The following is a 144,179-nucleotide window of genomic DNA, read 5'->3' as shown; positions in this document are numbered from 1 at the left end:
TCCTGACAGAAAAAGCCAAAAGGACAATTACCAAGCAGAGAAAAACAATCACTGTCAGGCAAGTACAATTAGTATTAATAACATATGGGCTTTCTACCTGTAACAATGGAGCTGCCATTATACATAATGTTCTCTGCCTATCTTGGCAGAGAGAAGCAAGGAGGGAATGGGACACTGTGATCTGGTGAATAAGAGAAAAAACCCTGGGCAATCATGGCTGGCTCACAACATTAAAACCTTTTATAGATTTCTCCATGCTGCCATTTTCTGATGAGAGGGACATTTTCAATGGGTTGTGATTGCTACTGTCAGAAGATCATGGCTCGCTGGTAGATGGAGGGTTTGAGAGCCACTGCTGATGGAAAGGAACAGAGAAAAACTCCATTTTGATCGTCATCGCATTTCTACTTTATATTCATTGTGTCTCTTTCAGCCTGAGTCTCTTGCGTTCTTCCTCTCTGTGTGTGACTGTATGGAATAATAGAGCTGAGGCGTTTAAACCTGTTAACACTCAAAGTGTGGGTCAAAACAACAAATTGTTCTGCAAAAGTGACATTAGAATGACGATTTGCTGAATATATCAGATGTTTATTCTTTTTCACTGGTTGTGAATGGGAATCAAATAAGGAAATTAGTTCTTTATACAACACATTTAATTCTAATGTCAATGATTATTTGACTGTTTTTGAATGAATAATATCATTTTCAGTGGTTTCATTGTAACAACTTAAATGAGTAATTGCTCAAAATTGATCCAAAACTTAAAAATCAAGGATACAGTCAAGTTATTTATTTAAAATAAAACCTCCTGATGAAAACAGGCACAGTATATCTAAGACTAGATGTGCACCAGGAAAAAAAAAAACATTTATCCTTACAGAAGAAAGATATGAAAAATTCAAAAAGTTTTTTTTTTTTTATTTTATTTTTTGCCTCACGCTGAAGTGCCATCTTGAAATTTGTCAAATTTTTGACTGTTCAATAAATCCTTGCGCCTTTGTGTATCTGCCTTGTGACTCTATGGTATAAAAGTTACATATACTGATCAAAAATATACTGCTCAAAAAAATAAAGGGAACATTTCACTTTAATTTTGTGTGTGGCTCCAAATCCAGGCCTCCATTGGTTAATAAATTTGATTTCCATTGATGATTTTTGTGTGATTTTGTTGTCAGCACATTCAACTTTGTACAGAACAAAGTATTCAATGAGAATATTTCATTCATTCAGATCTAGGATGTGTTATTTGAGTGCTCCCTTTATTTTTTTGAGTAGTGTATAAATCCCCTATGTCAAATTGTTACCATGTGGAGTTAACGACTGTAAATGAGCATTTGCTGACATTTTATTGTACGAAAGTAATATTTCTATTGATTTTTGAATCAGTTTTAATCCAACTTGCTGTCAATGAGCATTACTCAGTGAGTTGTTTTTTGTTGTTTTTTATTTTGTTTTTACTCAGTGCATGGGTGGGACATGTCCAGTGGGTGATCAGACAAAATGATCAACTGGACAATCGTTGGACTGGGGACAATAAAAGGCCATCGGAAAATGTCAAATTTTGTCACAAGTCATAATGCCTCAGATGTCGCAAGTTATGAGGGAGCGTCCCATTGGCATGTTGGATGCAGGGATGTCCACCAGAACAGTAACTGCACAGCTCAATGTCCATTACTGGACCAAAGCCCGTTTAAGAGTTTGTTTCCAACAGACTGGCACTACTATAAATCGACCTCATCCTCGCCGGCCACGTGTGACCACTCCAGCACAAAACTGCCACATCCGCTTCGTCCATCTGTGGGATCGGCCATGAGACTGCTGGTCTGCACAACAGACGCAACACGCCTACGAGAAGCCAACTTGGTCAAAATCAAATTCCTCAACTTGATCATGTTCAAAGGACTGTCAATCCACTACAAATGGCCATACCATGATGTTATCACTGCCGATACGAAGATCAGTAATTACTGAAAATATACTTTGAGTTTCTCTATATATTGTGTAACTCAAATATTCATAAAACTCTTATTTTTGACATGGGGCGTTTATATTTTTGCTCAGTGTGAATAAAGAACTTGAGCATATCCCAGCATTAAACAGGCAGCAATCCCGAGGCACACCCAATGGTCATCACCAGCCCCATCCTATTACCAAAAGCAACTCTGCACTCACACTTGATTTAGAGTTTACAATCAAGCTGCCTTCAAACTGTGAGATTACTGAATGAAACTACAACGTAACCCACCTAAGTGTAGCCTCCAAACAGAAAATCCAAACCCAATTAGCTACATGATCTCGGGATCATTTTGTAGAAGAACTCAGTTTAGCACTTTACATTACCATAATGATTTTCAGTCTGAAAGTTTACCTTAAGAAATAATTCCTTCCAGAAACAACTAGAAAAGGATCATTGGGCTATGTTGTTTCCTGTTAGTGCTCCATTTTCTCCTCAACGTGACCGCTTCCATGATACAAACATCCACAGAAAGGCTCCCTACTCTGTAATTTCTTCATGTCTGCCGATTTTGATACAGTGGATATACTTCAAGCATTAATGCCACCTCACAATCCTCTTTGCACACAAAAAAGCACATCTTTGTATTGTTCTGTAACGCTGCCTAGGTTGCTCAGGTCAGAGGGTCATGTCGTCCATGTCCAAACTGAGACTGTTTAGATCATTTGTGAAGCAGAACAATGTTCATTTGATTAGTGCTATGTTAACCCATATTTGACAGAAAAAAAGACAATGTGTAACCCATTGTGATGTATATACTGCCAATAATATTGGCAACATATGTGTGTACTGTATATGTATACATGTATGTATATATTGGCAATATTATTTTTGCACACTCTACTGGCTCTTGCATTCCTACAAAGATGAAGACATTTAGCAGACTGCCACTTTAACATGAATTTAGTTTATGACCAAGACATAAATTGGCGAATGTTAGTATGGTTAACCTTGTCCTGAAATTCTCTGACTGCCACTTATAAGCCTTCTGACATTCCCTGTTTATACTCAGTTTGTGAGATCAAAGTTCCTTTTTCAACTCCATTCAGCATCTGCTGTCAAACAGTCAGCTGCTCCTACAGCTCCGACACCACACTTGAAGCAAGAACAAGACTTTTATCTTTTATCCTGTCGCCATCTATTATTGGAATAGAGAGAAATTGCTCTATCTTCTTCAAGTGGTTGTAGTTTGCTATCTGCTTATTAACACTTTTCTATTACTGCAGACAATAGATAAATCTTTATTAACTTTGATGTAGATTTGATGGGAGAAAAAAGCTCCTGACTGCAGAGTTCTCCAGTCCAGAGAAAAAGCAGAATATTTAATAGGGGTTTGTTTTTAATCAAATGCATGTCAGATTTAATTTAAAGAAAACATGTCTGGTTTGGGAAAAAAAATAAAAATAAATAAATAAAGAAGTCTCGATGGATTTTGTTGTTTATAATTTATAGATAAAAACATAATTACACGAAATCCAAATTTTGCAGACTGGTATGTTTTTTATGTACAGTATGTTGTGGATATTTCTATTCAAAGATTTATAATTTTGATAACTAGAATCATCTCTCCACTTTATGTGCATGTGGAAAAAACCTGAAAAAACAATGTAGGCTTAGTGAGAACAGTTACACACAAGGCTACCACCTGCTACATCTAATTGTTAGCAATTTCTTAACAATAATTAGAAGCAGATATTTCCAATCCCGTTTTTACAAAAAACTAATGTGAAAAATGTCTAAGTTGTAGGTCAAGTAAGAGAACAAAAAAAAATTACTCATGCATTCACTGTTGTAAAAATGAAAGCTTGTTCCTGTTTTATTGACCCTTTCCAACTAAGTCACTTTATCATTCGAGGCGCCATGACGGACATCGGAAGTGAGGGACAGAGCACTATTTTTTATTTTTTTATTTTTTATTTTTGACAGTTTCTTTACGGGCTCTATTTGTTCGAGTCAAGCTGTGAACGTAACACGCCTGGTTGGGCCTTAAAAACGTACAAAAGACGAGATGCTAACCGGTTTTTTTCGTACATAGGCTTACATGATGGTGTGGTATTGTTTCCATTGTTACTAATGGTTAGATGTGTATATTCTCCATCTTGTCATATCTTTCTAATAATACTTATTAAGTATATGGACGTTAGCCTTCTTACCTTGTAAAAAAAGTGTCTGTTGCTAATCCGCGATTACACCGAGGGCTGTCAGTCATGATTGACGGATTCTATCCATGCTGCTGTATCTTTCCTCATTAAAAGTTATACGATAAAATGACAAGTTTGGTTTGCATCCTTGTCTGTTTGTGCAGCCGACCGCGCAGCATCATATGACCATTTTTAATGCGAAATCAACTTAATTAAGGCAATATTAGGCTACCACTGTGCATTTTTTGGCAGGCTTTACGGGAGCATAAGTTGTTTTCAAGTCACTCTGTCATGGCGGAGTAGGCGGGGTTTCGAAGAGAGTGACGTCACGTGCAAAGGTTCAATATGAAATGTGGAGCAAGAGTCAATGTGAAAAATGTATTTATTTAAAAAGCCTTCAACAAAGATTATGAAGAAAGGCTTTTAAGTTGCTATATTTAAATTTTTAATGATATTGTTTTTGATCCAGGGAGTGAGTAATTAAAAACACCTGTCCAACTATCTGACTCAAACATTATGTACATGCTCGGGAATGAATCCCACTGTGAAAATACCTGAATTACTAGCTTGTTTGAAAGTTCTGTTGAATAACATTTCCAGACAGTGTTTACTATTTGTGAAAAAAATGCATATGTGCACTCATTTCCTTAAAGGAACTAATGAGAATAGGATTTATTGAGTTGGGGTTGAGAATGTGTTAAATCTTTAGTAACACTGGCTCTAGTATGTAAAGGCCATTTTAACCCTTGTCTATACAGGTATCTCTCTGGAGGATGTTAGAAAAAAAAATGGAATCTTCTGATTTCGCATTTTGCAGTCACAAAGAAGGGTCTTAAAATTCTGATAACAAGGTACTTTGGTGGCACATTATCCCACAGTTATTTTTTGTCACTAATGCAAATTTGGTCTCTTATCAAAGCCCATGGGGGCTACTGTAGTAGTAGAGTTGATCTACCCAGCTGGAGAAAAAGAGCAAAGGTCAGACCATCCCACTGGCCAAGTTTCTCTTATCACACTGCACCTTGGGAAGGAAACTACCCAGAGGACTAAGATGTAAAGCAGTTCAAATAGTAAGAATTATGTTCCTCACAGGGCTTTTCCACTTTTTAAGAAAGTGATGTCACTGACTTCAAAAACTGAAAGAGGAATGAAGAACATAGCCTCATGCAAGTACAATTTTAGAGCTTATAAGACCCAGACAGGTTTGCAGTACAGTGCTTTCCAGCAGAAATTATACTGCCTTAGATTTTGTCACATTACAGCCACACATTTCCTCCTGGTTCTCAAAACTGAAAAAATTCTTAGCAGTGTCTACTGCAGGTATGATATTTACTGTTGCTGATAATTTGTGTGAACTCCACTTCAAAAACGTCTAAAGAATCCATTTAAGGAGTTTGACACGTGCAAACCCCAAGCCATGGTATTTTATGTTGACAGGTAAATGCCACCTTATGTTGTTTCTTTGCTTTTTGTCTCTGTAAAAGTTCCCAGCCAAGTTCCTGAATAAACAAAGCAGCGTAACAGTCATGAAAGCTGTTTTCATAATCCTTTGGGCTCACACTGGGGACTATTGGAGCGGTGTCTTGCAACATCTGGCTACAGCTTAACCTTTCCCTTCTGCACCCAGGAGCCCAAGGGCACACAGCACTTCATACCCACTCACATCTACACGCACACACACACGCCCCAAGGGTGTGATGCACACTGACTACAAAGTGATTTTACACTGTGACTGTTAGCTGTGCCACACTGTCTGTGTGTGTGTACATCTGATGACGGTACACAGTCTGTGTAGTGATGCCAGTCGTGAGACGGCAGGCCGTCACAGGCAGGGCTGTACGCCGCCTGATAGTCCAGCAGCATTCCCAATACTCCTCCTGTTCAGTCCAGCACAGGAACCAGAACATAGCCACTGCTGCCCACTGGCTGCAGTTGTTGAGAAATCTCATGTCCAGGAGTTTAAGGGTGTCAAAATGGTTACCACTTCAGTTGAACAACTTATGTTGATGTTTTCTTTACCATGACAGCTGACATTTCCTTTATATTTATTTGTATTTTTGTTTCATCTTCCAAACAGTGGAGTTTATTCAAGTGTTGTATAAAAGACATTGTTATTTTGCAGGTTTGTGCACTTTTTACATTTCAAAGGTTGCACAAAGAAGAAATTTCTGCAGCTTAGGGACAAAATGCACACCTTGAAAATCACAAAAGCCTCAATAAAAATGCCCCAGAGAGAAAAAAAAAATCATAAGTGCCTTCGCTGGACTTCCAGAAGCAGCAAAAATAAGGAGTGACTTCAAGCTAAAGCTGCTCTCTCATTGTTTCCTGTCTCGGTATGTAGATTTGGCTTATCTATTAGTTTTTGCATGGATCCAAACATAAAATAAATGAACCAAATTGTGTGTAACATCAAGTCCTGGCACTTATTTCAGGTATGTGTATTGGTTTTGATGTTACTTGTGTCATATAGTGCATGCTTATCTTGATTAAAATTGTTGAATTTGCGGTGTTATTGGAGCTTTATATATAATTTCTCAAATTTGTTCTTAATTATTTGGAAATAAATAACTATTATATGAAGTAAACAGAAAGTAGGTGAGATTATTTCAGATGGAAGTGGTCTGATCACTAAGCAAGTTAATCTTAATCAGCATAGAAAGGGTGTCTGCATAGTGTAGCATGACACAAGCATGTAACTGAATCATTGCTACAACATTTGAGCTGATCTTAGAAATATCCTTTGGAAGGCAGGGCTTATACTTGGCATCTCAGAAGTTGCATGATATTAATGTGAAATCTTTTCACAAATTTAGTGGCAGCCTCGCTTAACTGGTATTCAAACTGTGTTTGATTCAGTGTCACAATGTAGCATCTTAATATGTCTTTGAAATGCGGAGAGGACATTGAACAGTGTGACAGGGGTATTGGATTTGGACAAAATGAGCAGATTTACCTTTTCTAGAAATCTCATTAATACTTTTTGTGCTATTTGTTTCAGATATTTTATCTGCAAAGTCCAGAGCAGCAGGCGGATTTTGAAGAATGACATAATTGGTTGTTTCATGCTGCTCGACCACTGCTCCTTCACACTCTGCAGTGCTTTTAAATAATCAATACACCCTGTGGTGTAATGCATTCAATACACCTTGAAGACCAAACCACACGTAAGGCTTATTCTTAAGATTTTTAAAAAGGCAGGGAAAAGAGGTGGAGAAGTGTTAGCTCTGCTATAATGTGTTTTTGATCATGTAAATTAGGTAACAATTTTAGAAAAAAAAAAATACATGAATGTGTGGGACAGAGATTATGCAAGACTTTGTGTTTGTCCTTCATTTTGACTGATGCAATAATAAAAAAAAAAGTCCATACTCAATTCTTATCTGTCATGACACATTCAATTGCTATTGATTTTTATTAAGTGTAATTAATACTCAACAAGAAAAAGTGAAACAGAGAATCCATTACATATCAAGCAGATGAATGTGTCTAACTTTTTCTTTGCGGTAACAAAAACAACTGACTGTGACCAAAGAAACTACATACAAACAATGAAATTAAACAACTGAACTTATATTATGAATGAATCACCTGCTGTGGCCTGAACACACAGTGTCACAACTTCCTCCTGGTCCGCATGAACCCGAATTGCACACCTACTTGTGGGTAATCAAATATCTCAGGGTTTTGATGTTGTTCTGGTGAATGAATCTGTGCTCTGCTGCCTGCTTTAGAGAATAATTGCAAGTTCCATTTCAGTCAAACTTTTGAAATCAGGCATCATTTCTCCAGCTGAATTGATTAAAAATCAGGAAGACTCTCTGAATGTGAGGTTTTCTGGTCCTGCAAGCTCGCCATCAGGAGGAAATCCCACAACATGTGCTCCTGGTTCAAAAGCCTCCTATCCATAACTCTTTTAATGATCTGTCAGTTCCCAGACAATGAGATGCATTTAGTTCAGTGTCCAGGCTAGAGGTAATACTCATATGGGAATTTATTTTTTTTTCCCAATGTACTCAAGGTGTGAAGTTGGAAATGTCTACACGTCTGCACAGGGATATGAATTGTAATCTGTGAGAATGACATAAGGCCTTTCAATTTTTCCATCACCGTTTAAGACAACAACAACAAGAAAAAAAAAAACTGTCAAATTCATATAAAGGGAAAGATGCTGGTGGTAAATTCTGGGTGGTAATAAAACCAAGACACAATCATAATCAGCAAGTGAAACATCGGTGGGGCTGCACCATACTGATGAGATCAGCGCTACTTTAAAGTAATCGGGAATCTCATTATACAGTGAAGCTGCCACAATAGATGGTTTAGAGATTTAAGAGAATCATTCCTATCACATGCATAGTGGAAATGAGCTGCATCTGAAGCCATAAGTACAATGTACGGTTTTTTTGTTTTGTTATTTTTTTGTTATTTTTTTTTTTTGGGGGGGGGGGGGGGGGGTGATAAATAAAAGCAACATTTTTATCTCTGACTGTCTATTTTTCCATTCCTGTTTTACAATTTTTATACTGACTCCTGAAAGCAGAATCATCTGTCCTACCCTTAGTGAAGTTATGCCAAAATATTCTTCTACAGGCTGTCATTTTTTGTTCTGTGGCTTCATCTGTTCCACAGCAAGCTGAAGACGTTTACTCAGCTCAAAGCAGGACAAGAGTACAGAACCAACAGAGACAAATGTCTCAGTTTAGAAGGATTGCTGACAGATCAGGAGTTTTCACTGTTGGAATAAGCTTAGAACTGCAGAAATGTATGTGGCTCCTTACTTTTGCTCCCAGTCAAGCTTTCACAGCTTAGTTCTGAATTATTTATTATGTCAACATAAAATTTATAAGTATTAAACTGCGGATATTTGCCTTTGGCTTGAGAGAACCTTGCCTGATCAATATCTTTCAACGTGCTGGTGCTGAGTGAAGAAGAGCAGAATTGGTGAAATAGTGTCTTCATAAGCACACTGCGTTACATATTTCTGGTTAAATGTTGCACCCTCATTCCTGCATGAAGAGATTGCATGGAAAAAGTGCTTTTTTTTAAATTTTTTTTTATTTATTTGGAAATCTTTTTATTGTTTTGTGCCCTGAATATTTAGACAGATTGACCTTTGAAGGAGTCATTGAATATAGTCCCTGAAATTTGAGCAACACCAAACCAAGGCTGTCAAAATACCGAAACTTGCTAACTGGTCTCAAGAGGGGTCATTGTTTAGTGTTGCTGATGTGCAGACTGGGTTTGTGCGTAGAGGTCGGGACTAGTTCAGGGAATTCCTTCCCTCTGTCAGGGTTGTAGAATAATCCATCAAGTCTATTTTTAGGGGACTGAACAGCTACACTACAAGCTGGAGGGGATATTAAGGATCTGACTATGTGATCCGAGGCAACTGATTTATTTAAAACAGCCACCTCAAAGCAGAGACGTGGGATGAAGATTTGTGTCTTTCTCATTTATTTAGCTGCTTTTAAGGTCTGGATGGAAATTGGGTAAATGTAGCCAGAAGTCTGTTTAGTCAGTCTGCAGGCCAAAATGTCTGAGAGTCCAGAGATGTCTATAAACCTTGAAATCTGGTTAAAAGTGAGCATGCTTTTGTCTTTAACAACTTTTGGACTTTGCATGGTTAGGTATTCTGGTCAAATTTACCCATTGATTCAAATTATACTATAATATTTTTGGTTTAAAACCTGACTGAAATCAAAATAAGATTTATCATGTTAATATTTGAAATGGGGAAAAAACATGGGCAGACCTCCATCAGGTATTTGTAGGTAAAGCAGAATACTATTATCTGTTGAATTTAAATATACATCACATGAGTGTTGAATAACAAATACAGCTATTTATTAATATTGTTGAGGAGAAGAGCATTAAGTTATTTCTGAATTGCATAAATCACATAATGAACGGTTCTAGATAGAGAGTAATGTAAAACACAGTGCCTTGCATGAATTTAATTAATGCATTCATTCAACTCAGATGTGCAAACAATTTCTACTTGGTTTTCTTTATCTCAAGCAAATACAAAGCATAGATTAAATAAACAAACCAACATAAAGAGCAAGAAAAAGCAAAGCTGGAAAGATACATGCAGGAAAAAACATAAATAAATAAAAAACTTGAGACCAGCTCTCCAGTCCATTACAATAAACAGAGCAATTAGAAAGTATTCAGCATCGTCCACATACAGAAACACAGACACTATCTGAATAAATCCAGTTCAAGAATTCAATCCAGTGTCAATGAAATAGTCATGAATATGAATTCATCACAAAGAAGATGGACCTTTCGCTATAAGCTATCAGAAGAGGAGGAAAGGATTCCCACAAAACTATATACTCTGAGGGGATTTTCATTAAGCCAATGTCAATTAAGTCTGAGAGCACATTATTTCCTGGGTTGATGGTTGGAAGCAACAGCAAAATCCTACAGCACACACATGGGAAAGGCAGGACAAAGTCTCACACCACTTCCTGTCAGAAAGTCATGGTCAACATCTGACATGAATGCAAATGTGAGCTCAGTAAAAAAGGCCGGTTGAGGCTGCAGGAAACATTAGGTCCCAGGCATTGTTTTGAATGGAGGTATTACCTTTTTTATATATTATATAAAATGATTGTCAAAAACGGGTTTTTGATCTGGGATTCTTGAGTAAGGAGAGGCCGTCCATTATAAATTAACATATTTATGTTACGTCTCTCTAAAACTCCATATTTGTTGCATGCCATTAATGGTGTCTCCTGGAAAATCTTTGTGACTAACTCAAACTACCTGCATGCATTACTTATGGACACATTCTTTTCTAATGAGCATCGGACAGCATCAGTGTTTATTTATTACACTGTCTCTTCACTTTCCTCATTTGCTCTGTATTTTATGTTCCTTTAGCCCTGTAGCCACTGCTGTTGATGGTTCTATTTTCAGGCTAAAGAGCAATTCAGCTTTTAGAGTGTCAATGTCAATGCTAAATATATATTTTTTCCTTTTATAAAATGGTCCTAAAATGAAAAAAAAGACAAAAATGAAGAGGAGTGGATTAAGAATTAATCCATTTCAGTTAGATTTTATTTGTTTGCCTGTTTTCCTCTTATCGACAGTTGCCAGGTGAAAACTGCTTCTTTTCTCTATCATTTGCAGCATACACCTTAAAGTTGCAGTATCGAACCTCTATAAAAAATATATGTTTTATATATCTATTGAAACTGGCACTATGAGACAGATAGCCTGTGACAAAAATCTCAGACTTTGAGAATCAAAAGGTTGGATTTCTCTTTAAGTTGTGTATGTAAACACCTGTTCAGTTGTGTGTTTAAGGACAGAATTCTATATTAAGGTGATAATTGATAATTGCTGAAGCATGCAGTCATGCTATGTGCTTTTTATTAAAGACTTGACCACAGTGTTTCAATCCTGAATTATTGGAAAAGGTCATAATCCCTCATGTGATGAAGGTGACATATTAATCTATTTGGAAAAGTGCACACCAAAAAAAAATAAGGAAAAAGAAAGTAAACCATAAACCACCATGAAATTCACATTGTGTTACTCAACAGCTATAATTATGCGACTGAAAACAAACAATTTCATTTGAAAAAATAGTGTTTTCAAAACTGTAAAAAAACAAAAAAACAAAACAGAGTTTAACTTCGTTCAAACTTTGGACTCTATTGCCAAATGTGAAATAAGGACAAATTCAAAAGAACAATTTAATCACAGTTATCATGTTATGTGGGCAGAATAAAAATGTTAAAGAATTTGTGAAACTCCCTTCAAAGATTCCTTTATCCTCTTAAGGTTTTCTTTTGTCCTTATCAGTTTTGTTCTTCTATTGTAAAAGTGTGTGTTCTGATCTACATCCTTGTAGATTAACTATTCCCTCCTCCCTTGCCGATCCTTGCCCTATTTGTGGTTAATGAAATACCTTTTTTTGTTTGAAGAGGAAAAAAAAAAGTCAAAGATGAATCAAAGCACAGATATGATATGAATCTGACAAACAAAATGGTGCAAATAACAGAAATCTTGAAGTAAGTGCCGCTCGATAATTAAACTAATAGAAATTAAATGTTTGAAAATCTCACCAGTTTTGAAAACCGTGTTTATCCGATGGTTTGGGCAGGTTATTCAACGGTAGTTTTCTTTTCTCAACCTTGATGTTTAAAAAAAAAAAAAAAAAGGTCTGATTTATGCTTCTTTTAAGAAGATACTAAGCAGAAAAAATATGGTGAGTTCCATTTTGCCAATTTTTCTCTTCATAAAAGGTTTCAAAGACTGGAAAATATGGCCCTGAGCGGGCAATCACACGGTACTCTCAAAGGTGACCTGAAGGAGGATAAAAAGAACTGGTGCCCAACGCTTTACATCTCACAGCTCTTAAAATGGCAGGCATGCACAAAAGTTTTCTAGAACGTAGTTGAAGCCAGTATATAATTAAGAAATGGGGTTTATGACATTCTTATTATTAAACCTGGACTTAAGTCTATTCTGATTATTGAAGATCTAGCTAAAATGTCTTAGTTTCTCTTTCTAAATCTCAGAAACAAAGCTATAGAGCGCAAGGTCCTTCCGTATTCACAACCCAAGCACATATTAAATAAAGAAAAAATATATAAATGGATGTAAAAAAATAGAAAATTAAAAAAATAAAACGATTCATAAACTGGTATTTTCATATCCTTGAGTCTTCGTCAAATTTCTTCAAATACACAATCCCAAACTTGTGTTTGAGTTTATAAGTTAAATTAAAATGCAGCATTTGCCATAATGTTTTGTCAGAGTACCAATTATATATCTTGGAGGCTTCTTCCAAATCCACTGGAGGCATTGGCCTAAACATTACAATTGACTGACTTTTCTTAATGAATGAAACTAATTTTGAAAATCGTCTTAGCTGAAGGCAAAATGGTTGCAAAAGGACATTTGCATACGGCGATGTCTTGTTGCTGTCAGCTGTTGTTTAGCTTCTTCTTCTTTATTATAATTTTTTTTGTGCCCAATCAGGGAGCAGACCACAACTTGTCTTTGTGTTTGGAAGTTGTGAGTGACAAAAGTCTGAAAATAGCAGGTTTGTGTGTTTTGTTTTCTTTCGTTTTTTTGCAAAGGTACATGATGATTCTTTCCTGGTGGGAATCCTCATGGAACCTGTCCTTTGAACAGTCCTTTATAAACTAAGTTGGCCATTTCATTCACTAACAAGCCAGGCAATCTAACTGAGTGTTATGACATTTTGAAAGCCTATAAATGTTAGTGTGAGGTAATGGGGCTGTCATAGTTAAGATGTAAAAATGACTATTTTCTCCCATAGTCATTTTGTAAGCTCTTCGGGGATTGAAGTGGGATTGCCTTTTGTCTTCATCCAGCACCTTATACTTAGAGGTGTCTCTCCTTTATTGCAGCCTAGATACTTGTGCTGTGTGCTACAATATCTCAGGTGTATCATAGTCATAAGGTTTTGCGTCTAGAATATTGGACCACTGTTGCTGAGATAGGCATCCACTGTAAAGCTGCCTCTGACTGTTCCCCAGGTTGCCGTTTTGAAAAATAAAATTCTCAATAATTTACATTTTAACTTGTACTGAAAGAGAGAGACCATTAAGAGACCCCCAGGCAGAGTTGCTTCTAGGTTACACTTCCAGAAAGATTTTTACTGGCTCTGCTTGGCTGCATGTGCCAGATATCCTCTACAGCCGCAGTGTAGCATATAAAAAAGAAATGATAATTAACCAAATAAACATTTTGCCAAGGGATGCAGTCACAATAAAATTATCCCATGCAGGAGCAATTTTTCTACTAACAGCAGGGCCAAACTAAGCTCGTTATTATGGTGTCAGAATTTACAGTATTTTACCTTTTAAATTGTCTGGCATGTCTGAAAAAATCATGTCTATGTGTTGTCCATCCATCTGCCCATTCTTCCTTTCTTTCTTTCTTTCTCTCTTTCTTTCTTTCTTTCTTTCTTTCTTTCTTTCTTTCTTTCTTTCTTTCTTTCTTTCTTTCTTTCTTTCTTTCTTTCTTTCTTTCTTTCTTTCTTTCTTTCTTTCTTTCTTTCTTTCTTTCTTTCTTTCTTTCTTTCTTTCTTTCTTTCTTTCTTTCTTTCTTTTCTACTCATAGTAGATATCCATAAGGACACTACCCTAAAAAAAAACTTACGAAATGTTAAATATAACATATTTCCACACAGCTATGGAAATGTGTAATGCAAAAACAAATGGTAAAATATGCTGAAAATAAGTAAATCAAGCTTATTATTGAGAGTGCTTTCTAACTTCAGATAGGCTTTATACATAAATAGTATGAGTTCAGCTAATCTTGGTCAAAAACTGGTATTTCACTTCCAAGACATTCATTAAAAAATACCCTGAAATTTCGCCTAATTTTGCCCTAAATCACTAGGATTTATGACTGGGATTAATTTAGGGCAAGCACCTGCAGCAAATTTGCACTGAAAACAAACTAACAGAAACTGTTGGCTATAAATTACAGTGCCATCCAAAAAGGATTTAAAACTGCTGCAACATGAAAATTCGACATTCTCAGGTCGTAAACAAGACTTCAAAATAGCCTCACAATGAACAAAAAGTGTGTGAAACCATCATTTCTCTTAGCAAGCTTCTTAGTTGAGGACAAATGAGAAGCTCTTAAATATTTGTGAGGATAGATTGCTCCATTATCATCAAGCTGCCTTGTAATGAAAATACAGTAGGTGTAAACCAACGCTTAACTTAATGGCTCAGTGCTGATGCTCTAATTGTGAAAGTAATATCTTAAAAGCCACACAAACTTACAAGAAAATCAATACTAATCTCTTCCAATGGAACTCCCATCTTGGTGAGACCTTTTGCAGCATTTACAGTATTTTTGGAGTAAGTTTATGGCTATTGTCAAAATTATTGCGCAAAAATTAGAAAAAGATTTTTCTTTATGCATAAGGTGCCCTTCATATTTTTTTTAATTTAATATGTGGAGTCCACAAATGATGATTCTCTGTCTAATTAGATAATTTACTATCTAATCAACTCAATGCTGGTTTGAAGGGGTAAATTTATCGCTCAACTGAAACTGAACAGAAGATGTTGGAAAATATTTTAAATCACTACCAAAACAATAAAAATATAGCCCTCAAAGAAACCCTTTCAATCTCACAGCTATCTTAAGATTTTTTTTACCTTATGTGAGTGTGCACATTTTTGAGTGTGGATGCGTGTGTGCGTGTGTGTGTGTGTGCGTGAGAGAGAGAATGGAGTAATGAGAGTAAGGGGATGGGTGTTATATTGTTATAAGAAACACAACATGAATTTATTTGTAATCCTTTTTCCTTTTCTTTTTTTCGTCCTGTGACCTCTGTCTTTAAAACTGCCAGAAGAGAACCTAGTAGAAATGCTTTGGTTTTGGCATATTCCTCTTAACTGCATTGCATGCCAAGGGTGTGCTTTGATAGCAGTTAATCTCTGAAGAGCTATGCTGGTAACATCTGTCTTTGAGGATTATTGTGTGGTAAATGGCATGAAAAGTGGTCTAAAGGCAATGATTTATTATAATACTGAAGTTGTGGCAAACATTGCACAAAACAAAATCATTTCTGTTAGGCATATGAGACTTCTGTTTATTGAAGTGAGTTGTTGAATTATTGCCATCACATCCCAGAAAACATAAAATAATAAATAAAAAAAAATCTTGACCCCTCAGTATATTGTTGCACTGTGCAAATTCTACTTTCAACAAACAATTTAAATCATGCACTGTGCAACAAATCAGACCAAAGACTTCCAGAATAGCTGCTTAATATGATTATTATGGAGATATTTCACACAAGTGTAATTTGCTATAATCCACATCCATATCTGATCTGATTTTAAAGGTTTCACAATTATTGTTAAAATATTTCATATTACAGACCTTACATCAAGACGTTTTTTTTTTTTTGTTTTTTTTTACACTACAGTAGTTGTTACACAAAAAGAACACATTCCTTGCATCATGTGTTTTATATACCCTGCCTTTGGTAGATGGAGGTAGATTTCTAGACTCTGCAAGAACAAGCAAGTTGACTAAATGAATGATCTTTACTATGTTTTAAAATTAGGGTGTGGCCATCTCCAGCTACCGTTGGAGTGTTGAAGAGTTTGTGATCTGGAGGACTCAGATGAATATTGACACAATGAAAAAAAACAAACAAACAAAAAAAACACTTTTAAGAAGCATTTTTTTTTAATTTCCAAAAACCTGTGAAGAGCTTGAAGGCCTTTCTTCTTAGAAGAAGATTTTTCAAAGGCTGAAAACATTGTATACAGCTACCAATCTTTCCACAGGTTGGCACATTAAATATTAAAGAAGAGGTATTATGTAATATCAACTTTTTTGACATTTTTATCATGTTATAATGTCATTCCCTCATCATAATCATACGTGCAGTCAGTGTTGCTTTGACTCTTTCATTTATGTGTAAAGAAAGTTTTAAATCTCTCATTCCAGTCATTTGGGGTATGCCTAAGCATTTGCTCTGATAAAGCAGCATCTATTTTCACAAATCTCCTCTCTGGGGCTGCAGTCTCCAGCTCAGCTTCTGCTGACATCCTTCAGTGTGATCATCAAGACTGTTTGTGGGCCAAAAAATAAATAAATAAATAAAAAATACTATTACAGAAACAACAGCAGAATTCGTTTTGTGTAGCACCTCAGAATATGTATTTTGAAGCAAAAAAGCATTACGCAAAATATGTTTTTTTCTGACTTAAATATCTGTATAAGAGATAATTGGAATTCTGATGTATTATGGTAGGAAAAATATATTGAAAAAAGGTTGTTTCCAACTATTATCTGTGCAGCACATTTTAACTTCACAATGGGAAACCCACAGAGCATTACTGACAGGCTGCAACTGCAGCAGACAAAGTGGCATTGATTTTAATAACTTTAATGTACTTAAAGTTTGCAATTGAGCGCTGCTGGAAAATGCAAGTATAAAACTGAGTCTCACTGTAGGCTGATACTTTATTGCTAACTGAATCCTATGAGGGGCTGTTTAGGACAAAATCTATGTTTTGTCTCTCACATACTACGAAAGACTCACGCACACTCAAAAAATACTCAAATTGTGCATACACACAATCAACAAAAGTTTTTTTTGTTTTACAAGAAAATGTCCAGAAAAACCTTATAATGTCTACCTTGTAGTGTAGTGGACCCCTGTTCACTTAGATCAATCACTTCAAAGGGTTTGAATTTATGCAATCACATGTTTTATGTTGAATATTTGCATTTAATTGTCAGTTTTCACATTTACATTAAAAAAGTCTTGTGCCATAAAAACCCTATGGACAACAGCCGAATTAAATGTTACCTGACTGAGTACAGAGGGACATCTAACAACAGCGAGGTTAACATTTTATAGGAATAAATTGTCCATGGTCAAAAAATAGAACATCTAAAATAATCCAAAGCTGCATGGAAACTCTGTGAAGTGAACCAGTTGATCTGTTTCCTCAGTATTGATTTCCCTCACAGGAATTTTTTTTTTTTTTTGCAGCTCTTGTAGTGTTATACAAATAAAACCATTTCATATATAAAGTACAGGTAGTTAGTTTATTATTGTGGCATCAGTGGATAAAATATTTGGAAGCCTGAATCAGTTCAAAACTCTGCATTCCACTGAATTGTACAGACATTTTAATTTTACATTGCATCACGCAACAGGTTTAATTTTATCAACTCAGGCGCTTGTTTTGCACTTTGCTTCTTATCCTTCAAAACTCCTCCATTGGTTCGCTGATTGACCCAATTCAGACTGCTGTTCTGCTGAGCTTATATTAATTACTTTTCCTGGTATAGGAACTCGAAATTAAACTGTAATGTATTCTTAAAACTCCAGAGAACAATCAAGTAAGCCTTTGATAAACCTTTAATAAGTTTAGTTTTAAATGCTCAAAATCTTTTCACTTCTTTGAATGTGTAATTGAACTCTTCTATTCATCCAAGATTCATCCTTCAGACAAATTTATGAGTGATTATGCAATAAAGTCTAAATGAGACCATTGTTTTACATACACCAATAAAGTAACATATCAATGTGTCACATTTACGTGTCAAAACAACTGTTTGTGATGTTTTTTTGTTTTTGTTTTTTTAAGTTATTCGAAACTCTTTTAATTTTGTCAATATTTATGAACGATTTTTGGGATGTTCAAAACAAGAATAAGAGCAAGAGCGAAACCTTTTTCGGTGCTTAACGATAACTCAGCTTGCTTTCATAGGTCCACAAACATGAAATAGAGGTTGAAGAATCCCCCTCTCCCTTTAAACGAGAGCAAGCAGAGTAGTATGGATGGCCATGTCAATACAACTAGCTCCTTGTTTTATGGGCATAACAGCCTCCCATCCATCCTTAGCTTACAGGTTATTGATTACAGCAGGCGCAACATCATGTGAATTCTATTTGTGCCATTGACTGTGATGCATTGTAAAAGCATAACTACCCATTAAATCTTCTTTTGAAGTCCAGGAAAATCTTACAGTGCCTTTGTAGTATCTTCAATAAGAGTATTTATTTAATCCTCAATTTACAACACAAAGAGCTGCAGAAAGCATTTATGCAGAGGGTATTACAGATTCCATTTTAAGCATAAAATGCAAGAAAAATGTATCAAAAATATAATTGTTAAGGTCCTACGGGGCTAAGCCACAATACCGTCATTAATGTGCAAAATATATTTAAATTAGAACTAATTGTAGACTACAGACAATTTGTACAGTAAGTATAGCTCCTAAAACATCTGATCTTCTCTTATAAAGAAATCCTACATAGATAATGCTGCATCAAATTTTCTGTGAAACTGATTTGCATGACTGCAAATGGAATTAATATACATACATTTAAAGTGTATGGCCCCACTAAAAGCCAGGCATTTTTCTGGTGAACATCTTTTAAGGTACTTATATACACTGCTCAAAAAAATAAAGGGAACACTCAAATAACACATCCTAGATCTGAATGAATGAAATATTCTCATTGAATACTTTGTTCCGTACAAAGTTGAATGTGCTGACAACAAAATCACACAAAAATCATCAATGGAAATCAAATTTATTAACCAATGGAGGATATATATATATATATATATATATATATATATATATATATATATATATATATATATATATATATATATATATATATATATGTTTTTTTTTATATATGCACATGACCTACTAAAGCAACAGTTGGTCACACTTTGGATACTTTTTTTCTTGGTACCTTTTTCTGGGGGCGATGTGAGGTAGAGAGGGTGTGTCAAGAAGACCATTTGCCAGCACTGTGGCATAGTTGCACATTCAGCAGCAACACAGAACCATGCACCAATAATTCATAACATACACAGATGCATCATCATGTCAACTAAGTCCCACACCCAGTGAAAAATATGCCACTGGAGGTGTAGAATCATTAAATATACTGCACTGCATGTGCATACATGCATACTATTAACATCTGCCAGTCTGCAGCCCCACCCCCACACCCCTGAAAAGCAAACAACCTGCAAAAAGAGCAAACAGATTTCCATGCATCTGCACACATCATTGTAATGCCACGCGATGCCGGGCAGCCAGATGGCGGCGGGCGGCTGCATCCGAACATGAGAGATCAGGTTTTGAACCATAGCTCCTTCCTGTCTCACTAAGAACGGCAAGACGGAGGCTCATGGGAAATCTCACAGGCAATGGGGGCAGGCGAGTTTCTCATGAGGTTAGGAGCAGACCACCTGTGCCTGTGGGGTGAACAAACGAAGGCAGCAAGAGTGCATGTAGGTGCCTGTGTGGGTGGGTGCCTTTGTATGCGTGGGTTTGTTATATAAGGGGGAGAACGGGGTGATGGATGAGAAGATCTTACAGAATGTGGGAATACAGCCAACAAAACAGGAAATAAAATGATCTTTCCTTTTATTTATGCAGAGGACAGCAAGAAAATACAAGCAGAATTAAGATGAATTTTTTACACTTTTCTGTGCACAGCATGTTTTTGAGTGCACTACATCTCACGAGATTAACACACAAGAGATATCCACTACATTAAGAACTGCTGAATAAATTTAACAGGAAGCTATTTGATGTTAAGTCCAAGGGGGCTCTATGGTTCAAGGACCACAGAGATTTATAATGTTATCAAGTGAGCAGGAGGTGTGTCTCACTTAATATTTGCGTATTCATGGAAGTAAGAGGTAATTTGGCACAACACACTCACACGCACAAGCTTAAACACATTCAGCAAATGCTTCATTAGACTGCATCCATCATCCCAAAAGACCCATGCCTTTCTGTGGAAGCTTATCTCAGAGTAAAGATGGAGACCCTTCAGAGAGATGAGAACAGAGGGGAAAGAGGAGAGGAGTTGGCATAGAAGAGTGAAGTTACCAGAAAGTGATGGTGTAGATGTTGAAAGAGAAAGAAGAGTGGCGAAGCAGGGAATAGGGACTTTCATCCAGCCAGTAAGAATAAGAGGAAAAAATATAACAGCGAGGGATATTTGAGATACTGGACCTTAAGCGACTTCCTGTCAGTCTCTTTAGCCTATCCCGTTTCTTTTATTTGGCGGTTTAAGTGGGAAGATTAGAGCTGTGAATCACAAATGTAAATCAGCTGGCGGGAAGATCAAATACTTTTAGCTTATTTTGCCCTTCGGTCGGCACACCAGCTTCTTATCAGTGCAGGATTTTTTTTATAGTTCTCACTCAGTAAACCCTGGGAGAATAAAAGGGAGAGTGCTGCAGACTCCAGGAGACTCTAAATACGGCAAACTTTCTTCTTCTCCTCCACAGCTAAACTTTAACCTCAGACTTAAAAGAATGTTATGAGAATCTAAAAAATTAATATTGATATATTTATCCATGGTGAATGTTTAGGTCGCCTTTTGAGCACAGTGTGGATATTTGTTATCAGTTCTTTGTGTTTAAGATGCTGGCAGAGATGGCAGAGTGCAAAATAGTACCATAACATAAATGATTGCATAAATATCCACTCCTTTAAGTCAGGACTTAGTAAATGCACATTTGGCTGTAATTCACAGGGACACAGTTTGTGTGATTAGGTCTCAATCTGGCTTGCACATCTGGAGCTGCAATTTTACTCCATTATTCCTTGCAAAACTTTTTGAGCTCTGTCAAGTTGTGTGGGGATCAGCTGTGCAGAGCATTTTCAAGTCCAGCTACAATCTCTCTATGGGACTGAGATCTGAGTTTTTACTCGACTGCTCCAGAGCACCCGCCTTGCTGTCTTCAGACCATTTCTGTGTAACTTCTTTAGCTGGGTGCTTTGGGTTGTTTTCTTGCTGGAAAATAAATGTTCTCAGAACCTGGAGTTCTCTGGCAGATGGAAACACATCCTTCTCCAGAATTTCCCAATATGTTGCTGACTTCATTTTACTTTCTAGTTTTATAAGCCTTCCATGGCTGAGAAGTATCCCCAGAGCATTATGCTACCACCATTGTGCTTCACAGTGGTTTGTTTGCAGTGATGTCCACCAGATTTTGGTGACCACCTAATATAGCTTCTTGTTTGAATACTTTCCCAAAATGTTTTAACTGGCAAAGAACCTGGGCAGCAGATGTCGTATGCAGAGTCTCTCCATCTCAGCTGCTGAAGTTTATTACTCCTTTACAGTAGTCATAGGTTTCCTGGTGGTCTCTCTCACACTGCTGGTCACTCTACTTCCTTCTCGGTCACTCAGTTTGTGAGGACAGACTGATCGAGGCAGGTTTACACATGTGCCTTATTCCTTATATTTCTCAATGATATGGACATCCAATGCAGTTCAATGATATTTAATTGAACTGCATGGGATGTTTAGTGCCATAGAAACGTTTTGTATCCATCACCTGACTTTTTTTTCTGCCTAGAGCCTTCTTTTGTCTTCATGCTGTAATGGTAGCCAGGAGTACTGATTAACCAGTGAGCAGACCTTGTAGACACAGGTTTTTCATGCTGCAGTCATTTGAAACAGTCACAGATGCCTTCTATGCCACTCTTGCATTGAAAGTGTCATTATTTACCGACTGACACTTCATGACAACAGTCATAAACATTCATAAAGACTTTCTTATGTTCATGACAGGTGTTATGTCATGTTTATAATAGTGTCATGTCAGTCTTATGCACACCCCGTCAAATAAAGTGTTACAGAAAATTTGAATATTACCTTTAACAATTAGGTCAACTTAAAAAGGGGTGTTAATATAAAATGTCTACCTATTTGGCAACTGTGTAGTGTCCAGTACACAGAATAAATACTTGAAAATAGCAGGAAAATTTTTAGGGCCATGCATTTGTAAAATGTTGGCAATTTTTAAAGTATCTTTCTGAAGCATAAAAATCTTCCTTGAACATACATATAAGCATGCAGTTAGTAATAAGCACATTTTAAAGTAGCGGCAGGTTTACTGTTGGGTTCTACTTCTAGTTTGGTTTCTCTAGACGAACACAGCCTAGGTTGTATATTAAAGCAGTTGCCTTCTTTCTGCCTGGATGGTTCTTTGAATGTAGTCTGCAGCTTACATCTTATTTTTTAGTTCTTCTTTGGGAACAGTGTAATGGGATGGACCTGCACCTATGCATCCTTCTTGTGTGTATCCACTTGTCTTCAGTAGTTAATTTAATCTCAGTTGTGCCCATTTGGCACAGCAGGAGTTTCCAGTGTTGTATCACAAAGGGATGATTTGCCAGGATCATAACTTTTTCGGTGGCATGAAAGGACACATGTTCAAGAAAAAGTACAAAAAGAAGTACAAATGGGTTACAGTTGGCTACTGATTTTCAGAATCTTTTCAGAAAAGCATTTCCAAATTTCCAATTAGTTAGATAATAACGTAAGGCTGTCGGAGCCTTAGGTTATGGGGTGGGATGTTATCCATTTGTTCTCTAAGGGGGCACAGCTCTCCTGCACAATGAAAACCCAGAACAATTTCAGTATTTTATAATACATATGTTAGAAATCCATATGTCAGGATATAAAAAACAAAAAGGCTAAAGGTGTCCTATTTTGTTAAGTGTGGTTAAATATGTCTTTTTTCATCCAGCTAACTATTTTTTTAAATCAATTCTGAATGTTTGCATTTCATAGAAATTGGTCTATGTTTCTTAATGATCTAACAGTGCCCTATTAAACATACCCAAACAATTTATAGAAGGGAAAAAAAAATCTGAAGTCTTGTGTCAGTTGACAAGTTTGTTTTCAGTCTGCACGATTTCTTTGGACACAGATCCACCGGGTCAAGTAAAGGCAATATCACAAGGTGAGCTGTCTTTTCTGAGAGTGGTGTGAGCACACCTATTTCATATGTTGTGTCCAATGGAACCTTTTCCCCCTGGCTGTTCCTGAATATACTTTAGGAAAAACTAACAATTGCTCAGAGACAGGATTTATTTGACCAAATTTGGCACGCTTTAATGAAGCGATGCATAAGAAATCATTTACCTAAACACATCTTTTGTTATTATTGCACTGTTCAAATGTAACCTTCATCCTGGTATGGCCCACATTCAGAAGAACATTAACCTGGACCAAAAAACATCTGCCACAAATTATTTTAGAAGCAAACAAAGCATATTTTTTGTCTTGTTTTTTTTTTTCCCTGCACACTTACAACACTTTCAAAACTGAAAAAGAACAGTGCCTTCACATATTTCTTCCCTCCCATTCTTACTCTTAAATTGGGAGGTGAGAAGTCGCAAACTTTTGATTGCCTTTTACTAAGTTAAAGTTGTGGCAGATAACTTTAAAAAGCATTTTCAAATGCTTTTTTGTAAAAGTTTTACATGTCTGTTAAAACTGTCACTAGGTCGTGACAGTGTAGTATGAGACAAATGATCTGTGAAAAAAGCTCCTATCTGCAGACATACATATCTCAGTCAGAAACAACCAATCAGAGCCAGAAGGAGGGTCTTAGCATTGTCAGTCACACATGTGAACATGCTGCTCACACCTTCCCCTTCTTTCCTGTAAAAATAGTTTTTCCTCCACCTTTTGGAGCAACTGCAGCACTTTCTTGAGCCATGCTGAGAAAAAATTCTCAATAAGGTTAAGAAATGAAGATAAGGGTGGGAGGAACTCCATCACTATCGCCTGATGATTTTGGAACAATGGAAACTGGCATGTCTTTGGACTGCCGCTTTCTCTGTTTGACCTCGTCCAATTCCTTGTCCTTTCCTTTGTTTGAAATGTAGCATTGTTTTGTGCTCTCCCTATATACACTATATACTTACCACTTGATAGTTTATGAGCTGCACCTTTGAGCTATTTCAGAAAACTGGTTGATTGTTGGTTCCCATGCCAGGTGGGAGTGAGCATAGCAATTGTCAGAATGGAGATATACACACTTTGGTCCTCATATTCAGCAGATAACAGTTCTTTCCCTTTGTTCACATATTTTGCTGCAGTCAAAAAAAAGATGCCTTGTAAGAATCCCTGCCTCACCCTCCTCTTTAAATTTTAAATAATAAATGATTCCTCCTTCCTGAACCTCTACTGTGGGTCAAAGCCTGATATATGGAAGCCCCGGGGGGACATATGGAAATAATAGCTTGGCCCAAGCCTGCACAAATAGGAGGTGAGTAGAGGCATAGAATGTTAACATCTTTTGACATCTCAAACAGAAAAACAAGGCACTGACATTTAAGCCTTTGTAAACTGCAAACCGAGACAGTTCGTGCTAAAACAAAGGAGAGACTACAACATGGAAATACAGGCCAGAGCTCTTACCATGATACCATTTCTTGTTAAACTTTGGGCAAGCAGTGAGATGTTTTCGCAATCACTAATCACCCCCTCTAAATATTGAATTTCTGTTCAATTGTTCCTTCTTTGCATAGTGTGGGCCAATTAATCCAACTTGGCTGCTCCCACTTTGAGGGCTAATTCGAATAATGGGATTGTGACTGAGCCTAGCAGAATGTGGGTGATCATGCTATTGCCAGGGGATAGAAGTTGTGCATAAAATACATGCTGTATGTTTATATGCATTGCTCAGGTGTGATTTTGTTTGCCCTTTTTCCAAAATAACCACTTTCAGATCTTGAAGATGCTTTTCATGCACTCTGATGTTCAGTTCTTTCCATAGACATCAACTTGACATGTTAGCAGCTTTATTTTCTCACTCTGAAACCAGTTGCATTTCCTTTTTCTGCTACTCTGAAATCATTGCCTGATTGAAATATCAACACATGTTTCACGCCCAGATTCTGACATAGAATGTTCCAGTAAGTTTCTCTTTGAATCTTTGCTTCAGTTACATGAAGTCCCTCAGTATCACTTCCTGTTGGGGCAGCATGTTCTTCTCATCTCCAAGCATCAGTGCTTTGCCCAATGCCATTTCTCTTCTACACATAGCATGTGAAGTGACATTCCAAAGAGACATTCACTTCCAGTTTCTGACCAGGGTGGTCTTTCAGTATTTCCAAAGCTTGTCTAAACTTTGGCAGAGAACTATAAATAAGCTTTATTTTTTTTGACAGTGGAGTCTCATGTGCTTCACTGGATGCATTAGTCATTGCTTTCAGGTTTTTTCTACAGGCCCTTACTTTTTGGACAACTCTTTTCAAATTATTTCCAGATTCCCTCGTCAGAACTCTTTCAAAGAAGCCCTTGCTGTAGCTGGTTTATAGTTAAATGATGTTCTTTCCACTTCTAGATTATGAACCCAATGACGTCTGAAAACAATCAGTATGCTCTGCAACAATAAGGCTCCAAAGCTCTTGAGAGAGGGCCCTTTTCTTGAAGATGCTTGGTAATGAGAGACATTTCCACTGGTATAAAATTGGACTCAACCAGCTAATACCCATTTGCACTAATAAGGGAAGGATTTTTTTCTCATTTACTAAACGATTTCAGCGTCTCCTTGGCTAATCTGTTTTTGTTTCTTTTGTATGTGTGGCTTATCTTATCAATATCTGGTGTGAATTCCATGTCCATTACCGAATTGGAGATAAATTTAATGAAAAATATGGCTGTGTTCAATACTTATCACTGTTGCATAAGATATCAATAAAAGTCACTAAAATTAAAGATTGTATAGCTTTGATGTTTGTATGTCAAATGTGTTCTTCAGGAAAAGAGATGAAACAAATATCCACCATGTCTTTCTTCCATGTGGCCAGTTCAGCAACCAAACACATCCTTCACTCAGTGAACTTCAACGTTCAGAGGCCATTGCTCGAGGAACTGCAAAGCGGCCGAAAGTGTTTCAAAAATGCGGAGACAAAAGGCAAGCAAAAGTGAGCAATTTAGTGTTGGCTGCTTTGTGAAGGACCTCACAGCCCACACAGCAATATTCAGAGGGCTAAAACACAAGCCAGGATTACGCTTATCAAGCATCAACTGTTTGGTCGCACAGACAAAGGCTTATTGCTGTGGGACAACTTAATGGCCTGTGGCTGAGTGCAAAGAGTGCCTCTTATAACAGAGAAAGAGGAGCTGCGGGTGAAAATAGGGAGGAGGGGGCCACAGCAGCACAATCACTACTTTCGATAATGATGAGAGCAAATGAAGGGATGAGCAGTTAGGGTTTGTTGAGTGGTATTATCTCTTTGGACCATAATGAAAAAGAAGCAGCACATGAACCATAGAATGAGAGACAGAACAATGGAAATCCCTCATCATCCAGGGGTCCCTGCGAGTTTTCAGAGCTAATAATAGCTGGGTGGATAAAAAGTCAGCTGGAAGCTTGCTATGAAGTGTTGAGATATTGTTGGCATATCACACACGTCTGTCAGCAACACACTGCAGAACAACACAAGGAGCTCTTGAACTTGGTTTACAAATGGTAGCTAAAAGTGGTGCAAACCTCAGGAATCTTTGGAAGCTGGTGACTGGCTTGCTTTCACCTAAATTATTTTTCATCTAAATTAACTTTTCCTCCAGACTTCAAATTTCTAACCTCTTTAAAGCCATCTTATCACTTTCCCTGTTTTCTTTTGAAGTTTATTCCATGTACCTTTTGAAGTTTGGCACTGAATCAACTTTATTTAGAAGTCTTTGTTTCGCTTCTCAGTTCTGCAAAGACATTTTCATGCTTATTAGAGGGTGCCTCACTTGGTTTTATAAGGAGTTAAAGACAAAGAGTGCTGGATTTATTTACATCTGTTGACATACCTGCAAACGACTGAATCCTCACAGTTCCCTGTACTCCACACCTTGCATTTGTTTTTCACAAAAACAGTGGGAGGTTGTTGAGGACCCAAATGCAGGCAAAGGGAGGCTGAAGTGGAACAAAAATAAAGCTGTTTAAATATACAAAACCCCAACTCATAAGAACAAAGGCAGAGGTTTTAAAATATGGACTGAATATCATGAAGAAATAATTAAAAATCAAAAACAGAAACATGGTGGGAAGGACAGACTGCACATGATTCAGGAGTTCCGACAATGTAGAGCAGACGAACAGGTCAAGAATAATGAAAACTGGTGTTTGCATAGGGAAGAGTGGAGAATAACCTAACATAATAATAATAATAATAATAATAATGATCATGGTTTGGGTGCTTCACAGTCACCACCCAGTAGCATGTCAAGTAGCGTAGCGCCTATTTTGTCGACCTGAATTTTATTTTATTTGAAATATGTTCTATACAAAACATGTGAAAACATGCTAATTTTCTCTTGAATTATTTGAGGTTACATTCCACAGAAGAATCCACAAAAAGGTGAATCTGCAATACTGTATTTCTAAAAGGCTCAGACTGCATCATATTTTTATTTCTAATGGTAACTAATATCCTGTTTGGAACTTGAGTCATTTGCTCATGCTATAAAATATGACCTAAGATCATGTCTCTCTGGGCTAACCTTGTTTTATATTCCACCATTACATTTATAAAGTATTATTTATTTCTTCCACAGTTGATATCTATAAAGGTTTAAAAAAATACTGTAATGGCACTGAGCATTTTTTTTTCTTTCTAACAGAAAACTTAACAGCTCATTTTTGTCATAGGCAAACACAATAAATCTAGATAACTGTGTAAGAGGCAAACATTTATTTTTTACTGTAATGCACTTTGTGCTTTTGTTGTCAATAACTTCCAGTTAGCAATTATAACATCACACCACATTTTGTATCTGTTGTTTTCATTTCTGTCTGTCCCTGCAGACAAGAAAGATCTCAGTCATCCACCTACCAAGAAAACCTAAATGTAGTGGAATCACGCTTCAACTATGCTGATCTCATACGGTGTGTTCAAGGACATTATAGATGAAGTTATATGATTTTTTTGTATGTGCACGTCTCAGGTTCAGTGGCAATTCTGTGAAATACAGTATTGCAAGCAAAATATGCAAGACACTTCGCATAGCTTGCGAGGCGCCTTGTTAATAATAGTTTGGCATAGTCAGAAAGAAACTCCACAGCATGATAATTGTGGTTCAACTAATTGTATTTTATAAGATGTCCAATCCCATTGCTTCATTTTGGAATATAGCCAAATTCATGTATTACATTTATCCTAGGATCAACATTACTCTGAATTCACCTATGTATTCTTCTAACAACCTAGGCGTGCTTCCAAATCCATCAGATATGGTCTCTCTTTGAAATCCATTCAGAAACTGCAGTCTATGCAAATCCTCTTCCTCTCTTTTTTTCTGTCAGTCTTATTTCTATAATCCTCAGGTCTATCTGTAGTATGCTCTCTCTGAATTTGTAAGTGCCACTTTCTCTCTTCTCCATATACTCTGACTGGCAGTGGTTGCCAATGGAGCTGAAGAATGCTGAGAGGACAATGAATTTGATACTGTTGCAGTGAGAAGTCTGCATAGGTCATGGCCATGAATGTTATAGAGAATGTACTGATCAACACTGGGAATAAGGTTTACAAATTAGAATTTTTTTTACACTGAGGCAACATTCAGACTCAAATTATCTCCTGAATATGATATTGGGACCAGATTATAAGAAGTTACATTTCATTCAGGGATATAATAGCCGTATTGTAAATCTGACTAAATAGATTAGGCCAATTATTGAAAACTTAAATAGACTGTACATGAGTTGATCAAAAGACCAAGATCATAGCTGTAAGATGTCTTATATATGTCTAAATCTGACTTTTGTGTCATTTTTAATCAAGCATTTACATTTTCATGAACTCCTCATGATAAAGGAAAAAGACTGTCTTTATGTGTGTCATACGGTGTGGTGGTTGTGGTGAGGAGAGGACGCCGAGACCCAGGTAAGATGGTGAATGAGATGGGTTTAATGATGATTAAGCTCGGAACAGTCCAGGACAGGCAGCACGGCAGGAAATAAGCACGCAGCTAAACGCCGGTAGCAACTGACAAAGTGGACTAAACGAGAGCATGCACAAACCAGGACTTGGCAGTTCCACTGGTGAGTACGACTAACGCAAGACAATTGACATATGTAAGACAAGGACCCGACAAGAGACAAAGACAACAGGTGAACTTAAATACACACGGGGTAATCAAGGGAACGAGAAACACCTGGGAACAATCAATGGCGAAGACGCAGAGACAGAGACTTACACAAAAACAGGACTGAACACAGAAAATCTCAAAAATAAACGCACAGAAACACGGATCATAACAATGTGACAGGGATGCACAAGTAACTCCCTTTGCAATAAACTATTGATATTGAGGTCTGATACGGTAAGATAGTTATTTTAAATGTATTAAAATACCCTCAGGGTTCAACTCAATTGTGTTTTGAATCCAAAACAGAACTGAAAAGAGGAAGCTTACAAAAATGGTCTTCACTTCTTTTGGTCAAAACAGCTAAACTCTTTAAGATCTTAAAATCAAATCAAATACATTTTTTTCTGATGAGAAATTTCCTGTAAGAACTGCTGGATTCATCTCAATAGGAGACATAAAAAGTCTTATTCATAATACCTGTTGAAATGTTGGTGACCTTTCAGACAACAATGCTGATCTTACTAGATGCTCTTACCTGGTTGTTGTAAATGTTTCCTAAAATCGTTTACATCTGGTCTGGGGTTTATTACAGTTTCCTTCCTTATGTCTACACTCTGACACTGAAAACGGGTTAAACAAAGCATGGACAGCCATATTATTGCAAAGCCACATGCACAGTTGAAAACTGATGAATTGTAAGTTTGTGCACACCAGTTTTCAAACTAAGGGAACCTATTTTTGCAGTCTTGTGTTTTTTCCCTCATGTAGCCTTGAGGGGTTACACAAACTATCTTGTGGTAATCACAAAAAAGCAAACTAAATGAAGTTAAAATATATGTAAAAATATATTAACATGCTGTCAGAATACAATATGAAAATTAGATATGACAGGCAAATATGAGATAATGAAATGAAAAGCTTGTCTCAGTGCAAAGTCACACAAAAAGCCATTTTAAAACAAGGCCCCTCTCAGATTCCAGATGAAATCTTCAAGTCCTCATATGTAGAGTTGATGTGTAACTTTTGTATAAAGTCTTTAATTTCATCTTTTCGTAGATCTAGGCAGAAATATAACCCCCCCACCCCCTCAAAAACAAAACAAAACAAAACAAAAAAAAACTCAAGTACATGCAATGAGAAAAGGAAGCTTGACTTAAAGTAGCACCATGTCATTCTGGTATGAGACAGAGCATCTGCGACTAAATCCAACCGTATGGACCTGCTGTCATCTGAACAAATACACTGCTCCATCAGAAACAACTAATCAGAACCAGGAGAAGCACTCCTCACAACCTCCCTCTTGCTCTCTGCTATGCTACAGCTGGTTCACTACAACAGAGGCTGCCCTGAATGCTCATGCTAGTTAGCATGGGCACCAATGACAGCAAATGAATGGTTTGCCTAGAACCATAAGTTATTTCTCCACCATTAACACGTTTTCTCACTGACAGCAATAGGGCATTCCTCCTGCCTGTGATTGGTTGTTTATGCCCCAGAGCAGAACATTTTTTCTAGGTACCTCAGGGAAGAGGAGAAGAAGCTCAGTATTTTCACAGTGTCATGATGTGTGGATGAGGTGGTGAGGAGAGATGCAGAGACCCAGGTTGTGATGAAGATGATTAATGTTAAATGTCAACGGGACAGCACAATGAACACAGGACGCACGACGAGGATCCGACAAGAGACAAAGACAACAGGTGGGACTAAATACACCGGGAGGGTAATCAAAGAAACGAGACACAGCTGGGATCAATCAACAGGGAAGACAGAGACTCGCAGGGGAACAGGCTAATAAACACAGGGTAGTCCAAACACAACAAGGGTGGGCGGAGGGGCGCTGGGCGGGGGGTAGAGTCCAAAATTAAACGAAAAGCAACCCATCAGGGTGGGCGGAGGATCGACGGAGGGAGGGCTAGAGTCCACGGGGAATAAAAACAGAATACTCAGTCCCAAAAAACAAAACAAAAAGCACAGTCAAGGCGGAGCCTCCCATAAACAGTCTGGCGGGCGTCGCTGGCGCAGGAAGCGGAGTCCCGGAGGCGGGTCCGGTGGGCGACGCCGCCGCCGCAACAGGAGGACCCTCGAAGGCTCTGGAAGGCCGGCAAGAAGGTCGGCTGAAGGCTCGGACGGGCAACTCCGGAGGCTGCTCACCAGCAGCCGGGGCACGGGCAACTCCGGAGGCTGCTCCCTCACCTTTTCTGTGGTCGGATCCTACTGTCATGATTTGTAGATGACGTGGTGAGACGCAGAGACCCAGGTTGTGATGAAGATGATCAATTTAATGTTAAATGTCAAAGGGACAGAACAACGGGGAGCAAAACGAACACAGGACGCACGATGAGGATCCGACAAGAGACAAAGACAACAGGTGGGACTAAATACACTGGGAGGGTAATCAAAGAAACGAGACACAGCTGGGATCAATCAACAGGGAAGACAGAGACTCACAGGGGAACAGGCTAATACACACAGAAAAACCTCAAAATAAATACACAGAAAACACAGATCACAACACACAGATTATCTGTCTCATATTACATTGTCACAACATGGCAACAGTTTTAACTGATATGTAAAAATGTATTCTTATGAGATGTATGTACTGTAGCTTTAACTTGTATAAGACAATAATATTTTTGCATTTTTTTTCCTAACATGATCAAGTGTAAATAATAACAAGGAGATTAGTCAGTGGTTCTCTCATATACTAATACGCACAATGTACATTCACAAGGCTAACATTGGACACTGCCTTCAAAAGAACATGCAATGAACCAAAAACAAGCCATTACTCTGTATATTGATATCCCAATTGGAGTTCTAATTCTAATGCTTCTGCTTTGTTGACTCGTGGTCCCTGACTCTTACAAAACCCTTACATGCACAACAGCAAAGAAAGAAGAACCAACAAAGCATTGCATAACACAACATAGTTCCACACAGAAACACTCAAAGGGAGGCAGGTTGATCAGCCATGCTTGATTTGTGTTTGTTCCCAACGTGACAGACTTTCCTGTGGAGTCTGTGGCAGCTGAATACTAAAGAGGCAGAAAGGCTGTGATCTAGAGAAGACGTGCAGGTCTAAGTCACCTCCTCAGAGACACCAGGTGCTTTGACGAACAAGGGAAGAAACACAGACTTAGACGTTATTCATTGATACCGCCCACTGAGCTAAAGAGTTTCAAATGGGGGGAATTACAGGATCAATAGTGTGATTAGCAGAGGCCTTGTAGCTATAGTGTGTTGTTGGCAATCCATTGCATCATGCTAAACCCAGGGGACAGGACAGCTGCTGCTCTTTCCAAGCATGAGAGCCTGAGGAGGAGGAGAGATAGGTGAGAGAGAGACTGAAGCAAGTCAAACTAGTGAAACCAGCAAGGCAAAGCATTTAAATCAGATGAACAGAAGATGTTTGCCCAAAAACTCTTTTAGTGTATACAACTTCTTGTGATTCTGATGTTTATTTAATCTAAGGTTTAATGCTAAAATTGTCTGTTCCTGTAAAGTGCTAATTCAATTAAAAAGTCTGTGATTTACTGTACCATTAGTACAACGTAGAGCAACTGGGTTTAGGGCAGTCTTCTTCTTTACTCTCATCACTCTGATCATTACCTTAGTGAGAACCTTTTTTTATTCATGAATGAAAAAAAAAAGCATGGATTCTAAAACACAAATGTTGGAGTTCTTTATGGATAAGCTCAGCATGCATGATTCAAAAATGCATTTCTAACTGAGGTGATCAAGCAATGTGGTGAATCATTTTGCTGTCTTTCAACAATATAAAGATGTGCTTCAGAAATATCAACATGCTCCTTTAAGAAATGTCACGCTGAACATCACTGTTCCCTCATACAGTGATATGTGGAGCACCTCAGGACTTCCAAGGTAAAGAGCAGTTTCTACCATTTTCTCTTTCTCTATGTCACTTTTGTGACAGTGTTCTGTGGACAACTGTCATCTGATGCAAAATTATGCAAATTGCTTACACCTGCTTAACTTGATAGGCAGTTGTGCAGTGGCATATAATTAGTGCTATATGCTTTTATAAATGATATGCTGAGATGGAGTAGACTGGGCAGCAAATGATGTGAAAAATTTTTGAGCCAGCAGTGGGATCAGAGTTACTGTAATTGTGCATGTAAGTAACATAAGCATATTCATCATTATTGTTATCTGTAATCAATCCTAAGTCAAAATATAATTGTGTTAATGCAATGATGACACAAAATAAAGTTTTTAAATGAAAGCTTGCATATATTTATTAAAAATCTCACTATGTCCTGAGTCCTGATAAATATGACTGAGATAATCAAGCTTCCCTGCCTCCTCCCTTGCAAGTGGTCCTATTACCCTACAACACTGCACCATGTGCAAACAACCAATCATAACCAGCAGGAGTGTCTTTGTACCGTCAATCACAATTGTGTAGGTACTGCTCACATAATTTTCCCTCAGAGTGCCCAACCAGCATTCAAAATGCAGAGACTGCTGTGCTGCTGCTGTGCTAATGGCAGAGAAATATCAAATTCACTGGAAAACTGCTAATTTCCTGACTGTCACCTGCTCAAGAAATCAAGACAGGTAAACAAAACAAGGGGGTATGACTTGTAACATGTGCTTGTTCAAATTATATATATATATATATATATATATATATATATATATATATATATATATAATTCCTTACTGCAGTTTTAACTGGGCTGCATCACTAGATCAGTTAACACTACTGACTTATAGCAGAAAGGTGATGAGTTTGAAACCAGGCCAAAGCCTTTCTTCATGAAGTTTGTGTTCTCTCTGGGTGCTCTTCCTCCTCACAGAGTCCAAAGACATCCATCTGTATGTGTGCGTATGCGTGTGTGTGTGTGTAGGTGTGTGTGTGTGTGTTTGAGCTTCTATTTGTGCTGTCTGTCTTTGTGTTGCTCTGTGATAGACTGTTGACCTGTCCTTGGTGTTTCCAACTTCTCTCTCACTGACTGCTGAGGAGAGCTACACCAGCCACTCTGCAGACTTACAAGGATTAAGTGGGTAAAGAAAATGGACTTTCATCCAATTTAAATATTGGATTTTTGACATTCAAACAACTGCACATAGATTTAAAAAAAAATTGTTTGGGAAGTTGAACATATTTTATTCATGGATCTCTAAGCATAAATAATGCTAGGTAAATCAAATGTCTGCATTCACTTAGATTGCAGTTGGAAAGCATTGTTCCAACAAGGAGAGCAGGCCCAGGAACAGTTTGCCTTAATAGCTTGTTGCTTCAAACATTTATGAGGAGGATGATAAGGCTGGACACATCCACGCAAAGGCCAATTTTAATAACTGCGTTGCATGGGAAACTACTTGGTGGAAAACTGTGTTTACATTAATTAATATGTTTTCTGACAGATTAGTATAAACATACTGAGCTGATGGCGCTGAGAGTCGGCGCCATCTTGTGAACAAAATGGAGTTAAATTGACAGAAAACTTCAGGAAATACTGAAACTTGTATGCTACATCAATATGGAAATATAAAGACTTTGAGAGAACAAAATATATGTCGGAGGAAATAACTCAGACTCTGTAAAGATAACATACTCTGCTGAGCAAAGTGGAAATACCTCAGGGAACATTTGAAATGAGAATTGTTGGAAGTCAGTATGCTATAAAATCCCAACCGTCCTTGGACAGTTTGTGTGGAGTTTGCACGCCTCACAAAAAAACCTACAGTTTTCTCGAGTATATAGGAGCCTTCAGTGGTTGTCACCACTTTTCTTAGGTTACAAAAGTGAAAGTAGACTATTCATTTTACAATGAAAAGTGTAAAGAAATCCAAAATAATTTTCCTTCTGGCTTGAAGCTAACTCTTTAATCAAATATATTAAACCATTACATTAACTTTGCAAACTTTACAGGTAATATATATATATTTTTTATACAATTTTAATTAGATGCTGTCCTAGTTCAGCGAGGTGCTGGATCCAAACACTGACACGTGGCAGGCAGAAATATTGACAGGGGAATCTATTGAAAGTAAAAAGATTAAACACTGGTAGCAAAAGAGAGAGATGAGGCAACAAACTTTTAAGGCATGAGGGAAGTAAACGTGTTGGAGTAAACAGACATAGCAACAGGTGAAGGAAAAAGTAAAAAAAAAAATCTATCAGAGTTATGAGAAGAACTAAGAAGAAATTAATGAAAACTAGCAGCCATCCTGCGTGGTGATTGTTAGTTGTAATACAGATATATTACTATATGAGACTGCAACTGTGAAGGTGTGGAAGATTAGAGGCAATTGAAGAAATATTTTTTGAAATAGCATTTTAGATTGTGTCTGGGTACCATCGGTGAAAACAAAAAAAAAAAGACTGAATTCATACAAGAAAATACAGGGAACCAAAGAAGAACCACTGCATTCCAAATCAACCCCAAGAAAGATTCAACCTCAAGATATAAGGTCTCACAAAAAGTACAAAACAAACACAAAACGAGCAAATCAGCAAGTGAGCCTTATAACCACAACTATAATCAGTTTGTAATATGTTGTATTTTATATTTTATAGAGGAAAATTTGAGATCCCTCTCCCGTAGAAAAAATCATTTCCACAGTGTTTCGCACATATATTTACACCGAAAGTAACATTGTTGTAGTTTTTTTTTAGATTCCACATTGCTGCATTGATGGTGTTTGCTAAGTATTCTCTGAACCAAGCTGCTGAAAAATGTAGCTTGTCATGTTGCACCTGTCCTGGCTGAGAGTGCCAAAAAAGTCCTATAAAACACAATGTGTGCAGTAATCAATTTGTATGCAGCATAGGACTTCTATGAATTGAAAGAATGGATGAGGAGAATAAACATGATGGTACATTAGTTTTAATTAAGATTCTCACTATCGCTTGTAAATAAATTTTAAAAAAAATATTTGCCTCTGATGCATGTTGTTTTCATGTGGATCATCTGTATGTACAATGCTTAGACAGATAGTTTGATTTTTTTTTCCCCCGTGTTTTTCTTTCAAATAGTGTTTGGCAATATTTTAAGGTCACAACTTCCGTGTATGCCAGACCATCATCAATCTTAATTCTAAATGTGATATCAGAGTATTATGACATAAATCTTTAGTGTCAGGTTCAGTGAGGCATAGGCACTTTCCACCTTTATCAAACTCCAAAATTAAAAGACACCTTTAAGACAACTTTTAGAGCCAAACACTAAATGACTTTGTCCTTGGAAACCCAGGGAATACGCTTCAGAGTGAGTGGATCAGGCATTTATCTCTCTTTATCTTTAATATTACTTTTTTTTTTTTTTTTTTGGTGTAGTTTGGCTTCAGAACCATTTGACTGCTAAAATAAAATGCCATCCCAAACAAACAGCACTAAAACACAAGTTCATGACATTACATTAACTATAAAAAAAAATATCCTCGATGGGTCCAAACAGAGAGCGGTTTTACACCTCAGCAAATTTGCACCGGTGTGGACAAGAACATATTTAAAGTGCTGAAGCATAGAAGCTAAGCTCCCCTTAAATTGCACACCAGCAACGCTCTGTCCCCTGCCCTGTCAGTATGGCACTATAGCATCACCAGTGTACCTCAATTCACTCCAGTCTTTATGCATTTAGTGCTGCTGTCTCTGTCTCACTGACTGAATTTCATTATAGCATACTATTACACAAGCAAGCTGCTGGGCTGGCCTCGGGATGAGAGGACCAATCAATACAGTCAGTGTGTGCCCCCTCTAATCTCTGTCGCCTGTGTCAGTGTGGCTATCTGTAATAGATATTAAGGATTAAGGGGACCCTTCTTAAGACACTTCTTCACTGAGCACTGGCCGGTCAGCAGAACCCATAGGGGGTAGCCCAGGTCAAGCTCATCCTCTCCTTATGCAGCGTGAGCTACATAAGAAATGCCAGGAAAACGGTAAAAAGTGGCATACTAACATAAAGGGGAGGAGATGAGAAAACATGAACAAGGTTATGCCACTACTGATGGGGGTGGAGGAGGGCAAAAGAGCAGCTGTGACACAGAGTGACAGCCAAAGAGGAGGGGATAGGACGTCAGAGTGCAGAAAAACTGTGGATAAACAGAGAGTGAAGCGAAGTGCAGCAAATAAAGATAGAGGAAGAGGAAGGGAGAGAGATGAGCAGAAAGGAGGATAAGCAGCAGGCAGCAAACGCAAGAGCCTATGTAATTTCTCTAATCCTCCTGGCATTTATACTTTCACCAGACAGATAATAAAAATGAAAAATAAAATGGAAAACCTTCACCCTCAGACTGGGCACAGGATTTTTTTAATCTGTTGCACTGCTTAACTTTTTTCCTCCCCCCTTCTTCCACAATGCCTCAGTGGCTCTGCGCTGAGTCAGCTGAATTCTATTTGGGATATTACTTCATGTCAAGGCAGATGGCAGAGGTGACTCACTACAGGCTTGCTACATTAATGACAACAGACAGACGTGTGGATAAATGGAAAGATACATTTCAAATTATTCAAACCCCTTCAGCAAATGAGTTTTTTTTTGGGGGGGGGAGGGCTGGAACCTAACTAGAATTTTAATATCTCAACAAAACTATGGTTACAAATGGTTTCTCATAATGATAAACAAAATGCTACTTTTACTACTGTAGTCTCAACGTTATTCGGCCAGTGCATGGCAAGTATCTTGGATTTTTCAAAGCAACAGCTGCATTTTCCTGCTAGGATCTGCTGCAGAAGTAATGCAAACTGCAGCTATACCCAACATTTTGGTACTCCAAAAACTATTAATTCACTCTTCATGGGCAGAGGCCTCCAGTTTCTTAATATTCTTGTGTTTGCATCCTGCAATTACCTTTTTCCAATCCCACCAGATATTTTCAGTCAAGTTCAAGTAAGGTGAGTTTAAAATAACAGCTTTTCAGTTGCTTTTATGACACCAAGCATAAGGCAAGTTTCAACTTGCTTATAGGTGTCAGGTCTTTTTCTACCAGGTGTTCTGATCTTCAACTGAATCTAACTATCCCTCTATATACTACAGTTTTTTTTTTTTAGAGACTGAGGAAGCAAAGCAGCTCTAGAGCATTACTGAGCCACTGGCATAAACTACAGTAGACATACTGTTCTTTTCTGCACATGCTTCCAACTGTATTTCAAGGAACATTAGAGCCTTGTTTCTCTTGACAGTGATATTTAGATCTTGCAATGAAACATTAACAATATTCTCAACATTTTAGATAGATAGATAGATAGATAGATAGATAGATAGATAGATAGATAGATAGATAGATAGATAGATAGATAGATAGATAGATAGATAGATAGATAGATAGATCGATCACTATTTTCCAGTATGACCCAAAAAATCCTGGAAAGTGACATATTTTATGTGTTGAACTTGTCCATCTCTGTACTTTAGGATCCTTTTTTATGCCTGAATGATTCGTCGGGGTAAAGTGGTTTAAAAGGGACAGCTGCTAGACTGAAAATAACTATAGTTAAGTGGAGAACTAAAAACAAAGTTCAACCAACCTTCAGCAAACCAGGAATCATGTTGATCAACATTTAGATGCAAATTATAATGCAATCCGACTTCTCTGAAGCAAAATATAGAGAAGTTGATACTTTGCAGAGTGTTTTGGTTTGGGCTTCGTCAGGTGTGTACAGCCCAAATTATTTGGTGAACACAGTTTTATGCAAAGGGAATTTAATCTTTATACATACAGCTCGTATTAATCTAAGAAATTCGTTGACATGTTCATTAATAATTTGCAAACTATTCAAGAGAAAGTGAATATTTTCAACTTCTTGTGAGGATTTAAATTCAGCTGTGTGCCGTGCCAATGGATCAAAAGGGCTTTTCCCTGTTGAGGGAAAAATTAAGATGAGAGGAAATTGAAGTACTTTTTAGGTGGTACATAAAGCCCTTTGCAGATACTTCTGGACTCAAACAAATGTGGCCCTCGTTTTTTCTAAGCACATCACAATTAACCCAGAGTACAAGCAGGTCAGAAAGAAGTTATTTCAGTCATTTTCTGCTGTTTCTACACCTCTGATGATGCCAGTGCCCTTAAATCTTCTTGAATACCCTTTGAGTGATTGGATGAGCAGAGAGCCAAATTAATGTGGGTGTATCTGGCCGCAGGCATGCAAATCTAATTGGAAAGAAGAAGTACATTTAAGGCAAATGTACCCATAAGAATGTGATTAATAGAAACTAGATGAAAAGCTACAGCCCTCCACTCCACATTGTTCTGACCAAAATCAAAAAAACTTTTTTTTTACAAGTATTGCAGTAATACTTGCAGAAAAAGTCATTTGCTTATTTTTCAGACATTTGTCTGATTTGAGCAATAGTTTTTCTACTGCAGTACAGATTGCTTTCATCTCCAAAAACAGAGTACTCGGCTAAAGAGCAGGACATTTCATCCATAGTTTAATTTAGGGCACACTTTAAACTTAAGACATAATTTTAACTAAAACAAGAAGGAGGAAGCCCTGTTAAAGTATTTTTTCTAGGGTCAAGATCATCATATTTTAAAGCCATGAAAAATAATTTTTAAAGCAATAAACGATAATAAAAATAACCAATCAATTGTTCTTCAAAGCTAACAAGTACTTTTTAACAATACATAGGCTTTAGGCACATCTCATGAAGTAAGTACCATATATGGACATTGATGTGTAATCTGGATGGACAGATATGCAACAGTGACTTTGACTTGAAATTCAAGTTGGAGAATATGCTGGCGATATACACTGTTACTCACAGATGCCTGAGTTTGACATTCAAAACCTTAAAGGGAAAAGTTGTGAAAAGCATAATATTTAACTTTAACATTCCCATGTTAAAATTAACAGGACATAAGGTCTGTTTTTATCTATCTGTTTTTATGAATAGCATTGTTTGAACCCACTTAACATTGTAAGTATAAACAGGCAAGACAAAAAGTACAAAAAATAAGCACTACGTTTGATGATTAAGAAAACTAAATGCAGCACTACAATGGTTGACATTTTTAAAATTCAGGGAAAGATTTTCTGCTTTCCCAGAACCATTTTTTTCACCCTTTAAAATCATGTTGATTTGGTCACATAAAAAACAATTTCACCGAGTTCAGGGATGATGCTGACAAAAGCAAAATTCTCAATTTTGAATTAAAATAAGCAAGAAAGTCCCATCAAATTATTATTTTTTTCAATACAACTGGAATATAATAGGAACAGTATGTCACCTTGATGGTGTTCCAGTAGCGATCAGGAGAGTGCAAGCTTCTTGTCCCTGTGGAGGCTGTACCGTCACTAAAAGCCCTGACAGAGTTTTTTTTTTTATTTTTTTTTAAGACTTTTGCCCCCATTTTGCTGTTTCAGTATAATGCCTTTACAGCTATCCAAATCAGTCCTATCCAGCTATCCAGTTCGTTTATCCTGGGAGCAGAAAGATCTTCCAATTCTAAGATTGAAGTTCTGTTCACACTACTACCATGGACATTAAATAATTTACTGCTCCTCTTTTTCTAACAGTAGCCACCCAGTGAAAGTAAAGAAAGCCCACTGCTTTCCATTGACAGAAAGGTATTAGGGTATACTCTGAGGCTTTTCTCATCTCTTCATTCGAACTCTGCAGTCTTCTTTTATTCTGATTATGAAGAATAAATTCTAAACCACTTCCAACTCATCCAGCTCCATCAGGTGCTGATAAGGAACTTCCAATTGGTCAATCATCCTTGGGTCAAGCAAGTCATTTGCCTAGGAAGTCTGTTACATTTGACTAGGAGTGCCATCAAACTCTGCTGTGAACCAAAAAAAAGCTAACACTGGTCCACCTAAAAACCTAGATCATGGTTTGGTTGAACCAAACTAGTGCGATTCAAATACATATGTACAAACGGACCACAGACTGCTCCAAAAGCAGGAAGTGGACTACAACACCGGGTTTTCTGATTTATATAACCCAAAGAAATATGCAAGAAATTGTCAGGAAATTGCATTCTCTGTGGTCTTATACGTCACAAATACATACTGAAAGAAAATTCATTTTGAAGAAGCCATGAGTTTATGTCATTTGTGATCTTTTCAGTACAGTACACAGTTTCAGAATGGAAATGTACTTATTTTGCAGAGCACTTCTGAAATGCTCGGACACATATCAACAGTGCCAGTGGAGGTGGATGGTGTTTGGCAAGAGAAATTAGTCTTGAAGATGTTTTCCATTCCCAGACTGAGGCATGAATATTTAGATTTTCTGACGAGACTGAGTGCTCGGTTGTGATGGGTGAGCTAACTAACACTTTGGAGTTCAGCAGCTGAATATGCCCATGAGCTTTATTGAAAGCATTTCATCCTGATCAGCTGTAACAAATCAGTGAAAAGTCAGATGCACACACTGCTTCCAATTTCACACATTGCCTAAATTAAAAAAAAAAAGCTTTTCTGACTGTGCATTTGCACACCAATATTTGACATGATCTGAGTGACTGCTAGTATATCAAATCTTGTCTGTTGTAGCTGAAAGTTTAAAAAATGGGCTAAGTGTTGTGCTCAGCGGTCAAGCTGACTACTGTGAGTACAACAAGGTACTTTCTCCCTTCTATGGATTTAAATGATAAAGCACAAACATATATTGCATATGACTTTGGTTTAACAGTATACATAAACATTGCACTTCTGCAATTTTCTCTGAGCAGCAGCTTTGTTTTTTCAATTTGAGCTCAGAGTTTGTTGAGGAAGAAGACGTCTGACTTTTGTTTTTGGAATTTTGCTTTGGACGTTCCATTTGATTTTTCCAACTCCAAGTTGGATGTTTACAAAAACTGTTTGATTGGAGGATGTGTTTTCTGTAAAGGATGATGGAAAGATCTGTCACACTTTTAATCTTTTAATCTGAATTAACATAACTCCAAAAATCCTTATTTTGGCCAGAAAGTAGGCTTGCTGAAGCGCATCTTGAGTTGCTGTGAGAGCACTGGGAGACGGCCACTATCGCTGGCGTCATGTTCAACCGCTGAGAGTAATTGCAGAAGTCATTATCAGGGCCTCCTCACATTAACTACAAGATTGACAGCTAGAGGTTGATCTAGATGGCTCCAATTTCCAGAAAACATTGTTGTAATCACACTTAGACCAGGTCAGTTTGAGTGGCAGAAACAGCAAAGCAAGTGTTAATGTTGGCACAGACTGTTCCGTGAGAAGAGCGATGGAGATGGCACTTGAGAGGAAGAGGGTAAGATAGAAGGAGCTGGTAGACAAATGACAATGCAAGAGGTGGAGGACCTGGTGCTATCCTACGGAGGAGGTAACACACAAGCAGCTTTGTTTTTTCAGTTTGAGCTCAGAGTTCAAGCTACTGATCTGATCTGGAAATGTTGACGACCCAGCCAGGGCCGGATCAACTCTGATTGAGTCACGTAGGAGGGTGTGTGATGCTGTGAGGTTTAAAACACCCAATGATCCTAGAGTGAAGATGACTCTGAGTGGCACGTTAGGTGCACCTTAGAAACACATCATTACTTATTTGTTCACAGGGAATATCTCCTTTAAAAAGTGTTTCAATTATGTCTAGTGTCATTGAACAGTCACTAGTCCTGGAACAATGCAGGGTGCAATAACAAAAATTTGGATAACTGCTGAAACACAATATATCCTAAGACCCTAGGCAGTGTGCTAATTAAGCACAGTGGGATTGGGCTGAAACACTGGGCCTAAAATAACACGACATGTAATTAAAGCAAACTGGAGGTAAAATATTCTTTGTGACAATAGTCTGCCATGTTGTTAAATTATGCTGAAGTAAATATGTACTCAAACTTCCCTTTTCACAGTTGCTGTAAGCATACATGTAAAAATGTTCCATGCAATGTCACAAGTGAATACATTTACAGTCAAATGAGTTGCTTGGTGTCCTGGAAGCTGTGGTCAACTATTCAATTTTTGGTTTTACAGATCAGAGAAAATTATGCCCCTTGTGGTCTAAAAGTCGAATACTTATTGGCAGCCATTCAGCAGGCTGCCATGTGATGTTTTTAGTGAGAAATGCATTTCAAATGAGCACTCTAAGCTCCAAATGAATGACTGTCAATTTGCAGGTAAAAAAAAAATGTAGCTGATTTTACTGGTTTGCTGCCTCCATAATGATGCAATCATTATGGAATATAGGATATTTGCCATATCCTATACATTCTGTTTCTTTAACTTTTTTAAGCCCAGTACAGTAGACTCTCAAAATGTAATTCTGAAATAAAGTGAAGTAATTAATAGCTTGGTCTGTTAAGATGAGATGTTAAAACTTTACATTTTATTTGAACAATCCACCAACCTATGTTTTCAATTATAAGAGTCAAGTATTTCCTATGGGTCTGTTTTTGGGAGTGCAGTCTCTTCTGTCATCTGTTGTAGCAGCAGAAACTGAACAAGGTGATAAACACCTTTTTGGAAATGCTCTGGAGCTGGAGCAGAGTTTCACCAGTCAAATCCACTCTAACACTAACAAGTAAGACTTTTGAAAGAAACTTGAATAGTTTAAGATACAAAAATATTCCTCTGGAATTAATAAAGTGTTGAATTAAATTATTACTCTTTCTTATTATATATTTTTACTCAGAAAACCAAAATTATCTCATGTTATAAAGATGACTTCATAAAGGAAACCCAGCAAACTACTTTTGGCATAGCTTTGGTAAAATAAATAAATAAATAAATAAATAAATACAAAAACATTTTGAGTAGTTTAAGTGTTATTTTTTTCAAGACTGCAATCAGTCTATTGCCCCCTACTGGACACGAGACGAAATGCAGCATAATGGCACTCAAATTGGTTTTAATTTACATCTCCACTGTGTATTTTTGTTATTTGTTCACATTAGGCTGTGAAGCAAAGAATAAGCATCGTATTGCATTCTTTAATTTCATTTTATTCATACATCTCTTATCTCAAATACACATTTATTAAAATATTTGACTTCCATTTGTGTTACGACAACTAATGCAGAGCAGTAAAACCTGCAGCTTTGTCTGCCCTAATACTGTTTCTTTGAATAAAAGTGGATCAATAGGCTTGGCCTTTCACAGATGATCTCCACAGGTCAACAAAAAGCTGAGGGGGAGGTAAAAGTGTCAGTTTGTGCTCAGACAAATTCCTCTTCAGCTTTGCTGGCAGCTTCAGTTGTGCTGGGGTTGTGCCTAGGGGGAAGTACATCTTTGCTTAATGTCTTCCCTCGATGGAGCAGGAAGATAGTTTGTTTTATTCCTGTCATGGCCAGTTGGGGCTTTGCTCGATGTTGAGATGCCATAACACATAGCGATAATAATATAGTGATGGTAATAGCAATAAAACACCTTTGTCACACCACTCAGGCACATTAGAGTATAATGGATTAGCCTGGGTATTATTTTTCCCTTTTTTGGCTATACTTCATTGCTTCTCTGCACTAAGCCAGGCTCATTGCATATTCTGCAACACACATATGGTCTTGCATTAAAAATTTGGAGGTAAATCCAGAGTTATGAAGCAGCAAGAACAGCACTTGGAGGCCCAGTGCAGCAAAACAACTTAATGTCAGTCACTAATCTAGTTGCAGGTGTTCAAAGGAGCAGAGCTCAATTAAAGCAAATTGGCTTCCACACAGTTATTTAAATTAGTTTAGAATCAAACCCCCATAAACTAAATATGCTTACCTTGGCAAAATCCCCCCTTTCCTCCTCACTTACCAAGACACTGTCGAGAAGGGAGGAGCTGAAATAAAAATGAATTGACATTTAAATCAGTCTGGAATGTGAGCAAAAATGTGATCAGGGTCTGTACTCTCCCCGCTGCCTTAATCAAAGCTTGGATGTGATGACACCCACCCCATACGGAGGTTCCTGGCTGGTATCTCAAGAGAACCCCAAGGTAATAAGGTATTAATTCACTGCCCACACTGCAATTAGACATCAATTAAAAGCACCAGCAGTGTCCTACACAGACGGACTTTAAAACTTGTTTCAAGACTTCTAAACTTCATTTAGAAGTCTTGTCCTTAATGGATCACTGACCATTAAGGTCAATGTTTTAACGTTAAGAAACTGGCAGAACTTGGGCATCAAACATGTTAAAACTACTAGGTGAAAAACAGTCGAGGTTGAGTAATTTATGGAATGTATACAGTTCTGGAATGGTTCAATGCAACAGTCTCGGGTTATGAATTTCAAAAAGTGAGTTAATTTGTATCATGCATAACTAAATTATTATACATAAATAACTCAAAACTTTGATTAAAATGAATGATCAATATGTCTCCTTTATTCTCATGAGATAGAAAGGATGGGGTTAGGTTACAATGGGAAAGAGAACACCCTGGACAGAGCAATACACCCATAGACCCACCACACATAAAAGGTCTTTCAGAATAGACGTAACATTGCATATCAAATGCAAGAGAGAGCTTAGGGGGAGACAATGGACATAAATATAGCTGTTTAGAGCTTTATTTTTATTGTTTTTTATTATTAATGTGTTGCACAATTTTGTATACTTTGGTCAGACAGTTTAGCGCTTCTCATTTAGAATCTTTGCAGGTCAGGCCATTAGTGGCTGAAATGTTGCTGTGTATTAACAGACTCTTTCTCTTGTGTGCACTGATGTTATTAACACATGACGTTATTTTATTATGAATAATTATATAAGACATTTTACTATTTCTCAGTTCCGTTTTTATCCTTTGGAAAGGTTTTACTGAAGGCACATCAAAATGGGAAAAAAAAAAATCTTTATTTTCCCACTGAAATACTGTAAAACAAAATTGGAAGTGCCATCCTGAGATCAAAGCCGGGTACTTGTAGTTGGAAATGGTGGTCAGTGAAAAATGAGTCTCTCCTCTACCCCTACAAACTGGGTCACTATTTTTGACTAAAACTGTCTAACTTCTGTCCAGACAGAATGAACCCAGCATTCTGGGTAAAGAAATAGGCCAGAGTTTAGAACAAAATACTACATTTTGCTGCTTTTTGATGACTAGTACATTCTTTACTTCATCCCACTGTTATTTAAAGTAATCTTAGAGGTGAGGAAGCACAGTCTTCTTTTCCCAAAGTGATAATGAGGCTTGGTGATCTCAGGATTCAGCAGGTCTGAAAATCTTAACAGGAAAATGGCACATTTTCCTCTCAAGCTTGAATGAATAATGCAACCTGCGGTAGCAAATAATCAAATCACTTTAAAAACCATTGAATTACATGCGCTTCTGTTGAAATGTGAATTTTAATTCAGTCGTCTACGTTATGAATGTTCCCCAATGAATAATTTGTCTTTGCACAGCCAAGGCTGTAAAAGTATGAAGGAAGACTGACAATGTAGTTGAATCTGACAACTTGAAACTGAAATGTCACGCTTACTTCTTTTCTTTTCAATTCTTATTTTTTGTTTGTTTACTTGCTTTAACCTTCTCTTACATTTTATCTCCCATTCACCATTTACTTTGTTTTTCTTTGGATATTGATTTTTCTCCTTTTGTCTGCTTGAATATCTCTCCCTACATCAAATTCACTGGTCCAGTGAAGAGGAGGATCAGTCAAAGTACTCTATTCACATCATTTCAAATCTGGCTTATTTTCTCTTCATATCTTCTCTCTCAAACTCTGGACTTCTTCCCTATATCGGCAGAGACTCTCTTGTGGCCTGAAAACAGATCAGTCAATCATACAACTACATCCCCTGCCCTCCCAATCTCTCTATTTTCCCCATGATTTTATCTCGGTCTCTGCAGACTCTGTCTTCTGAATGCCGGTGTGCCTATAGTTTCTGCTTGTTTTGTCTGCGTGTCTCTTTGTGTGGCTCGCAGCGTCTCTCTGTTTAAGTTGATCAGTGGATCAGTCAAATCCAGTGGGAAATGAACAATGTGTTAACAGGCCAAAGCACCTGTGGGAACGATGACCACTGCCGACACAGGAGGCCAGTTGTGTCTAAACGATGTCCACTGTTGGTCATGAGGGGAAAAAAATAAAACAACAAGAGATCTGCGCAGTCAGAAACCAGCTCCTGAGGTTGCAGACAAATTTAGGAGAAAATTACAGCCAGTGGGAGTGTTGTGATATTTAATGAAGCTGTGATTGCTGTCTTTTCTTTCATCACAACTTGTGTTGAGCAAAGTTTTAGAGCCAAGAATAGTAGTGGCCTCAAACGGAGCTTCAGGTCGAATCAGAGCTCGTTGAATTATTGTGCTTACTAAAAAAAAAAAAAAGAAGTGCAATGTGCTGTGCAGACTTCAAAGTACATATCTTGAAAGAGCAGTTTTTGTCTGAAATGATAAGATGAGATACGGGAAGCTGCAGTTGGTAAACTTATTTAAAGAAAACATCTAATTCCCTTCATTTGTAAAATGTATCTTTTAATTTTCATGCTGAGCCGAGCTGCAATTATTGCAGTGCAATAACTAAGTTAAAAGATAACTTCTCTGGAGGACAACCATGTAAACAACCTCTCATTTATAATTTAACATAGAGACATGGTTCATAGCACATGAAGAAGCTTCAAGGTATTGCATGATACAAGAAGCTAATGTTTTTGTAACTTTGCTTCAGATCTTTTGGCAAACCAAAGGACAAAAAAGAAAGAAAGAAAAAAAAAACAAAGTTGTTGTTTTCTTCAGCTACAGTAAGACATTATATCAAATGCAGCTTCTGTTACAAAGAAACACCGGGCTGCAAACTGCTGTACTGATGAAAATCCTCTAAGAAAAAAATTAATGAGCAATTTTCTGATAGTAAAAACCCATTATCCTTAGCCAGCAAAATACCAAAGGTTCAATTTATACATTGGTGATTTTTCCCACAAAGAAAGCAATGCATACCCTTTTCACCTCTGGCTGAAACTTTCAATGAAAACAAGTGAAACTGATAAAATCTAAAATAGTTGGAAAGGGAATTATTACTTTATTTATTCATCTTTTAATAATTTAGTACCATGGCAACATGATTAAAAGCATAAACACAAAATTGATAAAAGACGAGAATGCACCACTAAGAGTAGAGAATCTGCTGGTTATGTAACACAGACATAACTTTTGTTGTTATTAGTCCTTGATAATTTGACCTTTAAAAAGTTTCATAAACTTTTTTTTCTTTGTTCTCATGTTTACATGTAACCTTAAAGATTGTCGTTTTCTGATCATTGTCATTACCTTAGGTTGTCGAAAGAGACACACTTTACAACTTTTAACCATCCATTTGAGAATATCTTTATGCGTACATTAACTTGTTATTCAGACTCAGCTGAGCCGTTTCACCAGCCACTGTTATTTCCCAATGTGAGCAGGAAACAGAAAAAAATGCATAGTGGAAACCATATTATATTTTCACGTTACTGCATAAAATTATATTAAAATCATTTTTGCCACAGCTTGACATTAAGTGACACTAAACAAATCCTGTTTTAGGTCAGTTACAATTAACCCAAATTATTTATATCTCCTGCATGCCAGAATAATGGGAGGGAAATATTTTTTAGAAAATGTCTTTTTTTTTTTTTCATTCTGAAATATACATAATAGGGATGTAATGGTGCACAAAAAAAAACAACTACAAAAAAAAAAAAAACTCTGGTTTGCTATGAACTTAGGTTTTAGACTTAGCAAAGAAAACCAATATGTGGCATTGTCTTCACTTTGATCTGAATTTAGTTTACTGTAAGGTGTTTTAAAAGTGTAACAATAAGAAATGACTGGAAATTTGGTTGAATTGGTTTTAGTGAACAAAATTATTTAAGTTCCTCTGTGGGTGCCAATGGCCCCAATGTGGCTCTCAAGTGGTTTCTGCAGCCTCAGGACTGACCTCCAGAGTCTCTACCTGGGTTCCCCTGGGTACCTGGCCATTTCTGGATTCCTGTTCCCACTTGTTCTCCCTGCAGACAAGCTCCTGCTCTGGGTGGTTGTGGCTTAGCAAGAAATATTCTTAAAAAAAATAACAATTATTGTGACTATAATAAAACCAGGAACAAGTCTCCCTTGTGGCATTTTGAGTTATTTACACTCTTTTTCAGTCCAAAGAAGGCCTGCTGCAGTCTATGCCTAGTTTATATAGCCTGCATTTAACTTCATCTCATCAGCCAACTCTACTACCTTGTCTTTGTTGCAATGGCATTCTTCTTGCCACTCACATGAATGCTGGATTTATGAATACATCAGTAAAAGATGGCCAGTCAACAAATTCTCCCTCCTGAGCTGTGAGCACAACTCCTTCAGACTTACCCTGGGCCTTTCAGCTTCTTCTCAGAATAATACAATACCGTAGGTCTGTGCAAGTTTGCAGTCCTGTCATTTCCTTTTGATTTTTACAGAATTGAACAATGCTATAAAGAACGATCAAAGCTTAGAATTGTAAGTCATGAGTTTTATTTAGAAGCGTTGGATGCTCATCACACTTTTCAGTTTATTATTTACAAAATGGTTTTGAAAATGTATAATTCTCCTGTCAAATCTCAATTGTATTCTACTTAGCACATAAACTCCTGAGAAAATAAATATAACTTTTCGGTTGTGACATATGAGAAAAAAAAAAGTATAACAATTTTACCAAAGCACAAACATTATGCGTGGGTTCCTAATGATGCTTTTTCATAACTCAAAATTCTGTTATTTCACTTTTTTAATGTGAATGTTTCCTATTTTGCTTTAAAACTGTAGATTTAGAGTAACTTGATAGTTATTATTGGAGAAGCACACCCATGGACACTGACAGCAGCATATTTAAGGCCACATGGCATGATAAATGAGTCAGTCCACCTTGTAGGATATTACCCTTTTCCTCCAGCGTCGCCTTTCATCCAGCTTTCCCTCAACTCTGTGCTTGAACACTATAAATACTAAAAGAGTGGCCAGCTTTTAAAGTTTATTCACTGTTAACGCTACCCTGACAGAACATTTTTGTTGTCCCCCACCTTCAGATAGCAAAGTTTGCACCGGAGCTGTGCCTGTGACAGGGACACATTCATCATATAATAAAGTGATGCAAGCTGGTACAAGACACCAAAATGAAACTCAGCGAATATGAGTCGTGCATAGTGAAGAGGAACGGTAGTTATTTCAGGGTTATTTCTTTGGCTTCATTGCCAATGATATCGAGGCAAAGACACAAATGTTTCAACCCTCGTTGCAACTAGTTCACGGGAATATTAGAAAAAGGATGAAGAAAAAATTACTCTTGCTGGGAATTGCATTACCTACAACTCAGAAAATAATTTCTATCCAAGAACATAATACATAGAAAAGAAAACAGAAATCACATAAATCATTTTTTAAATTTTATTTCTTATGAACAAACATGCTTAACAATTCCTCCATGTATATATTTTTTTGTTGTACAGTATTCTGCTGCCACCTATTGTTTGGGTACATGACAGATGTTACTGACATAATAAAATTATCCTTTACACTCATCTCTTGTTAAGCAGCTTATATAGATGCATATTCTTAAAACAAAACAACAACTTGCGACTTTGGAGGAGCAAATGTTAAAACGCTTTTTTCGTGATTTAAAGCATGTTAAAAAAATTAAACCTAAAGACTTTTTTTTTTTTTTCAGAAGTAAATTTCATGCAAGAATAATGCTATATTGTGAATTATTCATGGACTTTTGTGAAGACTATTTACTAACTTATCTAACATAGATCTTAACACAAGTATTAACTAGTTTTTCTCATTTGAGCAAATACAATATCTGGAGTTTATGGCACTGCTTTTTAGAAGTCATGTGGGTCAAAGTTCAGAAGATTATTAGCTTCAGACCAGGCAGAATGCTGGGATCCATCCATTTCTGTGGCGACTTCGTTGCCACTGTCCAGTGTATGGTTTTGCCCACCAATAGATGCTTTGCAGTCAGGACATTTTGATCTCTGATTAGCTCCTCCACACTCTGTAATGACATAGACATGGCCATTGGGACATTTGTGCCAGTGGCCAGGAGGCATTCGCATTGCTGAGACGATCATCTTTCGCTCTTCCTCACTGATCCCTAAGCCTGTGGCTGGAAATTTTTCATCCAGACTCTTCATGGCTTCTTTCACATTTACTTGATCTTGCTCAGTGAACTGGCCAGGCATTTCCAAGGCATGTCTGATTTCTTGAACTTCAGACTGCATTTTGCTCATCTGGTCTTTTGTGTCTGCAATGTGACAGCGGACATTGAGTTCAGCCAGTAAGTTGAGTCTCTGTAGCTCTCTCTGCAAATCAAAGACTTGTTGATCTGTGAACTTCTGGCTTGTGTTATTGAGCCAGGACATGAACTGATTGACACCCTGTCGAAATCTGTAACTATCTGTGGATAACATTTTTTCTTTTTCAACTTTTAGAAGCTTTGCAACTCTTATCAGAAAATCAATCTTGTTCTCCAAGATCCACAGATCACTTGCCGTGAGGTAAGATTTTTCAAGTTTTTGTTGGATCTCCTTATCCTCCTTTGGCATATATATTTGACCAATGTTCTGATTTTCATCCCACTGATTTTTAAGAATCCTTATTTTTTCCTCAATATCAGACTTTCTTCCATTTATCTTCTTCTTTACCATCTCTATCTCACCCAAACTGCGGTTGATATGTGATCCATAGCGCAGATTCTTACGTATTGGAGTTTTACACCTGGGACATTCTTTTAGCTTTATGGCTACCTGCTGTTCTTCAGGTCCCTGGTTGACTTCAGACATCCACTGGTCCATAGCTGTGGATTCAAAGATGTGCCCGCAGTCCTCCAGCTGAATAAAACGAGCATCGGGTTCATCTTCAGTGCCAAAGAAAATCTCTGAGACGTCATCATGGTCACATAGGCGACATTTGGTTGGGCATTTGTCTCCACAAAGACCAATGCATGGGTGGCCACAATTTAGGGTCTTTTTACAAGGTTGAGTGCATGGTGGACGATCGCATGGCTCGTGGCAAAGCTTACTGCATTTTAGGTGAGGGCATTGCCAGTTACAGGGCTCAATGCAAGGAGCACATGATTGCCCACACTCCCTCATACACTTACTGTGAACACAGCAGTTCTCACAGGGTTTCCGACAGGGCGGGCAATCACGGGTACAAGGTTCTGCACACTTGTGAGAGCAGATCAGAAGACGTTCACATCGTCGAGGGCAGGGGGCGTGGAAGCGCCCCTGGTAACACCTGCTACACGTACCGCGACAATCATGCCCACATTTTAACTGGTGGTTACATGGTGCCCTACATTCAGGCTGCACTGTGCTTGTTTTGTAAAAGCATGGTCCTTGCTGGATGTGCCCACAACGAAGCTTTAATGTGACTTGCACTATGCACCTAGTGCTGCAAGAGCTTCCACAGACTGAATCGCAGCGATGTCCACAGGGAAGCAACTTCTGGCAAGGCTCCTCACATGTAAATGTCCCTGGATCCTGGTAACAAGGAACCATTTGTGTGTGCTGACACTGAGGTATGATCTTCTCAACCTTCACCGGACATTTCTTTGGACATTTTTCATGACAGGTAAGTGTGCACTTGTGTCCCTTATCACATAAGATCTTCTCACACTTCTTGGTACAGTTAAACTCCTTGTGCTCTGGGTCATAAGGATGACAGGCTCTAGTACAAACATGGCCACAATCCAAACGGAACTGGCAAGGTTGGGTGCATCCCCCCTCAGGCGCTTCACTGAAATGATCTGCTTTAGAGGCCTCGATCTGTCGATTTGGATGATTCTGGCAGCACAGCGTCAGAGCTCTCCCAACCTGCTCCTTCTCCCTCAAGGTGTGGAAGATGTTGCTCCACAGTTCAACTCTGCTAAGGATCTCACTGTTGCCAATACAGTAAAGGCCTTTCTTAGCACGTGACAAAGCGACACAGACCCGATTGGGAATGTTCAAAAAGCCAACTTTTCCTTGCGGGTTGCTACGTACAAGAGACAACAAAATAATGTCATTTTCTTCGCCCTGATATTTGTCTACCACATGTACTTTGACCCCCGAGAATTCACTGGCAGGCATTTGCTTCCGCAGGCAGTGAAGCTGGCCAGTATAGGTTGTAAGTATTGTAATTTGTTCTGGTTTGTACTCTTGGAGGAGGAGGTACCGGCACAGAGCAACAACAAACTTTGCCTCATGAATATTCTGATGGCTTCTTCCATCTTTGATCTCTTCCTCTAGGTGGTTGTGTTCCAAAAAGAATAGATTTGTGTTCAGGCCCTGTTAAAATGAAAAGGAAAGCAAATTTTATGATATTCCCCAGTATACAGCACATTGCATGTCAGTTTCACTCAACTTAAAATTGTAGAAAATGTCTAAAAATTACAGGTATCTTTATTCATGAGGGTTAGGGATCATAAGTTCATGGGTTCAAATAAGCATAAAAATTAATGCAAGTGAAAAATGCTTCAGTACCTTGATGTTTTCGTACTCGTATACAGAGGGATGGTTCTCCAATGCAGAGTAAATGTGTGGGGTCAGAAGACGAGCAATATCCGGCCTCATTCGATGCTGAAGAGTAAAATACAAACAAAAATTAAGATCACACTGCAGCTGGTATCGAAAACTGTTTCAAAATCAAGTTCAGCTAGTTTTTTGTTTCATTTACATCAGAAATGAAATAATAAAGTGCGAAAAACAAACCTGATAGTTGAGTCTCACGTAAGGCAGTCCCATGTTCACCAGCCTCTCAAACATAGACATTTCCAGGTTGAAGTTTTTAGCAAGCTCGAAAACTGTAGCACTGGGTCTCAGCTAAAAAAAAGAAAGAAAAAAAAAGATAAAGAAAATAACTTGTAAATCTTTATCTTGTACACTTTTTATACAAGTTCCTGACATTTTAAGGGATTTTATCTATCTTTCCTATTCAGTTTTTAGTTAAACTTGACAAGTTCCGTATCATTTCCATCCATATATCTCATCTTCATCTATTTATCAAATTGAATATTTTTTTTCTTGGTTGGCTCTGTTCCATATTTAATTTACCTTTCATCCCATTAGTACTATTTATCTTTTATATTTTATATATACAGGTATTTTAGAGCTTGTCTGAAGCCAAATGTAATTTTATGCTTTACTTTATTGGTTTTATCATTACGTTTTTAAAGTACAATTTAAATATTTTTACCATTCTTAAGTCTGTCTCTGCATTCCCCGATCATAGTAATGATTGCCTTAAAATTTAGAGTTTATAAGACAATCATAACTCCTTTGTCAAGTCAATTTTTTGATTTTTACTTAGTATTGTGTTTTCTGGCGTGATTGTTAAATTACTATCTGTTTTCTTGTGCCTTTGTTTTTTTTTTTTGTTTTTTTTGTTTTTTTACAGATTTTTGTTGGCACCAATGGCCTTTATTTGACAATAATCTGACAGGAAAGGGGCAGAGAGAAGGGAGAAAAAACCTGCAACAAAGGAAGCAAGAACGGGAGTCGAACTCTGGATGGCCACGTCGAGGTCTGTAGCCTCTGTATAGGGTGTCTACTCTAACCACTGAGTATGCCTTTGTTTTTTTGTTTTTTTTTTATGAGAACTATTCTTAGAATAAAATCAGATCAATTTATCTGATTGCTTAAATTGATTTTGTTTAAATCAAGTTAAGCCTCTCCTGTCAGCTGTGATGAGATCCACATGAACAATTTGATTTACTCTGCTGGCATCTTCAGTTGAACCTTCCACATAACTCCATCCATCCATGACTTTATAAGTGGTCGATCACATTACAGTCGTTTTTAGTGAGGACTTGTTTGAAGCTTTGTGAGTACAAATGAGAAGAGCACTAATCCTAGAGTTGACATTATTGGTACTTTGTGTGTTGGGTTGACAGCAAAAGCAATATAAAAGGTATGAAAGTGTATTTCAACTCTCTTTTCTCCACTGTTTTGCCTGTGAGTGTTAATCTAAGTGTCTGTGTATGCAATCGCAACCTAATTTAGCTGGAGGACAGCGTGTGATTGTGCCAGTACAGTATGTGGGAGGGGTGTGGAGGAGGCAAGACGAATTCTAGTAAAAATGGGAAGCATTGTGTTCTGCTCGATTCAACACCAAACCTGTGATTAATGAATAGCACAACAATGCCAAAACTTATTTTACTGGGAAAGTGTGAGCCAGCTACTTCCATTACATGCATGGATTCAGGTTTGGCTTCTGCGAAAACAAGAGTCCAAACGCAAAGCTGCAGATGATGTCAGATAGTTTAAACCCACGGACACAGAAGATAAACTCCAATTCAAACAAACAAAAAAAACAAAACAAAAAAAAAAAAAATCCATGAATAAACTGGGTAATATATGCCAGTATTGGTTTACAGCCGACTGAAGTTACACAGCAAGATGAGAACTGGACAGAATATTTAGACGTGATAGAACTGTGTGTAGTTGTGATCACATGCCACAGATTGCTAGACAGGCTGCCTGTCCATATGTGCTTGGCAGGCCTTGACAAGTTGTTGTATAATAGTCTACTGATGTCCAGAATATCACTCCTCACAAATCTCTTCTGTCTCCAGTAACGGTTTGCTCAATTTTCTTTTCTTTCTTTTTCTTTCTTGTTTTTTTTTTTATTGGAATTTCATTTCTGCCATATCCTCAAGGAACAAAGAACATAGGGAGCAGAACAAACACAGTAAATCATTTACAGCAATGCCATGAATAAAAATTTTATCCAGACATCTACATGGGACAAGTTCAATTATGTAACAGCACCTTGGTAAAACTGTGCATCAGCAAATACAAATCTGTGGCGGTGAGATTAATTAGAAACAAGATCCCTAATTGTTTGGGAAATTGCTTGTACCTGCTGGTGGTCTCCAATGAGGATGAGGTGTTGGCAGGCTCTGCTCAGCGTAGTGATGGTGTGGGCTTCCAGAACCTCTGCAGCCTCTTCGACAATCACAAGACATGGACGTACTTCCTGCAGAGCTTTACGGAACTTGGCTGCCCCAGTTGTTGTCATGCCAATAACCTAGAACGAAAATTGTTTAAGCCCGTCAAATCACACAGCTAAATAGAGTTAACTTCCGTGGTCATCAAAGCATTTATTTTGATAACCTTGATATGGTGTGCCAGCATTTCTACAGGAAAAAACGTGTTTCAGCTATTTCACGATCAAGTAGTTCTGTACCGTTGCTTCCCTGAGGACATGAAGGTTTTCCTGTCGTTTAACATCAGCCATTCTGTCCACTGAGTTTTGATACGCCTCCTCAGACTCCAGGGCTTTGGTACGGACCTCTATTCTGTAGCGCGAAACCCACAACCTGCAAACACAGGTAAACACAACATTAAACCTTCAAGTTCAACAAGTGTTCAATGTTTTTTTGAACTATTAGGGATTCCTGCGGATTAATTTAGATTATACAAAAAGGCAACAAAGTACACTGTTGAATTTAAGAAGATAAATAATAATGATGCCAAGTTTTTAAAATAGAGATGTATAATATTTAAAAATAAAAATATAGTTGTTTTGTATTTTTTGTATGAGGTTTTGATACTGAAGGAAAAATGTTAAGAGAAACATCAGAAGCCATTTTAATATTCATAATCATAAAATTATATTTATCTTAAGCTGAATTAAAACATTGAAGAAACTGGAAAAATAGGAGATCCAGGATATTGTAATTGTGGACAAAAAATATTTACAAAATCAACAACTTCACAAATAATATCAAATAATATTTAAAATGGTATGAGACATGTCTAAGTTTGCTGTGCAACAAGCTAAAATTAAATAATAAAAAGGTATCAAAAATAAATCCAAATGGGAGTGAAATTATGTAATGAAGCAGGTACAAATGAATAAGCTTCTGGTTTTCAAAAGACTGTCCAGAAAAGCCATGTTTGATGATTAAAGCTGTAAATTATCTTTTGTTAGGTTTTCTCTCCTCCTGGGCTGTATTTGTTAGTGGTGAGGAAGTAGGTTAGACATATTTAAATAAGCATCTGATCCTCCTTAAGCCTTTTCATTCATTCCATTATACATACCTAAATAATGGACACATAATGGTCATACAGTAATAATATTTACTATAAGATGACTGAATTAAAATCCTACTACGACACTGTTAATAATAATACATATTTTTTTCAGGATCACTTTAGTTGCTTTTTAACTAAATACCACAGAAGATCATATCAACAGATTTTGAAAGCAAACTATAGAGGTAGGCTTGTAGCCGTTTTCTGTCTACATCAAGAAAAAGTGCATGTTCACTGTTTGTAATTAGAAATGAAAATCAGAAAAAATGAAAACAGAAGATGTGATTCCTGTTTATTGCTTTTGTGAATAATTCCAAATGAATCCACAGGGAAGCATATCAATTTGAACTATGAAATGTGGCCTTGATGAAAAGTCAGACTATGTCTACGCAAATAAGTTGGGTTGTTTTATTGCATTCTGTAAAAACTAGTTGCAATGTGGCCAAAAATCATTGTATAAAAATAAAATATTTTTTTATGGATTATGCATGGTTTTATACACTCTAAATTACAAAGAAATAGTAGTTAAACAATTACAAAATGATGTTGGATTTAATGAACATTATGACCCCAAAGTCATTTTTCCTTAATAATTAAATGCTTGCAGTTACAACTTGGCTCTGTGGGAAACATTTTTTTTTACATATTATTTGACTTAATTATTTGACTTAATTAAACACTTCTGGGAACATAATTCTTCTGCAAGTTTGGTTAGAAAGTAATGGAAGCAAAGCTGGACATTGAACAAATTGAAATGGAGGGCAGTTAAAATAAAATAAAAAAATAAATAAAACATTACAGAAACAGGTGATTAAAAGTAAATAAAGGCACATGGTGAACAAAAGAAATGTAATTAGAAATGCAGATTTACCTGTAAAGTCTCCATCTGTCTTTCAGATTAAGACTCCAAACGTCAACAACATTCTCCTCCTGCTGGGCAGTCATAGTCGAGCTTTTCCCAAGTTCCTGTCTGATTTTTTGCTTCATCTTTTTCCTTTGGTGCCCTTGCACCTGGGCAGATAAGAAGAAGTCAAACTTTTATCATCATATTTTCAGTTCATTACAGTTAAGTTATTAACTTGATTCTGTGGCTGTTTTTATTGATTAACTGAAACAGCATTGTGCTGAACAGTTTCAAAAGCTAAAGTTAATAATTTTGAAGAGATGAAATTACACATAGGAATCTTCTTGACAGAGAGAAACTTACGTGTGGTACTTGGAATAATAAAGTTGCTCAAGTAAATCATGCTGCAATAGTCATTTCCATTAACCCGTTTAGTCCCACCGGCAACAATTATTGCCAGACATTTTTTCTAATTTCTGGAAGCTCTAAAAAATTGTTTTGACTTTTCGCAGCTAACTGAAGTTTTGAAATAAAATAATAGTGTGTCTACTCTAAGCAATATCGATTTCATGTATCTAGTGTGAAAGGTCACATGACCAGACCTCTTTACTTCCTGCATGTAACGTTGGAGGTAAATGTCAGTCACAAACCTGCACAAGAGGAAGTCAGTAAAATACTTTAATAAACACAATTAAATAAAAATATTTTGAACATATGTTCTTTCAAGTCTCTTCTATTGATATATAAAAAAAATTGTATCCCTTCTTCCATCTTTTGGTCATAAAAAGAGTGTAAGAATGAGAACAGCTGATGTATCCCTACCGGGTCTTAGGTCTCCTCTGTTCTAATTAGACAGTCACTACCTTGTTATACTCGAGGTTTCTCACAAAGAGTGTAGGAACCAACATTTCTGGTTTGGTTCAGCAGCATTGTAACTCTTAGGATGTTGACAAGACCTTGAGCATAGAGGAGGGCTCCATCCTTATCTCTAAGCCCTCCCTAAGTTCCAGCAGAATGAAAATACAATGAACTTCACATAAATGTAGTCACTCCTGCAAAGGCTTTTTTTTTTTTTCCCAAAGAGAAGATACTTTCAAATTCCACTAACAAGAATGCAACCGGATAACCATGGGAAGAAAGTGGTAATGCTTAAAAAATAAGGAAATATGCCCATAGCTAAAAATGAAACATGTTGAAATGACTTTGGAGTTGTTTTGATATTTTGACTTCCCAGTGTACCTGCTGTACCTGAAAGCAGCATGAGCAGCTGTTTGGGCTGATTGGATGCTACAGGAAGCCGTTCAGATTTTTGCAGTATCTGCATTGCTTACATCGAGTTCATTGAGTGCTTACCTGCCATTCTGCTGTGTTCTGCTCAGCCCGTATGTCTACGTTGTCCAGGTTCATAGCCAGCATCAGTTTTTCCACTTCCCTGACATCCTCCTCCATGTTCCTTTTCTTCTTGTCATCTCTGCCAGCTCTGGGACCAATTGTCCAGCCATCATCAATCATCCGCTCTGCTTGGATCAACTCAGCCTCCTCTTCAATTTCAATGAGGTCTTCTTCCTCCTCCATTGCTTCCTCTGCTATACAGAACACAATAATAACATATTGGATGAGAATCAGGAAAGCAATATTTGGTTTGGGCACCAATGTAATGCTATAAAATAATAGGTTTATATTAATGACTGTTGAACAAAGCAATATAATGCAAAAGACAAGGCTCCACCACAAAAGTACTTAAAGAGCAAGAGAAAACAGCTATAAATTAAGAATATTATAAACATATATTTTCATATTTATGTGATGTATGCTTTATTATGCAAATTTAATATTATTGTCAAATTGCTCAGCTTACTTATTTTGTGTTGCTGTCAAACAGAATTCTTCTGATGTCTTTCTGATCATTTTAATGTTATGGAACCCATATGGATTTCATTTAGCGGGTTGCAATGCCAGTCACCAAAAACCTATATACTATTTTCACAGTTCAAAAGACCTACCTTCCTTTCCATTTACAGTCTCTGGCTCCCTCTGCTGGAAGTGAGTCGATCCCAAACCCAACCAGTCCATCATCAGATTGGGGGTCTTCTTACTCCAGACTTCAAAGCCATCCTCCATCTGCAAACCATTCCAAGCAAGACATTTGTAAGTCATTCCCACATGGGTTTCCAGTTTGTTTCCGTTTTCACAAGAGTAAAAGAAAACAACAGCAACAGCAACAACAAAAATTACTTTCTATTGACTCACAGGTGGGGAGTTGAGATTCATCCAATGTCTTCCTAACATAAATCTCTGGAGGAAGGTTTCACGCATCACACCTTTGAGAGAACACTCTAACTCCAAGCTGCGGCTTTTGATTGCCCTTTCCTCTTCACACAGTTGCTTGTAGATCTTTAAAAATAAATAAGAAGTACAAATTATTGCAAAAAAAAAACAAAAAAAACAAAACAAAACAACTAAAATATGTTATTTCTTTAGTTCAATCGCCATACCTCCCCACACAAAAGTTCAGAGGATATTTGAAAGCTCACCTGATTGTATGCAGTACGAAGGTGTGACGGTAGCGTCCGTTTGAAATGTTGTGAGTGGGTCAACTCACGCAGATTAAACTGTTTCAGGATCTCACTGTTGCTGCGACCTCCGACTCGTACAATGCCGTTCTTCAGAAATTTGTGAATTCCTAAGGTGCAAAGGGAAACCACAGGAATTATTGTTAAACATTGTTTGACCTAAGGTGTGATTTAAATGTCAATTTCTCATTGACTTTTTTTTTTTTTTTTAGAAATAAATGTTAAGTATATTTACATTATCTTTATTTGTTATATTGATATCAGTCTTTGCAGGAAGATTTAAGCAGTATGGGAAAATATACTGCTCAAAAAATAAAGGGAACATTTCACTTTAATTTTGTGTGTGGCTCCAAATCCAGGCCTCCATTGGTTAATAAATTTGATTTCCATTGATGATTTTTGTGTGATTTTGTTGTCAGCACATTCAACTTTGTACAGAACAAAGTATTCAATGAGAATATTTCATTCATTCAGATCTAGGATGTGTTATTTGAGTGTTCCCTTTATTTTTTTGAGCAGTGTATATCTGAATCCATTATGACTGGTTACCTTCTAGGAACTGATCCAGAGCATGGTTAGTATAGCATACAACCAGCATTGGAGCTGAATGAATGTCGTTCCAGAGATCCTTATTGGTCAACAGAGCCTGAGCAATCTTTAGGCCAACATAGGTTTTACCTGAAAGGAAGAAAAGACACAGATTGCACTAATTTAGATATACGCTTGTGTTTCAATATTAATTAGCGCAGCAAAGTGGCATCCTCGTAACAACTTCTGCAAGAAGAACACAGCATTTTTTGCAGTAGAATAAAACCAGAGCCTTTAAAAAAATGGCATTATAGATTAAGGCTCAAGCAAAATGTTTTAGGCTCCTCACCAGTGCCAGGTGGTCCTTGTATGATTGCCAACTCCTTGGTGAGGGCAAGCTGAAAGGCTTTCATCTGAGATTCATCCAAGCCCAATTCTTCCATGTCAGGCCAGGCATCTACATCCAGGCTGTTAAAAGGCCTTATGCTCTTTTTGTGTTCAGGTTTGGCAACATGTGAGAGGTCATAAACAGCCCGCCTATGTAGGTATGCTGGTGGTGACACATCAGTGGAACACTCCACAATGTATCTGAAAGCAAGCATATCCATATTAATCCAACTGGCTCATTTGAAATGTTAGGCCTTTTGGTATGTGTAGCAAGATGTTGCAAATTTTCTATAAGTCTGTTGCGAAGAGAAGAGTCTCCTTTGCAGCTATCAGTTTGGGTAGCAGCTTAAGAAACAATGATTTTAAAAGTTAAACAACGGACTATTCTGAGTTTATTGTGCTGAGAAGGATTCTTCATAAAATGAAAAGGAACACCAATAAGCTTAAGCACTCCTCTTCACAATGTTGTAGCATTGTGGGGGTTATCTTCAGTCAGAGGCTTCTTCAAATCTGCTAGAGCACAGACCACAAAAGGAGATCAATCTTGACCACAACTATAACCCTTCTATGAAAACAATAGCTACAAAAACACTCATTTGAAAATATGCTCTCATTTGAAAATATGCTCTCATTGTTTGTTCTCTCACCTTGTTTATCTGTAGGTGCAGTAATGGCTAATTTTAAGTAACATTATTCATCTATCTTAGGTTTTAGAGCTCTTTCCCAGGAAGAAAGATGTAATTACTAAACATGTAATAAACTGAAATGGAGGATTAAATTGGTTTGTGAAAGAGGCAATTTAGTGACATTTCCCCCAAATGGTTCAAAGATTTGTTTTCACTCAATGACCTAAACAATGAAGTCCATATACCAGCCAGAGAGCTAATGGATATTTATACTTAACATGAAATAGTAGTGATGTTTGCAAAGAACAGAAAAATGGGCTGAATTGAAAAAGCCAATCCCAATCCCAATGAATTTAATACCTGGGGGACAAGCAACATTATATGATTCCATATGTCATAGAGGTCAACATATGTTGTTACTGATGTGGTAGTTAATACACTGAATGACAATTATCATTACACCATCAAGGTGTGCAATTTCAAATGCACAAAAAAATTGTTTGGATGCAACTCTGCTCGCAAATGGTATTTTCAACCACTTTGATGAACTTCTAGTGTTATTTATGCTCATACCTGATATAGACCCTAGAGCCCAAGATACCAAGGCCCATGGAGAGTGGTAGAATTTATGTGATGATGGAAAAAATGTCATGGATGGAGAAAATTTGTGTAATCAGGTGTTATATAATAAAACTGCAATGTAATGTTTTCTTATTGCTGTACAATCCTAGTTAGAGTTGTTGAATGCATAGCTGAACCAAGACTATTACAGAAGCCAGTCCTAAATTCCATTTAAAAGGTTTGCAAACAACAGTTTCCACAAAGTTTCAGGTTACATTCTGGGCACTTATGAACTAGTGTTACCAAGGAGTTAATTAATTTTGCAAAGCATGACAAATGTACTTTCTAGGGGTTAGGTCACATAACATTCTCAAACATATTCTATGTATTCCAGCTGCTTTAAAAGCACAATGGAATTCAAAACTCTTCCACATTACACAAACGGCATTACCTCTGAAAGGGCAGATCATCCTCAGTCTGCTCCTGTAAGCCTTCCAAAACATATCGATAAGCCTCAAAGTATGCAGTCGTCTCAACCATCAGAAACAACTGATCTGTCTGTTAGCAATAACAACAAAGGAGACATGACATAGTATCTATATTACAGATACCACATGTACAGATACCGTATATAAAACCAAGTTATGTTCTTCCTAGTGTCTTTCTGCCTCACCTGTATTCTGGCCAACTTCACCCTACTTTCCTCTGTAAAGGTAATCTGGACCTGCCCTTTCTCCAAGTACTTTGGGTCCCGATCAGACACTGTGGCAAACAAGAAGCTCTCAAAGTTGTCATATGACAGGCAGACCAGGGAACCAAAGAGCAGCCTCTTAGAGTTCTGCCAGCGCACAAACTGCAAGAACAAAAATAAAAGCATTATTAACAGCCTTGTTTATAGCTTCATTTTGATGGGAGACTGATGAAGTCTATCCAGAGCCTCACCTTCAGTGGCTGAACATCAAACTGGACAATGTAGGCGAGACCAGTCTGCGTGCACTTGGGCACCACCAGGTGTGTGTCAAAATACACACGAATGTCATCGAAGTGCTTCATCTTCGCTGGGTTGTCGTTCCTTCCCATGGCCATCTGGTTCTGGAGCAACTGTTGAATTCCCTCACGAAGCGGTCGCACAAAGTCCTCTCTAAGCAGCCGGAAGTGTGTATCGAGGTAAAGGTGGGTGTTTGTATATCTTTGGGAAGTACGATTAGGTCTGAGAAACGGTTTGTGGTTCTGATGGAACTCCTCAGGAGTTGGGTAGAGTGGTATGTTTCTGAAATCTTCCTGTTCTTCATCTGTGGCAGAAATGTAAGCACTTAAACACAGAGAAATATTTTACAGCTAATCATGTGAATATCCTAAGGAGGCCTTACCTTGGTTATCAGAATTAGTCAGAAGACCATAAGTGTCCTTGTCTGAACGGAGGGTACCTTTCCTCGATTTCTCCTGGAGATGAGCTATTAGATCCTTGAGATTTTCCATTTTTTCCTCTACTTTAGGCAGGAAGTCTACACCTGATGCCCTCAGGGTGTTTATAGAGCCTTGGAGCAAAGTCACTAACATATTCACTGTATTGACAGAGCTTGCGGGGAATATACTGATCACCTAACAAGCACAGATGATAAACAGCTCATTAGGTAAAAGTATTTTATTCTGTTCAATACACTGAAGAATTTCCTATTGCTAAAAATGATTTTTCTTAAGTAAGTGGCATATTGTTTCAAGCAGTAGTTACCTCTAAAAGAATGGCTGTGATGTGTTCCAGATGCTGTGGGAATTGTGCTCTGCGGGTCTGGTTGGAGTCAGACATCATGCCTCCCACATAGTGAAGCAGGGTGATGCTTAAGAACTTTGACTCTTTTATGACGTTAGCCAGGTGCTGCAGGGTGCCTCTGTCTGTCCTTGAAGTGAAGGCTTTGCTCACCACCAAGCAGATAAGTTGGACAAGGTCTGGTCTCATTGGTGTCTCATCAAGCATCACTCGAAAGCCAGGATTTGAGGAGAGCGTAATGGCCACAACAGAGGGTTCCTGTTTGGAGAGGTCTTCCAGTGTTTTATAACCCAGGTAACGGAAACTTGGATTTGTCCCATCTCTGTTCTCATCCCTGCCTTCCCTTCTGTCTCCATTGTGTCCTCCTCTCCTTGAACCTGTTCCTGCTGCCCCTGCTCTCATTCCTTGTCTTTCAGCACCACCTGCCTGTTCATTTCTGCCTCCTCCAAGCCTCAGCCTTTCAGCACCTCCCCCTCTATGTCCACCTCTCCATCCTCCTCTTGCTCCTCCTCTCTGTCTGTCTGCATCTATTTGACCGGGCCCCTGACTTCGTGCTCTTCTTCTGACCTCTTGCTCTCTCACTCTGTCTCCCTGAAATCCTCCTCGTCCTCGTCCTCTTTGTCCATGTCCATGTCCATTTTCATATTGGCCATTTTCAAATTGACCTGAGAGAAGAAGAATAATAACATAGTGAATGTTTTTTTTATTTTTTATTTTTTGCTATTAACAGGGGGTCTATGCATCGTGCACTGCAAAAGTATGCATTCTCCTTGAACTTTTCATTAACCTACCAACATAGAACACAATTTTGAAACAGATGGAAAATACAGTTTTCAAAAATATTCACTATAATCAGAACATGTAGGCAATGTAATTGTATTAATCCCCTTTTACTCTGATACCCCCTAAATCAAATTGTATGTAACAAAATCTAATTACCTGTTAAAATCTACTTTCTTTATCACTAAGACTGTTCCGTATAGACCTCAGAGATGTGTTAGAGTATGCAATAAAGTATTATAACAATCAAGATAACGTAATGATAAGACAGATAAAGTTGTGAAGAAGTTTTATGCTTTATAAAACTAACTGGGATTGCGCAAAACTCTCAGCAACATGACACCATGTGTAGAGCCTGAATTACAATGAAACAGTGAAGAGCAACGTGTGGCAATGTCCAGTCAAAGTCCAGGCTAAATGCCAATTGAGGATCTGTGCTAAAACAATAAAACTGATGACAGACTTCACACATTGAATATGATTAAATTCTACAACTATAAATGAGCCAACCACTTCAGAGTAAAATATTTTGGAAACCATCTATTTTTCCATCAGCTACACACTACTTTGAGTTTGAACATTAAAATCCAAACAGATACATTAAAGTTTGTGCCTATAACATGACAAAATGTGAAATTCTTGAGGGAGTGTTGATATTGCTTCAATGCACTGCACTGTATGTGTTATTCTGACAGGTATACTGATGGAAATAACTAACCATTATGAGTCCCTCTTCTGCCTGACCTAAAAGTCGTCCTTTCCATGGTATTTCATGTGGTAGTTGTTGATTCCTATGCAGGTTGTACAGGATATTTCTGAAACAGAAAATAAAGTGGAAACAGATATAAACACCACATCCAAGTGAATTCCTAAAAACAATGAAATACCTGTGCATATCCAAAGGAATACAGATAACATGCATTTCTTCACTCTCAGAATCAACACGAATTTGAAAGATCAAAATAATGTTGCAGTCAGATAAGAGGTAGAAATTACATTATGTATGTCCATTCCAATTAAAAACAAACTTTATAGGCTGCTTCTCAGTTATTAGAGCAAAATGTGTGTGTACATTTCAGTCCCGCACAATATTAAAGTAATTAAAATCAATCTAAAAGGTCTTTGCAGAACATTTTCTTTGCAGTAATTTCAATTTGAAGCCTTGTGTTGCATTAATATGAACTTCAGTCAGAGGAAAGTGCGCCATCTTTAGGATGTCACTTCATTTCCGCGTTGGTGTAAGTTTCCTTTCTCTCGAAACTGTGATGGCCTTGACAACAAAGCATGTTATGTTAGCAACCCCCAGCACAGACGTCTCCCCAAATAAGTATTAACTTAACAATCTATATGTAGTAAGAACACCTGTTATTCATTCATAAGTTCTTGATAGACCTGCAATTGAGTTAAAATTAAATTAAATATGTATTAAGTGGTAATTTACAAATATTTCCAATAGATATACAGAATAACATTAAAATGAAAATGACTCACCTTTATTCAAATGTCGTCAATAATACATTACAGTACTTTATCACTAAAGTTGTCGAAACGTAAGAAGGTTCAGTACACCGGTCGCTTTATCTGTACGTCCGATATCTGACTGCGCCAGCTGTAGGCGTCTTTTTAAATACCTCTTAGTTTCCGTTTTCGTTTCATCAGAACTACGCCACCCCTAGAAAGCGCTGCAGGGGAAGGAACTGTGACTCATCTTAGTCAAATGGTACTGACTAGATCCTGGTGACTGACTGGTTGAGAGTTTGTTTAAGGACAGATTGGAGAGTGTTGATTATTATGACAAGTCGACGCAATTTCTAGAGAAGCTGCGCTAGACTCTGCTGACATATTTATCTGAAACTGGTGCTACTTACAGAATTATTGTAATTTTATTTTAGAATAAGCATCGTAAAACATCCATGAATTTGAAATGCGACATTTTAGGATATGAAATGCAAAATAAAACCTGGATAAAAATACTTTCCTTGCTGTAATTTTACACTTATCCTTATTGTCACTGGCTCCTCACTATTTCGGAGAGCAGAGCAGCGGTCCTTTTTTTTTAACATCACAAAGGTGCGCTTCTTCTGGACGTGACTAAGCCCTGGTCTTGCAGCAGGAGGTCTGAGGTTTTTTGTATGTTTTTCATACGCTAATTTACATGATCAGTCATTACATGGCTTGATCAGTTTGCTTTATTTAATATTGCTCCTCTCCTTTGCCCAACAAAGATTTCCTCTCCAAGTGCACAGTATGGATAAAACGAATGCAAGGCTGAATGCCGCCCAGAAGTCACGACCGGAGCACACATTTCCCAGCATTATAAATCTTGCAGTAGAGGAAGTGATCTGCATTGAGATCCTGGAAGCATGAAAATCTGATAATCTCATATGGTTGAATAACACCACGGGTGTAGAGAAACAGAGTACAGCAGAGACTGTTTCTGAGGAAACCGAAACAAACGTCACTTCCTGTTGACGTTCTCACAACAATGTGTAGAGTTGTGAGTGTTGAGATCCTGCACCTTGAGTTACTTCAGCATCAACATAACAGGGTCCTGCAGATTATAATGGAGGAACTAGTGTCGCTCCACTCTGATGAGTATTTGTTTTGGTGTCACTGCAGGAACATTGCCATAAACTCCTCCCAACGTCGGGGCAATGGTACCGCAACATCAAAAACGAAACCAACAGAACAGACTGTTGCATAACTGGCTGCAACAAGATTATAAAGTTACCAACTATGCTGTTATCAAATAATAATAATAATAATAATAATAATAATAATAATAATAATAATAATAATAATAATAATAATAAAAATCAACTTCCAAAAACAAATCAATATTTTTATGGTGAAATCACATTCAGGGATTTTTTTTGTCATGTTTTTAATTATTTTCCACTTACTTTACTTGCATTCTGTACAGCGAACCCTTGATCAGTATTTGAGAGAAAAGTGAAGGGACTGAAGTGCCCAGATTTAACAACGGATATTTAGTGATAAATGAATTATATTAATTTAAGTCATAGCAATGTTCCTTGCACAACTGCTACATTGGCCTGCAAAAAAAAAAAAAAAAAAAAAAAAAAAAAATAGAGCCAAGCATACTGACTAACAGAGCTTATACAGTGTAAGACCAATAAGGCAATATGTCTTTATTGGGCATTTTTAGATGGAAAACTACATCATTGGGTAGTTTAAAATTCTGAATTGTAACCAGCTGTACACTTGACATTATTACACCTTATATGATTTATCTATTGACTTTTTTTTGTTTGTTTTACATTTAGTTGTGGTCTTATTTTGCATAACGTGTAATGGAACTGAAACACATACCCTGATTCGTTTTGTTTTGAAAAAAAATATATAAAAAATAAAGAAATAGAACTCCCTCCGCCCTACTTTTAGCTGGGTCATTCTCCGGCTGACTGGTAAGGAGCTGACTCCGCCACTCAGCTGGAGCAGACGTCATCATTCATTATTAGCAGGGAAGCTAAGGCTGATGCAGATCACTTCCGCCAGTGTAAACATGTAGCGGTTTCTGCGGTTCTTATGTTATATTTCTTCCAGCCAGCGGTCTAAAGAACTGATGGCCCTTTTAGTGGAAAAGTATCGTTTATAGAACCAGACCAGTGCGGTGCCAGCTTCGTTACTAGCTAACACAATAGCAAGTCAACTGTCAGGGGCCGTGTTTTTATGAAGGCTACCGTTGCTAACAACGGCTATCTACTACAGCAGGTATAAGAACTGTAACAGGGGGGTTAGTCAACCGAAAAATGTCAAGAGATGATTTGCAATAAGAACTCACCAAGAAGAGGAGAGAAATGAGGACGACTAGAAGTGATCGCTCGTCGTCGCCGATGAATGGAAAGCAAGGTACGTGGAAAACAGTGTATTGGGTAAAGTTAATTAAAAGACTGCCAGGTTGCGACTACTCACGAAAGCGGTTATAAGTCATCAGTTCATAACTTGTTAAAACATAATCTCTCAATTCTGTTTGCAGTTGTTTACTATTGATTTTTAACTGTAACGTTGAGAATAGACGCTTTTTTTTTCTCTGGTAGACTGGGAAACCAAACGGAAACGGAAAATTGCAGACATCACCCAGGCCCTTAGTGTGGATCCAGTGGACGTAGCAACGCTGAGGAGGATGGCAATCAGTGAGGGGGGATTGCTGACTGATGAGATTCGCTGTCAAGTCTGGCCCTGGCTCCTCAACATCCCCCCTCACCTTTTGGATCAAGAACCTGGTACAGTTTCTTGCATAGCTCTTTATTTTTTTATATATATACAAATGCATATGAAAAGCAATTTTGGATATACATTTGTTCCCTGCACCTGAACAAACTTCCGCTGTTTTTATTTAGCATGATGGCAGTTATTTTCACATTCTGATCAGGTGCAACTTCTCCTCGCATACACTGTTTGCTAATGGCAATTTGTCCTCTCCAGAAAAAGTAGAGCGGGAAAACAATAAGGATTACAACCAGGTCTTGCTGGATGTTCAGCGTTCTCTACGAAGGTTTCCACCTGGTGAGTAGTTTGCATAAAAATAAAAAAAAGAACTGCTGTTACTCACTGCTTTGCAGTATGTCCAACATGTGGGGTGCTTTTATTAGGAATTTAGGAAGATGTCATAATCTCATGCAAATTACTGTTAAGGTCCTGGAAATTCTTCTTTTTTTTTTTTTAGGGTTTAGGTTGTTAAAGAAACAAAACTTTTTTATTATTACTAACTTAGAGTATCATATTAGAATTTGATTGTGGGATGCTGTAAGGTTTTTACATTTTTATATTCTGCTCACAAAACACCTAAATGAACTAAAATAAATAAATATTCTCTTGAAATTAATGCAGTCTTACAAATCTTTGACCTTACTTGCTGACCTGGAGTGTTCAGCTGGCAGTCAACACTGATGTCGTTTTTATTGGATGCACTTTGCACTACAAAAAAATTTGCCAAGTCCTCTCACAAGTGATTTTCTAAGTAAGAACTGGTTGTGAAACGCTGTGCTTATGTTAGTTGGCCCTGCAAAGGATTGTCTAATATCCACCAGTCTGAGTATGTGGCATTGTTGATCACATACCGAAGTTTAGTATCTGTTTTTGTTTGTATTTGTTAGTATGCAGGTGAAAGTTTTATTTTTTTTCAAGTAAATGTTTTAATGTAGCACCTGCTTGCAACAATGTTGTCTCAAGGCACGTTTACAAAACAGACAGTTTAATCAATTCTACAGTCAAATTCCAAGTCAATTACATACATTTCAAATTGATCCCAGTCAGTAAACTAAGTTTTTAATTTATGAACTGTCCTGTTTAGATTACATTGTTTTTTTCAGCGCTAAGGTTAATACACTTCACTTTTAATGCAGCCTCAAAACCCATTTCAAAAAGTGCATTTTTTAAATGATTTAAATAGAATATTATTAAACCATATTTGTTTCACTGTCTTAAAAAATCTGCTGATAAATGTTAGCCTCAACAGATTTTGACTGGTCTGTCTTAAAATATATATACATTTTTATTTTTAGTTGCCCTGATGTTTTAAATATATTAAGATATTAAAAAAGCATCAAGACTGAAAACGTATAACAGCTAGCAGCAACATTTTGCCTTCAATGCGCTTGTGCAGGTATGCCAGATGAGCAGAGAGAGGGTCTTCAGGAAGAACTAATTGACATAATTCTGAGAGTTCTGCAACGTAATCCCCAGCTGCACTATTACCAGGGATACCATGACATTGTCGTCACCTTCTTGTTGGTCGTGGGGGAGCGCCTGGCAACTGTTCTAGTGGAAAAACTCTCCACACATCACCTCAGGTACATGCCTAAAGCAAATTGGTCAGCAGCTTGACTTCTGTTAAGATTATCTTTTAAGGTTATATTAGACTTAAATCTGAATTCTTTGTTTTGCCCTCTATCACAGGGACTTCATGGACCCCACCATGGACAACACGAAACACATTCTTAACTATCTGATGCCTATTATCGAAAGGGTCAACCCTGAGGTGCAGGACTTCATGCAGCAGTAGGATTCCTTGTTATTTTATACTTAGCTATGACTGATGATGCTGGCTCTGGTAGATATTCGAAAAGCAAAATCCTCCAAAATGTTCATGGTGTAGAAAGAGAAGGACGATGCATGCGCAACTTAAAAGAGAAGAAAACATGAAAAATGTATAAACACTTTACTTTAGACAGATACGACAGTTTTGCAGGGACATAAATCTATCAGCATCAGATGGAATTTTGCAATCCCTGAATATTAATCCTTATTAACATGTTCTGTTGTGAAAAATCCAGAAGTAATGTTCTATTTTTTTCCAAAAAAAAGCTCACATAAATGTTCCACATTAATATACACAAACATTGTAGTCTCTGCGCTCTTTAACAGAACACTGATCCTATTATGATAGCTTAACTTTGGACTGTAAACAGCACGTCATTAAGTCCTTTGCTTGGCCCGCTGATTCCATTGATGGCCTTTTGAACTGACTTGCTCTGTCTGGTCTCCTCATGTAACCTACAATTTCTCATCATATCTTATTGTTTTTTGTTTTAAAATGAATATTTTTAAAACCAAACAACAGATTTGGTAAAAACAAATCTGTAGTTAAGAAGCTGTGAATTATCTCAGGCTTGTTTGTAAGTTAATGTCATTGTAAGTCTTTTATTAATTCTCAGGGCTGAAGTGGGCACAGTCTTTGCTCTCAGCTGGCTGATAACCTGGTTTGGCCATGTGCTCTCTGATTTCCGTCATGTTGTACGGTTGTATGACTTCTTCCTGGCCTGCCATCCACTGATGCCAATCTATTTTGCGGCTGTGGTAAGTTTCCTCTCAGGTCTACTTAATTGAATATTTCATCAGAGAAAATATTTTTGATACAGAAATATGAAAAAAATAGGAATGTACAGTATATGCTCTCAATACTTAGTTTGGGTCCTTGTGTATGCATTACTACATCTATGCAGGGTGGCATGAAGGCAGTCAGTCCATGCTGCTGCTGAAGTTTTATTGCTTTGTTTTTTTTTTCTTGTTTCTCTTTTCCCATCACATATTTTCCTTCCACTTAACTTTCCACTTGTATTCTTAGGTACAGTAATTATTTTTTTGCATCTTGTCATTCATGTGTAAGATGTCAATGGTTGTCTGCTGAACAACTGTCAGATTTGCGGTCTTCCCCTGGATTCTGTAGGAATACGGGATACTCTAATTTGTTAAAAACCTGTTTATTAGGATTAAGACATAATCATTACATTTACAAGGGGAAAAGATTCTACTCTACTGAGATGCTGCTGTGGCTTAATCAGATTTACAATTTGGCACATTCCCACCCCCATCTTTGATACAAGGAGAAATAGTCCAGTGCTGATGTGATTGATCCCTTAGGAGCAGGGTCGCTTTAGCCCTGTCACATCTTGATGTTCGACATGTTTTGTTTTTCCTCGAGATTGCAACTAGTTTGGCAAGCCCGATTTTTCTCTGAAATGTTGTTGCAGCTTGTTGCACCCCTGACGGCAGACTCTTTCACTCAATGGCACTCACAGTAAATGCTTGCACTTGTCACGATGGCCCTTGAGAAATGAATGTGTTATTTGTTGCAGATTGTGCTGCACAGGGAGGAGGAGGTGTTGGAGTGTGAATGCGATATGGCAATGGTCCATCACCTGCTGTCTCAGATTCCCCAGGATCTGCCATACGAGACACTGATCAGCCGAGCTGGAGACCTCTTTGTCCAGTTTCCTCCCTCTGAACTGGCCAAAGAGGCAGCTGCACATGAAAGGTAAATTAAGTCCTTAGGGCTGATGCTTGTAAACACGTTACCCTTACAGGCTGTTTCTGCCGTCTTTTATTTCTCTCCTTTGCATCCCCTTTTAATATAAAGCACAAATTAAAATGTCCTTTGCTTTTCACCAACAAGCGTAACTTGCTGTTCTTCTATTAACTTCTTCAATGTCCTTTTTTTTCTCCCCCCTTTTCCATCTCTATTTTCCTCCTAAGCATGGCGACTTCTACCTTTAAGGACTTTGAGCTTGCATCTACTCAGCAACGGCCGGACACAGTTCTCCGTCGCAGACGCAGACAAAAGCAGGGTTCTCCAGAGAGCTCCACAGCGAACCCTGTCATGACTGTGGCACAGCCTTCAACTGCCCGGCGCTTTGTCAGATTGGCAGTTATGGGTCTGACTGTGGCTTTAGGGGCAGCAGCTCTTGCTGTGGTTAACACAGCTCTGGAGTGGGCCCCCAAGCTGGACTTGTTTCCTTGAACTACCCTAAAACCAACATGACATCTTTTCTCTCCTTGACTGGTGGATCCTTTCCTAGAACCCTCTGAACACTTTTGGAGTCTAACACTGTCTGGAGAGTGCTAACTAAGCTGAACATCTTAACACTCCTCTGTTGTCGTCAAGGATGCGACCAAACATCCCGCTCTGAGAGGAGTTCATAAGTCTGTGGCAATTTATGAATCCTTAAAAGGGCGTGTAGATTTAAAAGCTGCTGACGCTCCTAAATGAAGAAATTCTCCATGTTAAAATGAAGAAAATATTTCCAAGGACTGTTGTTAATTGTGTCATAATTAAAGTTTATTTATATTTTGTAATAGGATGTCTGAATTAGTGTTTCGCTCACTGAGATTTATGCTGAAAGCCTGACTCACTACACTTGAAACTTGCTGCCAAGAATGAGAGAATGTGTGTTTGTGTGTGTGTGTGTATGTGTGTGTTTGATTGCAACTCATTTGTTATACGCATTTGATACCTGTACTGAGACCAACTTGAGGATCCCCTGTATTTAAACAACTGTAAAATTTGAGGGATGTCAGTAATTTTACTGGAACACGAAACCATTTCAGGGTCGTCATTTTATGGGTTTTAGTTTCTTCGTCCTCTCCGATTGTTTTTCCAATTATAGAATTTGGATCTTTTTCTGTAAATGCAGCATCTTCTAGAAATGTCAATCTTCTTTGTGCATTTTAATTAAGGATTGTGGCTAAGATTATCCTATTTTCATATAAAAAATTAATACAAATGGGTAGAAGTAAAGGAGTCTAATTAACATACGTCAATAATATTATTGAAGGTTAACGCCGAAATCGTAGAATTGGCTTTTACAATCCGGAAATAAACAGTGACTTAGCAAAGAGTTGCAAGATAACCCAAATATTTAGTAAAACGGTCTTTAAAATGGTTCCTCTGAGACATACCCTATAATAGCTATTCACTCTTCTCTCTTTTTTTTTTTCCTCTGGGTAAGTGTGCACTAAGGAGGATAAATGTCTTTGCGAGGCATCTTTAAATCCTCCTCTGTAAATAAGAAGAATTTCTTAAAGTGGCTAGAGCAATCAAGCTGGTCTACCTGTAAAGTGCCACCCTTTCCTTGTTCTTTGTAGTGGAATAAAATGCTCGAATCATGTTGCAGAAATGCAGATGACAAAATCATAGCACATTTAGATCCTGAACAGAATGGCATTTTAATCCCTACATTTAAGCTTTGTACTATATTGACTGAATTACATCTGTCCAACTTTATTAGAGAAAGCTTCCACACTTGACTTTAACTTTTTCGTTGCAGAACGCAGTATTACATTTTAAATCTAAACCAGCTGAGCAGCACACTTTGCTATTAAAAAGGATTTGCATTTAAAGTAGCTATAAAGCAAACGTTAAGATCTTGGAACCATTGTTATTCTGCCTATGATCTCTAAGAGGATTTTTTTTTTTTATATCTCTTGGAAAGCTTGGCTATGTGGATTTTGCTTTATGCTGCTCTTTGGCTATAGGTCTGAAACTTAAGTGTGTGCCTGAACACAGAAGGATGTGACAAATGCATGCCAAATCATAGGTGGACTGTACTGACATTTAAAAAATGGCTTATGTCTGGAAAAAAAAAATACTACCTGTCTGGTTTGTCAGAAATGATTTTCTTCTGATTTCTGGTATATAATTTCACTTTCAAACATACTATAAGCTTTATTTAAACACATGACACTTGGTAAATTTTGTTTCTGAGCGTATAATGCATTCATGTTGTCCAACCTTTTCTATTCACCTTTTTTAAATGGTGAGACTCCATGGTTTGGGAATCACATAAAAACTTGTCTTGACAGAAAATTAGAAAAATGTCAAGTTGGTATATCTCTGATCTATCTAATGTTTTTTTTTTTTCCTTTAATTATAAAAAATGATGGTTGCAGAGTGGTGAGTCACCTACGTACTTGTGATGCCATATTGTTCTTTCAATTAAGTTGCAGTAAAGCAAATCACAAGAGAACTCAACATTTATCACTCTGTATCTGCATTGTATTTAAAAGATTAATAATCCATAGTATGAAACACAGCTGGAAATGGCTCTAAATTCCTAAACCATACTGAAGGTGACCTGACACAAAGGAATCTCTTCATGAAAACACCTGCTGATCAGTATCATAAAGGATCACTTGGTTACATAAAACGCCATTCAGTGGAATTTATTTTCATTGCACTAAATGATGTATCTGCCTTTTGATTATTTTGTTATAATAAAAACTGGTATACTAATGTTAAGTTTTACTATAGGTTGATAATAAACTTGAGTGAAAGTGTTTGCTGTATTTGTTTGAATTCTTTATTTGGTTAAAATATATCATGCTTTTTTTGATGCTGGAATAGTTTTTCCATTTTAAAACTTGTAGAGCATGAAACGTTTTAAAAGTTTTGTTAATTTTAGATAGTTGTGCAGCATCATTTCAAAACAAAACTAATCTCAGGGCCCTTATGCTAAAAGTGGACATGTTTAATGAAAAGAGTTATAAAGGGTTAGAAATTCCAAAATATATAGTGAAGTATGCATAGAGGTCTTTTCTGATTAGATTAATTCCACCCTATGTTCTTCTGGACCCTAAGAATAATTGAACGATACTAGATTCCAGCAAGATTAAAAACCTAGTTGGTCATCCTATTGTTATCCACCTTCATTGCTCTGGTTTGTCTCACAATATATGAATCTGACCTCCAAATAAAAGAGGCTTCTGTGCCTTGCTGTAGAAGGAAACTTCAATGTTTGAATAAGACCAAAATTTTTTTTCTTCTCTAAGCATGCCATTGTATGCAGAAATATTTTATAGCACAGTGCTGTCCACATATCTTTGTAATGGAAATCATACACTAAACAAATCTCGTTTTTAAATGATTCACAAATGTTTTTATTCTAAATTGTACATACACATCACACAATGTTGTGAAATGCTACTTGTGTGTGTTTATCCATATTACTAAAGATTTTCTTTGACAGTGAGACCAACCTAAATTGCAGCTGGCTGAACTTAAAACATTCTGTAGTCTCTTAAACATGCACAATTTGGAGGTGTGTGTGCTTCTCGTTCTCTTGAGCTCCCTCACCTTTGAGCTCACCTTTGAGCTTGCAGTTTGATGCATTTGTAACCTTGTTAAAATTCTCTGACTGAACCAAAGTTGTGCGAGCTCATCCACGTTCTGCATTTATTTCTCGTTTTCAATGTCATTAAGCAGGTATAGTGTAATGTAAAGTGGACCTATGTGTAAATCTGAGTTTGTAAGCTCAGGTTCAGTTTACAATAATCACACGTTTTTCAAGTGATTCCAGTTTATTAGAATTAGAGTACATATTCTGCAGTATATTTGTTTCCAATATAAACTTGGCAAGGCATATTTAGATGTTGCTAGGAAGTTCTAAGGCAGCGCAATTCTGCAGTGCAGCTGGAAGAGCACAAAACTTTTATAATAACATTTTTATAAGGTAATCTAATTACTTAAAAATCCTAAGTCTTCGTAAAAATACAATGATACAATGACTTTAAATTTTCAGTTATTAAATGTGTGCTTCCTGCCTGAGTAAAGAGATTTAAAACACCTTCAAAGTAAACATCAAGACCAGCCCCTAAATATACAGATCACATAATGCAATACATTTTATCCTGCACTTATTCAGGAGTGAACACTTAAGATGAAGAAATTATTGACATACATTTTCATTACTTACTTCTCCCCAAGAGCATCAAAATAAGGAGATCTACATAAAAAAAATATGCAATTAATGTAAACAGTACACACAGCATCTTTCACCCCAGTCTGAAGACTGAATAATCCTAACAATTCCCAAAAAAATCACGTAGTTGGTAAAACAGAACAACATTCATGAATTACAACTTCAAAATACTTTAATCTCAGTTAAACTTTGATTGCATTACATTGGTTCCCGTAATTGCAATCTTTCTTTCTTTTGAGGAGTGCTGGGTTGGAAAGTGACAAATTACAGAGAGAAATTATTGAATTATTAAGACATAGTTACAAACTATCTTGGAGAAACATGAAGGGAGGTCCATGTATTGAAGCTGTTTAGGTGTTAAGGCTTTTTCTTTCACTTTTGTTAGACAGCACAAACTCACTGGTTGATCAAAGGCACTGCATTGAAAGAACCTGGAGATTAGATATAACATATGACTTAATCACCAGATTTATCACAGGAAGAACTCAGGTGTTTTTTTCCTAGAGTTGACAGTGTGACATCTTTGATTGTAGATAGATGTATAAATTACATTTTCTCCTATTTTGGTTAACGTGCTATCAACGTTTACACATGAGTGTAAAATATAATGTGTTCAAGAGTTTAATGCATCAGATTCTTAATACAATCGAAACAATTCACAGTGATAGAGCGGATTGTTGAGCTTATGAGGTTGTTTGCCTCAGTGACAGTTTTGGCAATTGGGATGACAAGGCTGATTGTTGACCCGACATCTACAGCCACCGGATATATCGCCAGTTCCCTGCAAAAAATAAAAATAAAAAATAAAAAAAAAGTTAGTGCATAACTCAAACAACAACAACACATCCTTTCTTTTCATATTGAACTACACAAGTTTGTGTAGTTTCATTTTCTTTTGTATTGTGCACTAATATTTACTTTTGGTCCCCATCGGGCTTGTTTGGTGACCCAGCAGATTTCCGTCTTGCACATCAGACAACAGATCCAATCGCAGCCATCCTTTTTCTGGACGATGATGTCACAGCGTGGGCATTTCATGGCTTCTCCATTCTGCAGCATGTTCTACAGTCACAGTATTTTTTAACACTCAGTTTGCAATAAAGCCCAAACAGAAAGCATAAGACATGTACTAAATGCCACTTTCTAAAGTTTTGTGTCACAATTGTGTTTCTGACACAATTGCGAAATTGTGCAGATTAAGTGAAATTACACACAAAGTGGGGGACTGAATCAATCAGCAAATATTCATCCAACTTAACAAAGATCAATAATTCAAAATGAGAAAAATAATCGTAGAATATTCCACCCCAAAGACTGAACATCTTGCCTCAAAAATTGCAGAATTGCACTCCTTCTTGGCGCATTGAATGTGTTGTTTTTAGTCTCTGTGTGTGCAGTCATAATTAGAAATTTTTAATTTTGAAAACAGACAGAAACATATTTCTCTCTGTTGGCAAGTACTTTTTCAAATCACTTCACATTGAAACAAGATTTCCAAAGCGATTAAAAATAGCTACATAAAAACAACAGCAAAAATAACAGTTACCACACTGAGCTCTAGGCTAGCTTACCTCCAGCATCTGCTTTGTCTTCTGAGCTGCCTCATCGTTCTCTGCTCGGATGCGCAGGTCATCCTGGTAGTCCTTGCAATTCATGTCTTTGTGGATGGCCTAAAACAAAGTTATCAAAATCAATGATTTATTATACTTTTAATATTACAATGTACAAAAAAAAGGGATTTTTAATTCCTTTGAGTCAAAATTTGCAAGCATACTCGGCAGAGAATGCAATTGGTCTCATCGCAGAGGTCGCAGTGGAACTCGTTGACATCATCCTCATAGATGCACCACCCTCGACAGTTGGGGGTCTGGCAGTGGAAGCTGTGCTCGGAGCGACTCTCTGCAATGCTCAAGCGCAGCTCCAAAAACCGCTGGTGCTCCTCCTCTGTGAGCAGCTGACCAAGGAATTGCAGCAGAATTACAGGTTGCATATTTCCCCAGGATAAGGGAAGATCAATTAGAAATTGCATGGTGCATTAACACGTCTAAAGCTGCGTGTGCTTTGCAACACTGATTACTCCAATTGTGGGTTCTGACTGCAGCAGCAATGTTACTAAATTTAGATTCAATAATTTGTTGAAAAAGCTGAAACAGACCTCCTTATTTATTATAAATAGTTTACATGACTCATTGGGTTTTCTGCATTTACTGTTTTTTAGCTCACCTCTTTAATCTCTCGATCCAATAACTTGCTCTCGCAATCCGTATCCGCACAAGACACCTCCGCATCCTGGCTGTTTATGACTGTCCCTTTAAGACACTCCCTGAAGGAAGGCAACATGTTCAACTGTTCAATTCAAACATTTTATGTGATTTTAGAAGTCTGTTTTTACCTCTTAAGCTACAAAAAAAAGTCCTCTCTAACCTGCAGAAGGTGTGTAGACATTCTCTGAGCACAACCCCATCTCCTGGCTCCAGAGTAGAGAAACAGATGGGGCAATCTGTCTCTGTGGTGTTAGTGATCAGGTTCTGGTCATCTGTGGCCAACAGGTGCAAGTAGTTCCGCTCACGTTCCAGCTGCTGAGCCTTCATTACAAGATCACAGAAGAGAAGGTCAACAAAACATGGATTTAGATCAGCAAGTACACATAATTTATATCAACCATTACTGTCGCAATTTACTTTACTTAACAAAAGTGAACTGGTTGTCATTCAGACCAGTTAGTCCCTTTAAATCATATAGTGGGTATTGCTTAGACTGTTAATCAGCATTGCATACCTGTTCATATTGCATTAAAGCCAGCTGTTCTTGCTGAATGCGTAAGACTTCATCCTGGTCTGGCTGATAGATATCTGGCACCTCATAGTCCTGAGGTCTTTCTGCTCCACACATCTCACAGCCGGGGCGGGTTGGTTTGTTGAGGAAAGTGCACATAACGCAGGCCCAGCCCAACTAAACACAAATACACAAAAATAACTCCACTGTTAAAAATTTAATAAGGGTTAGCATATCCAAATTAATTTCATAATATGTCTTGTCATTAGATCATTCTCAGAATGAAGAAAACGTCACTTTAAACAAGATTCAAATGTAGTTCCATTGGGAAATTAATAGACTTTACATGGGAATGGAATTAATTCATATTAGGCTTTTGATCTATATTTTTATGCTGTCTTTTTTTAGCTATTTAACAGATTGCTTAGTTGAAATTAAGTTGAATTTATTGTCAATGTAACCTAATTCAAACAGGATCAAAATTATAAAGGCAGGTGCAAAAATAAACCAAAAAAAACAACAACTTTATGAATGCTTTATTTAAAAATGTTCTTCTGGTCTTTTGGAATAATTCTGACATATTTTTACCACTCTCTTTTGCTGGACTGGGAGGTTTCTTGACATGGATGTGGCTTTTGATCATATTCACCAACTCATTAATAAGCTTGAGGTCAGGGTTTAAATGTTTGCCTTGGTTTAGTCTGAAACAAATTTCCATGTGTATATAGCATCACTAGACTATTCAGGTAGAACCAAAGATCAAGGCTGACGTAACTGAAGTTGAAACTGCAAGAACTCCAGGCTCCCCGATTACAGTGAAGCAAGTTCCACATTACTGCTGATTCTTCCCAACTAAGAAATCATGGCTAGCCTAAACAACAACTGGCTATTTGACCACAATTACAACTGCAGTGTATAACTTATATGGAAATAAACAGGGCTACCCTTAAATTACTGCCCAAAATAAATTATACCACTTGAAACGTAGACTCTACTGTATGTTCTAAGAGAATAAAGATTGCATACAAATAGAAAAAATGGAGTAGAAACAATAAATTAGCATAACAGTGGATTTCTGAAATGGCTTTCCCAAAAGCCCTGAACTCGAGCCTTGTTGGACTGTGCTTAAAAGTCAGGCTTGTGCAAGAAAACCATCTGACTTAAGTTAACTATCAATTTTGCAAAGGTACATGGTAAAATGTCCAGCAAAAATTATCTAAAATGTTTGTTGATGACTTCAAAGAGTAGTGTAGTCAATGTGCAACTTGCAAAGGGGATGTTTGTTAAATATTAGTGGGGCTGAACGTGCATCCGGTCGAGCCTGTATGAATTTAAAGAAGGTTAATCAGAAAAAGCATGGTTGAGTTAAATATTAAATTGGTAGTATTATGTCATTCATGCCCATGAACTGTGTATGTAAAAGTTTCAACAGAAGTGTGTTTGTCAGTCATTATCAAGTCTATGATTTTTACATTATCTACATTCTCACTTGAGGTTTAGGAGCAGGTTTGGGAGGAGTCACGGTTTTAGGAGGAACAGGAGGAGGAACTATTTTGTTGCCACTGCCTCTAGGATGAAGCTGAAATGACACCAGAGATTCTGCAATACCTAAAGACAGAAATGCAGTGCAAGTCAAATCACAAAGAAATATCTCTTATCTTTTATTAATATTTGGTTGGATAAGCTCAATTTTTCTTTTTCTTGTTTAATTACTTGACAGAAGTCTCCACAGAAACTGCATACATAATTTGCCATTCCAATCAATAACCAAGAGCTAGAAAAGATCAGCGATGCACCTATAATTTGCCTGTTTTGGCTGCTTTTTTATGTCAGCCACATTATTGTTAACTCTACTGTCAAAAAAAAAAGAAAGAAATTTTATAAACAATATAGCAGACAGGACACCATTTTCTATATCTGCAGTACCGACCAGCTATGCGCTGTTGTTCCTGGTCCTGGTTGTGTTGCTGCCGTGTAAGCTGGGCTGCATTGGCAGAGAGGATAAACAGGAAAGCCTGATCTCCGCTCTTGCGGATGCCGTGGCTGTATAATGTCTCTTGATCTTGGGCCAAGCGTTTTCCGATCACCCAGCGCTGGAGCGTAGGGTGGAACCCAAAGTCCTGACTGATCTGGAAATGTCAAAAAAAAAAAAAAAAAAAAAAGCAACAACAAAAATAAACAGCATGAAATGTAGAAAAACAAAATAAATGTGAAATGGAAAGAATCAATAATGTCAGGGAAAATATGGAATTGTAATACATTAGTTACGATTAATACATTTATTTCAGACTTTTTGATTCATTACACTGTGTCCAATATTTTCTTTTAGCTTTAGCATGTCCATCAAGGTCAGTTTGAGACCGTTCAACAGGCTCAGTATATTATCGGTATGCATAATGTGAATGTATAGCACTTAGAATATGATATTTAACCAAATACTGCATCTGCTTCTATTACAATACTGCAAACACTTTTACTGTGATGATGGATTTGAGTATATATGTTGTTTTCAAATCAGAATGGTGTGGCTTGCATTTGTATTCAGTCCCTTTAAGTGCATTCCACAAAATCCAGTGCAACTAGTTCCCAGTAGAGCATGCCTTTGGGTAATTTAACTCAGCATAGATCCAGCTCTTCTATGAAGGCTTCAGAAGTTTAAGAGAGAACAACATTGAACAAACAGCATCATGAGGACAAGAAGCACACCAGATACATTAGGAGTAAAGTTGTGAAGAAATTTAAAGATCAGCCACGAGGCCTGGTGTAACTCTGGGGAAGCCGGAGAGAGAGCCACAACTTGAGTGGAAAAATCTGGGGACAGGGTAGTTATGAGTGGTGCCTTGCATAAATCTGACCTGCACTGAAAAGTGACAATGCTGGTTGAAAGCCATAAAATGCTCTGATTGCAGTTTGCCATAAACGATGTAGGAAATAAGATGCTCTGGTCAGATGAGACCAAAAATTTACCTTTTAAGCCAAAACATGACAGGGATGGGAGGAAAACTATTTCACACCACCTTAAACACACACTATCCTCGCCGTGAAACATGATAGTGGTGGAAGCATCCAGCAGGCAGAGAGGCTTGTCTAAGTCGATTAGAAAATGGATGGAACTAAATACAAGAAGCAAAACTCTCAGAAGCTACAAAAGACTTAAGACAAGAGATTTTACTAAAAGCAGTTCTGGCTTAAACATAAGGACAGACCTTGAAACACTAAAGCTAAACTAAAGTGTTTAAGTCCAAAATTCGTCCATCTCTCTCGTTCTCTGATGCCGAGACTCTCGTCCATGCCTTTGTCTCCTCCAGGCTCGACTACTGCAACTCTCTGTTCATTGGAATCCATAAAAAACATCTTCAGAAGCTTCAATACATTCAAAACAGCTCAGCCAGGATTCTATTGAGAGCCCGTAAATCTGCCCATATTACACCTATTCTGCATGACCTTCATTGGCTTCCTGTCACCTACAGAATTCAGTACAAAATCACTCTCATTACCCACCAATGTTTAAACAGAACTTCACCGGATTATCTGAAGGACCTTCTCATTCCACATTCATCCACCAGATCTGTGCGATCACAAGACAGCAACGTCCTCCACCTTCCTCGCTCCAGATTAAGGACCATGGGAGATGGGGCATTCGCTGTGGCTGCCCCCCGTCTCTGGAACTCTCTCCCGGATTGTTTGAGAGCTCCGCAACCACTGGTTCACTTCAAAAGAGGCTTAAAGACTTTTTTATTAAAGCAAGCCTATTCTGCCTCCACATGATTTTTATGATGTTGATTTTATCCATGATTTTAGTTGCACTGTGTAGCACTTTGAGATTTTTTCTAATGAAAAGTGCGGTACAAATTAAATTTATTATTATTATTATTAAACACATCCAATAATCTGTCGAAAGTTTGAAAACTGCTGTTCAGATATTCCCCCATCCAGAGAGCCAGAAATAGTTGCAGAGTTCAGTTCTCCGAGTACTGATTCACAACACTGCTTTGCTTTACCCTATCACATAACAATACAGGGGCATAGGTTGTGTTGTGACAATTAGAAAAATACCTCCAGGGATATGAAAGCAATGCAGCATTGTGTAGATCATATGTTAATATTGCTATGTTTTTGTGTCATCTTGGACTACTGCAGTAAAAAAAAAAAAAAAAAAAAAAGGAAGAAGCATTACTGCACCTTATCTTTAACTTCTGCAATTGTCATGCCAGTGGAAACAATAAGGGTTACTGGAATATAGTCTTCTGACTCCGCATCCTGCACACCAACCATCAATCTACAAACAAGAAAACAGTACACTCTATGAGATGAATGCAATTTTCTATCAACTTAGTGTTATTCAAACATGTTTTATTTTTATTTTTCCAATCAGAGAAAACACAAGACAAGGCATGATGTTAATATATACAAATTAAAGTCTAAGAACAAGCAATAAAGTGAATGTCCTTTGCCTGATCTGCTGCATTCCCCACCTGAAGGAGTCCTGAGGGTAGACATGGCTCTTGATGTTGACTGACACTTCAACAGAGAGCTGGGAAAGTTTCTTGCACAGCTCAGCTGCTTCTTCAGAGTCTCCACTGCTGATGGCTTCACCCAAGGAGAGAGCCAGCGCCTCTGCTGCAGGATCAGGAACAGTTTAACACGTTACGTGACTTATTTACGTTTAAATGAGTTTCTGAAATATGGGTTTGTCCAAGTGTTCTCTGTGCGCATAGGTTTCACTTTCACAACCCTCCATCAACACAGACTTAAAAAAGAAAATGCTGAATATGTAAGGGCCGACTAAGCTGTAGAGATTAGTTTGTAAACGACTGATCTGTCTTACTTGCGCAATCTGCAGTGAAAATAAGTGGCTAATCATAAACCGATACCAAACCGGGACAGCAACAACACAGAGAAGAAGATTTAAGAAGTCAAATAATTCAAGGTTTAAATAATCAAAGGAAAATCAAAACAAAACTTACCCTCTTTTATGTTCCCTTTGGGTGAAGTTTCAGAAGCCATTATTGTCCCCCAGACGTCAGGTAACGCATGAATGACGCACACTTCACAAGCCGAACAGTAACTTTTATGTAGTGTCCAACCTTAAGAGTTTGAGTTGTAGCTGTTAGCTCCGCGTCCAAAGTCTCCTCCGCTTATCCACCTTCAGGTCACAGAGGAAGCAAATATAAGGGGGCTTACATGAGTTACTTCCTGCCTGATTTTGCCTTTATGACGATCTTACTTCTAAGCGCCTGTCATCTGAACGGAAAGTGAAACTGGATCAAATTCAGGAAGAGAATATTTAAAGGGATCTGCCTTTTCTCCCACAGCTCACTCTCTAAGCTCACACTTTGGTTTGAGGTTTTATTATTAAAAAAGTAATGAAAACAACAGAACTTTAAAACAATACAGACAATGAAAACCGAACCAGTGTTATATTATTTACATTAGATTTTTTTTTCAAAGAAAGTCAAAGCTATGACACCAAAAATCCAGCAGATGGCAGCATCCTTCTAAATTGGAAAGTACTGGACAACAACTGCTGAACTCATGTTTTATGATAAATGAAAGTAAAACAAACAATAACAAAAGTGAAAAACATAAAAAATGATTGAGATGCAGCTAGGATCGCTAAAAAATAAAAAAATGATAGAGATTAAATTATCGCATAAAAAGATACATTTTGAGTAAAAATAAAAACTAAAAATGCAAACAAACCAATTAAGCAAAATCCTTTTGTTGATATTTTGGGAAATACCAAAAAGTAGTGTTAAGGAAACCACAAACCTATATATACACATTGCTGGAATTGTATATTGTTCAAAGCAATGTTATTCACTTATTTTGTTTTCTTTTTTAATAAAAAAAACGACCAAACTTGATATATTTTACAAGGATTTTCCCTTTAATTACAACTGCAAGTGCACATCTTGAGAATGAAATGTTTCAACAATCCTCTGTAAAGTAGCTCAATCTCAGTCACATTTCTTAAGTCATTCAGATGCTTATCCCTCCTTATTTTAAACGTGTTTATGTGTATCAATGTCCTTGCGTGATTTTGTAATTTTATTTTTAAGGACCCATTGGTCAGGTCATCTGTTCTATTACATAAAGTCCCAGTACAATGATGTTCGTGATTATGTGAAAAGTTCAAACTTCCTAAAATACTTTTTAAAAACAATCTGTGAGTAAGTGCGCTTAATTTCTTCAAAAGAAGAGAAAACCAGGAGGGTATTTGTTTTGTTTTTTGTCCTTTTTTATTTTTATTTTTTTAATTTTTTTACTGAAGGTATCGAATCCAGATGCACGGCGCACTTAAACTGGCCAATCACCGCGGCTCCAGCAGGAGGGGCTGGCGACTCATTTCACCGGCTCATCTCAAAGTTGCAGAGCATCCTTTAATCCCCGCCTGCCTCTCTGTCTGACTCCTCTCTTACCTGCCCGTTCTGCCGCCGCTGCATCTCCTCCCCTTCTCTCCAGCCTGCGAGACTTTTTACTGAAGCCTTCACCCCGATAAAGAAGTGCGGCTCGAAGCGTTTGGAAAGATGTTAGCTTGCGCCGAGATGATCACTATGTGCCTGCAGTCGGCCAAACAGAAGCATCTTCGGGCTCACCAGCAACAGCAGCCGCTGCACAGCTCCGGACAGGGGCTTACTATCTTTCACGATGTAAGTGGAGATTTACTCGAACACAGTAAAAAGTCAAAATTTTTGCACTATGTTTCATGTTTTTTTAATTTATAGTAGACCAATATCTGTTAAGGTTCAATAACAGATGTTTTATATATATATATATATATATATATATATATATATATATATATATATATATATATATATATATATATATATATATATATATATATATATATATGTATATATATATATATATGTATATATATATATATATATATATATATATATATATATATATATATATATATATAATGTAAATAGAAACAGGAGGGTCTTGTGTGTCTGCGCGTGTGTGTGCTTGCGCGTGCTCGCATGTGTGTTATTTTAAATAGGAACGAAGGAAGAGCTGCAGCTGCTGCCTCTGCATGATAAATTAAGCTCTCAGTTGGACAGTTTTAGGGGCTGCTGGAGGTTCTCCCCTTTTGACACACTGTCACACTTGTGCTTTCTGCAAGGCTTTACCCAAATTACCTCACAATGAAGTTGCTTTAAGTTATAAACTATGTTTCATAAAATTCTTTTGGGAAGAAGTTTTCTGACCAAATTATTTTTTTCCCCTGGAGGATGTTCTTATGTCCAATGCTATACAATCATCGCCTGAAGAGCTTAGAACTGTTTCTGCTCTTCCCAGGAGCCCTCAGCTAAAGCCATGCATAGACATGCTCATAGACAGTCCTGCTTCAAATGCTGCTTAAACAAATGTCACCTGCTGCCAGATTAACCTGCAATGCTGCCATAGAAACCGTCCATCATCTTAAAGGCTTTCGGGCCAGGGATGTTTCCAGATTTGAACTCTTACTATAGCTGACAGCTTTGAGTCCAGTCTATCATTATGACATTACCCACGGCAGCTTTTGGACAGTCACCTCTCTAAATTGGAAGCCATCAGCTTCTTTTAGTGCTGTGTAATTTAATTATCTCTGGAGGTTGAGTCTTCTGGATGTGTCGCTGATAAAACATTGTGCTTGAAGTGTTTGACAACAACTTGTGAAGGATATAATGCAAAACAAACAAAAAATATCTTAATTCTCCACTGAAAATTAGATTTATTAGCAAAATATACAAACTAGCAAATAAAGTTAGAGCTATTACATTGGTCTACATACCTCTGATTAAAAGATTTCTTATAATCCAACACAAAGTGCCACTTTTAATGGTTGCTGCAGTCTGAACTTTATTAATCCCTTTCCAAACAAGCACCCTTCTGCTATTAGGACTTGCTGCAAATGCATTATCAAACCTAAGCTTCTGGCAGCATTTTTGGAAAATCTTATCAAATCTTCATGGGCATAGGTCGCTGGGTCATTATTTTTCCCAGATTGATTTGTATGCTGCTGTTCAATTCATCAGGCCTTACTGGTGGACAGTAAGGAATACCTTTGATCACTGCCCTGTTGTAAGGGTCAATGTTGTTCATGCTTCAGCTCCATCACAGACAGCATGGCATTTTCTTGTTGGGTTTTCTGATACTTGATTCAATTCATCTTGCCCTCAACACACCACAGATTTCTAGTGCCAGGAAAAGCAAAACAGCACCAGAACATTACTGTGCTGCTGCCACACAATATACTTTCCACTGATCAAAAAAGTTAGTTTTATTAAATCAAAAAAAGTTTTATTACATTTTTTTTTGAGTGGAAGTGGTGTTATACTGGGAATTATGAAATGGAACCCTTTATTGTTTACTAAGATCCTTATTGTGGAAGCTGAAACCTCAGTAGCTGCCGCCACCAAGTCCTGCTGCAGGCCTGTTGCAGTCAGTCAGAGGGTTGTGACCACTTGCTTTCTAAGGAATCTGGTAGCTGGCATCAAAACTTCTTTTTCCTCCACATCCAGGTGATGTAACCACTGGTCCTTTAATTTGCAACCTATGCTTTCAACCCTTCAGAACATGCAAGGTCCTTACTATCTTTAGGATCCCAATGCTCTCTGACCCTTCTGGAGAATTAGCTTGACTTTGTGAGGCTATTTCACTGTTCTTTAGTGAGTTATTGCAAAAAAAAAAAAAAAACTGCTGTAATTGTCTTGGTTTTGATCTTAATATTTCCCTGTTCCTAGCTTAGCCCATCTTATTTGTTCTAGGGTTTGATGCATTAATTTCTAATGGTGTGCTTTTTTGAGACAAGAAACAATTTCTCTAGAGTGGAAATATTTTTGCCTGTTGGGTACCTATTTTAAATTAACCGCAGTAAGATTTTGATTTGAGAGAGAGTTTTTGCTCTGAAAGCATATTGTGCAGTCTCTTGCTGTTGTACCTATCAAACCGCTCAGTGTGAGACAGACTCTTCCCTGACTGTGAGATATGCTGAGGGTATAATTCATTTTATGCCTCAAGTAAAAGTAGCAAAAAAGTCTCTGGGGATGAATTATTGTGATATGTTTGGAGTTATTGTGAGGGTGGTACATACATTTTTTGTTTTTGTTTTCTACTGGGAATGATTGAACTGCAGAATATACTGATGTAAATGAAGGGGAAAAAAACATGTTTTCCCCAGAAAGCATTTTGATTGCGAGGATGATTGACTCTGTATTACACAAGTATTTATTGCCCCAAATTAAAATGTGATAAGAGCATCTGCTATAGGTCCATGGTGAGTCCTAATTACAGGATAATGAGCAATTACTAATGTCAAGGATGCGAGAATTATAGCATCTCAGAGATCATGCTTTGCTTCAAAAATGACGTATTTGAAGGCCAGAAACAATAAATGATGCTGGTGTGCGTAGGCTGTTTAGTCATTCTTAATGATTCTCTGCATCAAGAGGTTTGTTTCAGAGGTTTGCTGCAGATTGCCATCTCTTTTTTTCCCCTCACTTGTCCTTCACATCCCTTTTCCTACCCCCTTCTGATGTTAATCTCTCCTGCTGTGCTGGAGAAACAGTAAAACTATTACAGTTGACGATTTTTCATGGTAGTTTAGGAGCATACCAGTCACAGAGTCCTCGTTACAATCACCTTTTGCTCAGAACTGTTTATTTTTCATAAGCCAATGCACAGACAGAAGGCCCTGTGAGAAGCCGCTGTCTTAATTCCTGCCACCATGGCATCAAACCAACAGCGCGCTGGGAAGCAGATCTGACCTTTTCCTGGGATTGCTGTAAATGATGCATTATCTACTCCTGACACTGGAAAAGCCCAAAGACACAGGCCACAACAAACAAGTTTAAAGGGTCCTGTTCTGCACTTAATTGAGCAGGAGGAAGGAACACTTTGATGGTAAAATGAAAAAAAGAAAAACACAGTAAGAAGAGAAAAAAAAAAGATTCACAAAACAGAACTGGATGCCCAAAGGAAAAGCACTTAAAGTTATGTAATAACTGAAGAGGGATCACGTTATCATGCCACTGTGTTGTTTAAACAATAACTTTGATTAAATGAAAGAGAACTACTTTGAAGGTACCTTTATGTCTAGACAGATAAGTAGGAAATAGTGAGATTAGTGTGTTGGGAAGAGGTTGGAAATGACCAGAATCTTGTTAAAAGTCAGGAATTGATATATGAAGGGCAGAAGTGCAGAGTTTGAGCTTGTTGACCTATAGAGAGTGAAAGTGAAGTGCAGGTTTGGCAGTTATTAATAACTTACAGGTCATGCCTGGCATGCTTGTCAGCCATGACCTCTGGCTATCAATGGAAATAAATAGCTCAGAGAAAGAGGAGCATAATCAATAGCTGAGAAAATATCAAATGCACTTTGGTCTGTATAGTCATGGAGCAAGACCTCTTCTAAATGAACTGGTCTGATGGTGGAAGGTCTTTGAAAGCATTGTCTCATTTATTTATGACCTTCAATCTTGACTGAAGTGCAATGTCATTTGCAGTGATGTAAAATGGTAAGATTTTAGAGCAACATACCTTCTTTTTATTTTTTGTGTGATGATCTTCAATTTAATGACAAGAATAAATTTCTCTCTATATTTTAAATGTTTTTGTTTCTTCTTGAATATTTTACCTCGTAGTACCTGTTGCGCTGTGGTACCTTGCTATCAATTCCGTTTTCTGCCCCACAAAGACAGTATCAAACTCACTGGAAAACAAAATCAAAACTGATTTATGCAGATCTGGGTAGATCAGTAAAAGGAAGCACAGGTGATACTGCTTCACTCACTGGAGACCTGGATACCAACTGACTGATTTGGAAATTGGATGCACACAAGCTGAAAAAAAATCAGGAAATTGAGAAAAAAGTCACATGGAGCCTTTGGCTGAAGGAACAAAAAATGGGTAGGAAGGGAAAACTAAGCAACACATGACTGAAATTGACTAAATTCAGCATGGGCAGCATCAGTTGTTGTTCCCCAGGCTTTTCTTCAAGCAGCTGACTAACACCTTTTACAAGATCAAGAGTGAGGCATATTGTTGCACTTCTTTTGGGAGCCAATAAATGCCTTTCCCAGAGTTGGTGACTCATCTGTTCTGGAGCTGTTTGGTTGATTTGTGCTGATATGTGTCAAGTAAGTTTATTATCTTCAATCTTTAAAAAGCTTATTCAGATGATGCAATGGGTAGAGGTGTTTAAAGAAGAGGATATTACACATTTCGTGGGACATTGCATTTGTTTATGTATTTATAGTGTATATTCAGTATCCTGGCAAGACTCAGCATTTTATTGAATACACCTTTGTAGTCCTCATTTGGGTCCTATTTTTCCCTTTAGAACTTCCTTATTTATTTGACATAAATTCAACAAGGTGTCTGAAACATTCATCAGACAGTTGAGACCATATGGACATAACAGCAACAAAAAAGACTTTTAAAGACATGGACTTAAAAAAAAAAAAGTAATACATTGTATTATTTTTTTTCTTATTTATTCTGGCCATACAAAACAGGACAATGTGGTTGACAGAGTAATTATTTCTTTTGGCATGTGCTTCTTCAAACTGAGCTAGCCTTGGTATTCTATGAATTCCCCTCTGATCCCCAGCACAGGCTTTACGCCAAAGGTAACTGCAGAAGTCAGCAGACAAGAGAGGTGAAGATGCTGCTCCAAAACATAATTTCGCAACCATGCTACTATTTGCCATTTAGAAGTCAACTAGAAAAAATCCCAACGCTAAAATCCTGGGAGTTGGGGCTCTGCATTATTACCGTTGCCAAATTGGACAAGCTTTGGCCAATAAGTCAAGCTTTTATGCTGGAACAAAAACAACAGTCCAGAGAAATAGCATAGTCATGCTGGAACTGTAGCTCTGCTTAACTATGCATAGAGGCAATAATCGCTGCCAATCTCTGACCAGCAAAAGAGTGGTTACGTTGGCAGTCTCTTTTTAGCAAAACATATCAAAACATATCTTGAAAGACTGTCTAAGTGTATGCAAATACCACTCAGTTCTGCCTTAATGCTTTACTCTAAGTATAAAGCCAGGCATAAATTGACCTTGAAAGCAAAAACACAGAGCCATTAAAAAAAAAAAAAGGTTTCTATGTGCATGTTCTATGTTTTTTTAAGATGACAGATCTATTTAAGCGACACTCATTCTACTCTTTAAAAAGCCCTTTTTTCTGTTACAAAAAAAGCACTCAGCTGAAGCAATGCACACGCTGCTGCTAATTATAAGCATTGCACCACTGAGTCCCCCAATGGGAAGAGAGTGAAGAGAAACTAAGGCATCTGGAATACAATTACTTAGAATTGTCCATACACTGTGCAAGACTGTTTTATTTACAAGGTTACTTCTTAATTCAAAAAAATCCCACAAATTAGCATATCATAGGGTTATTAACATTAAGATATTAAATTAAGAAGAACTGAAGCGAACTGACAATCTCCCAGATCATATATGCAGGTCCCTTTCGGATGGTTTTGTGGAAAATGCAAAAATAAATTTTGATACTGAACTGTAATTAGTTCAAGTAAAAATTGAAATATTGTAGAAATCGTCCGTTTGTGAATGTGATCTGGATTTTCACAAACAATTTCAGTTTAATTCACTCTTTACATTGATGATCAATATGAAAGAGATAAAACAGAGACTGTGTTGGCTACAGTAGCTTCCCAGTTGCCAGTGAAATATAAGCTGTTTAAGATTCTGTAGCCATAATAAGTCAGGGAGACCTTTAGAAATAAATGATAAAGCTACAAAGGGTAAAGTGGTGCTAGGACATTACATAATTTTAAGTTAATATATGAAGAGATTATATTGTTGCTTTCAAAACAATAAAAAAACTTTGTTTTGTTTTGCTTTACACTAACAATTAATTATTGAATTTAGGGTGTATTTCTGTGGAACTATTAAAGTTGTACCCCTTCACTATATACCTGGATGCTTTCAGCTTAAGAATGCGCTGACCTTGTGAAACAAAGAATTCAGAAAAATTAACTTGGGAAAAAAATGAATCTGGAAAAGAATAAAACAAATTTCAGAGTCTTATATAGGAATGATACTAGCCTTTTTTCACTGCTTTTTTGCAGTTTCACAAATTTTATTTTAATTGTTTACCTTCAGTTTAATTTAATTTAATACATTAAAAAGGGGTGCTTTTACCTGAGTGTTGTTGCTTACATTTTTGTTATTTTAACATACATTTTTTTATATCAGCTTAAGCGTCTGAGACAATGTTGAACATATTGCATTTTATTTGTATAGTTTGGCAAAATTTCACAGATTGATACTAATCTTTTTATGGCCTAAAATAATTGTTGCATGCTTTTTTTAAGAGCTTTGACTCAATTTGGAGGACTCATAATAAAAATGATCACAATTTTACAGTAAAAATAAGAAGGATAATCTGATATTTTTTTGTCAAAAACACAATTTGGCTATTAATTAACATTTGAGTCAGGCAGTAACGCAGTGCCACTCAATTTTAGTCCGCAGAGAGAAAAGCGGCTGACTGCTCCAACACTTCCTTTTTCAAAGCTGACAATTTGGTGTTCCACATCAGAAAAAACACATTTGTGTAATTGGTAAAATCAATGATGCTGCTGTTGAATTTATTTGAAACACTTGAGGAAACAGTGTGCGCGGTCTCATGGTTCCGGAACTGACATTCAGCCTGTGTTCTTCCAATATACAAGTGCTTTTGTAACCACGTGGCGTTTTCTCTAAGAAACAGAAAGCTTACTTACAGTGTCTAAAGCATACACTGTATAGAATAACAACATGTCCAATTATCAAATTCCCCTGGCTAAAGCTACTCTTTTATATTAAAATGCATGCCTGCAGTAGTATGTGAGGACAGAAGGCTGTGTCTCTGACAGGCTAGTCTGCAGTAAGGAGAACCTGCAGGGACGTGTGCTGGCACCATTCCTGTTCCCCCTCTACAGTGCAGACTTCTCCCTGAACTCCCCAGGCTACCATTTGCAAAAGTTCTGTGATAACTTTGCCATAGATAACTTCATCATCGGTGAGGAGAACTCAGAGTACCGCCAGTGGACACAGAACTTGTGGACTGGTGCCACTTAAGGGAAAACTAAGGAGCTTGTGATAGATTTCTGCAGGCACAGACTGCCTGTCAACACACTGACAGGTGAACATCTGTAAAACTGATATTGTAATAATAGTTTCTTATAAAAAGTCTCAACACTGATGCTCTTTGCAGAAAGGGTGCATAGGGTGACTAGCTCTCTGTGCTAGGTTGCCTCTTTGGCTTAGTTCAGGTGGTGGGACTCATAAGAAGATTGCTGTTGAAAAATACTTGAAGCTGTTCCAGAAATGAGAACTGTGTCAGTGACAAACGGCTGCATCCAGGTGCACAAAGGAGCATTCTCACAGATCCTTCTTCCCAGCAGCTGTTACACTCAATTACTATAATTTCTCCCAATTAACTCAAATTTAATGTTTTTTTTTTATGTCCCTACTGTTATTTCAACAGTTTTCCCAGGTGGTTATGTACTCCAGCATATTCTGGGAGGTTGAATATGAGCAGTTTAATACAGATGAGGCACCAGCAGGACAAAAGCAAATGGCCCCCTTGCCGCATTGTGGCCTTGTGCTGCCCCTGAAATGACTGTTTACTCCTGAAGCGATGATTGTTTGTCCCATTTTGAAGATTCTCCATTTCAGCTGCCATTGCCATTAAATATGACTCACTCACTCTCACACACTCACATGCACAGTCATTATAAAAGCTTATGTAAATGTTCCTGTTTTGGTTATCCTTCTAATGAATGCATAAATGATTTAGATATTTAAATGCCAATTATTTAGTCGATATCAGACATTTGATTACATTTTTCCAGACTATTTATAACCGTTTAGTGGACAAATTCCTCATAGGGCCTTGACTAAAACTAATGGCTTTATCCTTTCTGCTTCTTCAGATTTTCCGCAGAGCTGACAAAAATGGTGAGTAAATATGTTTAGTGAGGATTTGAATTGCCTCAGTTGTTTGTTTGTTTTTTTTTTTTTTTTTTTTGAGATGTTTAATTTGTGATAAAGCCTCAGTGATAAATTGGAGCAAAATAAGCAGTTTGCATGAATGACACACAGAAACTTATTTTTTATTCATCTCATGCTTCAATTAGCTATCTAATCCAATTAAAATTTAGCTAAGGCTGTGGATTTAAGCCTAGAGGAAAAGATTGAAAAATTGTCTCATAAAATAAAATGCCTTCATATGTATTGACAGAATATTAATCCATTAATCTAATCTATACATTTGATGCAGAAAGTAGAGGGTATATTTAGCATTTTATTTTCAGATTCTTCATGCTAAATCCAGTGGCGTAATCTCACTATGCACGCACACACACACACACACACACAACTTACTTCAAGCCTTGCCTCCAGTCTCCCACTGCTGTGACCACAGCCTAAAAAACTCCTAATCTTATGTCCAGCCAGCCCAAAACTGTAAGCTGTTTCCATCTAGCCACCCGCTTGAACATTTTCTGGAGGCGTCTCTGGCAAAATCTGGTGCTACTTAATGTCAAATCCCATGCGGAGATCAAAATAAATATTAAACATCATTAAAGCTTTTACACAACCAAAGATCCTTCAGTATACTTTTAAGACAACACTTTCTGCACAGCTAACAGACCTGACATTTTACTTTTTTGCAATCACATCAAAGTGTACAGAAGTTTCCTGTAGCAACCATTTTGTCTCAGTAAACCTTGGAAATGATTTCACTGCTTTACATCATAAGTCTGTGAGTTTTCTTGAAATAAAATTACTTTTTTTGTTATATCATTCTCTCACACTTTTCAATTGTTTTCCATGAAGGTGCATTTACTGAACACAACAGATCACAGTAAATTGAATTAACTTGTTTGTCTGTTATTGGGTCATACACTTTATATATTTTTTTCTTGCTTTGATGTATGATGCATGAGATATCAAATCAGACTGTGACTAAATCAGGAGAAATTGTGTCATCATTTTTATCTTAGCATTCAGTTTAAATAGGTAGGCTAATCTCTTGCTGCAGTAAGAGCCATTCTGTTTCCCATGCTTTTGTTGTGCAATATTGGCTCACCCAGAAAGATATTTATTCATCTCTAATAACTGATGAAATAGGGTGCCAAAGCAAATCAAGGGGAGGGAAGTGTAGCCGTCATCACGGGACATTGTTTTGTTCACACTTCAAAGAGTCTGTAATCATTGTGCCTCTAAACAACAATTGCTTCTCGATAGCATTAACAATGCTTAAGAAAGACATTCTGAATGATGCATTGCTCTGATTCTTTCAACCAAATGCATTCACTGTTAGATTTTTTCATTATAATGAACTCAGCAGAGATAAGAGTCATCACTAAACCAGCTGCACAAGAAGGAAAGGGAAGGAGAACCATAAATGCTAAAAGCAAAACACACAAAACAATGTACCGTCCCACATTCAGTGGTCTATATTCCTCAGTATTAAATACAACTGGGAATAGGCTAAAAATATAATGTAAAAGAAAATGATTGGCTTTGTTTTCCCTCAAAACTGTGATCCAATTAACTATCTGTGAGATTGACAGATTTGATTGTTTGTGGTTCTTTTTAATAGCAAAGAAACGGCATGCATAACTTTTGTGAGCCCATAAGAAGAAGATTTTGATGTTACAATAATTTTGCAAAAAAAAATGAAAGAGATAAAATAAAAATCCTCCTCTTTAAGTAATAGAATGGTCTTAACTTTCTATATTACACTTCTTGTATTTATCAGTTCATGCATAATATATATTTTAACACTTTTGTTCAGAATTATGAGAGGTAACTATGTTTGCAGAGGGGCAGCTGTTGAGAGCATGCAGCTCAGTAAACAGCATCTGTCACAGCTTTTTCATTCAACATACTCACTTGTTAATGCAAGTGATCTATTTGCATACCAGTTCAGTAATTGATTTAACTTTAGTACTAATATGACATCTGTTATTGTTTGTAAATTCTTTAAAGGATTCTCAGTACAAGAATCTCATATAGATTCCTGACCAGAGAATCAGCTTTCATCAGTCAATGTTCAGCCCAAAATCTTTAAATGGTCAAGGATCAGTAAACTGATATTATTTTAACCTAACAGATTCAAGGTTTTCTGCATCATTGCTTTCTCAAGCAGGTAGTAGGGCTCAACAAACAGATATATATGACAGCTGAAATTTCTTCTCATCTCATATTTTCCGTGATCTGAAGAGAAAAATGCCAGTCAGCTTCAGACCACAAGTACAAAAGATTGCTGAAAACAGAATGTAAAAGTAGCACACGGCTGTAAGTGAAGCTTCGGAAAGTAAAAAAAAGAAAATTGCCTCAGATTTTCTCACAGATGGGCTTGTGAAACATCCCAAGTAGGACATTGATGCTAAGAATACCAGTAATAGCTTGAGTATGCAGAGATCCATAGAAGCTTACCATAAAGAAACCAAAGCCATCTCTCTTAGCAATGCCGGTTGCTACTGAAGCGTTGGTGGGGAATTTATAAACCACTTAGGAGAGCCTGCATTGGGACTAACCTTTGAAGGGATACCAGCGTGGCCTACTTTGTGCCCTACTTTGCAGGACATCACAACTTTCTTATTTTGTTTCTTGCTTACTCTAAAGGTTTTGAGATATTTCTTTAAAGTAATCCAATTTTTTTTTTAACTTCAGGAGCGCAGATGCCACACAGGGGCTCTGCTTAAGAACCGACAGGGCATTACAAGATTTCTGCTTTGGATTATTCCTAGGCCGTTTGCTTCATATAGATTTTGCACAGCTGTGATGCACAGTGAAAACTCCCATTCATGGTCAGCAGAGCATCTATGACTGTTTTAAAAAAGACTGCTGTACCATTTTTTTTTTTTTTTTTACTTTAAAGTTACTATGACTTGTGATATTTAGTTCTATGGCTGAATTTTTTAAAAATTCCTCAACCAATCTTCTCCATCCTAACTCAAATTGAGAACGTTTGCTTCTTAGCAAGTCTTGTGTTGTGGATACATAAACAAATATCACCTTCAGTGGAGGGTGATAATGCCACAAAAGTCATGATGAGGTCTGCCTGTGAGTGTTTTTGGACCTGGTGAGCTCATGTGTCAATGGGTCACACATGAATGATTTATTCATTTCAAGGCATCAGCTGGCATTTGAAATGTGAATTTGTTCCCTATCCGAATGTGCGTTAAACAGATTCAACTTGATGGAAGCAAAGAACATTTTAGTGAACCTACCTTTTTCAGTATTTAAAAATATATTTAGTTCTGCTCTTTGGGCTGTTATAGAAGAAATACAGAATTTCTTCTGGATGTGACAATTGAATTCTTCCTCAAGTACAAACATTATTTGATTTAACTGAAAATTTAGGCTATTATGTAACTTTACACTTTCCAAATTTGTGCCAGGAGATCAACCTCAGCAACAATTCTAAAATGAAAGTCTTTATTTATATACTGTAATCTGTGATTTTATGCTACTTTTGGCCCTTCCTTTTGAATGTCATTATATGGCCAGTTTCATTGTGGATGGTGACACTCTTCAGTTGTCATCCTCAAGCATATTAAAAGCATAATTTTTCCTCAAGTCGATATGGACATTTCTCACCAGAACACATTCACAATCCACTTTTTATTCCAGTTTAATTGCTGCACCCCTGCAGAGGGCTTGTACCAAATCATAGACCTATTAAAAACAGACTAATTCTGAAAACTGATGCTTTTGCATATTTTTCTTACTGGAAACCTCCCCCTTTTGACATATGAAGACATATATCCTAGAACTGTCAAGGCTTCCTCTGAGTGTCACTTTTGAGAATCCTGCTGTCTGTCTATCTTGGCACTCCAAATATAGGAATCTTTCCAAATATGACACAAGGAGAGACATGTGGAGAGATCTTTGGTTTCACAGTCTGTAAGCCACAGTACAGATGGTGTAAAGATATAAGTAATCAGCACAAACTGTGCATAAATGGTGGGAAAAAAAGCCAGTGCTAGACAGGGAAGTTAGAAAGTAATGTGTGAAAGTATTCTACTGAAAATGTCCAGTGCTAAATATTTATCTAAGAAGGAGGGACTTTGAGATTAATAAAATATATTATTTTGCTTCACATTAAATGTCTATTTGTTTTTCTAAGAAAACAAACACTGTAAAAAAATAAAATAAAATTCTGGCCCTGCAAGGATATGTGTGTTAGATAATGGATGGACTGAAAGAAATGTTGGACACTGATTCTGTTTTCTAATTTCCATCCATCCATCCATCCATCCATCCATCCATCCATCCATCCATCCATCCATCCATCCATCCATCCATCCATCCATCCATCCATCCATCCATCCATCCATCCATCCATCCATCCATCCATCCATCCATCCATCCATCCACCAGCCAGCACTGATCTTCCCTTAATCAGAGATCTACCAAAATGCCCTGACTTCTAATTTCTCACAAAACGTGTAACTTTTTTGACAACACCATCAACATTTGTATGGAATTATTCAAATGTGTAACTTTATGTCATTTTTTTTTCTCTGTGTGTCTTGTATCTTGTATACCTACTATCTTGTAGACCTAAAAACATGAAAATTACCAAATGTGGCAATGACAAAATTTTTGTCTTGTACCTTCTACATACCGGTCAATGGTAATTTTTTTTTTTTTTAAATGACTAAAAGGCTCAAACTGAACTGTGCTCTTCAGTTTTAGGTCTGCTAAGTCAGCTGACAGGAACTCACTGTCCCCCTACCTTGTACTTGATAGACAAGACCTGAATGTAGCATTTAGATGTTAAAGTCTTACTCAAGAATATTTAATTTAAACAAACTAGTGATTTAATGCATAGTTAAATTTATCTCAACTTTATTCCTATCTAGTTTGTTCCTGGGTTTTCACAGGGCAAGAAAACCTAGAAACACACCATATAAAGTGGCAAAATGTAAAAAGGTTTAACTGGAAGGGTTACATGATCCTGAATTTAACAAAAAGACAAAAGGCCTGTTTGATGTGATGTGTAGAAAGTTGCTTGTTATGTTCCTACAATATAAGCATAGAAACATAAACCTCTCCTGTTACTGAATGATAGTCTTCAAAGAATGATCAAACATTTTCTTTGTCTTGCATTCCTGCCGAGATTTCTTTATGTTAATATCATTTTCTGTTCAGCATTGTCAAGTTAATTTTTGCTTTATTTTGACTGATCTTGACATGTTCTTTACTCACAATGACTCACAGAGTCTAACTCCAATTGGCGTAATTCCAATTGCTTGAGTGTCATTGCTGAGTACTGCTTGCTGCAGTCACAATCTGTTCATCTCTACTAATTTGTAAGGATTGAAAATCTCTCATAGTTTTTCACTGGTATAAGCTTACTCTTGGCCACCCTGATTTATTTGTACTAGCAGAGGGATTGATAGTTTGCTCACGAAGGAGCTCTTCTTCACAGATGACAATCCAGCCATTCATCCTCTGCTATTGATTTTTCGGTGCAATGTCTGCCACAAAAAGCTGTGCTCACAATTAACTAGCTGAAGTAGGAAGTAATTCCAAACTGCTAAACAAGTATCTTTTTTCATATTTTATGTATTATATTCCTACTTGCATATCATTTATCAGTGACTTTCTGTTTTCCTTGCACAGTTTTGTGCAAGACCACAGAAATAAATGTTTTGATTCATTAAAATGTGATGAGTGGTATGTTGACAAGTTCAGAATACAGTGAAAAGTGTGCTTAAAGGATTTATTCCCTCAAACCAATTAGTTAATTGTTACAAAAACATGTAGATATTAGTTACTTAGGGTACCAGAGCCATAACTTCATAGAAAATGTAAAGTTAAATGGAAATAAGAAGAAATATGAAGTCTGAAATCAACCGAAAAAAGGAACCACATTGTGGCAGGTTTGGAAACCTTGAGTAATTCTGTCATAAATCCTTCACTGCTTTTCAGATGATGGCAAGTTGTCATTTGAGGAGTTCAATGCTTACTTTGCGGATGGGATCCTGACAACCGAAGAGCTTCAGGAACTTTTTTACTCCATAGACGGACGGCAGAATAAGTGAGTGTTTATGTATTTTTTTTGTTACTTGAAGAAGAATATAACGAGGAGACGTTATCAAATTTTGTTCCTTCATCAAGTCATCAGCTGCAGGTTCAACAAAATACAGTCTGAGGGAAGTTTTTAGTAAAGAAAATGGCCCCTGAAACCAGACTTCAAACAGTAACAGTTCACATCCTCTGAATATAAATATCATTAAATGCACCAGGAACATCAAAAACTCAATCAGTTTGACCAGCCTGAGGGTTTCTGCAGAAGTTCGTGCTTCGCAGTGGAAATTTAACTCACCACAGCTGCTGAAGAAAAAAAAAAGTCTCCTATGTTTTATCTTTTTTATAAGCCTATCTTCTTAATATGTTTAGCCTTTATGAGGAAACTGCATTCTTACACATGCAAATTTTCCAATCTCATTGTTGAATTATGTGCTTAAGCCCAGGTAAAAAGACAAAATTATAGTCCAATAAACAGCAATCAGACTGATTTGATGAGATTTTGTTACGCTGACTTAGCAAGGACTTTTTCATTATTGAAAATCACTGGGGTATTGAGCCGCAGTAGAAGCTCGCCACAGTTTTTTTCCTCACACTTTCTCTTTGAAGCAGCTGGCATGAGATGTGCTTCAATAACAGATTAAATGTATTGTGTCCTGGAAAACATCCCCAGAAAAATTTAATTACTTGGTGATGGTAAAAATCTTTAACAAAATATTTCACAATTTTCGGTAATGAAGCCATATTCAGTGTGATGGTAAACACTCTCTCCACATCAGGCAATAACTGGCTTGATTTTTCACTAAGCAATGAGAATAACCCTTAACACTCCATTAAAGCAAGAGGTTAATGTTCCGAGCTGTACAGAACAGTGCCGTTGTTTTAAATTGTGACACCAAAAGCTGTTTACAGCATCCAGTGTGATGACATCTTCTCTGAGTGGTAAACAAAGAGAAAGGGGTTTTCCTACAGTGTGTCAAATACAAAAAGGAAATATAAAAGAAAGTAATATCACAGCTGAATGCATGAGCATTTCTGAAAAACAGTTTTTCAAGAAAGACAGATTCACAATTTCTAAGGACAAATGCTGTACAATCTTCCATGTCAGTCAAAAAAAACTATAGGATTTGCAAACTCATGTTATCTTCTCTTTGTAGTTTTAATGCAATCACCATGCGTTCTTTAGGATAGCTCTGCAATATTCCCATTTATAAAAAAATCAACTAAAAGATCTCAAGGAATTAAGTGCAGCACCTCTTTGCACCTGCCTAATTAACTCTTCTCATTTATCTCCTCTTACATTTTGCCCTGCAGCAATCTGGACACCGACAAGTTATCAGGTTGGCGAAAAAGTGCACTGTCTGTTTTAAATACTTAATTTTAGTCGAACTTCTGTCTCTTTCAAGATTATGACCATATGCATTTTGATGTCTCATAATGTTGTCAGGCAAGCTCTTGAATCTGCAAATTAAGGCAGGTTTTATGTGCCTTTAAAAGACTTGAGGAGCTTTTTCAAAAATGAAAAAGTTTATTTATGTCTACTACTTCAATTAATTACCGTTGAAATCACTAATAATGCCCCATATTGAACTCCTTACCATTGGATAACCATTCACCTACACTAAATCTGAAAGCAATTATCCTCTTTTATCGTCTTTAAATGGATTGTGTGCCCTGAATAAAGCTAAGAATTGGGGCACCCAGATGGGTAAACAACAGTTTTGCCCAGAATAAAACTTATGCATAATTGATTAAATGGGAATGGCTTACTTTCCACTTGACGTCAAGAGAGGCTGACTGTTTTCCACATCAGAGGCCAACTTTTGTCGCAGATCAAATTCTATAAACATTTAGCATTTATTGAGCAAGAAGTCATTTGACGAACCGATTTGGAGAGACAGTGTTAACAGGAGTGAACAAAAATGTTTGAGACCTAGGATCCATTAACCTTGGATCAGTGTTGACTGTGTGTTGAACTATATGCTGAATAAAATTTGACTTTTTATTAAGACAAGCGCCATTTAATTTCAGATTTAATCAATTGTTTCAGCTTGGTAAAGATTTTTTTTTTTTTTTCATTTTATTTCCTTTAAGAAAATGTTTACCAAAAAAAATGTGTAGGAGTTTTATTCATTAAATTTGTATACATCATCCTTCATGTCCCCTATTAGGGATTTCAGTAGTTTAAGCACTTAAAAACTGTTGGCCGTTTAATTCCTACAAAGCCATTTCTTCTTACATCAACATTTCTGTTGGACTGTATTATAAATCTCACTAGTCATGGTTTGACTTCTTTAGAATCTTAGAACATGTAAGAGCATTACTTATTCATTTGTCTTTCACTGCAATAAGTGTTCAAATATTTATCCTTCTTTTCTTTATTAGATTATTTTTCTGAGCACCTCGGAGAATATGTAAATGTTCTCTCAGCTCTGGAGAGCCTGAACATTGCCATTTTAAAAGCAATGGATAAAACTAAAGAGGTAAGATTTCTGCACATTGCATGAAAACCTTTATCGATTTGTTCATGTTAAGAAAAGTTTGATGTGTGATTAACCAGAAAGTTCAGTGCTGTGAAAAAGTTCAGCTACTCCTGTTGTTGCCTTTTTGTTTTTGCTGGTCAAAACAACACAAAGGTCCACTTCACGTTTGGAAAGATAACCCAAAGATACACAGGGCCCTAGACTTTGAGCAGTGGACTGATGAAACAAAATACATTTCTTTTTGAAAGGTGTGTGTCCAGTTGCATGTGGTGCGAAACTAATTTCAGAAAAATTGCATCACACACAGTAATGGTAATGTTTGAGGTTGCTTTTCTGCTTCTGAACCTGGGAAATTTCCCTGAATTGATGGAACCATGAATTTTGAAGTACATTTGGCAAATCTACTGCAAAAAAACAAAGATTTTGGAGTGGCTTAGTCAAAGTTAGAACTTGAAACGGACCAAAATGCTGTGGTTTGACCACTTATCTTAGAGCAGCTAAGATAAGATAAGTAGCTTATCTTATCTTAGCTTATCTAAGATACTTAGATAAGTTAAGAAAATCCACAGCAGCTCTGGATTTTCTTAGAGCTGCTCTAAGAAAATCCAGTGTGAGGATTTCTTCTCTTCGGTGAAGAGTGGGAATAAAAATCATTCCCCACAGCAGTGAAAAAGACTCTTTACCACTAATTGTAAATACTTGATGTCCATTGTTGTCACCAGGTACAGTTACTAGCTTTACAGGTGTCATCACTTTTTCATGGTGCCATATGCCTTGATATGATTCAAATATCATGCTGAATGTGTAACTCCTGGATACACAGGAGATTCTTAGATTTTCAGAGCAATCACGTGAAACTCTTCATCATACATAGACCAAGTCATTCCTTCAGTGCATAAAAGAGAAGAAGAAAACAGATTTCTTATTTTATCATAGCAAGTTTATACTGCATTAAATGTTCCAGCATTATTATGTAGCCAAGGTTGGTTTCCCGACCTTCGCCTTCTGCCCCCTGCTCATCTGGGAAACATTTTCAGATCCTCTCCACTCCCTCCTCTGCAGCCGAGCCACTTCTGACTTCTCTGCTGTTGAAGCTGCTGTTCGTCTTGCTGCAGATGGACAAAGATGGTGATTAGTTTAACAGGCAGTGGCTGCCACTCAATCTGCTCCCTTTACTTCAAAGGTTCCGCCGTGTTCAGTCCAGAGTATATGCAGATTAGGATTCCACCAGCGACTACATTTTTCCACCGCAGATGAGCTACTCTAAGAAAGATGCTTTGTAGCTGAGAGTTAAATGAAATGTTCCCATATGCGAAACTGCCACCAAACCAACAGGTAGTGCATTTAACTTAGCAAAAAACATCATGTTGTTTAACATTTGATTCAAAAATGTAAACCTTTTCTTAATATATAAACATTATTATTAATATTACTATTACTTGTCTAACTTTATGCAGTGTTTTTTTTTCAATCAGTAGCATAAGACTCATATATTTTTGAAAAGGTAAATGCAGTTTTTAAACATAAGGCATTATGTTAAAAACAAAATGCCTCATGATGCCATATGTAATGAATGCCATTTTTAAGTATATGGACTCTTCAATCAATCATTACATAACAAGAAGTACAGGACTCAGTGCTCGTCATTGGAGCTTATTACATCACTTTTAAGCCACTGCCATAGGCTCTGTCGACTTTACCTGGATCCAGGATCAAAACATTGATGCAAATTTTAATAATTCCATTGTTTTTTCTTTTTACTTTGGCTAAAGACTGAAATACTGTAAATATTAGAGAAAATACTATAAGTATGAACCACAATAAAATCTATTAGAGAATAAGAAAATAAAAATAGGATCTGATTTAATATTGATCTAGGTAGTTTCTAATAGTTAGAAACACCCGATTTCTGTTTGGTTTCTAGAGTTAGAAAAATTGAGTTTGGACTGCTTGAATGTGTGAATCTGTGTTAACTGTTTTGCAAAAGGGTGAGGGAAAATGTGCCAAACCAATGAGAAATCATTGTAAGAGGTGTCTTCTGCTCTGTTGAGAAAGTAACAATGAACATTGAGTGCATCCCAGTTCCTTTAAGCAGGTCAAAGCACTCAAGAAAAAATGTATTATAAACCAGGTTGAGGAGACTATGCATAGATATCCAAAACAATTAGAATATTCTGTTTAGATGAGGCCTGTAAAGGCTTTAAACACCTGTTTGTAATTAATCTGCATATTGTTTTTAACATTTTTATTTGAGTTACCAAAATAAATCAACTTCTCAATAATATTCAGATGTATTCATTGGGTTTGTAGATATGTAACTCTATCCTTATTAAAACCAAAATGATCTGCGACAGTCAACCCAATAGCTTAAATCTCAGTGTGCAAAACCTTTTCCCATTTTATTCTGCAAGAATGACAATTCAATCTCTTAACTGAATTGACTAAAGCTACTTTGAGAGAACAACCTTAAATCGGGGATTTGGATTTCATGCATGTTAAATGAAAAGAAGGGAGGGGATCTGTTCTGAAACATTATGCATCCTGTCTTAATTAGATCACCTTTCTCCACTGTTCTTGCTCCTGCTGAGGTAAGGCAATCCTCAAAGGATTGTTCAGTCTTAGTTAGCAGCTGTGGTCTGTCATTGCTCTGGACTGATAATCCCAAAATGCTTATTCTGCAGAGATTACAAATCAGTCTCGCCGTTTTGGCAAACAGCTCTGCAGCATTGCTTCAAGAGTCCTCTGGGAATATCTAATCACATTCATGTTTGGAGACTCAAGCAGCAATTATAGCTCCTGTTTAAGTTCTTTCTCCCTGGAATCCGAATACATAGTTCAGAATACCTTAGTGTATCCATTAACCCAGCTAACTACAATGTATTTGCTCTAGAGCTTGCATGCATTTTGATGTTTCTCTGCCTGGTTTTTGCGCCCTGACACATGTTGAAATCTGTCTTTCTCTCAGGAGTACCAAGGTGCCAGTGTGTTGGGTCAGTTCGTCACCAGGTTCATGCTAAGAGAGACATCCAGTCAGCTGTTGTCCCTGCAGAGCTCCCTTCAGTGCGCCATGGAGGCTGTGGAGGAGCAGAGCAGCCCTGCTCCGTGAGTTCTGCAATATGGCTCCACTTATGTCTGCCTATGTCTTATTTGTGGCGTCTGGTTTAGCCGTTTGCAACACATTGTCCACATAGTAGCGAAAACAATATTTTTTCATAAGCAACCTTGCTAAAAAGCAAAAGTTCTAAAATTGTGAAGTCACTTGTGTGTTATAACAGAATAATAATCCCATTCTGTGTCAAAGCAGAAATGAACAGTAACAGTGCCTTTAACAATATTTTTACATTCCAAGCTGCAAGATCTCTATTCCTTGATTTTTATTTTTTATTTTTTATTTTTTGCTAAATCATTTCTCAATCCTACGAAAAAAAAATGTTGGTTTCTCCTTTTCTGACTGAAAATTAGGCATTCCACCTTCTGCTTAATGTGTAAAAGAATTGCTTGATGTGGGAGAGCGGACTGAGCGTAGCCCTCTTCTGACCTTGTCAAAAACCCTTAAACCCTGTGTGCCCCCTGAACAGAATAAGAACCGGTGGAGAATGATAATGATTATAATCAGAGGGGTAAAGGAGGAGATCAGTAAAAAAAAAATCACTGCACTCCAGCACTACTAATAAGATCTAAAATACAAAAACATTGGCAGTGAAGTCTTTGATTTTCTAAATAAAAAAAAAAGATAATTTCATTGTGGCAACAAGAGTTTCTTTCAAAAAGAACACATTTTCTTATCAAAATGTTTTAAATTTGAGTTGTTTTGATTTCTTTTTAATAATCTATTGAATTTAAAAATGCTTAAACTCCACAATTTCTTTCAGTAATTTTTTTAATACTTTTATAAAATTGTCATCACGAGTCTGTTGAATATTGTTTTCATGTTGACTTCCTGTTGTGGGCGGAGTTTTGCGCAGGTGACATCGTTTCTCAATAAAAGGCCACAGGTCGCTCTGATGAGCACTGCACTCAGGCCAAACGCATCTGGTGGCTCTGTGGGTTGATTTCCTCCGTCCGTCCTCGGCATTTCCAGCCCTTTACTAATGGCAGCGTCTACAGGTTCTGGGCCCAGGAAGGAGCTTGGCGGCCGATGGAACCGATTATGTTTTGACGGAGATGAGAAGAAGTATGAGTTGTGGGAAACCAAGTTCTTAGCCCACTTACGTCTGCTTGAGCTGAAGAGCACCATATTATTGAAAGACGAACCCGATGATGCGGAAGAAGACGCCACCAAGAACGAAGAGGCATATGCAGAATTAATCCAAGTTTTGGATGATAAGAGTCTGTCCCTTGTCATGAGAGATGCTGCAGATGATGGCAGAAAAGCCTTAAAGATCCTGAGAGATCACTATGCTGGTTCTAGTAAGCCACGAGTGATCAGTTTGTATACGGAACTGACGTCTCTTCAGAAAGCCGTCAATGAGAACGTCACTGATTATATTATACGAGCAGAAACTGCAATTACAGCGTTGCGTAATGCAGGGGAAGTTTTAAGCGATGGCCTGTTGACTGCAATGATTTTAAAAGGACTGCCCGATGAGTTCAAGCCATTCTCTGTTTACGTTACACAGAGTGATGAAGAGTTAACTTTTGCCCAATTTAAAACCAAGCTGTGGAGCTATGAGGGCACCGAGAAGTTGAGTGTTGCGGATTCCGCGGAAGACTGCGTGATGAAAGTTAAAGGAAGAGATGATTGGAGCACGAAATTCATCTGTTACACCTGCGGCCAGAGAGGTCACAAAGCCCTGGATTGTTCTTCAACCTTGGGCGAGCGCAGAGAGTCGAGACAGTGGTGTAGTTTCTGCAAGAGCGCCACGCATAAAGACGCAAACTGCCGGCGGAAAAGACGAGACAAGGTGAAACAAGCGAGAGATGAGGAAGATCACACGTTCGCTTTCAAGGTGAAGCAGATTGACGACTCCCAGATCTATGGCACGAAGATAAAGGGCCTCATGATTGATTCCGGTGCAACAAAGCACATTGTGACGGACGCGGCAAAGTTCCAGGATTTCGACTCAACGTTTAAGCCTCAGAGCCATGTGTTGGAGTTGGCTGATGGCGTGAGGGCCAGTGGCATCGCGCTGAAGAAAGGCACCGCCAGAGTTCGTGTGAGAGACAATAATGGACGGGTTGTGGAGATGATGTTGAGGGACACCTTGTACGTCCCGTCATTTTCCCAGGACATCTTTTCAGTTAAAGCCGCAACAGCCCAAGGAGCGACAGTCATCTTCAAAGACGGACAGAACAGGCTCATCCATAAAAATGGTACGACTTTTGATATTGATGTTCATGACAGACTGTTCTATTTAAATACTCTTGCAGATGAGGTTGATAAATGCAATGCATGTTATGACATTCAAACGTGGCATGAAATATTAGGTCACTGTAATTATGAAGATGTGTCAAAGCTGGAGAGTGTTGTAGAGGGAATGAAAATTAAAGGTAAAACTGAAAAGCCTCATCTAAACTGTGAAGTGTGCACACAGGGCAAGTTTACTCAGACCAGAAATAGAGAGCCTGATGGAAAAGCTAAAGGTGCATTGGATCTAGTACATGCAGATCTGGCTGGCCCAATAGAGCCAGCTGCTAAAGATGGGTTTAGATACACACTAGCTTTTACAGATGACTATTCAGGTACTATTTTTACCTACTTCCTGAAAGCTAAGAGTGACACTGTTAAAGGGACAGAGAAGTTTATTGCAGATGTGGCACCTTATGGGAAAATCAAATGTATAAGATCTGATAATGGAACTGAATTTTTATCTAGTGAGTTCCAGTCATTGCTCAGTCGAAATGCCATTAGACATGAAACCTCGGCCCCTTATTCTCCCCATCAGAATGGGACAGCTGAAAGAACATGGAGAACTATCTTTGAAATGGCAAGATGCATGTTGATTGAGAGCAATCTGCCTAAAGATTTATGGACATATGCAGTTCAGACGGCTGCTATTATCCGTAACAGATGTTACAACAAACGTACTGGGCAGACTCCATATTACATGTTAACTGGAAAAAAACCTGACCTTTCTAAAATGAGAACTTTTGGGTCTGGATGTTATGCGTATAAATACAACAAGAAAAAGTTGGATTCACGTTGTGAAAAGGGAATTTTTGTTGGCTACGACAAGAATAGTCCTGCATATCTTGTGTTTTATCCTGCCACAGGTAGAGTACTTAGGAATAGACTGGTAAAATTTATAACAAAAAGTACCAACGAATGTGACACTCAAACTGATGACATAGATGAGAATATCTCACTTAGAAAGAAAGTTGAAAGTGAGCAATTAAAATCTGAGTTGCAAACAACTGTCTCACATGACATTAAAACTGAGACTTGTGACATAGATGAGGGTCAAAGTGGAGGTAACCTTGGTACACGTTATCCTAAGAGAGAGAGAAAATCTCCAAAGTACTATACAGATCAAGATTATGAAATGAAATGTGAGGATGATTATGCAGATGTTAACATTGATTATTGCTATAGGGTTGCATGTGATGTGCCTAAGACGGTGGAAGAAGCTATGAGCTCACCACAATCAGAATTATGGGCTAAAGCTATGAAGGAGGAAATGGATTCTTTAAAAGAGAATACTTACACCCTAACTTTATTGCCTCAGGGTAAACAAGCAGTGGGGGGTAGATGGATATTTACTGTTAAAGAAAATCCTCTAGAGACACTTTATAAAGCGAGATATGTAGCAAAAGGCTATAGTCAGATTGCTGGTATTGACTACCATGAGACTTTTTCTCCTACAGCTGATATGACATCTGTGCGTGTTCTAATGCAACTTACCGTTCAATATGATTTGGATTTACACCAAATGGACGTCAAAACGGCATATTTACATGCCCCTATTGATTGTGAGATTTTTTTAGAACAACCTGAAGGATTTGAGGTGAAAACAGAAACTGGGGAGAAACTAGTCTGTAAACTTAATAAGTCACTTTATGGTCTGAAACAGTCGGGGCGAAATTGGAATAAAATGTTACATGATTTCCTTATTGAAAATGACTTTGTGCAGAATCCTGCTGACTATTGTGTTTACAACAAAGAAAATGAAAATGAGAGGGTGATCTTGATTATTTGGGTTGATGATCTTATTCTTGCAGCTAGTAATGATCAAATACTTCAAAGTGTGAAGAAAATGTTGGCTGTTAAGTTTAAAATTAAAGATCTTGGAAGACTTAAACATTTTCTAGGTATTGATTTCACTCAGAAACATGGTCAAGTGAAAATGAACCAGAAAAGATACATCAAGAAAATCTTGAAAAGGTTTGACATGACTGACTGCAAACCAAGATCAACCCCATGTGAAAATAAAATGAAGTTGGACAGTGAAGGTCGACTTGCTGATCATAAAAAGTATCGTGAAGTTGTAGGGAGTTTGATCTATGTGATGATGAGCACTAGACCTGACTTGAGTTTTGTTGTCAGTAAGTTGTCACAATACTTGTCTGAACCAAAAGAACAACACTGGGTTGCAGCAAAGCATGTATTGAGATATTTGAAATGTACATTAGATCAGGAATTATGTTTCAAGAAAAATGATCTAAATCTTAAACTTACGGCATACTGTGATGCTGACTGGGCGGGAGACGAGGACAGAAGAAGTATGACTGGTTATTGTTTTTGTTTATCAGAAACTGGACCTATTGTTTCCTGGAAGTCTAAAAAACAGTCCACAGTTTCTTTATCTACATGTGAAGCTGAATATGTTGCTTTGGCTGCTGCTACACAGGAAAGCATTTACTTGGCCAATCTAATGAATGGAATGGACTCTGGACATGAATATACACCTGTAACCATTTTTGAAGATAACCAAGGTGCAATTGCTCTTTCTAAAAGTCCCGTCTACCGCCAAAGATGCAAGCACATAGATATTCGTTATCACTTTATTCGATCAGCACTTACTGATGGAAAAATAACTCTCTGTTATTGTCCAACAACAGAAATGGTGGCTGATATTTTCACAAAGTCTGTAACTAAAATGAGAATGGATAAATTTATATGTTTTCTTTTTGGTATGTGAATGAAATGTATTCTGTCAGCATGAGAACAAGTGGGGGTGTTGAATATTGTTTTCATGTTGACTTCCTGTTGTGGGCGGAGTTTTGCGCAGGTGACATCGTTTCTCAATAAAAGGCCACAGGTCGCTCTGATGAGCACTGCACTCAGGCCAAACGCATCTGGTGGCTCTGTGGGTTGATTTCCTCCGTCCGTCCTCGGCATTTCCAGCCCTTTACTAATGGCAGCGTCTACACTTAAATATACCAAGAGGATGGCTACAAAGAGGCTAGGGAGCATGGGGCATCAGCGGAGAGGAAAACACAAAGACAGAAATAACAGAAGGAGCTGGGGAAGGCGAATGAAACCAAAAAATAATAATAGCCTCTGCACTGGGGAAAAGGTGAGGAATGAGAGGGAAACCAGAGGAGCTAATCAGAGAGAAGTGGGAACAGCACAGGTAGAGAAGAATGAGGTGATGGACAAAAGCTGTCAGGTCATAGTTTATTATTTAAAAGTTGATCAACAATTTGATCAACTTAAAAGAATAAAGTATTAACCCTCCAATTACATGTATTTAATAGAACGGTTTTCAGTAATGAAAATTTTACCAAATGAGAAAACATTTAATCCTATCAAAGGCTAGATTTCTTTTTTTTAAATATCAAGTTGTGAGATTATACTACAGCAAATAGTCATGAATTTATATTTATCGACTGTCATGCTTTTTTTTTTTTTTTTTTTTTTTTTTTTTTTTTTTTTTACATTCTGTATATAAACAGTAAGTGTCTGTCTGTTGAACTGTGGTTTTCTTGGCTCAGCAGAACTCTGCTCCCGCCTCTAGGCGCCACACTGGTATTATTGGAAATAGCAAACCGATTATAGCCAAGGTGAATTATTGAGAGGAGACTCCAGGAGGCAGAGAAGGAGCTAAAGCAGAATGGATGACAAAGCATTCGCCACAGATCCACACAGATAAATAACACAACAACGAGTCCAAAAGAGAAAAGGAAAACCACCAAACAAATACCGGTCCACGTCGTTGAGCTGATGGTAGACAGTGTGCGATTTTTAGAAACAGAGGTAAAGAAAAATTAAGACAGGTATAGAAACTTCTTTCCGTATGTTGACTGGCAGATTTCTGGCTTTTCCTGTGGCCTTTGGATTGCAGGTTCTCAGCATGAGGACCTCCTGGCAATATGCTCCCTCTGTGCCGTCAGCAGGATGCTGAATACACACACATGAAATTACCAGAATGCACAAAGTTCCAACAAAGGAAAGCAAAATAGGAGCACTATAACAAAGCCTCACAAATGTGCAGAGGTGTTTTTTTTTTTTCCACCTGCAGAGAAATACACAAATGAAATTAAAGCATTCACACTCATTTGTTATAAGCTGTGAGTGTTTAAAATTGCACATTGTAAGTGCCTTTGACAGATATTTTTCACTGCGTCCAACACACTTTTCCAGCTATACTGAACTGTGTGTCTGTATAAGTGTGATAATTTGAGCGTGGAAGAGCACTTCACAAAGTTTTCTATTCTGTCCACTCACTGTTCATCCCTCACTCTTGAATTACATACTAACCTATCGTCCCTCTTGACTTCTCTCCACGATCTTTCTCTCTGCATTGCTCTCACACTTCTTTTCAAAGTCTCCTCATTTAGCCCCCTAATTTCATTCCGTATCAGCTTCTCCTTGCACCCTTGTGACTACCTCTGTCTGCCATATCTTTAGTTTGTTTCCTCTGCGATCCTCTGACAGTTGCTGTCTTTCTCTCTGATGTTTGTCTCCCTGGGTCTCCAATCGCTGTCATGGCAGGAGGGAGGTAAAGGCTCCCGAGCTGACAGCGGTACAGAAAAATGGCAGGCGGTGTGGTCGTAGGGTCCATAACAACCTGTGTGTGTCTTCGTCTGATCCCTGCACTGGGACGCCAAACACAGGTAAAGAGAATATATAATTAGACTTCTTATATTTAAACATATGAGGTGAGTCAAATGGATATTTATTCAACTTTTTCAGGGTTTTCTTTTTTCCCTGCAAAAGTTAAATTCATTTATATGTCTTTATATTGAGTCTCATTTGTTTCTTATTAAATATTAATCCTGATCACACTGCTTATCTTTACTCCTCAATCTTCTAATCTGATACTTGTGTGGGTTTCAGCCTCAAGTAACTTCTTTTTTTATTTTATTTTATCTTGTTTAAAATTGGGTTTCATTTTTAAAACTACTAATATCACTAGGATGTACTATAACAATAAGACAAGCTGACAGTTAGAGTGTGATTCTTAATGCAGAGTTTTTCTTGAAATCCTTTTTTTTTCTGTCTCTTGTGTATTACTTTGACACATGCCACCCACTCAAACATGGTTGCTGACCAAGCACACAGTTCAAGAATGTAGAAGTCTCTAATGGCAGCTGCCTGTTTTGGCACCATAAAGGGAACTGTCACTCTGACAAACTGGTTTGTAAAAGGTTTTAGTCGCACAGCAACAAAATAAAAGTTTTAATTTTGCCTCCCAATCTACGTTGAACTGATTGTCATATTCACCCAGCTACTTGCAAGTGCTAAATATTTGCTAAGCTGAAATTGCTTGTCCTTTTAATTCTAAAATTAGACAATAGTGCCACCAAGCAAACAGCCCTTCAGAGCACTGATGCAGCTTGTCAACATTTGAAGGAAGCATTATTCATGCATTTAGAGGACAGCTGGGCCATATTTATGCATGAATATCCCTGCACTTGTCAGTTTTAGCCAGAGCAAAAAAAAAAAAAAAACCCTCATGTATGCTGGTGAATTTTCACATAATATAATTCATTTTAATCACATGAACTGTAATATAAAAGGATCTTCCTCTCTGAAGACTCGGAATAAATTGCTCTTTAATGGCTGCAGTTTCTTTAAACCTTCTCTCTGGTTGTCCGATAAGAGGAATACAGAGTTTTACTGATGCAATGGTGGAATCCGTAATCTGTCTGATTATGGCTGATTTGTTGGCAAGACAGAAACCTGCTTGTTAGAGAATTACTCAGTTTGTTTGTGGATTTTAACTAGATACTTGTTTAATTGATTAATTGGTCCATCGATTGTCTACAGGTGTCAACATAGAAGATGAAGAAAACTGGTGCTCTCAGGTCAACCGACTGCAGCAACTTTTGGATAAACTGGAGTGTCAGGTATGGTGCATATATATATATATATATATATATATATATATATATATATACACATATATATATACACATATATAGATTTATTTTATTTTACTTTTTTTTTGTCGCATCCTTCTTTAATATTCACCACTTTATTATTTATCTTTTTGACTCCATGACTTAACATCTCATCCATGAATTTGTGTGTCGATAATTCTTTGTTGTGTCTTTAAGACTTTCATTTTTCTTCGACAAACCATTGCAGTCCAATTACAGAGTTGAGACACCAACAACATCCCAGCTATGTAGATTTATGCATGCAAATCGACATCGTACACTGGCTGGTTCTGTTAGCAGTCAGCTTAAAGGTAACAATTATATTAAACACTCAGGGCTAATGAGAAGGCAAAGGCAGTTAAAATTTGTTTTCCTGCACTTCCCTGGCAAAGGTCAATGACAGTTTATCCATAATTGCTGAGGGCAGAAAGCTTTCATGTTGCATCAGTGAGAAAAAAAAAATCCCACACTTCCTCTACTCTTCAAATTGTACCTGCAGAAATGTTCTGTCCATATTTGCTTTCTGAGTATACCTTGGCGATCCCCTGCTGTTAAGATTGTAAGATTGGATACATTTTCTTCATATATATATATATATATATATATATATTTATATATATATATATATATATATATATAATTAATAGAAAAAGACAAATCACATATTATTTTACCAGCAGGGAATCACCTTTAATCTTTAATTTCAATAATGACGCCGAAAACAAGTCTTAAGTTTATTCTGAGTGTCTTCACACAGCAGTGTCTGAAGAATTGGGCTGTATGTTTTATTTCTCTCTGGGTTCAGAATACACTTGGGGGGGAAAGAAGTGGGTGCTGTTTCAAATGGAACGCTGCAGATCTGTGGTTCTGTCAAACACCAAGCGCTGTCACCTCTCCGGCTCTCATGCCGTGACCAATTCTCACCACACATCCCCGAGCCTCTTTCACGCTCTCCTGCTCTTTCTTCTTCCCTCTCTGTCCGCTCTTCCCTTTATTAACTTCGGTTACTCCCACCTTTTGAGGCTCATTCTTTTTCCTCCTTTCAGTCGCTCTGAAAGCATTTTTTTTTGCTCTCTCCGTCCATCTGTTTTGTCAAACCAGAGGGACTCAGAGTGCAATATCAAAGCAATTCATAACCTGCAGGATATTCAGAGTGCAATATCCATCCCTGCACCTCACCGCCGACACCATCAGCACGTACTGCCTGTCTATCTCTGTTTGCTGCTCTCTTAATTACAACACAATGAGTTTATGACCTGAAAGAGAAAAGGCTGGCTCTATGTTTTCACTTTGATTTGGTTTTATGATAAGCAATTTCTATATAGAAAAGAGTATTAAAAAACTGGCTGCAAAACAGGAAAAAAAAATCTATGCTTTCAACATGTTTTTCATTACAGAAGTCCAATCTCATTTCCAAACAGTGTGTGTGTGACTGACTCATCACATTTTAATTCTCCTGTTTTGAACATTTTGAATAGTCGATTTTAAAGACTGAATGTTGCCATTGTTATTTTTCTATGATAAACCATAATTTACGTTCAGAGGCTTTAGAAAAAACTGGAACAAACTGCACAGAGAAAACCACCGGATCGTAAACACATGATTAATATTATGTAAAAATGAACACATACTGTATAAATACAGAAATATTGTCATGAAATTTATATTTATAAGTTCATAATTTTAGAATTTGTGAATATAAATAATTCAAAGTGGAAAGTGATGAACATTAAATTAAGCTCCATGTACATTTTCTATTTTTAAGTACACATGGACTCGCATGCAATAATGCATCTCCAGTCCTCTGATATTTTGCTCAGCCAACAGGTCTTCTCCATATTTCTTACTTTCCTGTTTTAGGGTCCCAAGTTGGAGCCGCTTAAGGAGGATTCGCTCGCCAGCACGTACAAGTCTGTAAGTGAGCACTGTCATCTGGAACACAAACATTTCAAAATCAAGTTTCATTTGTTTGTTGTTTGGTGTTGTTTTATTTATTTACTTTTTTCGAAATTGTGCAACACATCACTGTAGTAGTCATAAAATCATAAAATACTTGTTTGAGTTACAAGTGATTTTTTTTTTTAGACAAACTGAAGCAGTTAAACCCAAATATGTACTTGATGTAGCCTACTTCAACATTTCTGTTACTTTTTTTTTTTATTTTTTTTATTTCTGTGCTCATAATTTTAGGCCTGAAAAACTACCTAAAACTAACCACTAATAATGTTTTACTAGGACTTTAGGAGGAAAAACTGAAACTAGTTACTTTCCACCCTTAAGAATATGACTGTAAAATTATTTCTGATGTGCTCACATGCTCCTCTAAGCAAATAGACATGAAATGATAAAAGCACAGAAGCGCTACAGCTATGAATACTTTGTGTTTGGCCGTTCTGTAGATTGTTTTTTAAAAGTTCACATAAAAAGCCTTCAGGAAGAATTCCCAGTGATGAACTGACACAATGTTTCCTCCTGTGAACTGGTACAATTTCATTCAGGAAATAAATAAATAGAAGCCATGTAGATTAAACTTTAATCAAAGTATGTAATCAAATATGATTTTTATAATCTGGATTTTATTTCAATGTGACAAATATAAACATAGATACACTGTTGCAAAGAGGGTTTGACATAAGAGGTAGGTTTTTGTTGAGATTTAGACGTGGTGGCTGGATCAAACTTTGAAATCTCCTTTTCAAAAGCTGATATTTCAAGGACTTTCTCACGCGGAGCATCCCCTCACTCTCATATATGTTTCCTTACCCTTCTTGACATGATTGGAAATTTAAGGTCTTACAATCCTCCTTTTTATTTTTTGTCTCTGTACTCACATTTGTCTGAGCTTTTGAGATGGCAACGATATTCACAACAAAACATGAGAAGCTTTCTAATGAGCCAGCACTGAAATTTTCTCTCAGTGATCAAAGTCCAGTCTCAGCTCAATATTTCTTTTCAAAGTTCTCAGAGTTCTCACACATTCAAATCAATCTGTCTTGCCACATCACTCTCAGAATGGATTACTAATGCATTGTCAAAAGCTCTGAAATCCTGTGAAATTATTACAAGACACATTGTGGGAGATCAGCTTTAACTTTTCCTGCTTGAACTTCATTGACCTTATCAGCAGAAAGGTGGATGCCGTTTTCAGTTTTGTCCTTTAAAAAAAACAAAAAAAAAACAGTTCAGATACTAGTGGACATGAATGCAAATTAACTCTAAATCTTATTTATGTTTAAATAAGATTTAAACATAAAACACTGGTATGTTTAGTGACATATAAAACATGTGATTTATCATTTGCTACTAAACCCTCTGATAGTATGTTCCCTACCAGGTGGCTGTATTTGCTCATTTTGTAATGTGAAATATGTTTAGTTGTTTGTTATTAAAAGTTTAGTTATTACCACAAAACCTTTATTAGCATTATAACTGTGTGTTGCAATAAATCACCAATAATAGAACATTTTACAACCCCTATCTTAACATAAAGAATTTTATTTAGGAATTAGGAAGGGTTTCCATCTGCCCACATGCATAGAGAAGAAATTGTGTGCCTTCTCTTACACATGTTTTTGTTTTACTTTGGTCATTTCAGGAGCACCTATTCCTTAAAGTATTACCTTGTCCCTGAATCTCACCATTGCCTATAAATGTCTTTTATAGAGCCTTGTCCATTTTCAATGAATCATTTCAAAACATCATCTGGACATGTTCCACAAGGTGAAGTCTCACTAAATCATCAGTACCCACAAATGTGCCGTGTGAAAATCGGATCCATGCTCGCAAGGATCCATTCTCCAAATTACACACAGAGTTCTGTTTTCATCACATTCTCTCTTCTGTCTCTTGTCTCACTGCCAACAGAACATCCTGCTGGTTCAGAGGCAGATGTCCGTGATAGACGATGAACTAGATAACTTCCGGAAAGTTCTCAACAGCTACATCGATGCCACTTCAGCTCACTCTGACAACTTGCAGTGAGTGTCTTGCTTGCTTCTAAATCAATCGTTTTAAACGCAGCTTACGATTTTGCTACAGAAGCAGCTTTAAAATTCCTGAATAATGCTGAATAAGCAGTTGACGTTGCCAGAGGTACCACAGACGGATGTATATAAAAAGAGATGTATTCTTCTATTAACAGATTAATTTTCTTAGGATGGGATACGGTATCTGTTGAGAGGGCACACATATGCAGCCTTTTGATTTGTCAAAAATGAGGTGATGATAAACATTTTTCCTAATACATTGTTGTCTTTATCTTATTCAATTCAACTGAAAAATGAACATGCATTTTTCAGAAGCAAAGAAATAAAATAATCACGATGCATAAGTGTGTACACCTGCAAGTTATAGGGATTTTTGTTTTGTATAAAAAAATTGCTTTTCATTTGATTTACACAGGACATATATCATAGTATATGTGAAAAAAGTACAAAAAATATTATAGTGTATTTTTTTATATTACAAAAATTGGCATGTAAACATATATTAGTTTACAATGATTCTGTATTAGTTTACAATGATTCTGCAACAGTTTTTTTTTTTTTTTTTACAAAAACAGTTGCAAGACATTCAGTTGATATCTTGCCTTTTACATTACCGGCAGCAAGCTATTCTCTCTTCCAAGATGAAAAACTTTTTTTTCCTTGCAACTTCCTTTTTTTGTTATTTTCTGCTTTTTGACCCACTCTACTTTTTTCCTCCAGTGTGTCTGTTCAGAAGCTCCCGGGAAAGTCGTGTTACATAATGTACGAGTTCTGGCAAGACCGCATCTCCTGGATGAGGTTAGTGCAGTGTACATAAGCGTGTTTGTGCGTGTGTTTGTGTGTGTGCGTGTGTGTGTGTGTGTGAGTGACAGAGCGAGAGTGTGTTTGTGTTTTTGCAATAGATATTGGCTCGCAATTTGGCACCGCTAATTTCTTGATGGAAATGTTCCTTCTCCAGAGAGGATGAGCAGATGGCCAATCACTCTGTTCTCACACAAACTCAAACACACAGACAGTCACAAAGGTGATCCTTAAACGGTGCTAAATGGTGTCAATAGATATATAACAGATAGCATTGATGTGTTGAGCTTTGATGCATATTTAATTAAGTTATTTGCGAACAGGTTTTCACCAGTGCTTTTTCTTTTTGATGCCATTGTAGCTATCTTCAGACCAACAGCAGCAAAGATTTCCAACGCTGTATCATTGACATGATGGAGGATGCTGAGATGGTTTCTACCATGCTGCTGCCAGGTCTGTGACATTTCCTGAAAGTGATTGTATGTAAAAGACAGTAAATATTATCTTGCTGAGGAAATGCAGTCTCCTGATTTGCTGGGGGAGGAGGGGGCGTTAAAGTAAAATGTCCCTGTTTCGTTTTTGTCAAAATTGTCCAAACAGTATCTCTGCACTGTTTGGACCTATGTTGTTTATGTTATTTAAAATATCTTTGAAAACTTTTTTTTTTTTCGCTTTTAATTGGACTGATTTGTTTGGACATGACTATATACATAAAATCTGTCTCCATTGGGCCTCGTTTCTCAACTGATGTTCATATGAGTGTAGGAATTATCAGATAACAAGTTCAGTGTGTGATTTGCAGATCAGCCTATTCCAGCATACAAACAATATATTTTGGATAAATCTATTGGTTGAAAGAAAAACATTTACATACCATCCTGGCAGTGGTACATACAACTCTATTTATTCATACTTTGGTGACCTGCTCCACAAAATCTGTGTCTTGTATAACTGAAAATAGGTAAAAAGATTTTAAAGAAGCAGCATTGCACCAGAATAGACAAATACGGAACCTGAATCGTAATTGTCGTACAAACTCATTTAAAAGTCTTTGCAAATGCTGTTATTTTAGAAGCAAACTCCAGAAATAAATATTCATTATTCACCTAGTAGAACGATTGGATAAAGTCATACTTCTTTCTGACAGCCTGAGCTCATTAGGGTTGGGAACACTAAGTGTAAAAACAACTGGCCCCTGCAAAACGGTGAAGGTGTGTACTTTAGTATGGACAAACATGATACAGCTTGATTTTCTCTGCTGCTCCATGAGACCTCACTGACACAATCCTATGTACACAGTCTACAGCCCGGCATGACAATTGGACTTATTCTGGACTCACAATCCAATTGATATAGTCTGACATGAGCATGAAGATGTTTGAGCACCCCTTGTTCCACTGCACACCAGAGAGGGCATACACGGAAACATAAAATGAAATTTTACAATAGATTATCCAGGCTTGAGGACGTCCCGAGTCGTTAAAAACACTCAACCACAAACTCTGTAAAGACTTTAGAATCGCCCTGGGAACATTTCACACCCACTTTAATATATAATGAGTTATGATAATCTCTTTTGACAGTTTACTGCCAACAAAGGTGATTCATTTGATTCTGTCTTCCCGCTAAAAATATATCACAGTTATAAGAGGTCACATTTAATAAGGGTTGACCCTCCCAATGGGAGATCCATAGAAATATGATCTAGTGTGAAGTCCTCAGAAAATAAGGAGCGCTAGCATTTTAATGGTGCATTTAAAGACCTTGAAAACAGTTTTACTGTTCTGTAAAATTAAGAAAACAAATGCTGAAAGATAATTAGATTCAGATAAGAAATGGATTCAACAAAGTCACACTGAAGGCATTATGTGCTTGGATGAACACACAGGAGATTTTTTTTTTATATTAATGTCACAATAGTATGACACCCCAAACAGATGAAATATCAGACATTTACCTTTCCCCTTTTAATTATACTCTCCAATGTAAACATGATCTGTTTACACTGCTTCGGGTGACTTCAAGACATATAAAACAGCCCTGACACCTCTGATGATGACACTTTTTCTTCTCAGACACGGTGACATTTCTATGTGCTTATTGGTATGACTCATATGTCCAGTGCTGCCATGTAAAGGTTCTTTTAAAGTGATTGCACATTAGACTCCAGCTCTAGTTTTCAGGGAGAGGAAGCTAGCCGCTCTGTCTTCATTATCAGATAATTTGCTCATTACTTCTAAGATCAGTCACATTTCTGGTGCTTTCAGAGTTGCTTCCCACCATGCAAGCAGGGTTGTTTTTCCTCCTGTGTGTCCAACACTAACTCTATTGAAGTGAATTCTTAAAAAAATAAATGAATAATAATAAAAAACAAAAAACAAGATGCCTGAATAACAACATTAATATAGCTGTAAATATTCTCTCTAATTAGTGAACTCTGACTCTGTTTATGCACGGAGCTAATTGAAGTATGTTGTAAAAGTGTTGAAGAAAACTTTTATTTATCCACGTCACAAAAGCAGGACCAGATCAACTCTGGAGTCAGTAAAAGAAGAATAAATAAAACACACCTTTGTGATGCTCTTGGGAGGAGCTGCAAGATATTCCTTTCTTAGTTGAAAGGTCTAAACTCTGCCTTCATGAGAGAGGAGCTGCATACCAACCAGCCTTTGTGATTTGTTGTTGTTGTTGATTACCAATTCTAATTTTAAATCTTCAATTATAGATCATATATTTGATTTTCTTTTTTTCCCCAGTTGCACAATTCACCTAATGACAAACTAATTTATTTGAGGAAGAGATTAAAAGGCCCAATAAACTAGTTGCAAATCTCACATGTTGAACGTGTCCTTTACTTCAAAAAATACTTTACACTGACTTTTTAAAAGCATTTCAATCTTTTATTGTTGCCAGATGACTGTGTGTGTTTGGAAACAATTTTTCTCTCTAAAGTGCTATTTTTTTATTGTGTAAGTTCTGGGAATTGAAAGTCTCCTTTTACAGCTTCTAAACCGTAATATTTACTTTTTAACACACCGGTCTTATGTAGAAATCCAAATTAGGTCCAGTGGGTTTTGCCGGGTACCACCACTCTGTACCATCATTAATATGCATTAAAATTAGGGGAATTATTGAGGAAAGCTCTTGGGAACTAACTAACAAAAATTATTCTGTGACTGTACACTCAAATGGTGACCTATGAACACATATTAGCTCATTGTATCTATTTGAAGTTCACTCGAAAGTACTGTGAAGTATACATTTTCAGAACTGACAACATATTTTTTTTTATGTGTAGATACATTTTTATGTGTAAATCACTTGTCACTTTTATCATTTAACTGCCAGAGATTTAAGTAAAAACCTAAGCTGGGAAATTGTTGCTGTTGCTTAATGAAATGTAAACTAGATGATTGATTAACCAATTAGCTTAATGGATTGCACCCAGTGATGTAAACACAAGTTGTACAAAATAGTTTTGTTCCATGCATGGATCTAACTTTCTGTTTCCTCATGTATGTTTCTTCAGCTTCCTGGTGGATTATGACTAACAACTGAATCTGGAATGTCACATCGACTACCTACATGGTCTCACCGAGAAAGACACACTGGCACATCAATCCCACCTACCCACAGGCACTCTAACACACACGCACAGAGCAAAAGCATTTTTATATTTTAAAGAACAAGAAAAAAAGAAGAAAAAAAAAAAAAAAACGCCCTATCTGCACATTTTCGGCTGCTTTCTCTAATGCTCCAGTCTTCAGCCGTTCATTATTTTTGCCACTTACATCCAAAGGCATATCTGCATTCAGTGGCCTGTAAAGTCAAACGTAACTGGCTCTCTGAAATTGAAAAGCCATTTAATGATTTCATAACCCTTCTCCTTTGCCATATGGCCACCTTTCTCCTGCAGTGTTTGCCTGATATATTATTCCAACCAAGAACAAGCTACAACACAGGGAGAGATGGAACACTATTTAGTTTGAAAACCCGTCTTGCAATGTTATATGTATATGAAGATCTTTTTAAACACTGAACACAGATTTAATGAAAAACCAGAGAGTATGTGGGGATGAAGGACAGTTGCATCTTTAACATGCATGCCGATGTGGCTTCCTCCCACTGTACATGATGTAAGATATTGTTGCTCGGTTTGTTGCTTTCATTTATCTAACCTGCTGTTATGTGCACAGAATGCCAAACAAGCTGTTGATATACAGGTGCTGGTCATAAAATTAGAATATTGTGATAAAGTTCATTATTTTCCATAATGTCATGATAAAAATTAAATTGTCATATATTTTAGATTCATTGCACACCAACTGAAATATTTCAGGTCTTTTATTGTTTTAATTTTGATGATTTTGGCAAACAGCTCATGAAAACCCAAAATCCCTGTCTCAAAAAATTAGAATATTATGAAAAGGTTCTCTGAACGAGCAATAAAAATAATCATCTGAATCAACAAAGTAACTCTAAACACCTGAAAAAGATTCCTGAGGCCTTTAAAAACTTCCAGCCTGGTTCGTTACTCAAAACCGCAATCATGGGTCAGACTGCTGACCTGACTGCTGTCCAGAAGGCCATCACTGACATCCTCAAGCAAGAGGGTGAGAAACGGAAAGAAATTTCTGAACGAATCGGCTGTTTGCAGAGTGTTATATCAAGGCACCTCAGTGGGAAGTCAGTAGGAAGGAAAAAGTGTGGCAGAAAACGCTGCACAACGAGAAGAGGTGACCGGACCCTGAGGAAGATTGTGGAGAAGGGCCGATTCCAGACCTTGGGGGAAGCAGTGGACTGAGTCTGGAGTAGAAACATCCAGAGCCACTGTGCACAGGCGTGTGCAGGAAATGGGCTACAGGTGCCGCATTCCCCAGGTCAAAGGTCAAGCCACTTTTGAACCAGAAACAGCGGCAGAAGCGCCTGACCTGGGCTACAGAGAAGCAGCACTTTGGACCACTGTTGTTCAGTGGTCCAAAGTACTTTTTTCGGATGAAAGCAAACTTTGCATGTCATTCGGAAATCAAAGTGCCAGACTCTGGAGGAAGACTGGGGAGAAGGAAATGCCAAAATGCCAGAAGTCCAGTGTCAAGTACCCACAGTCAGTGATGGTCTGGGTGCCATGTCAGCTGCTGGTGTTGGTCCACTGGGTTTTATCAAGGGCAGGATCAATGCAGCAGCTATCAGAAGATTTTGGAGCACTTCATGCTTCCATCTGCTGAAAAGTTTTATGGAGATGAAAATTTAATTTGGTCTGGAATCGGCCCTTCTCCACAATCTTCCTCAGGGTCCGGTCACCTCTTCTCGTTGTGCAGCGTTTTCTGCCACACTTTTTCCTTCCTACTGACTTCCCACTGAGGTGCCTTGATATAACACTCTGCAAACAGCCGATTCGTTCAGAAATTTCTTTCTGTTTCTCACCCTCTTGCTTGAGGATGTCAGTGATGGCCTTCTGGACAGCAGTCAGGTCAGCAGTCTGACCCATGATTGCGGTTTTGAGTAATGAACCAGGCTGGGAGTTTTTAAAGGCCTCAGGAATCTTTTTCAGGTGTTTAGAGTTACTTTGTTGATTCAGATGATTATTTTTATTGCTCGTTCAGAGAACCTTTTCATAATATTCTAATTTTTTGAGACAGGGATTTTGGGTTTTCATGAGCTGTTTGCCAAAATCATCAAAATTAAAACAATAGAAGACCTGAAATATTTCAGTTGGTGTGCAATGAATCTAAAATATATGACAATTTAATTTTTATCATGACATTATGGAAAATAATGAACTTTATCACAATATTCTAATTTTATGACCAGCACCTGTAGCTGCTATACTCTATCTACTCCTAACTATACAAGTGTTCACGTACTCTATTAGTTAACCTCCAGCTGTCCATATGAGTCATATTCTATATCTTAAAATGCAAAAAATATATATTTAAAAATGTGCATATAAAAGAGATGAAATGCATTGTATTGTTGAGTTAAATAAAGTTAAATATATCATGCATTTATTTTGATCATGGTGGCCCTTACTGTATCTGTATATACAGACTTCTTGAACTGTACTGTATGAGTCCCCTTTTATTTGATTTAGAAATCTACAGAGTGAAATGCGACTCTAATAAAAGTATTAAAAATTTCAAAATGTTTTCTGAAAAGAATTAAAAAGGTTTTCACCCAATTTTTGTCTTTGACGTTGCACTTTTTAGTAGTATTTTCTAGAGTGTGGAAAATCTTTGGAGATTTTCCACATTCCTTATTATTTTAACCTAATTTTTGTACTTCAGATCATAATAATTGTAATCTCTATTAAAATATATATGTGAAAAAAATACAATTCAGATCTAGTTCAAAGTGGTAAAATGCAATCCAAACAGAAGACAGCAATATTTTCAAATCACTGACAATTTAAAAATAAAATTGATTTACCAAAGCAAAATGATGGAATACTCCACTAAATAAGCTATAACCTTTCCTCTGCAAAAATGTTACATTGTGTTGCAGCTTTGCTTTGCATCATAACAGAAAGGGATGGTATGCAAAAAATAAAGCTCCAAAGAACTCAACCTGTCTCCCTTTGCTTCAACACAAAGCTAACTCAAGAGAGTTAAGAACTATGAAAATGATTTGAGTTTGTTTTCATTGCATATTGCTGGAGACTAACAATATGTGAAGACAGTGATTGCAATTCTGAGTGAAAAGAAATCAAATATATTTTTGCACTGATAAAAGTTCCCACTTGGGATACCTGAAAATGAAACTGATTCTGTAACCGACTTTCTTAAAAAAAAAAAAAATCTAGTAATCTTTTGGGATTACATATTGGATTAAAACGTAATTCCCAAAGATAAGTGGGAATAAGGAAGATCAAGATGCAACAAGATCATGACATCAAGGCAAATGTAAGTGAAGCGGTTGAACACTTTATATTACACACACTTAGTCCCAATTCACATGCACTATTCCTACAGGGACCAAATCAAAAGCAACACATAAAATGAGATCAGGCGTGATGTTCGCCAAATTACTAACCCTAACTTCCTCACAATTAAATCTATATAGTCTGAATTTTTCAGTGTGCAATAAAAGCAGCTTCAATGAGGAAATTGGCTCTTTGTATCAAACTATTTTTAACAGTTTTAATCTGTTAATTGTGTGGTGCCATATACTCATTAACATGTATAAATTAAAATGAAGTAGTGTAACATCCTTTGACAAATCAAGTTTTTGACCAACTGTAACACATTGCTGCTACCACAGCAGGCAGCGATGCAACATGCTGTTTACAAACTGCCATGAAATGCCTGAAAACTACTTGCTCTGCCAGGTTACAGGGAAATATGGCTGATCATTAGTCTGAGATGATAAAATCCTTAGCAAAAGGGAGAAGTGTGGAAAACCAAATATGTCTCAATGAATCTGTGGGCGAGCTACCCAGTGTCTCAAATCAAGAATATCATATCTCTGAATTACTGCTGAGATATCAGTAGCTCCAGCATTGGGCCATACTTCACATCTTTCTCACAGCATTACACCAAAGCTCAGAATATTCCAGCTGCAAATTGGAAAACAAGTGATCTTTGCTCATTTTATGGTGCTAATTAGTACTTGCACTACAAGCTGATGACATTGTTTTTTAAACAATATATTTTATCTGTTTCAACACTAATGAAATGCGTTAATAGACGTTTTAGAGAATTACGTTTTGTAAGTGCAAAACAACATGTTACAATCTTCAATGAATTTCATTTGTGATTTCGATACTTCACATTGAAGATTGCTCAGAGATCTGCAAGCTCTTTCTAAGTCAATCAGCTGACACTGAAAACAAATCTCCAACACAAAGGCTTGGTGACATGCTGATTATCCAGATTTGTTGATGTTGTTGGAGCTTTGCCGACAAATGTGGAGAGGATAAGTACTCATCATGCTGAGCAAAATGAGAGAACTGTTTTACTCTGTCAGCTTTGTCACATGATCTTTAGTGAAGATGTCAGTGGCTCTGTGTGATAACTTTTTTTGCATATGGCAAATTCATCATTCATCACAAGTGCAATCTATCTTTGTATATCTGTGTTAATGTACAAATATGATGCACTCTACTTAGAGTAACCAATTAAAAATCTGTGCTACGAGCTAAAGTTTTCCAAGTAAGAAAAAAGCATATGCTATGTTTTTAACTATAATGCTGCTTTTGTGTCTTCCTAATTGAGACAATGTAGTAACCTGGGGAATATATGAATGCGAAATATGAATAAGAGTGAAATGAAAGAAAAGTGATTGTAAAAGGGAGATAAATCTTTTTAGTCTTTGAATGGCTGCCTTGCCTGTTTTAAATGTTCATCTTACTTAAGACCAGCCTCAGCATCCAGGAAGCCTTAGAGAAAAAATTTGGAAACGTGGTCACCAATATTATTAGAGTACACAAGAAACAATCAAAATTTGCTATACATTTAGTTCAAGGTTCGCCAAGAAAATGAAAAAAAAAACAAAAAAAAAAAAAACACTAACGTCGTACCCTGTGAAATTTCTGGCTTTTCACCTCTGTCAATGTTTGCTGACGCCACACAGCTCCCTTTTGGCCCTTGCTATTTTTGAACTTAAAAATAGTAAGGGAAATGTAGAACTGAAGAGGAAAAAACAACACTCAAAACAGAGGTCATGTCACCGAAAAATATCATCTACACACCCCAGCAAAGACAGCTCTCAAGACCTTTGCGTATAAATGCAGGTTTAATCAGACTCCAATGACACAAAAACAGATGAGTAATGCTTCACTCTTAGGTCAATTTGTGAAGAAAACTTCCTGCACTTTGTATTTACAGGGAAAACAGCAGCAGAAGATAACAACAGGTATAGCTCTGTAGGTACATTGTGATATAATGTACCCCAGTAAAGAGCTATGAAAAGTTTTTTTCTCTCTTTTTTTGCCTCCTTAGATACTTTCTGCTCCAAGATTATCACCCTATAGAGAAGTATCTTTTTAACTTCTTTTCAGGTGCCTTTTAGTTTTAATCATATTGATTAAGATACGACTGTAAATTAACTTCAGACTGTGCTACATTTAAACAAGTATGATTGTTTAACATCATTTGAGAACATCTTAACCCACTGATAAACAGAGTTGGACATTTCTGATAGGCAATTCTAAACAAATGGCATTGCACTGACATGTGTGCAGTGAGAATTGTGATGTTTGTATTGTTACCTCAACTGTGGTGACACAAAGATTTCATTTGAACTGTATGTCGTACACTGCTTTGTGCCTCGGCTGTAGAGCAGAACAAGCTCTGAATTTCAATGAAGGTCCTCATTCATCCACACAGTGAGTTTGTTATGATGAAAATGCATAATACTAAAGCTGCTCATTTTTTTTATTTATTTATTTATTTATTTATTTTTTGCTCAAATTTGCAATTACTCACAAACAGTGTGCACAGGAAATGGACAGGCAAATAATTGCACTGATTGTTATGGCAAGACTACTTGATGGCATAATTAATACAGGCTACTAAAATCCACTCGTCTCCTGTCTCAGACTGGCTTTTGGCTCTGCAGAATGCATACAAGGAAAAAATTAGACTTTGTAATTGTGTCCACAGTTTTTAGAAAGCTAAATCGATTCCAAGAAAAACAGGACTGTGAATGAGGAGTATGTTTTTTTTTATTAAGAATATCAAAGGAAAGAAATAATTATTTTCAAGGATCATAAAATATTTAATATCAAGTTCTGCATTTCAGAGACATTGTGTTCTAAAAAGGATTTGTCCCTTTGCATATTTCTTTTGGTTTTGCTTGAATGTTTCAGATCATCAAACAAATGCTAATACCTTAAAAAGATGAGTAGGGTAAAATGCAAAATTATGATTTCATTCATAAGGGAAATATAAGCTATCCAAACCAAACTTGCTCTATTTGAAAATGTAATTGATTCACTCGTTAGGTACTAACTGGGATTAACTACATTCTTCGAAAAGCTTAGTTTAATTTATCTTGCCATATCCAGGAATAATTACTGCCTGACACAAAGAGTGAAAAATAGTTTAACCATGATCTGTGTGATAGAATGAAGTAGATAAAATGATATTAAAAAGCAGCCGATGTTCCTACATAAAAGGAATTAAATTATCAGTCTGAAAAGGGTTGCAAGGCCATTTCTAAAGCTCCAGCTAACCACAGAAAGAGCCATTACCCAAAAATAGAGGAAACACAGAACAATGGAGAATCTTTCAGAGAATGGCCTGCCAAAATTACTGTAACAACACATGAACAACTCATCTAGTATGTCACACACAAAATAAAACAGAGAACAACTCCTAAAGCACATGAGGCCTGTCTTTCCACTAGTTAAGGTGATGATTTAACATTTAGAAATCATCAGGTCTAAAATAGCATCCATAGCACAGTTACAGAGGAAATATTTACAATCCCCAAGACTATTGGGAAAATATTCTGCAGAATGATGGCACAAAGATGAATCTTATTGAAGGTGTCCACCCTGTTGTATTTATTAAACAAATAACATGGTATTTCAGACAAAAAAATAAATAAATCTGACAGACAAAACTTTACTAGAAAGCCCCAAACTTGATTCTCCAGCCAACAATCCCATCCTGATCTTAAATTGAAACAAACCTGAGTTATGCAATTACAAATGACTTTTTTCAAGTGGTCTCATCAATCTTGACACAAATTGTTATTTTTAAACAAGTCATTCTATTTCAAAAACTGTCCAACGTGGCTGAACATTAAAATAAGACACAACACTGAAATCTCAACACTTAAATAACATCAGTGTTTTGTTTTCTGTGTATAAACTTCCTACTCAAATTCCAAATGCATGTTTTCCAGTAACACAAAGTTGATTTTCAGTTACTGCATTAAATGCTGCTGCAAAAATCTAACAACCACCGCCACCCCCTCCACAAAACACTGGTTTAGCTCATATGCATATTTAAAACTTGATTTAACATTATGGAAAACGGCATTGTGTTTTTCTCATGATGGTAAGATTACAACTCAAAATTCAAACCGCTGACATTTCCCGATATCCAGACTGTAGATGCACTGTTTCACCTGATTTATTCTCTGTCCTGCAGATACGGCAGGGATTGACTCCTTCTTTCCTCCATTTTTACAGACAGTGCAGCGGCTTTGTGTGTTGTGCTAGAGGAGAGACGGGTGAAACCACTGTGGAATGTATTATTCTCTCAGGGTACTGACTCTGGAGGTTTTGATTTTTATTGAAATTATAATTTCTGAAAGAATATACCTCCCTTCTTTTCTGGTCCCACACAGTTCTGAATGGATGGCCATCTGATGTTGAATTTTAATTAAGCTATTCTTTGTTTCTTGGTTTAATATCTTACATTTCATTACTGTGATTTTTTTCTTCTTTGAGTTAGAAAAGAGACAAGTGTGAATAGCCAAGGTTACCCTTCCTTGCTTATATCAAATCATTAGACTTTCTCAAAACACCAACAAAAAGGTTCCCTGCACCACCCCTCTAGGCAAGAGAGAGAGAGAGAGAAAAAGCATAATCACTTTTTTCCTCCACGTTCAGGTAGGTGTCCTTGGCTATGACACATGAAAACACAGGACATCACTTCAGTAAGCCAACACCCAGGGTGACCCAACTGCATCTGGTGTGCTATTACATTCTCAGCAAGCCATTTTTTTTTATTCAAACCTCACCAAACTGCTAAATGTTCTGATGTTGAATAAGTAAGAGAAGCTTGAAAAACAAAGCAAAAGTTAAGCGAGGTATACAAAAATAACCTCAATGTTCACATGAAGTCAGATATTCAGCTTTCAGTATTTGAAGATGATGTAAAATTAAAGATGATTTGTTTCTTTGCCGAGATAATACAGGTCTGCTTTGTTCTCCTGGTGTGACTCTAAAGGCAGAGGTCAAAGGTGAGAAAAGCAACAGCTGTTGTCTTGTTCCGTGCTTCAGTATCTGTATTTCTGTAAAGTTGGAGCCTCAGTTGTGTGGGAGGTGACATGCTTAGAGGGCATCTTGTGTCTGAAACACTGAGTCACTTGTCCTTGCTGGTTTACAGACTCATACAGACAGAGGCTTGGCTCTATTAGTATTAGAATATATTACCTTCCTACAACGATTCCATTTGAAATTGTATAGCTTATATCTGTATGTGGTTTTAAAGTTGCTTTTTTATCTTTTCTTTGAAATAAAGGACATAAATGTTTCATGTAGCTGCTGCTCTAGGTTATGAAAGGCTCCTGTCAAATAAGATTTGTTAATTTTGTCCTGGGTGAATTAGGGTGAGATGTGAAGCAGACTTTCATCATCTCAAGAGGATTTAACGTCATTTGAGGTCCTAACAGGAAAATCTCTTCCCTTCCTCTCTGTGACAGATCCTTGCATACTATCAGATAGTGAGTGCTGACAGCGATAGTGACAGCGCAATAAAATATGCCAAGAGAAAGGCCTACTGGCTCTTCTCTGATGTGAGATTATGACGTAAGTGAGGCAAATTGACTACTTTTGACTGTCTTGACAGCTGATACCAAAAAAAAATAAAAATAAAAAAATAAACTGCTTTGAGATGTAATGTACCGACGTGACAATATGAAAAAAAAAAAAAAAGGTGACCATTGTAAACATATGCCTGCCGAAAACATCAGTGACTGCTGTTCCACTACTGGAGGAAAGCTTTTGGTGCACGCGTAGATTCTATGAGACTCTATGGGTGGCAAGATTGGTTTTCAACCTGATATTTGCTGAGAACTATGCAGACATGCATCTTGTTTCATCCCAGCAATGACAGCTGAGCCCTCAGACGGAAGGTGGAGGACAGATGGGAATGTTGGTGTACCTTAAACAGATGAGAGAAAGAAGAAAAACACAACGAAGGACATAATGCTATGTAACATGAGAGAAGTATTACTCCAGATGGAAGGACGGATGGACAAATAGATCAAAAGAAAACAAAGATAGCTACATTTCTTAAGTTGTTGGCAAAAAAAACAACCGAACAAAAAGTATTTTCATATTAATTTTTAAATATTTGGGTAGCAAACTCTTGACTTAAAATCATTTTATTCTGTGATCACATTATTCTTCAACTTTCAAACAGCTTCAGCCTGGACATTATTTACATTTAATAGCTGACACATGTGCTAGAAAAACAACTGTAAGTAAAGTCTTTAATTTTCTTTAATCTTGCTGGACATTGACGCATGTTCACCAGTGTCCCCCTCAGGTTGGCTGAAGAAACGTTTCTTTACCTGGAATCTGCCAGCTCCTGATCTAGCTGACTTCAGAGACCCACGTGGAAACATGAAAAAGAACCATCAAAATCCCAAGTCAGAACCTGGACTGGTCCTAGATATGGATGTGATCTTTTATTTTATTTTGTTTGTTTGTTTGTGTTGAATGCTCTGCCTTGATCTCTTAAATTCCGATACTTTCCTCAGCATCACTCAGGAATTAAAAATGAAAGGTGGTTCAGTGTAAAAGAATTCATAGAAATTTTGTACAATAGTCTACATTTGTTTTTGACTGTATTTTTGTCTGACCACACAATCTTTGGCTTTTAGATACAACCCCATTATTTGAGATTTTCACATCATTTATATTTATCTCTGTCTCTAAGAAAAAAGTTTTACTATTGTGTGGGCAAGGAATGACTCAAACCTTGAACAGATTACTTACCACCACAGAACAAAGTAAACTAAGAATACACAAGATAGAACCAGATAAGCTTTTAAATCACATCATTTTCTGTTTTTTTCTCTTTGAAATGACTCATTTCTTCAGCCTCTCAGTCGTGATACCGAAGAAACATAGAAAATACACGAAAGAAAGAGGATAAGGAATGAAATGAAAGAAAGAGGTGAAAAGGGAGAGACGTGTTTTATACTGTGCTGCTGTTATGCATATTTTTAGCCGTCAATTTATTAGAAACCCTGAAAACAAGGACACACTGAAGTCTCTTCAGTGGCTCTTCCTTTAACAAGATGCCACAAAACTTGGTGCAAAAATTAAATTGTGGGAATATTTTTTGAATAAAGAACTAAATGTAGCTCACCACAATGTGAGATGAACACATTGTTTTCTGACTCCTGACCGCTTCGATCCGTCTTTTGGCACAATAGCAGTAAATTCAGAACTGGCAATGCAGAGCCAAACAATCAAACAAAAGAGAGGCCACAAAGAAGTGAGAGCAGTTCCACATTGACCAAAGGAGATTCACAATCCTCTGCTACAATTATGCCCAGAGAATAGATGCGTCACAGTTCATTTTTCGTCCACTTATGATCGACATCACTTCATGATCTTTGTACAGACAGCAGAGGTGACTTTAATGTGTTGTTGAAATGCTAAAGGTTGTGCTTGATAATGCAAAATAATTCTGAAGTATTTTACTTTGAAGTTTACTTACAAGGTCTTTCATGGTACGGACCAGTGGAGAGGTAAGGTGGGATGATGGTAGGTAAAACAAGTCAGATTATTTTAAGTAAGAATCATTTTAGCTTAAGTTTGTGAAGGTTCACAATTCTGGGTATTTCTCCAAATGGGGCTTCAACCTATGGTCAGGTATGTTGTTCTGGAAATGCAGGGAGACAAGATAAGTAGAAAGACATCTACCAAAGTACACAAAAGGGGAGTTTTGATTACTTGTATATAGCATAACCATCTGGAGCTGAGTCACCAGTTTACATATCTTTTTTTTTTTTGTGGAGATTGCTATTACATCATTGAACTCAAGGCAGGAGGCAACAGCTGGGCAATCCCTCCCTCAGGTGATCAAAAAAGAGGTGGTGATAGGAGGAAACAGGAAAACACCTGTTTCCTCCTTTGACATCAAGTTCATGGAAAAAAATGGGACTTGATAGAAAGCACAACCAACGGTTTTTGTGATTATGTGGATGTTCCGCACATGCAATGAAAACTGTACAAAGTAAAGGTTAAAATAAGAAGTCCTATGGTTTTTTTCATTCTTACTTAACTCTGACCCCTATAAAAGCAAATTCAAATGAACACTAAGGCTAATGGCTGTCACTACAATAATTGTCTGTCAACACGGTTGACAGGCAAAGAAAAAGGAAAGATCAAATAAACGCCTCTACTTTTGCAGCTGCGGCTCATTGCACTGTTCTAACTTCCTATAACATCTAACACTATTCCACCACTAAGGTTACTTATCTCTATAGTTACTTTTGTGTTATGCCCTCCAACTGTCACGGTCTCTGCAGGCCAATTCTTCTCACAACGATAATCTCCTCTATTTTCATTCTTGTTGGAATTTAACACTAATAAGTTTGACTTTGTTTGAACATCCAGTAGAGCAGTAATTACCCAAAAGATATTTTTCTTGCATGACAAGGGAAAAAAAATGTTATTGCAGATCAAAAGAAAATTGTTCTAAAGGGCAACTTTTATCCTGTGATGCAATATTTAACTCTCCACTGGAACAGACCACAACGTGAGTCATGTACCATTCAAATGAGTTGAGTGTGCGTACTTTAGCACATTTTGTTCGAAAACAACAAAACACTCCACCAAAACCATTAAAATGCATCATATTTTGACAATTTGTTAGGTCAAGAAATAATTAGTTTGCCATTTAAGACAATCATTTTCTATTTGAAGGAGGATGTAAAAGCTTCATTGAATTGTTGTCAGTGCCCTTTAGGTATAAGACATTTAATGCTTCGGAAATGTAGCTCTGTTTGCAGTTACAGCCTTTGAACAAAACATTTCTGAGGCATCATTTGATATGATGGCTGAAAAAAGTTAAAGTAATTCAGAAGTCATTGAACATGTTTTGCACTTTTATATTCAAATTGAAAGGTGTCTACTTGGCAGTGTTGACAGTAATAACGTCATGGTGTTTATTATTGCAATCACTGAAAAGAAAATGCTTTATTTGTCTCTAATGGCAATTTCCATTGTGATACCCATAGCTTGATGTGTTTTCATCCTCAACACTTAGCCTTTACTGCCACCTTGTGGTATTTTTTCATGTTACATACTTTGACACTTGCCACCTTGTACAATAAATAACGCATCTTCTCACCACAAACCCTGTTATTTTAATTAAGAGCTACACTAATATTTATGGAAATATATAAATAATTGCCTGGAAATATTGTTCACCCCCTTTGAGAAAACTCTGCTTTGCCAAGGACGTCCTCACTTCATTCTAATGGAATTCAAAAGTGTCTCTTGCATATTTAATTAGCAGTCATTAAATTATTCACAACAATAAGAGGACAAAAGACTGCAAAATTTAGAGATTGACTTAAGCTCTCACTGGAATACTACCCATGTGTAATCCTGCTGCTATCGTTGCACACATTTTAGAAGATTTAAAAATACTTTTTTAAAGAAATATGCTCAAAAAAATGTTTTTGTGATATACAAATTGTGATATTTATGTTCAAGTATTATCAAAAATTTACTTTCTTGTCAGAAGATTTTAAAACCACTGGAAATGTTGCATATTGCTTAAAGAATAGGGAGAATGCAATGATTTTGAAACATTTTAAAACACTTCACAATTTAAATGTTAACCTTTTTATTCTGAAATATGATCATTTTAAGATTGATACCAACAAAAAATGTCAAATTATAAGCAAAATGTATGTTTATTACTTAAATCAAATAAAATGTTTATTGTTTTAGGTTAGTTATGATTGCAAAAAACTATTGCTATTTGATAAACATGTCAAGGAACTGAGATTGTTTCTTCTTGATCTGGCAAAATAACATATGGTGTGTAAAATGGAAAACAAATCAAGACAGAGGGGCGAAGTCTGCTGTTGGCACATCTTTTTCCATTTGATTACCTCTTACCTCTCTCTTAAAGTCTAAGGTGCTGTTTGAATAACTTTTATCTTACTGAGGTTAAAGTAAAAAAAAAAAAAAACGTCGAATTCCAGGAATTCAAAGTCACTAAGAATTACTTTTGTCTTAGAACTCTTTGAGATTTTTTATTTTCTTTAGTTGTCTCTGCTTTCTTAGTTTTTGAGCTTTCCATCAGCCTGCCGCCTTACTCCCTTCCTCAGTTGTTGCCTACCCTTGATTTTCCTCTGCCTGCATTTTCACTCAACTGCTTTCCATCAGATCAGCTGGTTTCTTTGTTACTTCCTTCTCTTATTCAGTACTTAAGCTCTTCAGTTTGTTTCATTCCTCACTGGCTCCTTCCATGAAGTTACCGTTGTGGGCAGGTCTTTGCTCCAAGTTGTGATTCCAGGTGTTATTTTGAGTCTAAGTTTTCTTTTGATGCTTTTTTTTCTCATTTATGACTTTGCCATCCAGAGACCAGATTCCCAAAGAATCCTAAAACGAAACTGAAAAAAGTTACCTTAATGTTAAAAACAATTTATGATGGAGATTATTTGGAAATTCCTGACTTTTTTTTTTTTTAATTGGCTGAGAGCTCAGATTTTTCTTATGGGTGAACCGTTTTATATCTTTGTGTAAATTTGCACTTACAGGAAAATTTTATGTACTGAAAATGTAATCTCTTCATATTTGGGATTTCAATTCCTGCCGATGTGTTGGCATAGACTCTGTATGGAAATTCAAGACTCTATAAATTTAATGCATGGCAAGATTTAAAAAAATCAAAACCAGCATGAGGATATGTTACTATGTATTTATCAGCTAAATTATTGGGCCAGACCTTAAGCTCATTAGGTTTACCTTCATTACATTCCTCTTACTCAGAATAAACAGACACAAAATTAATTAAGCAATTCTGAAGTAGCTCTACTTCTTTATTCCATACTTCATGTCAAGATAAGTTTTTCATATGAAGTTATGCATCATAACAAGAGAACATGTTTATAGAATGAATGAAGGGGGGGAACTGTGGCTCAAAATAAAGGGTTTCTCTCATAATCTTCTTTACAAAGTCATCTTACAACAAACAAAAACAGGGACAGCACAGGTGTAACAGCAGAGTAGGATAAATCAAAGGTCATCACTAAATTTAAGCCCAACTGTGAGAAAAGAAGAATGATTTTTGCACACAAATACTCCTGAGATTTTCTGCGAGACAGACTGCGATACACGGATCAGTGACACCTTTCTCTTTGTGGTTATGTCATAACTAAGCTAACTAAAATCCATAACAAGAATGATTTTAATCTTCTGATGCATTGGTGGAAGATTTTGCAGTGATCCTGATGACATGAACAAGTACCAAAATGAAAGTCATGGCTGAATAGTTTCTGACGATCAGGAATGACACAAAGTGATTTCCAAGTTTAAAGTTAGAATTTTATGTTCCTAAAAGACATTTATGGGCCATGGAAATGACTTTCTTTAGCAACAGAAAACTTTGGTGATGGGGGGGGAAAAAACTGCTTGAAATACCTGAACACTTCATTTTAATATTGCTTTAACAAAAATAATCATATGCTTTACAATATTCACTGACAACACGACATTTGACTCATTCACACGTATGAAAAACGGACAAGTTGGTGAGCGAATATTTACGTACAGAGAGGAGCTGCAGTGACCGCATTCAGATGTCTGGCTGTCAGATTTTTTTTTTTTTTTTTTTTTACTAAACAACAAAGACAGACGCTTAGGGCTGGTACTTTTACACTGTTTACATTTACCTACCTCCTCATCTTAGTTTTACACACAGAAACAGTGATATTGTCTAGTGGGTGGGAGAGTTTTATGCCTTCCTTTAAAAACTTCCTCTCTTGTGATCAATTATCAATTTTTTTTCCAGCACAGATCCTGGATTTGGGGTTTTGGACCAGAAAGACGTTTCCATCTGTTATGGAGATCTGTTCATCCAATGACTGCATGCTAAACAAGTCTCTTTGTTCTTCGCCAAAGCCAAAGTCCCAGTTGACGCATCACTCACAACAGTCATCCATAATCTGTCTTTATTTATCTGCCAAAGTATGATGAAAAATCTGTTATCCTAACTTAACCCACAAATAGTTTCCTCATGCTGCTGATTCAACTCTTCCCCAACAACAAAGAGGACAGTTGTTGTGTTAAGCTCTGAAGTCCTCTGCATCCTTAATGTCCATTGGTCTCAGAGGCTGAGGCAGGGGTGGAGGGAGTGGAGGACCGAGAAGCAACTGAAGCCTTTTCGCCACCGGGACTGGAGGCCGAAGGCATGCTGTCGGGAGCTTTGACCCCGGCTACGCCGACAGGAGACATCCCAGCTGCAGCCGCTGTGGTCACGGCAGCGACCCTGTTCGCAGCGATGGCAGAGACCGGTTTAGGCTGAGCTTGAAGTCCTGGGCTGCAGATGAGGTGATGCCTTTCCCAGTCTTTGTGCTGGCAGAAGGAGCCACAGTAACGAGCGGCGTTGCAGCCGCTGCACGTCTCGCTAGCTTTTCGGCCACAGTTCCAGCAACACTAAAAACATGCAAGAAAAGAAGTAAAAGAAATAAGTTATGATGGGTGTTAAACTGTGCTGACATGCAATGCAGTTTTCAGTTCCACTTTATTCTTCACCAAGCTTCTCATGAAACTGTGGATAGAAGAGACAAACAACCTAGACAATCAGCTCACTGGCTGTCTGGTTTTTGAGGGAGTTTTTGCACTCAGGATAGAAGGAAAAAACCATTGAAAACTAGCAAATAAAAGGGGTAAAAATCATAATTTATTAACACTTTTTTTCTAAATTGGCATCGACTTTGAGCTCGTCACCCTTTACCTTGGAAGGATTCCTTTCTGAGTGATTGACAGTTCATCACTGCGTCACCTACCAACTCTTTCCTCTCGTTTCAACATAAAAATCCAAGTTTTGGATGAACACATTTAGCCAGTCTTAATTATACCAAGCAGTCCTTTATTTAAATGTTAGTGTTTGAGACATTCATTATGCCTTTTTAATATTATCACAATCACTCTCTTCAAGGAGAACAAGTTAGTTGACTTAGAATTAAATAGGTCTCTCCCATCTCATAGTAACTTAGCTAATGGTTTATTCATAAAAATAAATTTTGAGTTTAAAAGCTGCAGCTATCAATGTAAGCATTCAGTTAGATTTCATTTGTAAACTCCTGTCGGATTTTGATTTGAAGTAATCTTTTAAGTTGATCACCATGCTTGTTTGGACAGGAAGTAGTTTTAACATTTCAGGGTTCCTTTGAACACGGTGTGTGGTTGGAGCTAATGATTATGGTGATGGCAAGGAGGCCTTCCAATCTCCAAGACTGGGAGGTCATTACCAAATATACATCAGCAAATCATCAAAAATACCTGTGGGGACATGCAGAAATCTGAAAAGCAATCATAAGGAGGATTAGATTGTATAACCATAAATGTTAAGCTTTAAATCTAAATCTGCCAGGAAGGTGAATATTTTTGGACTGCATATTCAGCTCCTAGAATATTTACTTAGAAAGCAAGTGATACATTAACTTTAAGTTGATTAATCCCAAATTGGGAACATTATTTTTGTACTGTGCAGTTTTTAATGCTAATAATATTCACAATAGCTTTCAATGTAACCATGCAAGCTTGGTGTTTAATATTTAACACTGTGATACTGAGGGCAAAATCTCTCCAGGAACATAACTGTGTTCTCTGCTCACCTCACTCGAGTCCTCCTGTTCATTGATGACCATGATGGCATCCTCTTGAGCCTTCCTCTTCGCCTCGGCTAGAGTCTTCTCCATTTTTGCTCTCTCTGCAGCGATCATCTCAAAAGCTTTCTGCTCGGCCTCTGCCACTGCTTTCTGAACCTCATCCATGGCCTGACGCTTCACTTCGTTCACTGCCTCCTCTGTACACGAAGGAGGACGAGTGTTTAGAGTTTACTTCCGTTCATGAGCTCAACATACAGCGGTCTAAGACTCTTAGTGAATAAGTTATAATATAATCTGAAAGTAGTCATCTTTGTAAAGGAGCCTGAATGATTTCAATGAGTGAAATTTTTACCAGCTTTCCTCCAGATCTCGTCAGTGACATATGCTGAACCTGGCCGCGGACCAAAGTCCCGCTGGGAGTCTGTGGGAGAGGTAGAAACAGTGGATAAGCACCAGTCAGGATTTAAAAAAAAAACACATTGACTTTTTACGATAACATCAGGACAGTCAATGTTAAAGGTGTGTAGAAAGAAAGTTCCCAGAGCTATACACTGATGGTTTCTTTTTCATCAAGTCGTTAATTTAGTCACTGATGCAAACATGTCTGCATATTTAAGACACACAGCCAACATAATTGTTGGTTGTCAGATTCTTGGACTGATCCGGGATCTGACAGCTTTAGAAAGGAATGTGTTTGGCTTGGAGGAAAAAGCAGACCAACAAGCTGTGTCAATATTCAGACTGTTCCCTCAAATTTCCCTCCCTACATCTCAACACACTTCTCTCTCCAGCTCGGCTGACTGGCGGACTTCCTCTTTCCCTTGTTTCTCTCGTCTCTTTTCCCCTTACTTCTTTCTTCCCTTTCCCTTCCTTTCCATCCCCTCTCTTCCAACAAGCCTTCATACACCCCCTCCACCACGGCCCGAGCCCAGGCGAGCAGGCAGGCTTTCCGGCTGTGGGTCCAGATGGCGCGCTGGCGAGTCAGCCAGCTCTAGGTCTCTCAGCCTGCAGGACGGCAGGACAGCCCTTCTGTGGCCGATATGGCCGAGGCCAGTCCTGGCACCTGTTTGTGACTATGGAGCAGCAGGGGGATGGCAAGGCTGGCACACAGAGAGAACACTGCCAGTACACAGCAGACTGGGGGCCTAACTGTGGAAGGACTCACACCAACATCTGAATTCATGGGTGCAGCTCTATTTATGGCCACTAGATGATGTAAAGAGCATAATGCAGAAATTAGTTTTGCCATAGTAGTGTAATGCCAACTCTAATTTTGAATGCCAAAATGAGAAAGTGTCATAATTTCCTGAAAACATTTGGAAGAAGCTTGTAATAATTTCTAACAGAATTTTCCTCCTTTAGTCACTTTAATTTTTTAAGGATCCAAGCGGACTCCTATTTGGTTTTTTTACTGGTATTCTTAGCTACTTTGTTGTGGGTTTATGTCACCAGGAAGTTTGAGAATACTTTGATAGGCAAAGCAAGAAGAGCTCAGCACTCAAAACTAAAACTTGCAGTGAATAAATAGCAATTTATTTAATTTCATATTTACATAAGACAGAAATTTTCAGGACAACATCTCAAAACAGGGAAAATTTGTGAGCATGAATAAACAAAAGTATAAAGGTTTAGAGAAACTGATTTATTTCATCACAAAAGCAATGGAAACATTTGTGGAAAACAACAACAGGCAACAATCATGAAAAGACAACAAATGACTCATGACCTGACCTGAAATTACAGTAGAAAAAGAACCTTACCCGACTCTGCAGAGAGCGGGCTGTGCGTTTTGGAAAACGGAGTGGAGCCGGAGCCTCCTTTGCGAGGATCTTCCTGCTCGCTCGAACGTCTCCTCCAGTAGTTCAGTTCCTCTCGATCCGACTCCTGGCAGCGTCTCAGCACGCTTACTGACCTCCTGGTTTTCTCCACCATGTCCACGATGCAGTTCAGCACCTTGTGAAGAAGATGCGGCAGTTTTAAAGTCCAAGTTTGCTTTCAGGCTAAGCTTGTTGACATTCTCAAAATAAATATTCATGAATGCCCATTTTGACAGTGAAAAAGAACTCATCTGCTGCTTGACAACAACTCCTTTTTAAATATTTAACCAATATAGAATTGAAATAAAGAAAAAAAAACACAAACATCTGTAGACAATTTTGTTCCTTGGAAAATTAAGAGCTAAATGACCTTTTGTCCAAGTTGTTTATAAGTGAAATCCATCATAACCAACTTGTTAGCGTTAAATTTGTATAAACTTGACTGAATTTATCCATCATCTTCTGTGTGGTGTCACAGGGACAGCAACCCAAGCAGAGAAACTAAGATTTTCCTCTCCCCGTCCACTTGGGCCAGCTCCTCTATCCCCTTCTATTCACAATGTGTATGTTATATTTCATTAGGACTGCAATAGGTTATTTGATATGCAGTCATAAAAATAAGTGATTAACCAGTAATTTAAATGGTTATGTGTATACACACAGAAACAGAAAAATGGTTTTAATGATCTGATGAACTAAACAGACTCACAGTGTCCAATGCCTGGCTCTGAGGTACTTGGACTGCTTTTGTCAGTAATCAGACAGTTTTAGTGTCATAACTACGAACAAACAAGTCATATAATACTATTTATAAACAAAGGCAAAGAAGGTTGAGTTGTTGATATTTGTGTACATATATATATATAAAATAATTTTTATTATTATCTTTGCTTTTGAAAATTTTTCCAGTACAAAGTGAAGTTGATGAGAGTGAATCAACAAGTACTGGTGACTTCAGCTTACACTTACCTCTGAAAATAAAAACTGCATCAGGGAATAAGATTTATTCAACCTCAACTGTGTTTCAGTTCTAGGCTGGAAATCTAGTAGGATCTACTGTATCCGTCAATTCCCAGCATGCATTACTTTGCATTTTGAACTTCCCAGCACTGCAGCGACGTGTTCATTAAATGATAAGGTACTCTGTTAAAGATTTAATGAGATAAAAATGTAATTGGTTCAAATAAATACAGAATGCCTTTCATTTCTACTGTTCCCGTTGTACTACTGCTTCAAAATGTCTTCCACTGTGGTGGAACTAGAAGTACCAAAGGGCTGCTGGCTTATGATAAAGGGTAATTTCAACAATTAAAACCTAAATTGACAGCTAACAAACACCTTGAGAGCCCTTAAACATTTTATACATTGGCCTTTGCTGAAAAATACATTTACATCTAATGTAGCTTTTATGTCAAACAGGAGGTGTCACTCTAATTTATTTTTACCGTCAAGACTGTGAAAACTGAAACATTTCTTCTCGGGACCTTAGTAAAACAAATTACATTCCTGCTATATCACAAACCATTAACAGCAGAGGTGCCTGCCTGCAGACTTACATGATCCAGATGCCTCCATTCATCAGCCCACTCTCTGTCTGTCAGTCTGTGGTCCACCGGCTCCTCACGATAGCCTCCGTTAGTGCCTGATTAGAACACACACACACGAGAGATAGAGCGCTGATGTGATTAACATTCCTTTGAACTCACTCTCATTAGTCACAAGTGACAATGAGAGTGAGTGAAATATATGAAATATCGCAAGAAATATACACTTTTAGATTTGTTTGTTCATCCTGAATACACGTCAGAGCGGGAAAAAAAAAAAATCTCTCCAGTACCAACTGTGCTCAAAAAACCAAAATAAGTTAAAAATCAAAATGGAAGCTCGTAAAATATCAAGCCTGACAGCAGCGATTTGAGGTTACCGCTTCGAGAAATAAAACCAAAAA

General features: G+C 37.3%; 5 protein-coding genes across 7 annotated transcripts in view; 2 read left to right on the top strand and 3 right to left on the bottom strand.

Moving 5' to 3' along the window:
• Positions 1 to 50,786: 50,786 nt before the first annotated feature.
• znfx1 (zinc finger, NFX1-type containing 1) lies at positions 50,787 to 67,109 on the bottom strand. 2 transcript variants are annotated; one of them, XM_014990941.2, is made up of 19 exons: positions 66,994 to 67,109; positions 66,221 to 66,317; positions 64,687 to 65,387; positions 64,325 to 64,556; positions 63,897 to 64,246; positions 63,628 to 63,807; positions 63,406 to 63,512; positions 61,730 to 61,968; positions 61,402 to 61,530; positions 60,814 to 60,962; positions 60,530 to 60,673; positions 60,283 to 60,400; positions 59,633 to 59,865; positions 58,307 to 58,446; positions 56,585 to 56,717; positions 56,258 to 56,425; positions 54,109 to 54,219; positions 53,881 to 53,976; positions 50,787 to 53,685 (listed from the first exon to the last, which is right to left on the bottom strand). In XM_014990941.2, the coding sequence occupies exons 2-19, from the start codon at positions 66,264 to 66,266 to the stop codon at positions 51,238 to 51,240; spliced, it is 5,724 nt and encodes a 1,907-aa protein (XP_014846427.2). In that variant the 5' UTR covers positions 66,267 to 66,317; positions 66,994 to 67,109; the 3' UTR covers positions 50,787 to 51,237. The 2 variants fall into 2 exon arrangements, with proteins under 2 accessions (XP_014846427.2, XP_014846429.2); XM_014990943.2 differs by having other exon boundaries at positions 59,633 to 59,862.
• Positions 67,110 to 68,804: 1,695 nt separating this feature from the next.
• tbc1d20 (TBC1 domain family, member 20) lies at positions 68,805 to 76,080 on the top strand. Its single transcript, XM_014990944.2, has 8 exons — positions 68,805 to 69,375; positions 69,564 to 69,749; positions 69,952 to 70,032; positions 71,132 to 71,318; positions 71,425 to 71,526; positions 72,183 to 72,324; positions 73,104 to 73,282; positions 73,501 to 76,080. Exons 1-8 carry the CDS (start codon positions 69,324 to 69,326, stop codon positions 73,763 to 73,765), a joined length of 1,194 nt encoding a protein of 397 aa, XP_014846430.1. The 5' UTR covers positions 68,805 to 69,323; the 3' UTR covers positions 73,766 to 76,080.
• A 1,001-nt stretch (positions 76,081 to 77,081) lies between these two features.
• rbck1 (RanBP-type and C3HC4-type zinc finger containing 1) lies at positions 77,082 to 85,498 on the bottom strand. Its single transcript, XM_014990945.2, has 12 exons — positions 85,244 to 85,498; positions 84,752 to 84,896; positions 84,459 to 84,555; positions 82,207 to 82,405; positions 81,766 to 81,884; positions 80,280 to 80,453; positions 79,926 to 80,086; positions 79,725 to 79,824; positions 79,276 to 79,455; positions 79,073 to 79,171; positions 78,420 to 78,563; positions 77,082 to 78,282 (listed from the first exon to the last, which is right to left on the bottom strand). Exons 1-12 carry the CDS (start codon positions 85,281 to 85,283, stop codon positions 78,202 to 78,204), a joined length of 1,539 nt encoding a protein of 512 aa, XP_014846431.1. The 5' UTR covers positions 85,284 to 85,498; the 3' UTR covers positions 77,082 to 78,201.
• Positions 85,499 to 85,669: 171 nt separating this feature from the next.
• Positions 85,670 to 124,087, top strand: necab3 (N-terminal EF-hand calcium binding protein 3). Its single transcript, XM_014990950.2, has 13 exons — positions 85,670 to 86,929; positions 95,221 to 95,245; positions 101,240 to 101,348; positions 102,653 to 102,678; positions 103,724 to 103,821; positions 106,787 to 106,923; positions 113,696 to 113,817; positions 114,974 to 115,053; positions 116,947 to 117,000; positions 118,951 to 119,063; positions 119,793 to 119,870; positions 120,235 to 120,326; positions 123,403 to 124,087. Exons 1-13 carry the CDS (start codon positions 86,807 to 86,809, stop codon positions 123,429 to 123,431), a joined length of 1,086 nt encoding a protein of 361 aa, XP_014846436.2. The 5' UTR covers positions 85,670 to 86,806; the 3' UTR covers positions 123,432 to 124,087.
• Positions 124,088 to 137,588: 13,501 nt separating this feature from the next.
• Positions 137,589 to 144,179, bottom strand: part of cbfa2t2 (CBFA2/RUNX1 partner transcriptional co-repressor 2) — a 21,794-nt gene continuing 15,203 nt past the window's right edge. For both annotated transcript variants that reach the window (XM_014990948.2, XM_014990947.2), the window contains 5 exons: positions 143,788 to 143,873; positions 142,175 to 142,367; positions 140,767 to 140,835; positions 140,421 to 140,611; positions 137,589 to 139,236 (listed from right to left, as the gene is read on the bottom strand). In XM_014990948.2, coding sequence (XP_014846434.2) covers positions 138,892 to 139,236; positions 140,421 to 140,611; positions 140,767 to 140,835; positions 142,175 to 142,367; positions 143,788 to 143,873 — 884 coding nt within the window. In that variant the 3' untranslated portion in view covers positions 137,589 to 138,891. The remainder of the gene's footprint in view (positions 139,237 to 140,420; positions 140,612 to 140,766; positions 140,836 to 142,174; positions 142,368 to 143,787; positions 143,874 to 144,179) is intronic.

The sequence above is a fragment of the Poecilia mexicana genome, unplaced genomic scaffold, assembly GCF_051168715.1.
Source record: "Poecilia mexicana isolate PSO_F unplaced genomic scaffold, ASM5116871v1 scaffold_5, whole genome shotgun sequence".
NCBI lineage: Eukaryota > Metazoa > Chordata > Actinopteri > Cyprinodontiformes > Poeciliidae > Poecilia > Poecilia mexicana.
The sequence above is the reverse complement of the archived record's forward strand: the minus strand, read 5'-3'. Positions and strand labels throughout refer to the sequence as shown.

Bases quoted from the DNA above. Each gene is read 5' to 3' on its own strand.
- necab3 (XM_014990950.2), top strand. From the start codon at position 86,807: ATGTTAGCTTGCGCCGAGATGATCACTATGTGCCTGCAGTCGGCCAAA. The intron at 95,246-101,239 runs GTGAGTAAATAT...ACTGCTTTTCAG, and splicing joins CCGCAGAGCTGACAAAAATG to ATGATGGCAAGTTGTCATTT. The intron at 117,001-118,950 runs GTAAGTGAGCAC...CACTGCCAACAG, and splicing joins TCGCCAGCACGTACAAGTCT to AACATCCTGCTGGTTCAGAG.
- tbc1d20 (XM_014990944.2), top strand. From the start codon at position 69,324: ATGAGGACGACTAGAAGTGATCGCTCGTCGTCGCCGATGAATGGAAAG. The intron at 71,527-72,182 runs GTAGGATTCCTT...ATTAATTCTCAG, and splicing joins GTGCAGGACTTCATGCAGCA to GGCTGAAGTGGGCACAGTCT. The intron at 73,283-73,500 runs GTAAATTAAGTC...TTTCCTCCTAAG, and splicing joins GAGGCAGCTGCACATGAAAG to CATGGCGACTTCTACCTTTA.
- rbck1 (XM_014990945.2), bottom strand. From the start codon at position 85,283: ATGGCTTCTGAAACTTCACCCAAAGGGAACATAAAAGAGG. The intron at 79,172-79,275 runs GTATGCTTGCAA...ACTTTGTTTTAG, and splicing joins CCAATTGCATTCTCTGCCGA to GCCATCCACAAAGACATGAA. The intron at 78,283-78,419 runs GTAAATATTAGT...TATTTTTTGCAG, and splicing joins AAGCCCGATGGGGACCAAAA to GGAACTGGCGATATATCCGG.
- znfx1 (XM_014990941.2), bottom strand. From the start codon at position 66,266: ATGGAAAGGACGACTTTTAGGTCAGGCAGAAGAGGGACTCATAATG. The intron at 64,557-64,686 runs GTAACTACTGCT...TGTGCTTGTTAG, and splicing joins TCACAGCCATTCTTTTAGAG to GTGATCAGTATATTCCCCGC. The intron at 60,674-60,813 runs GTGAGCTTTCAA...TTATTTTTAAAG, and splicing joins TTCGTACTGCATACAATCAG to ATCTACAAGCAACTGTGTGA.